The sequence below is a fragment of the Podarcis erhardii genome (genome assembly GCF_964252035.2).
Source record: "Podarcis erhardii genome assembly, chromosome: 14".
Taxonomy (NCBI): Eukaryota; Metazoa; Chordata; class Lepidosauria; order Squamata; family Lacertidae; genus Podarcis; species Podarcis erhardii.
This window is the reverse complement of record NC_138503.1, coordinates 47,899,808-48,021,703: the sequence shown is the minus strand read 5'-3', so window position 1 is coordinate 48,021,703 and position 121,896 is coordinate 47,899,808. Positions and strand designations below refer to the sequence as shown.

Below are 121,896 nucleotides of genomic sequence, written 5' to 3'. Positions count from 1 at the left end.
TGCTTCCACATGAGGCCACCAATGGCCAGCAATTTGGATGGCTTAGACAAAAGAGACTTAGACAAATTCACAGAAGATAAGGCTAGCAATGCCTACTAGGTTAGCGGTCAGCAAACCTTTTCAGCAGGGGGCTGGTCCACTGTCTCTCAGACCTTGTGGGGGGCCGTACTATATTTTGGGAGGAAAATGAACGAATTCCTATGCCCTACAAATAACCCAGAGATGCATTTTAAATAAAAGCACACATTCTACTCATGTAAAAACACACTGATTCCCAGACCGTCTGTGGGCCGGATTTAGAAGGCAATTGGGTCTGATCCGGCCCCCTAGCCTTAGTTTGCCTACCCATGTACTAGGTTCTTCCTCCACTGTCAGTCAGCATGAATACTAGTCACTGGCGTAGCGTGGGTTGTCAGCACCCGGGGCAAGGCAAGTAATTTGCGCCCCCTAACCCGTGGATTTGTGCCCCCTAACCCGTGGATTTGCGCCCCCTAATCCTAACCCCCAGATGTTGCACCCGGTGCGGCCGGGCCCCCCTGCACCCTCCACGCTATGCCACTGATACTAGTTACTGGGAATCACAAGAGGGGAGAGGTTCTGCTCTGGTAGGGTTGCCTCAAAAACATATTTTCTTTGCAATTTTGCAAAAAAGAAAAAAAGAAAAACAACTTCTCTTTCTGAATATGGCAACTGAGGTTCTGCTTGTTAGTCACTTTGAGAGCTGGATGTTGGACTGGATAGTCCACTGGACTGATCCAGCAGGCTTTATTTTTTATTTTTATCTAGGCAGCACATTCTGGTCCCTGTCTGTTTTTGACTTCTGGGGATGCCTTTTTTAATCTTGAAGTAGGGGATGAGTGGGTGCTCTAGTTTTCTTTCCACTGCATGAGTAACCAGCTGCTGGATTAGAAAAGGCATTAGGCTGGTCCAGCAGGTTCTCCTTATGTTCTTAAGTCTAAGGAGACTAAGGAACCCACACATGAGATTGCCAAACAACAGCAAGATAAGTCTAGCATGCAAAGATAAACCAGGATCAAGCATGAGTAAACAGTCGGACTCCAAAGCATGACCCAAGGGAAGCAAGTCAACAACTCAAACTAGGCAAGGAACTAGGGACATAGGTCATTCCAACAACTAGGAGGATCAACTAAGAGCCTAGATTCCCAAGCCATGACTAATCTGCTAGTGTTTCAGGGTGCCCTTGGGGCTCTCAGGCATGTACTTTGCTGTGGGCCTATGGCCTGGGCTTGGGCCTTTAGGGGATGGGACTTGACTCTGCCTCCGACTCCACCAGGGGCTCATCTTCTGACACTTGTGTTGGAACCCACACCAAGAGTCCATTGAAAAGATCCTTTGGAAGTGGTCCTGGGGTGGCACTCCCTAGAGGTTTTCAGGGTTAGCGATGGGGACCCTGCCTGCTCCCCCAAGACTTTGGTCAAGGGGAGCTTTCATTTGGTTCATCCTCCAAGGAGTCTGGGTCCGGCCTGGGCTTGACAGCAAGTTAGATTATCTTTGATGATGAAACACCAGTCTAACAAAGTGCCACTTCTAATTGCCTGCCACCTTATCCTTGACACCTGAAATATTGTTACAAAAATTGTGTGCCAGCCCCAACTCTCTGCAAGATTCCTGGGGGTTCCAGGCACTCACCCAGGATCTGCGTTCCTTTGGAGAACTGAGACACAGTGGAGACTGTCATAGCTTTAAAAAGTATGGTTTATTCACCTGTTTACACCTTCAGTCTGCATGAAGAGGGTCCAGATCTTATGGCATGGTCATTTCAAGAGGGGCTTGTCCCTCACAGCAACGCAGCCAGCCTTCAGCCAGCCTGCCCAAGATGGCTCCCAGTCTTTCTTCCCCCTTCTCCTTCCCAGAGCACCTTGCTAAAAACTATTTTCTTGTCATCTTACACCCAGTTACCCTGCCAACCTTCCAAACCCCCCAGTTTCTGTTGACACCTCAGGGCAAAGGGGAGGAGGACAGTTCTCTTGCCTTGCTAATGACCCTCAGTGGCCCTGTATTGATTGTTTCTTAATGGCCCTAGCTTGGCCAGGTCGCTTTGCACAAGTGAACTCAGGAATTCCTCTGCAGCTGGCATTTCTCCTTTCACATCCCAAATAATCAAAATCCTACCATTTATTAATTTCTAGGGTTTGGGGAGTTCTCCTCCAACCTATAACAATATGATCGTTATCAAATCGAGCAGAGATTTTCCTGGGAAGAAAACACTTAGCACAGTTCAGACGAGAATTTTAAAAGAAGAAAGAAAAGGGGGAAAAGCTTAAAGATGTGGGTTAAAATGGGGGATTAACTGGAAGAAGGATTAGTGTTGTGGTATCTGCCTCAGATGGGACCAAATGCACGGGTGAGCAAATGTTGCTAATAGTGCATAAAAGGGAAAGTGGATTCCCCCCCCCATAGGCACTAACATCTGTTGGTGTTTTTAAAAGCAAAGCTTTTCCAGAGGGGGCCAATGGATGGATCACACAGGACTGTTATAATTCTTTGGTCAATTTGTATAGGCTTTGATAGCTCGATCAAATCAATACTCGCATTCTTATGCCAAAGCTCACTGGCCAATACCTGGCACCATCAGCTTGTGGCAGAAGCCTCTGTTCTGTCATCCGTGCTTATTTGCTTTACAAAGCCTGAACTGCTTTGAAAGCCAAGATGCTTCTCCGACCGGCTGCTATGAACAGGTCCAAATAAATTTCAGCACCATGAAAAACTGGAAGCTGTGCATTACAGAACACCTTTAGAGACAATGCAAATGTATTAGAATCAAAGCATATCCAACCCACCCACAGTATGATTTGGTGGCTATACGTCTGGGACGGCTCCCCTGTACAATTGCTAAATTCGTCCACAAGCGAACCAGTCCTTGAAAACCTCCATTTAACCCGATGAAGAACTCTACGGAACTTGAAAGCTAACTGCATGGCCAGCCTTGTCAGTCTGAAAGTTAGATTTCACGAATCTTACCACCTGGAGCCTTTAGAGCACAATCCAGTTGCCGCTGACGTTGCTATTCAAATCAGAGAGAAACCGGGTTGGGCCCTCGGGAATTTATGATTATGGCTTTGTTCCTGGGATGCCATTTCAGAATTCCTGAGGATTGTAGTCATGTATGACAATCTTTGGCACAAAGTCATGCATTCCAGACAGGGCTGTTAATGGCCTTCCCCCTGCAGAATATCGATATCTCTTATTTCTCTCTTGCAGAGGGAGAGGGAGAGTTGCTTTGACCGGGTAGTTTGATGTGGGCCAACGGGGAGTGCCAAAGAGACCATTAGGCAGCTTGTAACTCTCTGTCAATATTTGACCATTGTTCTCAGAGGTTAAGGTAATATTGGTAACTGACCAAGAGTGACAGGCTGTCTTTATGTGAGGCATTGCCGAGAGCTTCATCACTTGGGTGAATTCCCACATTATATGCAGCGAAGCACGGCTATTCCTGGTTATATCCAAATGCTGGGATCTTTGCAACTTGGATGTCTGTCCATGGGCAACTGTCTCGCCATGACAGCTGCAGGATGAGGTGGGTTTGTGAAGCCAGGAGGCAATTGAGCCTGTGGGATCTGGGCCAGCCCAAGGCAATTTGCTGCCTGAAGCGAAGGGTGTGTGGCAAATGCCCTACCAGCCTCGGTCTGCCTTCCCTGAGCCCCAGGACGACTGCCTATCAGCTTCCTCCTCCTCTCAGTGTTGCCCTTGTAGAACACAGCAGGGAGGAGGATGGGGACAAAACCAGAATTAGGCCACATACACAACATCCATTTAAAGCACTTTAAAGAGCTGTGGCTCCCCCAATAATTCTAAGAGACCCCTATTCTCACCCCAGACCTACTTTTTGCAGAGTGGTTTATCAGTTTATCCCCCTTCACATGAAAAGTCATACACATTTGTGGGTGCATTTATCCTAATGCACCCATTTTTTGTATACAGTTTCGACTAATAGACACATTTCTCCCCATTATTTCCCCCCAATATAATGCATTTTTGTATATTTTGTTCATTAATATGTACATTCTTTGGTGCACTCTTCCCCTTAATATATGCTTATTTTGGTGTGGGATGTGTTTGTTCAATGTTTGCATTTTACTGTATTTTTTGTTTTCTCAGCAGCCTTGAAGCTGATGCAGGGGCCGGTATAAGTACTCAGACACAGGGCTGGCTAACCTGTGACCTGTCAGATGTTCTTAAACTACAGCTCCCATCATCCTTGGCCATGCTGGCCGGGGTTGATGGGAGCTGGAGTCCAGCAACATATGGAAAGTACCAGACCCCCCGCCCCCGCCTAATAAATAAGCAACCATTTTGCAACAGTCCCTGGGTCTGGCTGTGCCGTTTCTTGAAAGGAACAGATATATGACGCAGGAATAGATCAATAAGTTATGTCTGAGCATACAGAGGGTGTGTTTCCCTCCACACAAAACAACTGCAGCCTGTTCCCTCATATTTAAGATTCAGGGGCCTCTGTGGTCCTCTTTCTTTCTTTCTTTCTTTCTTTCTTTCTTTCTTTCTTTCTTTCTTTTAAAAAGCAGTGCCTCGGTCTCCCTTCACTACATCCTAGGAATGCAGGCCATTAAAAACCAACTGTTCAAATCAGGGACAGGAAACCAGATGCCCTCCAGATGTTGTTGCCCTCCCACCAACCACATCCAGCATGACCAATGGTCAGGGATGATGGGAGTTATAGTCTAGCAATATCAGGAAGGCCACATCTTCCTCACCCCTGGTGTAAAGCTTATAGTTGCATTTTCACGCCGCTGCTAAACCAACTATTAGCGACCACTGGAGAACATTTCCCTCCACCCTCAAGTGGTTTTCAGAAGCAAGATTTTCCCTGCCTCTCTGATTTATTCATGGGAATAAATAAGATTTTGAGGTTTTGACTTGGGGTGGGGGGGGGGGCGAGGAAGAAAAGGATTTTTGCCTGCGGAAGTGGGAGGATGCAGTTTAGTTGCACTCCTTGGGGTGGGAGAAGGAAGTGATAGCGACAAGGATGGAAGTGAGAGCTGTGCGATGGTGGTTTGGCTCTTAGTCATTCCTGAGGCTGGGATGAGGTTGAATGATCAAAATACGGGCCACTTTTTAAAACAACCCAGGAAAATCCTTCGTCACAGGAAGGAGAAACTTCCAAAAATGCCTCTAAAATAGGCCGGTTGACTCAACGCATAACGGAGTGGAAAGCTTGAGGGAACGTTAAGATCTGGATAGGGTTTCTGCTTCTGTGTGTGTGTGAGAGAGAGGAGAGACCACGGTTACATCCGCACCACATATTAAAAGCACTCTTATGTCACTTCAGTGGTCATGGCTCCCTCCCAAAGAATCCTGGGAACTGTAGCTTCTTATGGGTGCAAGGAATTGTAGCTCTGCGAAAGGTCTCCTAGCTTGGCATCCTTCACAAGCTGCAGTTCCCAGGATTCTTTGGGGGGAGCCATGATGCTTAAAGCAGTATAGGAGTGCTTTAAATGCTAAGGTGTTGTTTTGACCCACGTTGCACTTCCAGATACCGTTGGGCCACAGCTCCCAATGCCCATATTTTGTGGGGCTGCTGGGAAATGGGAACCCAGCACCACCTGGAGGAGCCCAGGCTCCTGACCCCTGTAGCTAACCACTATACCCCACTGTACTTGAGCATTGGGAGCATTTTCAGTCTTGAGCATTTTCAGTCTTGAGCATTGGGAGAAAAATCTCTTACAAATCAACCGGGTGTGTGTCTGTGCATTAGGACCTCATGTTCTCCTTGTCTTCTCCTGTGTTCCCATAATTTCCCCCTCAGCTTTCCCTCCCAGTGTTAATTTACTTTCCGTGCCCTTTTTTGTGGCCTTAGATGTGTGTTCTTGGAAGGAGGATTAGCTCGGCTCCCACAACAAGCGAGAGGGAGCCTGGTTCCCATTCTGTTCTCAAGCGGAGAGGGGTTTTGTGACTTCCAGAAACTGAGTCATCTGTTATGTTGTGCGGGGGAACAAGGAGACCTGTATTTTCCAGCTCTCCTTCCAAGAGAACAGGGAAGTCAGCCTGTGGTAGGGCAGCCAGATCAGGGCTGGATTGAGGTTTGATGAGGCCCTAAGCTACTGAAGGTAATGGGGCCCTTTCTATGTCCAGCTGTCCTTTGTCAACAACAAATGGTCGCTGCTTTTTGTGTTGAATATTTGCCCTATGGTAATTGATGGACCTAATAGGTATCTAAAGCCATTTGCACATGTTGCCATGCAACCAGTCCATGCAGAATGTAGGCTCCTTATACAGTGGTACCTCGGGTTAAGAACTTAATTTGTTCTGGAGGTCCGTTCTTAACCTGAAACTGTTCTTAACCTGAAGCACCATTTTAGCTAAAGGGGCCTCCCGCTGCTGCCATAGTATGTATGGCGTTGATGCTGCCATAGTCTTCGGACAATTCTCTCACGATAACATTAGCAGTGTGAGAAATACTGAGAAGTAGGTCCTATTGAGTTGAGTTCAGTGAACCCGACTCTTATGCTGAACAAAAAAAGATGAAAAATTATTATTTTCTTGCTTCTGCTCTCCCTAATTCCTTCAATCCTTCAATTTCTCCTCAGACAAGGACGTTAAAACGTCCCTTAGAAAATGGCGGGAAATTTGATAACTGAGGGGACAATAAGTTTTATTTATGTGTTTATGTTTACACCATATATATATATATATTTGCTTTCGTAGATTTTCACGGGTACAGGAATGCAGGTTTATATTTGGGAGAGATGTTTCACCCCCTGGGTAATATTTTCCTGATGCAATTCCACAAACAAACAAAAACAAAACCAAACCTGAGAGGGGGCAGGTCTTATATTTATTCCACCACTAAAAAAGAGATGTGTGACTGCCTCATTTTTATATACACACATCCCTTCAACATCTCCCCCAACACACAAAAAAGACCCCCCTTTCAAAAATGTGTATATACAGACAATTTTTTTTAAAAAAGAGAACGAGCCGTGTTTATATATACACATACGCCTCCATTACATTTTCCCCACCAAAAGGGGTTAGGTGGGTTTTTATCTATGCACAGACATAGACTGTCCCCACCGCAAAGAAAAGGAGTCATCTTATTTATTTGTATGTATATATACATACTTTCGCTCACCCCCCTAAGGAAGGGGAAGGTTAGTCTTTATATTTAGACTTCCCCCCCCTCAAAAAAGCCATTTTTTTCTTGTATACAAATATGTGCTTGTTCCCCCAAAGGGGGCGCGAGAGCTTTACTCCCCTAGACGCCCCCTCAACATTTCCCCCTCCAAAAAGCGGGGGTCTTTTTTTTATACCCAGACTTCCCGCCTCAAAAGAAGAAGAAGAGCAAGCCAAATAAAAGAGGGCGTGATCTTATTTATTTACACACACAGACACAAAACACTCGCCCCCACATAGATGGTTTCCTTTTCCTTTTTGAGGGCTCCCATTTCCTACGACCTCCCGCCCCCTACCCTTCCCAAAGAAAAACAGATGCGGGTGGATAAAATTCCTGAGAGGGAGGGAGGGAGGGAGAAAAAATAAATAAATCCTCACAATTATCACTGGTGAGGAAGGGAAAACAACCATGGGCGAGAACGCGCGCGCGCGCGCGCTCACACACAGACTGGAGAAGCCGCCCCCCCCCGCCCACTTGTTTCTCTCTGTGGCGGGACGGCGCGGGAGCGCGGGAGCGCGCCTTGCCCGCCTCGCTCTCCCCGTCCCTCTCCGTGCCTCCCTCCCTCCGCCATGTTGGATGGCGCGTGTGGGCGGCGGGTGTCAAACCCAGTCCGAGAGGCGGCGGCGGCGGCGGCCACGACGCTCCTCCTCCTGCTCCTGCTCCTCCTGCTGCTGCTGTTGCTGCTCCTGGCGGCGCTCCAGTCCGGAGGAGCCACTTGGGCCCTGCGAGAGAAGCAGCAGCAGCAGCAGCAGCAGCAGGTGGGGGGGGGTGGTTGTTGTTGTTTTTTTATGGAGGGGAGGTGGGCCGGACCTGGGCCTCAGGTGTCGGCGGTGGGAAGGGGCGTCCGACCCTCCCTCAGCCCCCGCCGCAGGCTGGAGGGAGGTGGGGAAAGAGCAAGCGTGGCTGCTGGGTGGGGGGCGTGCGCGTCCCCGAAGCGGGTGTATCGAGGCGGGTGGGGGGGGCGGGGGGCTGAGGAGGAGGAGGAAGAATTGGGGGGGGGTGTTGTTGTTGGGTGAGGGGGGTCGGCCAGGGCTCGGGGTCGCCTAAGGCGGGGTCTGCCAAGCGGGTATCTTGGGGGTGGGGGGCAAGCGCCTCTGAGACGGGAGAGGCATCTTTGCTCCCCACCCCCAATGGGCGCTGCTTCCTCTGCCTCTTCCCATGTGGCATTTTTAGCTGGTTTGGCAATACAGATGGATGGATGGGCTTGTTGCTGGGTTAAGTTGGGCATTGTAAATATTACCTGGGGTGTCTTCCCCCCCCCCCTTTTTAGTGTGTGTTTCGCTATGGCATTTTAAATCTTCCCAGTTTTGCTTCGTTTCTGCGTCTTTTAACCTGTTTTGCTTTGTTTCTGTGTGCTAAACTGAACTGACTAGTAAGTATTTGTTACATTTGATGTATTAACATAGGCGTCTTAAAATGTTTATGCACTGACACTTAGGTTATGGAGATATATATATATGCATTAAGTATCTGTTACATCTATGTACCACATCGTATATATTCACAATGCCTTATCAATTGCACACATGCATACCCTACTCCGTAGGGGTGAGTTCAGTAAGTGATCCATTATGAAGCTCTGCTCCCCAAAGGGTCAACATTTCATTGTGAAGATTTTGGTTTTTGTTTGTTTTTACAGTACTGCTGTTTTTAGTACTAACTTACCTGATACATAGGCTGGTTTTGTCAACATATTTCTGTTTATACTGGCTATTGTGAGACTCCTCAGATGCAGAAGAGGTGGGGCATGCGATAAGAAATTGGGGTTTCCTGAAACGGGGTGCTTCATAAGCATGGGAGGGAGAGAGCTGGATTTATGGGTGTAGAGTAGAGGGATGAGTTTGGGGATTAAAGTGACTGGATATCTGGAAGGTGGTTGTTTGGGGATAGTGAAGTGGGGTGCACGAAGGAAGGAAGGAAGATAATGGGGAGGAAGCTTATTTGTGTTGGCTTATGTTGCTGTGAGATGGGTGGGACGAGAAGAGACACTGGAAGACGTTGAGGGGTGTGGGTTCTTGGGGCTATGCTTTGGGGAGTCTCTACAGAGGAAACCAGTTTATGGGAACACATGCCTGTGTACGGGGGTGTTTTATGGGCTTGGGCAAGGTTTGGAAGGCTTTTGTTTTTCCGTGTGTTTTTGCACGAGTGTGTCAAGGTGGCGTGTAATGCTGCCTTGAAATTAACACCCTGCATTCCAAGTAGCCTTTGTTGTCTCCATTAGGCTGGCAGCAACAGTTTCTTCATATTGTGGCAGCAAAGTCTGTAGCCACTGATTTTTTCCCCCCTCTGAGCAGCAAATCTAAGCTTATCCTTGCAATACCGGAACAGCTAATGGCAGTGAAATATCTGTTTTCCATTTCTGTCTAGCCTAGATTTGATTAAAATTTCTCAGAAAGGGGGTTCATATCTATCTAACTGAATACATTTTAAATCCCCTGACACTCTCAACTTGTGGATTTGCAGCTGACTTTTTCTTCATTTTTTCTTTTTTTTATAAATCTGATTAGTTTGAGAGATGTTTGAAAGTAATGTTATTGGATCTGGAGAACATAATGTTAAAATATGCATTAAAATTGTAGTTGCATAGGGAGTTACCGCTTTGAACATGATACATAGCTTTGCTAACACAAAATGATCGTACTGCTCTACTATAACTGTACAAAAGCATCTTTACTGTTCCGATCTGAAAAAAAGTTAGTGGCCATGATGAAAATCTAATCTCTCTGCTAATACTGGTAATATGTGCTCTTGATTATATTCTGAATTATTTTGTTATTCCTAGTACAATAACCGAGAAACTTAAGTTGTGTTCTGTGTTGGTTTTTACTTAATGCCAATCAGAGAAATAAATCTTAATATGTGTGGTGAATTTTTGTCTTTTAAAAAGCCCCCCCCTCCACTTCTAAATTAGGTAAGAGTGTCTAACATGACTGCAGGTTACTCAGCACTATAGCCTATATATTTCACTAAGGTTTACTTCTGTGAAAGAATGGGCTTGTAGTTGACTGTAGTTGTAAGAATGCTTAGCTGGGAGTAAATTCCATTTAAAAATGAGATTGAATTCTGAGTAACTTATTTGTAGGACCAAACTACAGAGAAGCACATGTTCCTACAATAGCCTCACATATGTTTCCTCTTACATGCTGAATTGAACATCGTAATAATGGAAATACACCTGTGTAGCCTTAACTTACATATCCGACTGGTATTTTTTAGAGGTAATGGAAATTTCTGTTGTACTACGTTGTGTGGCATGTGAAACAGCCACTTAGGGTTTCACAGCCATTTTAGGGTAATGTTTTTGGCAGTACATGAAAACTACAGAATAATTGAAATAGTTATTTTTTTCCAATTTACCATCTCTAACAACATAATCTGACAAATGCTTGCACAGAAGTAAGACCCATTGAGTTAAACGGGGCTTACTCCCACTGTGTATGGGATTGAAGCCTAAAAGGAATTTCTAATTGGAATGGAAGTATTCTTTGGTAATGTTATTTACTGACATTCTCAGATTACCTTAATTCCTTCTGATCTTAGCAGATGTCTTGTGTGTACTTTCCATGCAGAGCATCGCTGGCTGACGTATGTCGCGGATCAAACTAAACCAGCCAAACTAGACAGATGAATTTTCAAGTACTGACTTGTAGATATGAATATTTTGGGGTGTTTGCAGCTTTTAGAAATACTGTAATATGTATTGTGCTTGGTATAAATAAACCGGATAGCTTTCTGTAGCCACTTGACAAGCTTAGCAGAGTAGAGTTGATTCCTTGGATGCCTTTGTGCCTTGAAGTTGACGGCATTTTTCCTGCATGATCTCAGGGAATCCTTAAAAATAGTTGCTCTACGCCATTGCTAAATGGCATACACCACTTGTGGGGATGAAGCCTCAAATAACTTCTGTGGTGGCCATATTCATTTATTGTTTGTTTACATGGAAAAAAAATAGACTGCTTAATGTTAGAAAATTTCTAAGCAGTGAATCTTACAGCTTTGTAAAAGATTGCCACAATTGCGAACAGTTCTGAAGTTGGAGATCAGTTCTAGTCATTATATTGGGCCAGAGAACTGGCAGCCTGTGGGCCAGATCCAGTCTATGTAATCTTTTGGACCACCTTTTCAATCCTTCCTTGGCCCCCTCACCACCTCAGCAGTGGTCCATTTTCTACAGCCACTGCTTTGGGAGACACCTAAGTTGTACCTCAGAAGTCGAACAGAATCCATTTGGGAAGTCTGTTCGACTTCCAAAATGTTTGGAAACCAAGGCGCAGCCAACGTAACCCACGTCGGACATTCAGGTTCCAAAGAAAGTTCGCAAACTGGAACACTTCTGGGTTTGCAGCGTTTGGGAGCCAAAACATTTGACTCACAAGGTGCCTGACTTCCGAGATACGACTGTGCTGCTCAAAGCTGGGGTTCCCACATAATGGTAGCATGAAATTTATTTTGCTTGGTGTATGTTGGCCTGCTTTCTGGCTGTTGTAGTGCAGCCTGGAGGTGAATCCATCCCTGTTTGCAACAGTGGATTTTAAAAATCTTGTTATGCATAAGTCATAGGATATATATACATATTTCTAACCGGTGAATTCAGAAATCAGCATGCACTAACATAGACTATTCTGTCTCTGTAGGATTTGGGTTGAGGCAATTTTGCTGCTGTAACCAAATTATCTGTTATGCTAGCCATTCCTTCTTGTGAATTGTGATGCTTTTAAACTGTCTTCGAGGGAACTTTGAAGCTCAGCAAACATTCCTGTGTATGGTCAGTAACGATAATCTTACCTAAGGCAGCTCGACTGCCACCAAGTCTTCCCTTGCAAAGTGTTGTGTTGTGTGCTGCAAGGTTCGTGAAAGGTGATGTTGAAACCCGGCAGGTCTTTTTAAGTGCTCTCAGGATATGCAACACAACTGGTTCCCTTAGCAGATCAGTCCATTCTGAAAGGTATTCCCTGAAGGGCGAAAATGTGAAAAGCTGCTCTAGCCTGCCACTTTATACATGAATTGCGGGGATTAAATGAGAATGGGGAGAGCCATGTGCACCACCTTGAGCTCTTTGGAGAAAAAAAGGTGGGATGTAAATGCAATAAAATAAATAAATAATACAAGTCAGTGTAGTGAGCAGTGGCTAGAGCATTGGGTTTGGAAAATGGGATGCAATCCGGCCTTGGACAGGTCATTTCTTAGTATAACCTTCCCAACTGTGCTGCGTATTTAGAGGAAGGGTGAGATGCAAATGTTCAATATAATAAAAAGGCAGAAATGACCAGTTCTCTTCTTCAGTTTCTACCTTTTCATCAGACCAAGATGGATTGGGTAGGGCTGTCCCATCAGTCTGGCTCCAGTAATACATTATGCCTGGATGTTCACAGGGCTTACACATGGTTAAAGCTGGAGCCAGCTAACATTCATTGGCTACAGTATAAATGCATCTCCTTATTTACTGCAAGCTATCTCTGAAGAAACTGACGAATGAAAACTAATGTTGGCTTTTAGGAAGCAAGGAAGCTATGGCATTCAGGACGAGACAGAACACAGTTTTCCTTCCTTGACTATGGTTTGTGGCAGCTGTTCCTCCTGCATGCTAATCAGTCCCTGGTTGAAAATAATGGTGGTGGGTGGAGTAGCTGTGGAAAGCAGCAGAACGGCGTGTTGTTTTTCTCTTCCAGTCCTAACTAGGCTTGTTCTTAAGTAAACCCCACTGAAATATATGGGCCATGAGAAGAATGTGTGTTTAGGATATCAGCGAGCAGCCTTCATGAGTTTCAATCCCTGATTGTCCCATAGTTTCTATAGCTTCTGTGGCTGCTCGCTGGAGTCTCCAATGATTTTTAGAGCAACCTTGGTTGGTAGTAGATCACATTTCTAATACTGGACATAACCAGGAATAATAGGCATCAACGTCTAATGTTTTTTTTGTTTTTTTTTTACCATACATGATTTAATTCCTTTAGAACAGAATTTAAAAAGCCTGGTTCTTTGAATTTCTGCTGTGTAACTCCAGCGCCCAATTATTTTAGCTGATGGAAATATTGATAGTCTGAAGTTTCTTGAAGCAATTCCTGTTTCTTTTATAGGGAAAATTATACTTACATTTTGGAATGCCTTTATTTTGCAAAGTTGTCCATGTTTATTTGGTGTGTTATTCCCTCAGCGATGTTGAAGGCTATGGTAATTTTTCTTTTTAAATTAGGTTGAAGGTTAAAAAAATTGCTTTTTGTGAATTGTCAGGATTCATGAACTGAAATGATCAGCTCTCCAAAGCCATGATTAAATAATGTTTTCATGGGTAAACAAGAAATCCTAAGGTGGTTGGCTTTTGCAACTTTTTGCTCTTTTAACTATGCCTGATGCTTCTGATGGGAGTAGGCAGGGTGTTGAAATTGAACAAGTATCCTGCTGACTTAAATACTTCAATTAACATGACTCTCTTTCAGTATGCAGCTTATTTTTAAGAGCTTTGCAGAAACTGTTTGTAAACCTGTGAAACAAAACAGGTCGTTCTTGCCGTCCTATACTTTGTTGTTGTCCCCTGCCTCTACTTATTGGGAGACTTTGAATAAACCAGCGAATCTTACACATTGCCAGTTCTTGTGACCCTTAAGAGGACTTGTTTGCAGGTATTTCAGTTTCAAAATGTTCTGTTCATAATAACAACTTGGAAGCATGAACACAACATCTGCTCTGAAATGTTTTCTGTTACAGAATGCAAACTGTGGCATTGTACGTCTGTCAGTGAACATATTGCTTGTGATTTTTGAGTGAGCTTTGAAACATCTTGATAAGAATCGGGATTTTTGTTAACGGAATAAAGTGCATCTAAGTTTGTGCCTTCTAGCTTTGGAGCACTCCTTTCCAGTAATATCAAACAAAGAGTCATTATGAGCGGGTATGTTTGGCTGGTATGTTTGCAGTTGACTAAGTGTCAAGCATACTTTCCTTGGTATTATAATTCCTCAATTCTTTAACAAAGGCATGAATTCTTCATCACCTACAGCCTGTGTACAATAGCTGTATCTGCTAACCTGCTGAATATTGGTAGCTGCAGTTTCCTGCATTGCAAGGGGTAAAAGTTAAGTGCAAATTGTAAATTTACAAGCCATTACTTCGCAACAATGAGGTAGCATTGTATTTCGAGTAGACAATGAAAGAACTTCATCTGTGTTTGGGACTCACCGTTATTTCCAGTCTTTTGCTGAGATGTAATGTTTCCTTGGAGGGACGCCGGTGGCGCTGTGGGTTAAACCTTAGAGCCTAGAGCTTGCCGATCAGAAGGTCGGCGGTTCGAATCCCCGCAATGGGGTGAGCTCCCGTTGCTCGGTCCCTGCTCCTGCCCACCTAGCAGTTCGAAAGCACGTCAAAGTGCAAGGAGATAAACAGGTAGCACTCTGGCAGGAAGGTAAACGGTGTTTCTGTGCGCTGCTCTGGTTCGCCAGAAGTGGCTTAGTCATGCTGGCCACATGACCTGGAAGCTGTACGCCAGCTCCCTCAGCCAATAAAGTGAGATGAGCGCCGCAACCCCAGAGTCGTCCGCGACTGGACCTAATGGTCAGCGTTCCCTTTACTTTTACTAATGTTTCCTTGCCTTCCTGCCGTCCATCATTTTTGCCATAAGGTCTTGATGTGCAACTGTGGCATTGTCTCTTTCTTGGAGTGTCTGGTCTTAATTGAATTAATAGTGTTAAGTCGGAAGTGTTGAAGGTGACTCTCAACACAGGCATTCTGTTTTAGGCACCTAAACAGATGGCAAAGAGCCTCTTTGTTAAGTGCAGTTGTCAGGGAGGTTAGAGCAGTTAAAAATGATGAATTGCAAAAATCTTTCCCTTTGCGAAGGCTGCTCCTTCTGAGCAAGATTTAAAGTACGTTAAAGATTTTTCATGTGCAAGAGACTTAAAAGTAGCTATTCTCAACGTGAAGCCCAAAAGCCTTGTTCATGAAAATGCCTAACCCAGCCTTCTCCAACCTGGTGCTCTCCAGATGTGTTGGACTACTGCTTCCTCCAGGCAGTATGGCTGAGGGACAGGGGTGCTGGGAGTTGTAGTCCATCAACATCTGGAGGGCACCAGATTCAGGAACAGTGGCCTAAGTCTTCCCTGTTGCAGAAAATTTATCATGACTCTATTATAAGGAGTATGATTGCTGCCTTTTGCAAATTACGGTGCTCTTAACTTAGAATGCTGTCACACTCGCTCCAGTTAGTGCAGGTAGCACTGCCTCTACCTTGCCTAACCCCAATGCTGCCTCATTCTTGTAAGATCTTAGGTTAATTTGTATCCAGAGTGAGAAGGATATTTGCAAAGCTGTTTGTGATAAAGGAGCATGTCTGAGAAAAAGGGAACGTACACTTTCTCCTGGAGCCAATTTACAGAAAGTAGCATTCGGCGAAGGAACAGACAGCAGAGGCTTTGTGGAAGCATTGTTCCCCTCCAGTATAAGAGCAAGTGAACACCCACTTGTGTGAAATGTCAGTGAACAGTAAATAGATAGAGTATAAATAGGGAGGATGTATGGGAAGATGGGATCAGAAAGCAATGACAAAGCCATTCTGGCACCAATAAAATGCTGGTATATTGTGATGAAATTTAGTGATTTTTTTGGTCATAAATGGCTAGCTTGTGGAATGGGGGGAAAACGATGGGTCCAACTCTTATGACATACTCAGGCTTGCACCTGACTGCCTTTCCAGGACTCTGCTGCTGCCTGCCCTGTAGGCCAGTAAACTAGGAAGTAAAATTTATCTGAGGCACTTGATTTTCTCTGTATCTGTGCTGTGCTATTCCTCCTCATTTGACTTTGTCTTGTTGTGGCAAAGGCAATTGCTGCTGGAAGGTGGTTGTACTAAGTGGCTTTCATCCCAAAATACAGCCTGGAAATCATGAAATCCTAATAGGCCTCCAAATGTTATATACTGCTGCTGCTGTTGAATTTCTGATTTTTCCCCCCAGTAGAGATTTGAAGAACACTGCTATGCTTTACTGGGTAGACAATAGTTTTGTACCCAATGAGTGTCCATCTAGTTTATTTTAAAAATTAATATTTTTAATCCATCTAATTCATATTTTTAAATCTTTAAAGTGGGGCTTGAAATGACTTAGAATATGTGCAGCTGAATGCTGAAGAGAGCTGCAGCCTGAACCAAGTAAGACTGGATTTATCTTAGTTGCATTCAAAAACATCTGCTGAATACATTCAGAATGTTAGCTTTTCTTCTTTCTTTTCTTTTATTTTTTTTTAAACAGCTTCTATATATTTAAGAATAGTATCTGATTTTGTAATCTGCTTCTGCAGGTTTGTTTTTTTTTAAATACCTAACAGAAATGGAACTGAGTGTAATTCAAACTAAAAGCTTTTGACAACTCTCATGAAGTACTAAAACATACAAACTTGTTTGGGTGCTGAAACTGTTAACCCTGTTAGGAAGTGTTATGCAGTGGTCTGTCCATGCTAGCACTCATTTCCATAAATAAATGTTTGTTAACTATGTGCATATTGAAATGGACCTGATATGTAGATAACTCTGGAAAGCAGGGCAAAGGTTTTGGTTTTCTTCAGATGTTGAACAATTAGGAAATAAATTGGGGGTGGGGCATGGCTTGTTTTACACTTAGTTCTGTCCCTTACCGAAGACTGCAGTTTTCATTCTTTAACGATTTGTAGAAGTTTAACACCCTTGGGACCTGCTGGGTTATCCATTTTTTGTTTAGAATGGTGAGGTGATCTTCTAGTGCTGGTAATAGAGAGTAATCACAAGTTATTGGAGTAGCTCTCCCTGGAGTTTAGACACACATGAATGCAAAAGTGCTGTAGGTTTCTGGTGACAGCAGCATAGTGTTCTAAAGGCTGGCTGGCTGTCATGTGTGAATATTGTACAACTGCAGATTATATACTCCACTTGGTTGTGACTTCTGCCAGAGAATAATGTTTATAAATACTACTTGTTCTTTGTAATTCCCACTGCTTTGAAATTTGTCAAGAGGCAACACATACATACAAAAACATCTAAACATTATTTTTTAATATCTTTGAGGTATTCTTACCCCCAGCCAAGAAAGAAAGAAGAAAAATATGTCAAGTTTTTATTTGTTAAGAACTCAAATAACTCTCTGACTGGTCAAGCTATGTCTGACTGGTCAAGTTCTGTTTTGAAATGAACACAGTGTAGTCTTTGTGAGTATCACATCCTTGGGTGATGATATGCTTTGAGTATGTTGGTTCTAGAGCTTATGTGCACTGCCAGTCTAAAACTGAACTGGTGTTCTGCTCTATTTCCTGATGCAAAGGGTACAAGTCTTTCACCATAGAGCTACTAGGATCTAGAGTGTGGCCTCTTTGCATCTGCAGAGAAACCTGGAGAATGTCAACCTTCAATTAAATGTCAGATGATCAGGGCAGGTGTGTCCCTAGTCTTCTCTCCCTCTATGCTTTCAACAGCAAGTTGATTCTATGGTGATGTAACAGAATTTCTCCACTATTTTACTAGCTCTACAGTTTCTTTCTTTCTTTGCTCAGAATGACTAATAATACGTGGTTTTCATTTGCGGTGTATTTCTTTTTTTATCCAGAAGACTTCATTGACACAGCATCTTGCTGCGTCAGGTTTCCTGTTATCCTTCCTGTCCCTGCCCTGTTAATACTTCTGACGGCTGAAAGAGGAATCTTTTGGGGGTGCTTTACTTAAATTAAGGACAAAACCCTCAAATCTTGTAATACTCATGTTCATAATCTGCAGTTCATAGGTCCCAGAGCAGGGTCCTGTGAACCTTGTTGAAGCTTGATGGATCTATATCTGTTTGGCGCCTCAATGGGGAACCACCTGGGAATTCTGTGTGCACCACATTAAATTCCATGCAAAAGTGGTGTGAGATAACATGACAAATAATATAACAACACTTCTTAAGTGTTCAGAGCATATTGTATACACTTTCTTGAGTGTTATTACCACGTAAGGTAGGCCAGTTGTATTTCCTCCTGTAGATTTCATTGTGGCAAAAGTACACTTACTTTACAAAAACAGAGATCTTTGGTATAGTTCCTCCGTCTAGTGCCCACCAGATGTCGCCAGATTAAAACCCCACCATTCCTGCCCATTGACAACGTTGGCAGTGGCCGATAGGATTTGGAATCCAACATTTGGAGGGCATCAGGTTGGGGAAGGTTGGCATAGTAGTCCATACTTCGCCCACAAACTCTTATTCAAGAGTTAAATTCCAATATTTGGGATCTTTCTTTATTTTAACCTGCTACTGGGAAATGCCTTTTAACTCCCTCTCTCCTAATACTTTAGACTATGAATACACTTTTATCTTGGAGAAACGAGCCCCTTAGACAATTAACCTTCTTTGCCTCTTGCCACCTGCCTACTTTTCTCAGTAACCAGGCCTACTGTTTGAATGGTGAAAGAGGAAATGGAAAACTTCCATAAGTTTAGTGTTTGAAGGCTGCCGTCATCCTTTCACAGACTGGGAGTTTGAAGAAGACCAGTGTGTAGACTTCAGAAGAGTAGTTCTGGTCCCTGCCCCCTTCCAGAACGAAAGCTTGCTTCCCAAACCTTAGTTTGACCTCATCTCTGAATAACTTTGTGTTTAAATAGCCTGTGTGAGAGTGAGACAGCGTGTGTGGGGCTGTTCCAGCACTCCATGCTGTTCTATTCACATGAATTGCTGCTTTTTCTCTTCTGCACAATGGTGCAGGAGACCTAATATGTGTTCTGCATGTGGGCTTTTATGCATTGTGCCCAGCTTCATAGCTTCTTTTAATACACGCTTCTCTGCAGCATCATACAGAACAGTTCTGTTTTTTCCTGTTTAGTTTTGGAAACAAGTCTTTGAAATTCTTATAAAGCATGTGTTCTTAGGCAGCGCAATTGGTACCCAAAGCAATTTGTTCATTCACTTACATACTTATCATTAAGGATCTAATTAAATGTTGCAGATGGATGTATGTAATAAAAAGAGAAACAGCCCAGTTCTTTGCTACAAGGCTTCATGAGAAAGGGGCAATTTTGAGCAGAGGCGTGGTGGGTTGAGGAAGAGCTCAGCCCTTTTTCTCCTGCTGTTTCCCTGGTAGAAATCACCCACTCCCTATGCCACCATGAGGCAAAGAAGCAGGCTTTTATTATATGCTTTGGCGTAGCAAGGTTGTAAGCCCAATTCTCACCATGTTTGTTCAGAATTAAGTGCCAAGTCCTCAGCTCCCACCCATTTCAAGAGGACTTGGAAGTAGCAAAAATCTAGGAAGTCTCTGCCTTTGGCAAGTGAACTTATTAAGCAGATCTGTTTCTCTCTCTCACCGCCCCCACCCCCTGACAGTTTGCAGGAATCACATTCTTGATGAGGCAAAAGGGGTCAACTTGATTCACAGAAGAGCTCTGGGCATCAGATCATTTGCATCACTTCATGTGATGTTAGATGCCTGTGACAGTGTTCATACGCATATTTTGTGCTGCAGGTCGCTAAATCCGGTTACAGAGTTCATAGGTTAGTAGGCTACGCACCTGACCATAATACATTCACATCACTTTCCGACAAGCACTCAGAGATGGGAAAAACACCTGCAGTCACTTGGTTAAAAGCTTGAATACTATCTTGGTGTGTGTGTGTAAGTAAAAAAGCTTCTGAGACCTTGGAAGGTCATTTCAACTCTGCATCCCCTTGTGTATACCTCTTTGTGGACCAAATTGGGCTGATTTAGTCATAAGGCAAGTGGGAGTCCCCATCCCCCCCACTTGAACTGGTATATGGGATGGTAATGAAATCCACCTTACTACCAAGGGAATCACTGTTTTTAAGATCTTTCCTGAACTGGTATTATAATCTATGAGATTTAGATTGATATAGAGACTAAGTTGTGTAGTGTAAATACATTGTAGAATGTACGATGGCTGCATATATACTCTGTGTGTAATAATATGATATGATGATATGATATGATATGATATGATATGATATGATATGATATGATGTAATATACAGTAATAATTTTCCTGAGCAGGCTCACTTCCGGAACGGGGCTTGTGGTGGTGGAGAATGACGCTGTATTGCCAATTTTAAAATGTAAACAACTTCTCCTTGGAGGTAGAGTGCCTAGTACATTTGAATAGGAAGCTGTTTGAGGCAGGAACCTTAATTAATAATTAGGAGCATATGGATTAATTGTGTTATAAAGGTCTTTTGGGGGTGCCTGAATTTTTCTAGAGCAGGAGTTGCTAACCTGTGGCTCAGCGGATGTTGATGGACTCCCATCATTTTGGCCAGTTTCATCTGACATTTTAAATTTTTTGTACCCCAGACATTTTAGGGAATGGTGGAATATCTGAAAAGCGCAGTAGTAAAGGGGTCATAGTGTAGTTCAGTGCAGTTTTGGCGGTAGGATTTGACTGCAAATTTCTCTAGCTTCCTTAGTTTTCAGCAGCCGCTCCTGCCATGCAAGTCACAACCCAGGATGTGGACGGCGGTCCAACTAAGCTGCTGTGCCACTGTTGAAGCCATGGAAAGGCAAAATTGTTGAGGCCTGTCTGACAAAACCAGTGACAACATCGCAGGCATCTGTTGAACTTAACTACGGATGGCATTCCAGTTGCACGAATAAGTCACAAGACTGAGAGAGACCGAGAGAGTGCTCTTTGACAATAAACTGACAGGCTACTGCAACTGTTCTAGCAGCTCTCTGTCTCTGAAAAGGCAGCTCGTGTGGGTGTTCCTGTTCTGGTATTTTCAACCAGCAGCTGCTGCATGAAATTTAATTTGGTTTCCTGCTGCAGTTGCAAGTTCATTTGCTGTGTGGGGGCCTCTACTTTTGCTGAGTTTGCAAGTTTGTTTAGTGACTTTGCGGTAATCTGCTAGATTAATTTATTTACTGCACAGTTATAATGAAAACATCTTACTGTGCATTGTTTTCTGACTCACTTTGTGACTCCCCTACCCTGGTCAAGTAGCATCTTGACAAAAGCGTAGTGCTCTTGACTTATAATGTCTTTGGGTGTGTGAGAGAACTGGATAATGGAAGTGAGGTGTGCATGAACTCCTGATAATGTCTGGGAGTGTTTGTAGTGTGTGTGTGTGTGTGTGTGTGTGTGTGTGTGTAGGATGGCAACAAGGCTTTGAGCCCTGAGTTGATTCCTTTCTGGTGGGTGCTGTGCCTCCAATAGGATGGACTGTCTTAAATTTGTCGTGTACTTAAAGGGAAGGAAGTAATTTCAACAGAACTTGCTTCAAACCAGAAGTTCGGTGTCACAATGTTCACCTTCATCTTCACTCCATTTCTCTCTCCTGGCACTTTATTCTGCAACTAGGGCTGTTGTGCCTGTGTCTGGATTTCATATACAGATTGCTTATGAAATTGGTTTGTGAGGGAAACCCTATCTGTGGTGTAATAATTTTGCTCTGTAGTTCTAGAACAAGAAAATGACCTTTTGGTGACAGGTCAGGGAAAATCGGAATGTTTGCTTTGGCTAGCTTTTTTAAAAGTAAGCGAACAATTAAAATGGCAACTGATAGTTTTCTGTGTTTCTTTTTTAGGTCAGAGTTTCCAGTTTCTTTTGTACCTTTCGTGAGGGGAGGAAATGACTTTACCAGAAATTGCTCCAAGTTGGTCACTCACATCGTGTCTTCATATCACAGGGACTTGAAACTTGGAGAAAACTGTGGCCGGTCTCTGAGGTCTTTTTGGGGGGAACCTGCCTTGATTTAGGAGGAGATAAAAATGACATCTTCTTCGATTAGGAGACAAATGAAAAACATTGTGAACAATTATTCAGAGGCTGAAATAAAAGTTCGGGAAGCGACTTCAAATGACCCCTGGGGCCCATCCAGCTCCTTAATGACCGAAATAGCAGATCTAACATACAATGTGGTGGCCTTTTCTGAAATCATGAGCATGATCTGGAAGCGGCTGAATGACCATGGCAAAAACTGGAGGCATGTTTATAAGGCTTTAACTCTTTTGGATTACCTGATTAAAACTGGGTCGGAAAGGGTGGCACAACAATGCAAAGAGAACATCTTTGCTATCCAGACTCTGAAGGATTTCCAGTACATTGACCGGGATGGTAAGGACCAGGGCATCAATGTGCGGGAGAAGTCCAAGCAGTTGGTGTCCCTCCTGAAAGATGACGATCGGCTCAAGACAGAGAGGGCCCAAGCCCTGAAGACCAAAGAGCGTATGGCACAGGTGGCCACTGGGGTTGGTAGTAATCAGATCACCTTTGGCAGAGGCTCCAGCCAGCCTAATCTCTCCACCAGCTACTCGGAGCAAGAATATGGCAAATCAGGAGGCTCTCCAGCCTCTTATCACGGGTGTAAGTATTTTCTTAATACATTTATTTGTCACTTGCTACCCAAATGTCTCAAAAGCAACCTACAGTTATAAAAGGATACATTAAACGATTTTTTAAAAAGTACATTATAGAAACAATAACAAGCTATATGCTTGATTGAGGGGCTTCTGTGCTTCTTCAAAGGTTGTCTCTCTTCTGATTGGTGGGTACATCAAAGGAAATGTGGATTTTCAAGCCATTTGTGTAGAACCTGTGAGGAGTGTACAGTTAGCCAGTTGAGATGGGTACGCGTGAAACGGGAGAGCCTCTTAATTTGGAGGCCCATGCTGTGCAGGTTGTAACTCGATGTGTTTTACTAGTAAAACTGCACAGTGCCCTGTATCACATGCTTTTGGGTGGAGCACTTAAAAAAAGAGCCAGAACTATACTTACCATGACAGAGCCCTCAATTATCTTGATAGGAGGAGACTGAGAATAGGTGTTGTACTAGAAAAACTATGCTACTGTATCACTTTGTGAAAATTTATCACTGTTGGAGATGGCTGTTACATAAAATTTACTAGTAACATAGTGAATGAACACAGTAGAAGTGAAAGTGGGCAACTGGAATACCGGTAAGCCAAGAACAAACCTTGGCTACAGCTTGTGGCTTGTTTCAAGAGACAAACCATGAGTCCAGGGTCAGGCATAACATCTAAGCAAATCATGACTTAGCTTAGTGTTATTGTGGCAGTAGGGGAAATGGGGACCATGTTATGGGTGAACTAGGCCATATATATTTGTACACAGGTCTTTATGCAAAACTTAGCAAATTAACAGTTCACAGTGCCACTGCTTCTTAAAATGTAATGCTAAGGGAAGTGTTCACTATTCAGTGGTAATGTTCTGAAATATTTACAAATACTGCATGGCTGTCAAGGCTAGTAGCTATTGATAGAGTGATCCTCCATGAGTTGGTCTGATGCTTTGGGGTGCAGAGGAAGCTACCTGAGTCAGTGGCCCTTATGTCATCTAATTGCATGTTAGTCCAGCCTTGTAAATAGGTCATGCAAAGCAACTAGCCTTAAAAAAAAAATACTGGTCTGCTGAGAGGGTTGTAGCTTGTGTTTCTATGCTGGCTAGGTAAGAAACACAATGAGGATGCATGCTACTGGTCTTTTAGCAGACTACTAAAAAACCGCCTGTTACTAAGCAGACTTCTGGAGGGACACAGAGCAATATGTATGTCGTCAGTCCTATAACTTCACTGATCTTGTAGTTTTTAATGTTATTAGACGTTTCTTTCCCACCATGCGTGATAATATTATAAACTTTTTTTCTGTTGAATATTCATACAACCGATTAAGTAAAAAAAAGTATTCCATAAAAATGTGTTAGTTTTAAAAGAGTGACAAGACTCTTTTTGTTCTTATTCTCAACTGTTCTGTGATTATTAACAGTGTTTTGTTTGTGGGTAGTTACGGGTGCTTGAAAAAGAGTGGTTATGTATGCTTGGAGTTTGATGCTTTTTGCCTGACGTGAATGTATCATCTAGGTTCCCCAGCTCCCTTCATTTGCTGGAAAGGTCTTGTATCGCTAATATTCATTACTCGTTACCAGGTCTCATTATTTGGCTTTAGTATCATGGTGCCTTTTTTAAAAAAAAGTGCTTTATGTTTTTCCTGTCCAGCTTCTGAAGTGTGAGCGTGTGCACACTCGTGTGTGCGAGCGCACTCCTAAATAGTGAAAACTGATAGCCTTTCTGGAACTCCCTCTTCCCCTTTGTTTGCTCTTCCCATACTGGCCTTCATTCACATGCATTCCAGTCAATTAATTTGGGATGAAAACTGATACCTGTTCTTTCCAGAAACTAATCCCCAATCAAAGAACTAAAACGAAGGATAGATATAGTGTTGCTGTTGGAATATTGCTTGTTTGGAAAGGGTAATGTATTTGGTAGTTTACCCTTATTTAATATCCTGCTGTTTAGTAGAGGGTGGGGAAAAGTTACCATGTTTCTTTACTCCTTCCCTCCACCCCCAAGGGTGGGGCTGTTGCTTTGAAAGCCCTATGATGTTTCAAGTGTGGGGGGAAAGGGCTACCTGCAGTGTGAATGCAAGAAGCCCAAGGAAGCTACAAGGAGCTTCGGGGGCAAAGGGGCCGGAGGCAAGAACTCTAAATATATGCATGATTTTTCTTCTTTGCATATCCCCCTCCTTACTTCAAACTGTATTAAAATCACAATTGAACCCCATATGGGCTCCATCCGAGCTGTCTTTTTGCTGCTTTCATTTGATTACATTCATGGATTATGTGACTGCAGAACTTGAAAGCTGTGGGGTGATCAGTCACCACTACCTGTCTTACTCAAAGTCACCTCTGCTTTAGTGTTACTCCAGGGTCAGAGTGGAGTGGAGCTGCTTCACTTGATCTCTGGGATGGAATTTGTTGCACCAGTGTCAGTGTGAACCCCCCCCCCCCAAATACACACACACACACACACATCATTATCATATATCTGATTTATTTATCACCAAATGCAGAACTTCTCTAGGCAGTTTACATACACAATAAATAGACAACTGTCAAGTTTAACTATCAGCAATACCCCAAATGCACATGCATGTCTGCATGCACACACAGAAAAAAGGAGCATGATTGTGATTATCACCCCAAATCCAGGAAGTTGAGGTATGTCTGGTGCTAAAAGGAAGTACCGGTAAATGGCTGTGTCAGGTGGGTCTTGCTGGGAGCCATTTTCTGTGGCTGCTCACAGATTGTGCAAATCCCTCCCAAGAGAGTTTAAACCAGGGGTCAGCAAACTTTTTCAGCAGAGGGCTGGTCCACTGTCCCTCAGACCTTGTGGGGGGCCAGACTATATTTTGGAAAGAAAAAAAAAAAGAACAAATTCCTATGCCCCACAAATAACCCAGGGATGCATTTTAAATAAAAGCACACATTCTACCCATGTAGAAACACCAGGCAGGCCCCACAAATAACCCAGAGATGCATTTTAAATAAAAGTACACATTCTACTCATGTAAAAAACATGCTGATTCCTGGACCATCCATGGGCCGGATTTAGAAGGCAATTGGGCTGGATTTGGCCCCCGGGCCTTAGCTTGCCTACCCATGTTTAAACTGCCTCCCTCTCTGTTTATTATCCTTTTGCTGGGTAGGCTAAGACTTTCCTGTTCAGGGAAACCTTTGGAAACTAAGGTGCAGGCAATGCTAATCACTGGGCTGCCATAAAGGCCAACAGGGTTTTTGATGCTGGTTCCAAATGTGTTCTGATATATTTGAATTATCATTTTTAACTAGTTTGTTTGTATTACTATGTATTTTATAATGTTGGGTTGTTGTTTTTTAGTGTTGTAAGCTGCTTCAAACCCCATCATAGGAAAAAGGCAAGATACAAATATATTTAATAATAATAATAATAGTTACAGATAGGTAGCCGTGTTGGTCTGCCATAGTCAAAACAAAATAAAAAAATTCCTTCCAGTAGCAAGTTAGTTCTAGGTATGAGCTTTCGTGTGCATGCACACTTCTTCAGATACACTGAAACAGAAGTCGTCAACAGGCTCATCACAGCTATCTGCCAATCACCCATCCCCACCACCCTTCTGAGTAATACCCCTCCCCACCTTCTCACTATATAGAAGGGTCTGGTGACTTCTGTTTCAGTGTATCTGAAGAAGTGTGCATGCACACGAAAGCTCATACCTAGAACTAACTTAGTTGGTCTTTAAGGTGCTACTGGAAGGAATTTTTTAATTTTGTTTTAATAATAATAATAATAATAATAATAATAATAATAATAATAATAATGACTGAAATCCAGCAAAAATATAGAAAAACATCTAGGAAAAATGTATGAAACATTATTGCTAATCTCAGGGACAGAGGAGAATTTGGTTTTTAATGACTGCCAAAATTGGGAATATTGTCCCTTTACCGTAGCCTGGGGTTTATTCCACAAGGCAACATAGGGCATTTTTATGTAAGAGGAAACATCCTTCAGTGATTCTCATGTGGTCTGAGAAGCTTTAATCTCAAAAATTCTCAAAGCAGTAACAAAGCAGGGCTTAGGATGTCAAAATTGGATCTATTCAGTGCCATCTTGCATAAACGTCTGATTTAACTATCATGTGCTGTGGAATAAGAATCTCTTTGTCTTGCTAAGGCAACACCCTTTATGCTAGACCCTTGCAAATCAAGCATTTTGCTGATAACGCACAGATCTTTTGGTAATTCTAGAAATTAAAAGACTGGATAAGTGTGTGTGTCGGGTGTGTGTGTGTGTGCGTGTGTAATGTCAGTACTGAAATCTTAATGACAACACTAGCTTCATTCATTGATTTAAATCTTGCATGAAACATGTGATGACAGGACACTTCATTGTGTAGATGGAATTTATCGCTCCCCTCATAAAATTTAATGAAAACTGATTTGGTTTAATCAGTATGTCTTAATATGAAACACAGTCAAGAATTTAAATTGGTCAGAACCATTGAGCAGAAGAAGCTTTAAAGTGGCTTAAAGAGGTAACTGAATACAGAAAGCTGTGGTGTGATGAAGCAGTATGTCTTGCAATATAATCCAGTGCATATTTGCTCAGAGGCGAGCTCAGTGGAACTTAGTCCTTGGAGGTAAGCATAGAACTGAAGCCTTTCTCCAAATTGAGAGTGTTGGTCACAGCTGGTACACCAAAATATTGAGTTTTGTTTTGTAGCTCAAGGACAAGTGCCTTGTGGAGTGAAATAGTCTGCTAGCTGTATGATAGGTGTCTGTGTCATTTGGGGTGGGGAGTTCTAGCATGGAAGATAGTGCTTTGGCATAGCTTGCATGCTGGTATATTGGAAACTGCTGTCCATCTCGAGGGATCCAAAATGGCACTGGTGCCTTCTAGGTCAACTACAACTCCCATTGTCCCAGATCATTGCCCATACTTGCTGAGGTTGATGGGAGCGGCAGGAGGAGGAAGAGGAGGCCAATCGTGGAGCTGAGCGCTGCATAGCTTCAGTGGCTGGCGACTAGGTCTCCTCCTTCTGTAAGGGAAAGACGGGAAGCAGCCCCTGGGCAGTGACAGTAGCCACTGGTTGGGTTTGGTCAGACCACACCTGGAGTACTGTGTCCACTTCTGGACATCACAATTTAAGAAGGATATTGACAAGCTGGAATGTGTGAAGAGTAGGGCAACCAAGATGATAAAGGGTCTGGAAACCAAGGCTGACGAGGGACAGTTGAGGGTATGTTTAACCTAGTAAAGAGGAGACTGAAAGGAGATATGATAGCCATCTTCAAATATCTGAAGGGCTGTCACATGGAGGATGGAGCAAGCTTGTTTTCTCCTGCTCCGGAGGATAGGATCCAAACCAGTGGATTCAAGTTTCAAGAAAGGAGATTCCTACTAAACATCAGGAAGAACTTCCCGACAGTAAGAGCTGTTCGGCAGTGGGACAAACAGGCTCCCATGAGAGGTGGTGGACTCTCCTTCCTTGGAGGTATGTTACTTGAGCTCCTTGGAGGAAAAGTGGGATATAAATGTAATAAATAACCTCTCACAATGCAATGGGTTCAGTTCACAATATACATGCAAACCCAAATTTCCAGCCAGAAGCCCCACATTTGTCCTAGATGAGAGCTCCCCACTTGCTCGGATTTCAACTCTAGCCCCAAAGGAGAAGGCATAATTCTCATAGGGACCTTCAGGCAGCCCTCCCACTTGCAATAGAGACACCCTCCTCTCAGCAGTAGCCCCATGTCCTGAGCCAAGAAAGAGCATGATCATCCTCACGGTGGCTTCTTTTCGCTGTCGCTAGGTAGCAGAGCGCCAGAAGAGGCAAGAGGGGGACAGGCCTCTGCCTTGGCTGATTTATTCTGCTCTCCTCCCTAAAAGATAATGAGCAAAGGCAACACAGCAAATTTCACATTCCAAAAGTAACTCCAGAGGCTGGTGACTCTGATCGCCAACGACTCCCCAGAAGCTTTAACTAGATGGAAAAATATCCACCTCCACACTTATGCAGTGAATTAGAGGGGCAGTAGCTCTTAAACGTGGAAGGTGCTGTCGGTTAAACCACAGAGCCTAGGACTTGCTGATCAGAAGGTTGGCAGTTCGAATCCCAGGTGAGCTCCTGTTGCTTGGTCCCTGCTCCTGCCCACCTAGCAGTTCAAAAGCACGTCAAAGTGGAAGTAGATAAATAGGTACCGCTCCGGCGGGAAGGTAAACGCCGTTTCCGTGCGCTGCTCTGGTTTGCAGAAGCGGCTTAGTCATTCTGGCCACATGACCTGGAAGCTGTACACTGGCTACCTCGGCCAATAAAGCGAGATGAGCGCTGCAGCCCCAGAGTCAGCCACGACTGGACCTAATGGTCAGGGGTCCCTTTACCTTTAGTAGCTCTTAAAAACTTAGGCTGGTGGGAACGTAGTGCCTGCAGCCACCATAGTATTATATGTTGAAATTGCTGCACTCTCTTGTAGATTCCTCCCTCATCAGCATCTCCCCAGCTGTGTACATTCAGTTATGTCAAATGGGAAACATCGGCTTGTGGAACTTGCAGTATTTTCTCTGGGCCTGTAACTTTTGAGAGCAGGCCCTCATGGTCCCTTCGAACTCTACAACAATTCTATGATTCCATGAAAAACATGTTATTAGAGGCAGATCTTGAAGGAGCTCTTTAAGGAAGAGCTTGTATGTGTGTTTCTTCATTGCTCCACCCCCCTGAGATGAGTGACAATAAGTGTTGGTGGTTTAGATGCCAGGGTTGCTTTCCCCCCAGGCAGTTCAGAGTACCTTACTGATCTTGCTAGATGTAAATGGATTCTTACACGATTTGGACTTTTACAATGATTGTGCTTAATGGGGACCTTATGGTCAAAAGGTGGGGCAAAAATATCATAAACCTGTGGCCCAGCTGTGTATAATCTGGAACAGTTGGTTCTCAGGATGACTAATAGGAATTTGCTGAAACATATTTGCTAAAATCGAGTTGGGATTGTGCCTTTTGTTTTCTCCAAATAGCTACATCACCTCGAGTGTCTTCAGAGTTGGAGCAGGCGCGGCCTCAGACAAGTGGGGAGGAAGAGCTGCAGCTGCAGCTGGCCCTGGCAATGAGCAGAGAAGTTGCAGAACAGGTTAGTTTCTCTTGTAGTTTTGTAAGTGTTAGTGTATACTTATTGGCCTACATTAAGAATTCCATACCAGGTGGTGGAGAGGAGGCAGCATGTAGGAATTGATGGTCCCTTTCCTTATCAAGCAGCTCAAAGTAATTTGAGAAATTTGCCAAGAAAAGTTGCCTCCTGGCTTCAGTGATCCATGATAACTGACAGCAGCAGTTATTCAGCATGTGTTCAGTATTATGAAGCAACAGCTGCCGCCAAATGTGCGAACTCTCCTTTCGGAAACGACAGTAGTCCATCTAGTAGAGAAGCAGAGTGTTAGAACTGCAGGACGGTGTGCTTGCTCAAGTCAGTTTTCCAGTTTGAGCACTGAAAACAGGAACTCTCTGATGGTGGCGAAGTGCGTAGCCTCAAAAGAAAGTAAATGCTTGTCAGTGGATGGTACAAATTTTGAAAGAGGAGTTGGAGCATTTTGGTATTGATGTATTGATAAAAAAAAAGCACAGCATGGCCAATTCAAAACAGAGAGCAGGGGGATAAAAATGAACAGAGCTAAACAGTATTGAAATCACGGCTTTATTTAAAAGGCTTTGGGAAATTGGAAGTTCTTTTCCTGGTGTCACAAGGAGTGGGGATTCCACAGTTGGGGGCTGTTACTAGAAGGGCGCTTTCAGGGCCCAGGTGGACATGCCCAGGTGAGGCTCCAATACGTGGCCCCCCCCATCTACCATAGAAATGAGATGCTGGGTGCATGCCTAGGCTTCATGGGCAGCTTGTCCTTCCTGAGGGAGGAAGGGCTGGAAGGCAGAGAACCTAGCCGGGTACAGAGAGCAGAATGGGCCACCCTCTACCCCACCACTCCCGAGTGGTGCAGCTGTCAGCAGCACCCACCCCATCCTCCAGAGCACAGGCTGCTCCAGCAGCGACTGCCTGTTGATGCACGGGAGCTTCTGGGCCAGTGTGGGCTGCGAGCCCCACCCAGCATTACCTCAGCTAGCAGGAGCACCGCAGCCACACTGACTATCGTGTCCTAGGCAGATGGGCGCAAATGTCGGTTGTTATGTGGGGCCTCCAGGATGAGGGGTTGGACTCAATGACCTATGGGATGCCTTCCATCTGTACAATTCTATGATTCTGTGATTCTTATAGCTCCTGCATTTACCTAACTAGATATTTGAGCTTTAGTGTGCTTAGCTTGTTGGTAGAGGCTCTGTCAGTGAATGAAGGATGGTGGTGAACCAAGCATGGGAAATGAAAGGGGGGGGGGACTTTCTTAATGGTAGCCCCTACGCTACAATGCCCTCTCTAACTAAATCTTTTTGCTCACCTCTTTTCTCTTGATTTTTTGGTCTTCATTGCCAAGGGAAGGTTTGACTGAGCTTTTGGTTTTACTGCTTGTTCTTAGATGTAGACATGACCTAAGTTCTTAGTGTCCAGTTAGTTTTGTCCTCTAGATGGACTAGGAGTCTGCTGCTTAACTTTGGCTGGCTAAGACTAAGTGACTCATACAACTATAAGAACATAAGAGCAGCCTGGCTGATGGATCAGGGCAAAGGTCTATCTAGTCCATCCTCCATCCTGTTGTCACAGTGGCTAACCAGATGCCCATGGGAAGCCTGCAAGCAACAGCACTGTTCCCCATTTGTGATTCCCCACTTGCGATTCCCAGCAAATGTTATCCAGAGGCATACTGCCTCCGACATTAGAGGTTTCTTTTTTCCTCTTGAATAGTCTGTTGTTTGTTTTTTTTATAAAAAAATCTTCTTACATTCCTATCCTGTCTTCCTTTCATCACAGAACTCATGGTGGCAGTGTCTAATGTTAATTAAATTATATTAGGCTGTCTTTTAAAAAGATTTGTGTAGCTTTGGCTTCTACCCGTAGAGGACCCGTTGTTTTTAAACCTGGCATGAATGAAGTAACAATGGATGACTGTTATATGACTCCCACTCTCATCTTCTCCCCTCGCCACCGGGACCTCTTTTTCCAGGAGGAGCGCCTTCGGCGTGGCGATGATCTGAGATTGCAGATGGCTTTGGAGGAAAGTCGCAGAGATACAGTGAAAATTCCCAAAAAGAAGGAGGTAGGCCTTGGGTCAGTGAAAATATTCCTTGCCATCACAGGGAAGGTTCGCATGCACTGGCTATGCAGTTAGGAATGGATGGGGTGCTCTCTAGTTGTGTAAGCATGTGAAAGAGTGCATGGTTGTAATTCCCCGCCCCCGGTGCTGGGATAAAAGCCCAAATAAGCAGCTAAGGGCATGTGAAAGAGCAAGATGATGCATTTTCTTTCCTTGCAATCTCTCTGTCCCTCTCTCTCTAAATGAATTATGTGTCTACTGGAGATGTTGTGCCCCTGCTAAAAATAAACCTCTTCATCTGCAGCACGGAACTCTGCTGGACCTGATGGATGCCCTGCCCTCTTCAGTGCCAGCTCCTCAGAAAGGAGAGCCGTGGGGGCCACCACCTGCAGCAAGCCAAGCTGATCCATGGGCCCCCTCTACAGTTAGCAGTTCCACCTCAGACCCCTGGCAGTCATTTGGTAAGAACATGGCAATCGATGGATGCTGCAGTGATGATCTGTTGACCCTTGTTGCGACTCTCCTGGATAAATTACTTTCCTCCAAAGCCACTTTGAGTTAAAATTTTCTCTCTAGGTTAGTGACCCCCCCATTTTCCTTTTGTATATAGCTTATTCAGTGGTAGGCTATGACAGTCCACTGTTGCCTTCCCGTCTGTTTGGTTAGTTATGAATATTGCTTGTGCAGTTGTCAGGGTAAAAAAAAGATGAATTATGTCCCAAATGCTAAAACAAAAGAAAATTGATAAAAGCAGCAAAAATGGAGAAGCCTGGCACTGAAAAGAAAAACAGAATAAGCACCAGTCAAGCCCCCCTGGAAATAGAATTCCAAAGACTGGGGTGGGAGGAGAGGGCTCAATATCCTTTTGGACTCAGATGGGTGGGGTACAAATAATAAATTATTATTATTATTATTCCTGTAGATTCTCTCAGTGCCACCTGCTTTCTGCCACTGTCATCCCTGTGCAAGCCCCTGCTATCACAGTTTTTCGGTGCTGGCTGTCATGCATGAGACAGTTTGTGGTGGCTGTTTCCTCCTTTTATGGTCTCACAGGTCTCTTGTGAGAGTATTGTGCCTTGGTTCTGCTTCGCCTCCTGATTTTGCCCTGTTGATTGCTGCAATATTAGGAGGGGGAAAATATGATCTGTGATTTCCCTAGACTGACCTGAGCATATTTTCCTGTGTCATAGAGATTGTGGTGGAGTTTTTGCTGATTTCCAAAAAGCAGTTAATATGAGAGTGGATAGGTGTAATGGAATGCTCAGTTGACTGAACAGTGTGCTGCTGGCCTGTGATTTGAAGGTCTCTCTTTGTTTTTTAAAACTTGATTCTGGTGCTTGCTGATACAGAACTGCTCTGCTTATGGCAGAGACGACTTGTCTTCCTTGGAAAGGGGGCTTGGAATCTCACTGGCAACTATGCTGTGTTACTGATGAAGCCACTATATTAAGCAGCGACAGAACTCCAAGCCAAGTTGCTATAATTAGCAGTGCTACAGCAGTGAATTAGTTTGTTTTTAATACTGTCCATCATGCGAAAGGATGTATTTATTCAGGGCAGTATTTAATCAATTAAGTTGTTTGTGTGGCTTTTTCCTTTCTTTCTCGCAACCAGTGCTTATGCAGTAAAATGTAGCTTTTAATGTGTTTCAGTTTTTAACCCTTTGGTAAAATGGTTTTAGGATTTCAATGGCCTTTTAATTTTGGGTGGGTGAGGGAGAGCACATAAAATATATGGTGCTTATTGAACTGTTGTGGAGTATCCAGAGATTGTTCCTCACGATAACTCAGCTGCTGGAGAAAGTGATATGTCCGTGCAGAAATGTCCTAATTTTTTTGTAGGGACTTGGAATCATGCCACTGGTGCCAGGTGGGCATTCATGTGAGCCTGACACTGTTAAGGAAGTGTAGAGCTTTCTAGCACCTGAAAAGGTTCACTTTTCTGTGTGTGTGTGTGTTCCTCTTTATGTGACACAGCCTTCCTAATTCGCACTGGAGGTGCAGGATAAATATATAAAATTATGTATGTAGAAGCATGGCAGATTAATGAAAAAAGGCTAATTCAGAATCCGTTTCCCAGATGTGCACTAACTTTCAACAGGCAGGAAGTTCTTTACATTGGGGAGCATTCAAATGCATTTCCTCTTCCCTGTTCCACCTTAAATGTGAAGTGATCCCATGTGTAGTTTAGGTTTTATTCCAAATTAAATGCATATCGCTCAGCTCTGAAATGATCAAACTGGAGAAATCTATTAAAGCAACATTAATGGTTGCTTTTTAAAAAACAACAACACAAGAACCCTGCTGGATCAGACGAAAGGCCCTTCTTTGGGCCAGAATGTATTACCAGGAAAATGTATTCTGTTTTGTTTTGTTTTTTAAAATATTTTTTATCAAGTTTTCAATTTTACATCTTAAAATAAACATTTTACGTACTGTTAAATATCAAATGACTTCACTCCTTCTATTTCCTTGATTCGTTTTATTAGTCTTTCATTCCTGCATATGTTGCTGTAACCATATTAGTCAGTTCTCCACTTTAACATCACTCGAACATTAATTACACTGTTGATTTTATCTTAATGCTGCCAGCGTTTTCAGCTGTGTACAGTTATTTTCCATATACTCAATAAATATTTTCCACTCTTTTTTGAATATATGTTTTTCTTGCTCTCTTACTCTATTTGTTAAAATCTGCAAGCTTGGCATATTCTAACATCTTAAGTTGCCAGTCCTCTTTACCTGGTACCTCCCTCACTTTTCATTTTTGGGCTAACAAAACTCTGGCCAACGTTGTTGCATACATAAATTTTGTTGACACTTAGGGATTTCAGTCTGGATTATTCCCAACAAAAAGGACTCTGGTCTTTTTGGAAAAGTTATTTTAAACATTTTTTGCAACTCATTAGAGATCATTGTCCAATACCGGAAAAGCTATTTTGGGCACCTTTTCCTGAAGAACAGGTGGTGTCTGTTGGCCTTTTGGGGGGAGTAGGGGCAGGGACAGTCTGGCTGGAGCAGGTCCTTATGTGATCTGGTTGCATAGGTACCCAGAAATCAGCTCAGGTTCATAGAGGACAGAATGTGAAGTGCTTTTAGGGCAAAAGAATAGGTAAGAAAGCCAGTTATCTATGAAAATGTCCTGAGGAAGGGAGGGACTTTTGCTTAGTCAATAGGAAAATCTAGTGGTTTTGTGGTTGTTCGGCGTCCTGTTTTATCTGCTGGTGTCAGCAATAGATGCGTCAATGAAAGGAACATAGGAAGTTGCTTTACACCAAGCTAGACTATGGGTCTCTCTGGTTCAGTAATGTCAGAAGTGACTGGCAGCAGCTGTCTAGGGTTTCAGTCAGGATTTCCCTCCAGTTATACCTGAAGATGCCAGGGATTGTACCCAGGATCCTTTGCATGCAACGAAGATGCTCTCTCACTGATGTACAAACCCTTCCCTAAAACAGAAGCTGGTTGGGTGCTGCTGTCATTTTAGTTCTCTGGACAGCTGCCTCAACTATGGGGAAATTCTGACAAGTCATTGTGCAAGGCAATGCTGGATTTTTTTTTTGCGAAATGGTTAACAAAACAAAAGCAACACCTCCTAAGCCTAGCAAATCCTGAACCAAGTGGACCAGTTGTTGCAAAGGCATCTGGGGGTGTGCAGAGTTCGTTTACCAAACACTTGTTATCTGAGAAGTAATACTCCCTTAGTGGCTGCTGTCAGCACCAGTTACTACGAAACAGGAATAGCAGAACAACCAGAGTTTGGTTCTCTTGTAAATCCCATGTCATTAAATACAGTAAAGGAACCCTTGGCATTGTCCCTCAGTGTTTTACCCAAGGATCTCTGCTAGCCAGACCAAAATGTGTTAGTGTGGAAAATCCCTGGCATTGTTGAGACTGAAATCTGCAATATCGGTCTTAACAGATCCCTTTGAATTAATGACAAATCATTCTCTACTGTATATCTTAATGCACAGCTTCATTTTACAAGTTGAAAACAAGAGACTTTAAATCCCTTGTCCTGAGATGCATTGTTTGCTTTCCTGATCTGCGGTTGATCATGGGACTAGACTAAAGCAATGAAAAGACAGTGCCACTCTTGCGAAGATGGCCTGCTTTTGTATATAGAGAGTTGTTCCAGCAGGCTGGACTCTTAAGGGGGAAGCCTTCAACCCTCTAGCAAAGGATAATAGAATCATGGAATTGTAGAGTTGGAAGGGACCCGAGGGTCATCTAGTCCAACCCCCTGCAATGCAGGAATATGCAGGTGGCCCATAAGAGGATTGAACCCTCGACCTTGGTATTACTAGCACCACACTCTAACCAGCTGAGCGAACAGATATAATCACCTGGCTCTGCACTAGGATAGGTTCATCAGTCCCAGTTTTTCCATGAAGCCTTTGTGTGGTCATTTCCCTGTTCCAGAATCCCAAGTTAAGGCTTTGAACTTGCCAGGATTCCATTGGCGTTTGTAGGTAGATTGCTTCAGCATAGTATGGTTTGGGGCGCAGTCCAGCGAGTCTGCCCCAGCGGAAAACACTAATTGGCTTCTTAGATACCTACTACACTCCTCTTGCACACACTGCATTTTGCGGCTGCCCTTCTGCTTGTTTGCCTTGTATTGCAGAGGTCTTTTGCAATGCTTACCTTGCTTATCTCGCTTGTAAAATAGGGCAGGAACTGGTGCTGCAAAGAGCCGTCTGGTCCAGATTATGCACCTTGTACAGGAATGGAATGCAGAATTTCCTTGGCTGCTATCACCTCTTTTACTCAGCCAAACATGCTTCTGGGCTTTCGCTGGAATATTGTATGTCTCATAACGTAACCTACACGATATGAGACGCTATTGCTCTTCATCCTGTGTTGCACCACATTTTTAATTGTCTAGTCCCTGGGTCAGATTGCCCTTTTTTGTTGCTGTTAATCAAACAGCGTATTAGGGAAGCCAAACTAAGGCCTGAGTCCTGGGGCTGTAAAGCTTCTCTTGTTAACTTCTATTCTTGACACAGGAAAACTAAATCAATTCTGTGTATTAAGGTACAAACAAAAACTTGTCGCTTCTAACTGCAGCTGTGGCGTTTCCCCCCTCTGGCTTTCAGCATTCATTAACGGCTGCGATAAGAGCCCCTTGTTGGAATTTGCCAGCTACTTTTTCCCCCCAGGAGTGGTTTTGCAGAAATTAGATTTATGTATCTGAATGCCAGCACAGAAGGGTGACTCAGAGCAGAACAGAGGTTTTTAAGTCTTGCTTACCACTGGACTGTGGCCTTTCAAGGGGGATAAGGGGCTTCTCAGAGGAGAAGCGTTTCCTCCTAGATGCCTCCCTCTTTCCCTCTTGTTTCTCTTTGCCTTCCCTGCTTTTGTTATCTGTCTCATGAAAGAGCGACTGTGCTGGAAGCCTCCATTTATGGCAGGCCCTGGCAATTAGCATTTCTTGGATGGCATCATTGATAAAAATGCAGCAGGAGGAGGACGAGGAAAGGGGAGCAGTGGGAAAAGATTAGTTGTGTTCTCTGCAAAGCACTTCAGCGGCTTCCTGGGTTTTTGTTGTTGTTGAAACAATTAAAATTGGAAGAAAAATCTGCCACCTGTTGATGAGCTTGAGCTCCTTTCAGCAGCAAGAACAGCAGCTACCTAGAATGGGGTTTACAGCTCACAAACTTTGGCCACAAAATGGAAAAAAAAGGCAAATTGGTTACTGCTTGGAGCCAGCAGGTGTGGAACAGGGGTGAGGAACTTTCGTGTCCTGGCAGACCACAGCTCCCACCATTCCTGGCCATTGGCTGTGCTGACTAGGGCTGATGGAAGTTGGTCGTCCAGCAACATCTGGAGGGCACCAGGTTGCCTGTTCCTGGATGCTCTTAGACCACGGTGCTCCAAGAGTGATCTAGGGCCAGCCATTATCTCTCTCTTATATTCCCTCCCCCATTTGTGAGGATATGGCTATGTGTCTGCCTTGAACTCCCTGGAATAAAAACATAAGAATGAAGTATAAGAAATAAGAACATTAGCAGGGGGACATCCTGTTCTTCTTATCTCACAGCACTAATTGCTCCCTTCTGCACCAAAGCTCATTGCTGCTAAACCAAACTGATTCCTGCATTGCAGGGGGAAATTCTATGATTCCATGAATCTTGTGTTGGAATTTGCATTTTAAGAACTCTTTATGTTGACACAGTGGCTGTCTTTCAGTGGAATTTATTTTAAACATAGCCATACTTGAGGGCAAAGAACATTTTGTGTTGGGGTAGGTTAGGAAGTGTTGGTCATTCTACCGGAGTTTTGTCTAAAACAGTTCTACCTTCCATGTCATTCTGCTGGCATGCATGGCATGGGGGATGCACACAGGCCTGATCCTGTGCTTGACAGATGATGCTGGGTAAGTCCAGAATGGGAAAGGATTTGGCAACTGCGAGAGAGCCACGCCGTGGTTAGTGTGTTGGCCCAGGAACAGGCAAGCCAGGTTCAAATATCTAATTTAGCTATCCGCTCATTGAGTGACTTTGGGCTAAGTTACTCTCAGCCTAGCCTATCTCACAGGTAGTGCCTGTTCTCAAGTATATATGCCCGTTAATGTATTACTTGGGATTATGTTTTCTTTGCCATCAGGTGCCAAACCAGCAGCCTCTGTCGACCCCTGGGGAGCCCCAGCAGTGCCCTCTGCTGCCCAGCCTGTTCCAAAGAATGTAGACCCTTGGGGTCCCTCTCAGCCACCCTCTGTGGCAACAAAAGCCGCTGTTGATCCCTGGGGAGCAGTGCCAGCAAACAAGCCTCTTTCTGCTTCTGGTAAGCAGCATGTTTGCGACTCACCTTTCTGTTCCTTTTGGGGAAACCTCCCTTAGTGGAGTTCACAGCAAAACACATGCCTGCCGGTGGTTCTTGCTCCTGGGGGGATGGATGGCACTGGCACAGAATCTTAACACTTTTGCGAATGCACCATTTAGAAATATTATGGTCTGTCTTGGGCAGTGGTGGGTGGTTTTGTTTTACCTTTGTTTAGGTGAATTTTCTAGGCCAGTGGTTCCCAACCTGTGGGCCACAGACCACTCCCTCTCCCTTGACTGAGTTATCCCAAGCGGTCAGCCAGAGTTTGATTTCCTTTGCATTTTGAGCTTTGCTGGTAGCACCTTGTCAGCCCTGCAGTGCTGGTCCATCTCCCCTCACCTGTTTTGGTCACTCCTGGGCCACACTTGGTCACACATGTGCCCTGTGAAGTGGATTGACTTGTTCCTGCTCGGACCAGAGAGTGGCCTGAAGGCCATAATGGCAGGTGTACTGCTGAAAATAAGCAGCCTGAGCCCTGTGAGCCACCTGGAGCTTCACAGAGGTAGGGCAGAATGGGATTGAAATCAAATAAATAAGCCCTCCAATCTCTCTTAAGCCAAAGGGAGTGGAATCACTTGCTCTGCTAATCCTAAAGTGGCCACTCGCAAACTGGTGCCCTCCAGATGTTGTTGGACAGCTTCTCCCATCATCCCTCACTATTGACTATGCTGGTGGGGGCTGCTGGGAGTTGTAGTTTAAAATGTCTGGAGGGCACGAGCATGGAAAAGGCTTGTCCTAAAGAGGTCATATTCCCAGTTCTGATAGGGACAGTTTGGCCTCTGCTGGGACAGAAGGGGAAGCAGCTTCATCTCTTGCCTTACAGATGTGTCCCTTGCTGTGGCCCAACTGAATCCCACTAACAGTAGGACCTTGTTGTTCTGCCCTGCAGGTAGTAAATCTTTTGACCTCTTCAGCAACTTGAATGGGGCAATTAAAGATGACTTTTCTGAATTTGACAACCTTCGGACATCTATAAAGCAAGGTATGTGTGAAATAAATGCCAAATGAATGTGTGATAAAGGTGCTTGAGTGTGATAGAGCTTTGGAATTTCCAGTTGCACCAGTCCTCTTTCTGCACCCCCCCCCAAGTGTGTCTAGACTTACCATAAATGGAAGATTAAAAGGCCAGTATTTTGGAGGGGAAACTGCATATTTTTTAAAGCATATTTTCTGATCTTTATTTAGAACTTCCTCCTTCGATAATTTTTAATCAAGATGTACCTTTCAGGCTGTCAGCCCAAAGCCCGGAGACATTAAAAATGTCACAGTTTCAGTAAATTCAGCCGAGGGCTAATGGAGTAGAGGATGCTGTAGAAATTTGGCTTGAGTGGAAATTCTGAGTTAAGATTTTGAGAGCACATGATCCGCTGGGAATGACTCCTCTGCGGGCACCACTGAAACAGACCAGAGTCGACCAAGACCATTGTTGTGCTAGGCCCCCCCTCTGGTTTCAGTTGTGGTTGCTCCGGAATTCCCAGTGCACTTTGTTCCAAAGTGTTTGGAAAGCTGCTTGGCTCTCCTGTTGCACTGTATGTTTTGCAGCTATTGAGAGACAGCAACTCAGTTGGGATTTGATTTTCTTGTGTGCGGTGGGTTCCGTTGCCCCCACAGAGCCAAAATACAGCTTGTTCATGGTGTGGCGGAATGGAGGATGCTGCCTTATGCTAGGTCAGGCGCATTTATCCATTTGGCCCAGTAGGCCTGGGCGATGTATCAATACATTGTCCAGGACTGGTTTGAAGGCCAGAGGGCAATGGCGCCTTTATCTGGCGGTATATTGTGGGAGGGGCTCGTCTGCCACCCTGCGCTTTACCTTCCTTCTCCGACTGCCAGGTGCTGGTGGCGGCAGGAGCTGAGGCACTTTCACCCCGGCGCCTCGTGGGACCATGGCCGAATGATGCGCCTTCCTTTTCAACAGTGCGATGTATCAGCTTATTACGATGTTTAGCTGGTGATACATCATGATGTTGAAAAGATGATGTCACCCAGCCCTATAGCCTAGTATTGCCTATTCTGAAAAGCAGCAGCACTTTGGGCAAAGAGAGAGAGCCCTTTCCGATCTCCTGCCTGAAGAGGAATTGAACAGAGCACCTGCTCTCTTGTTGAACCACGTGACACCTGCCTAGTCCATCACCTTTGGGTTCTCTGTGTTGTGGAAATCTGTGTAGAAGGAAAAGACGTACATCTGACCTCATCCTGCATATTTTATCGCTATGTATTTAGATTTAAGCGGTTTGTGTGATCTGGCTAAAGGCAGGTCAAGCTGTCTGTCTGTCTGTCTCTCTCTCTTTTAAATAGTCAAGCCCTTTGATCATGGGGCATGGCTGAATGCACAGTTTTGTAATGGCAATAGAATAGAGGGGGAGTCAAAAAATCTCATGCTTCTGAATGTCTTCTCCATAGAGACAATTAATCCGTGTCTGTATCCAACAGCACTCTAAAGAAGGATACCAAGGTCAGTTTGTAGAAACTTTCTATTATTTTACCCTGTAATTGCGATTCTAGAGTCCTTATTCTCCAGAATGGGAAGGACTCATGCCTGACCTGCTTTAGATGCAACACCTTTTAATGGTCCCAGTAAATGAAGTGATTTTGGGGGAAGTAAAAGCAAGCACACACGCACACCAAGATTTGAGGCTCTCTAGTGGTAGAAAGCTATAATGTCCCCATTCCCCATGTTAGGTGTATGTCTCAGCCTTAAATGCATTTACTTGGAAGCAACCCCAGAGTTCTAAGCACATTGGCTTAGGACTGCAGTCCTTTAGCATGGCAGTAAAAACAGGGACAAACGAAATACATTACAAATACAGAAGCATGTATTCTGACATGAAGGAAACATCTCCCCCCCCCTCCCTTTTTCCAAAATTCATATTTTCTTTTCTGGCGATTCAGGTTCCACTTTGTCAGCCCAGAACAGTGGCACGACCAGCCCTGACCTCTTTGACTCTCAGCCTGCCAACTCAGCCTCGAGTAAACAAAGCACAGCTCGGAAAACTCCCGAGTCTTTCTTGGGCCCCAACGCTGCTCTGGTGAACCTGGATTCCTTGGTATCGAAGCCTCCCAAGCCAGCCCCTTCACTGAACCCGTTCTTGGCTCCAGGTACATCTTGGTCTTGAGAGCAAATTTGCTGTTCAAATGGAGCGGGGAGGTGGTGGTGGTGGGGCAACAGTTGTTAAAAATAGAAGTTGGCATGCTTGGCCAGACTCAAGGGTTCACCCAGCTCAACACCCCACCTACTAAAGGCAGTTCAGAAGCAGGGAGGTGTCCATCCCTTGTGAATAATCCCAAGCCTTGATAGTTGACACATGCTGCTCTCCCCCGACCCCGCAGTGCTGCTCCTGTGTGTCTTCACAGTGGCCCTGCAAGGCAGGCTGCTAATGATGTTGCCATTTTACGCATGGCAAACAGAAGTTAAGGCCAGTTTTCTCCTGCCCACCTAGAAATATATCCTCTCTGAAACGGAAGTTGTACCTTAGCTTAAATTGCCACTGGTAGAGTTAATCCTGTATGTAACAATTTAATCACCGAGTGCATATATGTATGTATTATGCTGTATCTCACCATTCTTCTAAGGAGCTCAAGGTAGCATACATGGTAATTTCACCCACTAAGCTGTTTCCCTTCCCATTCTCAGTAGCAGGACAGTTCTGTAGGTTGGAGCAGCCTGTATTTTTCTCCCACCTTTAAAGCGGCTGCTTATCAAGTTCGATGGGTGGCTTTGCCTTCATGCATTTTGAGAGCAAGTTCATGATTTGGGTCCAAGGTGGGTCAAATCTGTTGCATCTGTGCCCTGGGGATGGAAGGGTTTTGTAAGGTGCTGTAACCCCTAAGCCCAAGGGGAGCATGTGGCGATACAGTTGGAACAGTCAAGCAACCTTTTTTTGAGCTTCAGTGACTTGTTCTGGCTATTTTAGTTCTCAGTAGTTTGAGAACACCCTCAGAGGAAGACAGCCAAATTTTAGTAGCTAATGCCCTGCCCCTCTTGTTATCGGCGCTCATGAAGAAGCTATTACCAGGGTCACGAAGGTCCGTCAAAAAACCCCAAACTGTGTATAAGGAATTTGTAGCTTGGCAGTCGGCCCAAATGTCTTATCCTGGGAAAGTTCTTCTTTGCCATTTTCCAGCTTCTCCCTCCCTCCCTGGATACGACTTGCTTAAGTTACACATTCATGACATATGTTAAATATAGGCCTGGTCCAAAGAATCCATGCAGCAGGTTCTGTGCATCCACGATCGCTCCAGGCTTCTGTTTTCATGCTTCATGCTGAGCTGCTTTTGGATCTTAGGGGGAGTTTCCAAGGCTGTCTCTTGTTGAAAACAAAATGCTAATATATCTGACAAGGCACGCACAAGCTCTGAGGCACGCCCTGAAAGTAACCCTCTGCATTCTGTCTATGGAGTGCCTGTGCTGTTTTTGGATGTTGACTCTGCTTGTCAAGGCTGTCCATCTACAAAAGCGGAGAGGAGAAATCAGTATACAGCAGTCTTCACCAGTGGGACCGATGGCAGCTGTACTCCAAAACATCTGGAGGGCACCAGGTTGGCAAAGGCTGGCACAGAATTTCCTTTGAAGAGCAGCACTGGCAGCAGTTTGTTACTGGGCCGAGTATAAGGCTGTGTTGTGTTGACTTATAAAGCCCTGAACAACCTGGGGACCTGGATGCCTTTGCCCATATAAACCACACCAGCTCCTGATACCTTGGGAGGAAGCCCTCTTGGTTGTGCCACAGCCTTCAGAAATGCATCTGGTGGCAACTGGGGCGGGGGGACAACCTTCTCTGTCATGCTCAGTTTGCGGAGCCATCTCCCCCCAAAATAAGGCAGGTGCCAATCTTGCTTACCTTTTGGTGCCTCATGAAAGCATGGTTATTCACCCAGGCCTTGCAGGGGGCAGGGAGTTAATGATACCTGGTTTACAGAACTAATGGAGTTTATGATTGTATTCTAAATTGCATGCATCTAAATGTGCTTTTATTGGTTTCAAATTTTGCTTATTGATAGCCTTCTATATAAGGTTTTAAACTGCACTGGGATTGGAATGGAAGGGTGGCAAGCAATAAATAGATAGATAGATAGGAAATGAAAGGGGTGTTATAGGAATGTGTTGCATTTGTTAACTTAGACAAAAGTTTAGGATAACTCTCAGGTTCTCAAACCTTACCAAGGAGGGTGAGTGCATTTGGAAAACGAGATGTTGCAACGCCTTGGTAAACTCTGCAGAATCGTGTCTTGGTTGTGCTAGGAAGCTATTGGCAGTGGGGCAATAGCATTTTCTTTCCAAAAAGTTTTTCTGGCAACGTTCATTGCTAAGATGTGTAACCCTGTTGCCCTCTAAAGAGATGTCACCCTAGAGCAGAGGGCATCACACTCTTCTGCCTCGGGTTTTGGGGGAGCCTGGGCAATGTATCATCTTTTGGGAGAAGCTTGGACCGGTGTGAAATCTTGTCTTGTATTTGCGCAGACGACTCCCTTTCAAATCAGATATACTTAACAGGCTCACGTGCCTCTCTTGCCCCCCCCCCTTGTCTTTCCCCTAGGAACGGCCGCCGCCGCCGCCGCCCCTGCTGCCGCCGCTGCAGCTTCATCGCTAATCAACCCCTTCCAAGTGAATCAGCCTCAGCCCCTCACTCTCAATCAGCTGCGGTCGAGCCCCATCATGGGAAGCAGCCCGTCCTTTAGCAGTGTGCCAGCGCCGGGCATGGAGCCTGTACCTCTGCCTTCCGTGGCACCGGTGGCGATGGCACCCATGCCAGTCATGGGCACCGTGGCATCTCTTACTCGAATGGGCCATGGGATGAACGTGGGGCTTGTGGGCGCAGTGGCTCAGCCTCTTCACAGTACCGGGCTTCCACCCTCGGCCTCCCAGCCTGCTAACGCTACCAATCCTTTCCTCCTATAAAGGCCAAGGTGGTGGAACCTAACTTGGCAAGAGGTTTTGCAGAACTGAGTGGAATTTCCTGAGGCCGGTTCGGGCTGAACTGTGTGTGTACAAGAGACTTTGGGGGTTGCAGGGGGAACTAGGCTTGTGGTTTACAGTTGCATTCGTTGCAGATTTCTCTCCCTACTCACTGTTTAATCTCAACCTAGCCTTCTCCCGCAGATGGTACTTCTTACTTTCAGCTTGCGGGAGCATCGCATAAAAGGTCCACACTTGCACCATGAAAATTAGATTTTCTTCTCCCGCTCCCCCCCCTTTTTTGTTAATCACTTCAATGTTATAAGAAGTACCTGCCATTTTTAATAGTCCTCTTTGTAGACCATGTGCCGGACTGTGAAGCAGCTGCAACCTGCGTCTGCTAGAGCCCCATCCTCGTAAAGAATAGGGGAGACTCAAAGGCGCTAGTGGACATATTTGCACAGAACTATATACTGTTCTAGACTGTTGGTTCACCCATAGTCCTTATACATCTTAGGAGAAGAGAGAGGAATGTGGGGCGTCCAGGGATTATATTTCTCTCCCCTGCTTGTACACTAAAACATGGTAGCGCAAACTGTACCCGTGGACTGGGGTCGGGTGGGGTCGGGTTGGAACTGGTGGAAAAGGCAAGCTTGTCGAAAGCGGGACAGAAGCAAGCTCTCATTGGGTTGTGACATCCTACAGGTGTGCTGTTTTTTTTAATGCAGTGTTGAGTTTGTACCCTTTCAAGGACTCGTCAAGGACTTCTGTCTGAGTGGCTGGCATGCTGCGCTTGTGTTCAGGAGTGTTTCGCTCTGTGCTTGTCTGATAGTGAGTTCATTTGGACATTAATGTGCGTAGTTATCCTTTCTTTTAAAAATTGACTTGCAATGCAGGTTAAAAATGAAGAGAGGGGGTGAGGGAGGAGGCAACATTGAATTCAACTTCATTGGGGCAAGTCTGGGAACTAATTTGGGATGAACTCTGCTAATACGTAGTTATCCTTATATACTTTTTTGCACTTTTTTTTTTTAAAAAAGAAAGACTAGTACCATTTTGGATTTGAGTTGGCAAGATTGGCGCCCTGTTTCTGTCTTGCTAATTTTTATAATGTGGTTCTTATTTAACAGTCTGTAGCTTCGGTAGACTTTATCAGGTCTAGCTAAAAAATTAAGTTACAGTAACTTTATGATTTAATGCCCTCTTATTTATATATTTTATACATACATATATATATATTAGCTCTTGGTTTCCATAAAGAGAATTTAAAAGGGAATACTGATAAACCTTTTGCTTTTGGACGAAGAGTTTGAAATGGAAGCTGAAGCGCTCCTGTGGCATAAACTTTGAGTGGCATATGAACGTAAGATGTCATTTACAAGGAAAACACTACAGTTGCCTTTTCCCCTCCCTGTTTTACGATTATGTCTCCCTCATGATGAATGGTAAGACTCCGAAGCCTTTTATAGACAGAAGATCATGAAAGACCACTTCTCTCTTGTAATAACTTTGGGAAACTTTTAAAGGAAAACGCTGTATGATTGTTAATTTTAATCAACTAAATTCTTCTAACTAAAGATGCACTCTGTGCTAATAACCTGCTCTGTTTACAGTCTTCTTTGCAAAGTGAATTTTTGATTACTCACTAAGCCATACTCAGGTTGAAGTCGTCATTACCAGCTCTCTTTAAAAATGGCAACTCGCTTGGCTAAGTAGGCTGCCCTTTGTTTTCCTAACCCTTCTTCTTTGCAGTGCTAACTAAGTGGCCAGCAGAAGGTTCTTGGTTGAGTCCCAGGCAACTCCAGGTACTTAAACCCTGCAGACCCACTGCCAGTCAGCGCCCCCACAGCACTGAGACAGGTGGGCAGAGGCTGGGTGACATCTCCAGCATCAGACCAGAGTGTTGAGGTACCCAGTTCACAAGCTTTTGCTCGAAGATCATGACAACAGTAGCATTAAGGGGCCTGCAATCATACTGAGAAATGCTAGTGGAAGTCTTGAGGCTAATGCAGATAAAGCAGCTACTTGGCAGGATGCCCCGTGACTTTTCATTTTCTTAGTTCGGAGATTCTGGATCTCTCCCTTGTGTCCAACAGGCCTCAACAAAAGTTAGCTCTTTGAGCAACATTGGAGATGCTATGAAGAACCCAGGTGGTTTGGAGTTCTAGAACTTAGGAACTTAGCCTCCAGAACATGTTACAGCAAATGGGAGCGGAACCAAGTATGTTTCAGCCCAATGTTGGTGTATTTCCTGCTTGTCGGCTATGCTTTCTTCGGTTGGGGTAGGGGAGGGGGTGGGGCTCATCCTGACAGGCAAAGGGAAGGGGTGGAGTAAATTGGTCCAGTTTACAGCTCGTCACATTTCCAGAACCAACTTGCGAACTGAAACACAGCCATCCTTCAAGATTTGCGCTCACTGAGTTTTCTGATGCAGTTCTCGACAACCGAAAAATGTTCTGAAATGCATTTATGGGGGAAAGCGGACACTGTGATGTCTATATTTGAAAAAAAATGACACACACAAAAATGCGTTGCGATAGGGGGAATTATTTGCAAATTGGGGAAAAAATGATTACTTGGAGGGAGGCATGCACAAAGATGCAATCACATTTTTGTGCAGGACTTATAAAAATTGCACCCTGGTGAGAAAATGGGGCAGACCAAAGTTAGTATCAGAAAAACGAGAGAAATTGAAATTGACACATTTGGTCATGCTTACATCAGGAACCGCTCTCGATCCACATTCAAGGGGTTTTCCTAAAAAATTAAAAATAAATCAATAAAACATCTTAGCATCCATATTCCAAATGTTTCCTGCTGAAGGTAATGCTTTTCTTAAATAAACATGAAGTGTAGAATAAAAAACCCACATCTGTTTCCTGACACTTCTTGTCTCTCTTTCTCTCCTGACTACACCCACCCACACCCCTGGCAATCTTCTTCAAATAAAGCAATTTAATGCTTTTGAAAGAAAGGGTATCGAAAAACAGCCTTACTGGTCAAGTTGACCAAAGATTTTGTGAAACCACTGTGTCATTTTAAGCCCTCGAAAACGGCGATGTGGTTGTTAACATTCTGCTGCTTGAAGCTGAAGTGTGGTGTGTGACCAACGCAAAGATGTTTTGCATTGTGCCCTAGCAGAATCACAGCCCTCCAGAATGCCGCTGGAAGGGAGCAGGAGTCGCTCTGCAGCACCGGTGCAGATTTGCCTCTTCGCTGCAGCAACGCCTTGTGGGAAGCCACTGCGTAAAGTCAAATAGCATGGAGGCAAAGGGGCATGCGGCCGATTCCTCATGCACAAGGGGACTCTGGGCTCCCTGCTACTCCTTGCTGTATTGTTTTTAACACTTGATTGGAAGCTGCCCAGAGTGGCTGGGGAAACTCAGCCAGATGGGTGGGGTATAAATAAATAAATAAATTTTAAATAATCAAATAAATAAATTGACGGTTTTCGTCAACCCTCCCCCCCAAAAGCTCAACAACTCTGGGCATTTCCCCCCATTTTCTTAATTTGGAGTCCCTCAAAATACATGGGGATGTGTTATACACGGAAAAATACGGTATCCTAGTTCAAAGAGACACCTTAGCATGGCAAAAACACTCCAGGAGAAGGTATCCGGTTTAGCAGCTGTGAATTTGTCTAAATCCTCTTTTAAAGCCATCCAAAATTTCAGACCTTCCAAGGGTACCTATTTTCCAGGAACAGTCCCGTATTTACAGAAGCCTTCCTGGTTTCTGATTTGATCCCTGAATGTCCTGCTTTTCCTTATGAGGTCCCTATTTTCATTAGAGAAATGTTGGAGAGGGTATGGTAAGATGTCCCTATTTTCATCGGAGGGTATGGAGTTATGCGACCCCTGAGCCAAGGAAAAAACAATACAACCTTTAGAAGGCATCTGAAAGCAGCCCTGTATAGGGAAGGTTTTTTTTTTTTAAAAAAAATAAAGTTTTATTATGCTTTTATATATGTCGGAAGATGCCTATAGTGGCTGGGGCAACCCAGTCAGATGGATGGGGTATAAATAATAAAATATATAATTATCATGGAATAGGACGTCCCTTTTTTTACTGGCAGAAAGTGAGGAGGAATTAAAGAACCTTTTAATGAGGGTGAAAGAGGAGAGTGCAAAATAATGGTCTGAAGCTCAACATCAAAAAACTAAGATCATGGCCACTGGGCCCATCACCACCTGGCAAATAGAAGGGGAAGAAATGGAGGCAGTGAGAGATTTTACTTTCTTGGGCTCCATGATCACTGCAGATGGTGACAGCAGTCACCAAATTAAATGACGCCTGCTTCCTGGGAGAAAAGCAGTGACAAACCTAGACAGCATCTTAAAAAGCAGAGACACCACCTTGCCAACAAAGGTCCGTATAGTTAAAGCTATGGTTTTCCCAGTAGTGATGTATGGAAGTGAGAGCTGGACCATCAAGAAGGCTGATCGCCGAAGAATTGATGCTTTTGAATTATGGTGCTGGAGGAGACGCTTGAGAGTCTCATGGACTGCAAGAAGATGAAACGTATCCATTCTGAAGGAAATCAGCCCTGAGTGCTCACTGGAAGGACAGATCCTGAAGCTGAGGCTCCAATACTTTGGCCACCTCCTGAGAAGAGAAGACTCCCTGGAAAAGACCCTGATGCTGGGAAAGATGGAGGGCACAAGGAGAAGGGGACGACAGAGGACGAGATGGTTGGACAGTGTTCTCGAAGCTACCAGCATGAGTTTGACCAAACTGCGGGAGGCAGTGGAAGACAGGAGTGCCTGGCATGCTCTGGTCCATGGGGTCACGAAGAGTCGGACACGACTAAACAACAAAAATTTTATTGGAGAAATGTTGGAGGGTATGAAGGCTGAGAGCAAATTCTACAGTTTAACTCTGCTGCGTGATGAAGCACTTAAATTGGTCTGTCTTGAATCTCCCAACATCTGCCTGGATGCCCCTGAGTTCTAGTAATGAAAAGGAGAAAAACTCCATCCACTTTCTCTCCGCTGTGCATTATTTTAGACATACCTACATTACGCCTCCTTTTACCTATATCTCCAAATCACTCCCCTTTCCTGGACTGGATGTGCCTTTGGCTCTGAGCCACCATGCCTGCTCTTTCATTCTGCGAAGAAATTCCTGCTGTTTTTGAGAGCGCTGACACGGTCATGCCCTGCTCAGTGTGGGAGGTAGCAGTGTCTGGAAGAGATGCAATCCGGAGTCTGGGCGACAGAAACTCAGGAAACACTTGAAATTACATTTCGTGTTTGTCTTGGGAGTCTTCCAAGGAGCACACAGTGACCTGGGTCGGTGTTCCCTTAACCCCCCTTTCATTCTCAAGGCAGCCCTGGTAGGATAGCATAGCCTGAGATGAAAGTGCCTTGACCGAGGCCACCCACTGAGCGTCATGGCCAAGCGGGGATTTGAACCCAACCTTGAGTGCCCTGTCCCCACTTCAGTGCACTGGAGGGATGGGAAATGAACCGGATGGATATTACTTGCAATCTCTAGTCCCCAGGAGAATGTGGCTGCGCTCAGTCCCCCGCTTAATGATTAATTTTGCACCAGGTTCTTTTTTTTTGTTCCTGCAATGAATCGATGATCAAAGCCATCTGTTTCCAAGCCTGACATAGCAGCAAATCTGCCTGTCACCCTCCGCCCCCTAAAAAACCCCAGGTTCTGACTCTTCCTGTTCTTAAAGCGGAACATTTTGTTGCCTGTTCTCAACATAACTTGTTTGGAAAGTTTTCTCTCTCTCTCCCCCCCCCCTTGTTCTCCTGTTGCAATTCCTTTTTAATTTCTTCCTCTCCTTTGTGACAATTCCCTCTGCCTGTCCCGTTTCCTGCCCTCTCTTTATTGCAACAGCATGCCTATGCAGCTGAAGCCTCTCTTTCGCTCTTTGCAGCTACAGGTACCAGATCGAAGCCTGGCAGGCAGAATATCCCAGTTACTGTAACAGGAATTTTGCTGGGGGTGGGCAGGCAGGCAGGCGAATTACTTTTTTGTTGGCTTCACTGCAAGTATAGTGAGCGATTAGAGGCAGATTCCAATTCTATTCACCAAAAGAGCTGTTTAATTGCACCGAAAGGGATTAATAGGCTGGTTCATATGTCCAGGAGCCAGCATATCCATGCTACCTGGTCAAGTCCAGAATTTCGGTACTAACCTATAAGGTCCTACAAAGTGCAGGACTAAGTTACCATACTTTGAGACTGCCTTATCTCCTATGCTGGAATGTGGGTGGTGCTGTGGTCTAAACCACTGAGCCTCTTGGGCTTGCCAATCAGAAGGTTGGCAGTTCTAATCCCTGCGATGGGGTGAGCTCCCGTTGCTCTGTCCCAGTTCCTGCCAGCCTAGCAGTTCGAAAGCATGCCAGTTCAAGTAGATAAATAGGTACTGTTGTGGTGAGAAGGTAAACGGCGTTTCCATGCGCTCTGGTTTCCGTCACGGTGTTCTGTTGCACCAGAAACGGTTTAGACATCCTGACCCGGAAAGCTGTCTGTGGACAAACACCAGCTCCCTCGGCCTGAAAGCGAGATGAGCACAGCAACCCCATAGTCGCCTTTGAATGGACTTAACCATCCAGGGGTCTTTTACCTTTACCTTTTACCTTATCTCCTATGCACCTTATGCACTGTGGTCTGCATGTATTGTAGATGATAAAAATTAATATTATTTTTTTTCTTACCTGCACTGATGTGTCATTGTTTGCATGAGGGGCTTTTATCCATTTCTGCAGTCACGCAATCAATAAGTCAGCTGTTGAACTGGGTTTCACACCGTCACAAAAACAAATTAACCGAAACAAAAACACAAAACAAATAGCAAAAAGAAAAGTGCCAAACTTAATCCGTTCTGGAAGTCTGTTTGACTTCCGAAATGTTCGAAAACAAAGGCGCAGCTTCTGATTGGTGCAGGCGCCCCAGAAACAATAGCCGACAGCCGTATCAGACGTTCGGCTTTCGAAAAACGTTCGAAAACCGGAACACTTCTGGTTTTTCAGCGTTTGAGAACCAAGGTGTTTGAGAACCAAGGCACCACTGTATAAGGTATTTTTGTGTGTGTTCCCATTCCATAAGCCTGGTCCAGACATCAATTTGCCACACACCGGATTAGGGAGAAAGACCTTGGGTGGTGACTTTCTGGTTCTTTTCCTCCTCTGCTTTTGGGCTGGCTCACCCAGGTACATAACTCACCTGCCCACTCAAGCCTTGATGTCTCACAGCTGAACATGCCCACAATGTTTTGTGGGAGAGGAGTTCTCTTTTAGCCTTTCCCACACCTGATGTCCTCCAGATCCTTTGGATTACAATTCTCACCTGACAGAAGTTGTCATGCCAGAATGGTATCATCGGCACAGACAAGCTGTCCGTCAGAAGCAGCAGTTGTCAAGCAATGTACCAGCCCTAAGGTAGTTGTTTAGCAAACCCTTTGAGGATTCTACTCTTAGCTGCCTTTTCATTTTGTGGACGTGGTTCTGTTTTTTTAAAAAATATTATTATTTATAAAATTTGCATACCACCCTATACTCGCAAGTCTCACTCAGAGCAGTTGCAACATAAAATCACAAAATACAGAAAACAAAAAAAAAAAGCCAAGCAATCCCCCCTCCCCAGGACATTTTAACAGGGCATTGGACATCAGCCAAAGACCTGGTAAAAGAGGAATGTTTTTACCTGGTGTCTAAAGGTGTATAATGAAGGCGCCAGGCGAACATCCCTGGCGAAAGCATTCCACAAACTTATCAAAACTGAAACTATCAAAGTTGCTTTGATTTCCTGAAAAGGGGTTGTATACACTTCTGGGCTTTATAGTCAAACAAAAATATGATGTATTGCTCGGTGCCTTTGCCCTAATCTGATTCTCCCCCTTTCATTTGCTACTCCCAGACTGTATGCATGCTTTTAAAAATTGGGTGTGTATTTCATCCCCTTGCTGCTGAATCTAGGTTTTTGTTAGGAGCCAGGACAGACCTCGTAACACTTCATCTGGACAGAGAATGTAATTGCTTGGGGCTTTTGCAGTTTCAGGGAATGTAAAATAACCTTAATATTATTCACTTTGGTGTGTTAAAATCTGCGGTGATTCTCCTTTCCATCACTAACTTGGCAAGCAGCCCAGAACAGCCAGCTGGAGTTTCCTGAAAAGGTCAACATGATAAGCTGCCACCAGATACGAGAACAGGAAGTTATGTGCATGCAAGGACAATCGGTGTCTGGTTAATGTGGATAAAAATCTGGGCAAAATTCCCAGATCTCCCTTCACAGAAGACCCTCTGCGCTCGGGCTTAAGAGATTTCTGCTTTTGGCTTTGACTTGAAAATAAAATGTATAAGAAGTTTCTCTGTTGAAAGTCTTTTCGCTCGTATCCTTTTCAAGCCTGTACAAATGTTTTGCAGAATATTTTTTAAAAATCTCTATTTGGTATAGTAATGTTCTCCTTGTGTGGGACAGCCTGATTTCTGCTCTGTTATACCCACAGGGAAGGGAAACTCAGCTGGTTCTGATTTTTGGCCCCAGCCTGTGAAAGCGCCCAGCTTAGAGCTGGCCAGTCTCTGATATGCTTTCCTTTCCATCCTGCTTTTCTCTGCCTACAATTTTCTGATATGCTTTCCTTTCCATCCTGCTTTTCTCTGCCTGACAGCTGTCTACAATTCTACATTTGTTCCAAAGAAGACACAGTGCTACCTGGACCTCTTTTGAGTGCCCTGCTTAATTCTGCTGTTCATAAAGCAGTCATGGTGGGTGGTACAAACTCCCTGCCTTTTCCATCGCACGTCCTTGTGATTTTAGGGTACGCTGGGAGCCTCTGTGCAAGTACTCAAAGAACTGGGAAACGGGGAGTCGCTCAAGAGCTTCTATTCCTGCTCCCCAACCCAACCCTCACCCCGTCAACAGCCACTATTGCAAAGAGCAGCAGCAATCTCCAGAATGACTGAAATGACTTGGGGGAAGCAGGCAGTGGCCTAAGACCTTGCCTGGATCAATTCCTTGCAGTACGGCCTCACTACGTCAGCTTTCGAAAGGACCTCCGCCCTCAGCGTATAGGCGCCAAAGCTGCTGTGGCTGCAGGAGGTTGCACCATGAAACAGTGCTAATGTGCTGCCATCTTTTGCATGCATCCAATATGATTCCATGAGCGCAGAGCCAATTTGGTGGCGGTGGGAACAATATCTGCTCCAGCTCTTTGATGCTCCATTATAAGTGAATGCCTGTCCTCGCCTCTTTGATATTATGTGCCAATTCTCTTTGGAGCGAGGGAATTTGTACAGTGGTACCTCGGGTTACATACGCTTCAGGTTACATACGCTTCAGGTTACAGACTCCACTAACCCAGAAATAGTGCTTCAGGTTAAGAACTTTGCATCAGGATAAGAACAGAAATCGTGCTCCGACGGCACGGCAGCAGCAGGAGGCCCCATTAGCTAAAGTGGTGCTTCAGGTTAAGAACTGTTTCAGGTTAAGTACGGACTTCTGGAACAAATTAAGTACTTCACCTGAGGTACCACTGTACATAGCAAATGCCACACGGACTTGCGATTTTGTTGCGCTACACTTGCAACCTCAAATTGGCGAACGACTACAAATGTTGCATAGTTTTATCTGTCTACCGTTTCGTTTTTCCACAGAACTCTGGCTCCCCCTACTGGAAAACCTTAACAAGGTCAAAATTATTTAATTTTTGCAAGGGCATGGAGAGCCACCAATTTAACTTCTCTTTTCTGCTCCACTTGCAACTGCGCTCGCTGAATTTTGCCACCATTTGAAATCTGTGCAAAACTTTGCCAGGTGTTATCTCATTTTTTCCTTTGACGAGGGTTTTCTGGGTGTATTTATTTGCATGCCATGGTAAGCTGTGGTTAACTGTTTACTATGGAAGTGCAGGGGACGCGGGTGGCGCTGTGGGTTAAACCACAGAGCCTAGGACTTGCCGATCAGAAGGTTGGCGATTCGAATTCCCACGACGGGGTGAGCTCCTGTTGCTCGGTCCCTGCTCCTGCCAACCTAGCAGTTCGAAAGCACGTCAAAGTGCAAGTAGATAAATAGGTACTGCTCCGGCAGGAAGGTAAACGGTGTTTCTGTGCGCTGCTCTGGTTCGCCAGAAGCGGCTTAGTCCTGCTGGCCACATGACCCGGAAGCTGTACACTGGCTCCCTCGGCCAATAAAGCGAGATGAGCACCACAACCCCAGAGTCAGCCATGACTGGACCTAATGGTCAGCAGTCCCTTTACCTTTACCTATGGAAGTGCAGAGCACCCCAGTTTTGCTCCTCTCCCCTAGGGAGCGGAAGCAAGCGCCATGTTCCTTGGCTTTGTGTTATCGCCAAACAGGGGATAGTGGTTTCTTTTGCTCTAAACCAGGGTTTCCCAAACTTGGTCTCCAGTTGTTTTTGGACTACAATTCCCATAATCCCTGACCAGTGGCAGTGCTAGCTAGGAATGATGGGAATTGTAGTCCAAAAACAGCTGGAGACCAAAGTCTGGGAAACCCTGCTCTAAACAAACCATGACTGGTAAGCTGAGAACAAAGCCTTCAGACTGTTGTTTGTTTCACCCTAACCAAACCACCATCTCTTCTTTTGGACATCATTAAGTCCCAAGGATCATTGTTTTGTGCTCTTGATACATAGGAATAAAGGCAAATGCTCTGTGCATTCATGTATTTACATACCCAGAGTGATGTGATCAGAAGACTCTCTTTCCCCCCACCACATTCTTTAAAAAACCTTGCAGACAATATTACTACAAAGAAGACTGCTGCCCCCACAAATGTGGAAATCCTTTATTTAAAAAGAAACTGTACAAAATGGTGTAAGTACAAGGGTACTCTCTAGATCCTTCCAAAGTACACTGGGCAAGTTGGTGGGAATTTACAAAGCACCAATTTGGGTGTAGGAAATTCTAAATAAGCTCATCTGTTTAATAGCAAATGCTATTGCTTTCGTAAATAAGTGTTGGCGTTATTTTTAAAATATCACTTTCCATACTGCAAGAAACCAGTTTCAAGTAATATTCAAACTATCCCTTATACTTGATTTCCCTCCTCTTTCCTGCAGGTCTCATTCATGCTGGTCATTAAACCCACTTGTTTGCTGCACAACAGCAGGACTAATTTAAAACAGTTCTGCAATACTGATGAAATGGGATAAATCAGGTGCCAGAAGGGGCGGTCAGAGAGCGAGAAAAGCAGATTCTCTCTTACCTCCAACTTTGCAACAGTTACAAAATCGTCCTAAACAAGTGAATGCTCAAGGATGAGTAACGTGTGTGCAAAAAGCAAGGGATTAACTTGGGGAGGTTGGAGCATTAGGGCATTAGGACTGCTTCTGCCACAACATGCTTTGGGATATACAGGAATGTTCCCCTAAAGAAAACAGTTGCCCCTTGCAACTGCTAGCAAGCTGGGCAGAGGAACACTTGCAAATGGCTTAAGTGTAGTTGGCACAGAGCAGGCAAGTTTGTAAGCCCTTCCTGCATGCTATGCTTTCTGTCTTGGCCATAATGGGATAACCGACCCCTCAAAGCAGAGGCGAGAAACTGAGTGGCACGACAGTGAAGCCAACCCTCCTACTGTGTAGGCTTGTGAGGTGCAAAATAGACCCATGGTTTTAAGCTGCAGGTAATCCTTTCAAGTGTTGCACTGCTAAAAAAACCCCAAAAAATCTGCAAGCTTGCTCCCTGCTGCACTACATTTCTACATATATGGAACCCTTCCTTACATGACCAGGCATATATGAGCCATCTGCCATTGCCTGGTGCCCTCCAGAATCCTGCCGCATTCCTTTCGGTAGAATGGCCCTTTGTCAGTGCTCTACGGATGTTGGAACTCCAACTCCCATCAGGTTTGGCCAGAAGGCCAGGGATGATGGGAGATGCAGTCAGCTGGAGACAACCATGCTCACTATCCCCGCTGTGCTGGGTAGAGGGAAGGAAAACTCAGCCTGCTCTGCAGTTCATATAAAGAGGGTGGACTTGGCACAATGCTGGCCTGGGTTTAAACCTCTCTGCCCTGTCTAGGGATGCCACGTTACTTGCTGCTGATTTCGTCACTGCAGGTAAAGCTGGTATTTGGGGTGTACCCAAAATTGCTTTGGTGGGGCAGAGGGCAGGGTTCAGACACAGGCTATAGGGTGGTAAGCTCAGCACCCCTGCCCTAGCACCTTGGTAACAGAACATTTGAAACGGTCCTCAGGACACACTTGTTAGTCCCGTGACAACTACAACAGGCCTGAGCTGGCATCTGGAGTGATCCTAGTTCAAATACCTTTGCCAGGGGGGCAGATGACCCTACGGGCTTTCAAAGCAGGCCAGCAACCACCTGGTGTTCAGTAGTTTTGAATGCCGCCTGCCACTGACGGGAGCGAGGGGTTGGACGCGCTGGCAGGGCTCACGTCGTAGCCCAGCTTCTTCATGTCCTTGGTCACCACGTTGAAGGAGAGGGTGACGAAGCCTTGCGAGCGCACCCGGGTCACTGGAAGAAGACCAAGTGGAATGAAATGAAAACCAGCAGGAGTTTATTTCACTCTTAAAATAAAATAAAAATAATTTATTACTTGTAGCCTGCCCATCTGGCCGGGCCTCCCCAGCCAATCTGGGTAGCTCCCAACAGAATATTAAAAACACGATAAAATATTTAAAACTTCACTAAACAGGGCTGCCTTCAGATGTTTTCTAAAAGTCAGATAGTTGTTTATTTCCTTGACATCTGATGGGAGGGCGTTCCACAGGGCGGGTGCCACCACCGAGAAGGCCCTCTGCCTGGTTCCCTGTAACCTCACTTCTCACAATGAGGAAACCGCCAGAAGGCCCTTGGAGCTGGACCTCAAATGTCTGGGCTGAATGATGGGGGTGGAGACGCTCCTTCAGGTCTACGTGGCCGAGGCCATAAAAAGGTCATTAAGATCAAAGGGTGGTGGTTCGATGTCTGATTTTCTGAATGCAACTGCACTTGAAAATTCAATGGGGGGAGAGTAAGCACTGTAGGAATGAAAACTGAACTTCCCTTTAAAGCACTGCACATTCATCGCCCCCCTACTAACACTGGACATCTTCCCTTGGCAATGCATATTTATTTGCAGATATAACACAGCCTGCTTTGGAATCACAGAATGCTAGAGTTGGAAGGGATCTCAAGGTTCATCTTGCCCCCGCCCCCCGCATATTTCTCCCTTAGTTGCAGTTCCCCTCCCAATCCCCTCCCTCCCTAATGCCCTCCAAGCTTCAGGGTATATTTATAAACCAAACCAGATGCTGTCTTCTGTACCTCCACCACGGAACACCTCCCACTTGGGACTCTTCTCCCCCAATGCCACAAGAATTATCCGGTGCCAACATCTTCTGCAGGAGGAGGAGCAGCCCTGAACATGAGCGCATTCTGAATTGGGTCAACATTTCAAGCTCAGTCTTTGCCCTTGCTCTTTAGGGGCCAGGCTCTGCCTGTGATTCCACCTCCGCAGGGCCTGGCCTGCTGATAACGTTCATCCCATCCAAGGGGGGTTCCCTCCCCAAGCACTTGCCTTCTCGGCCTTCTCCCTGCGCTACGACCTTGGGGTCCGTGAACTCTGGGCGTCTTCCCATAAGCCAGCTGGGAGAAAGAGAAAGTTCCCGGGTCATTGAGGCAGCCTCACAATTCCACTCGATCCGAATCCCCCCGTAACCCAAACCTGTAAAATGTTACTGCAGCCCTAAATCTCACAATCCCATAATCTCTCTTACAAGTTCAGCCAGCCACAAACTCTCCCAGACTTTGTTGGAAACCACACAGCAAGGCGCTTTAAAGAAGGGGTGGAGAAACTGACTCTCTGGAAGTGGTTAGAGCACAGCTCTTCTCATCGCTGACCACTAGCCTTGCAGGCCAGGGCTGATGGGAGCTGTAGTCTAACATTGCCTAGAGGGTTACATGTTCTCCATCCCTAGTCTACAGTGAGTGGCAGGGTGGATAAAAACCAATAATCTTTTTTTAAAAAAATCAAATAAAAAAAATCAGTTTTTAAAATTTAAATCGGATTTCAAAAATAAAATGCTTTTGGGGAAAAATATCTTTCTAAAGATAGTTTTCTATATAAGTTACATTATAGTCCAAAGGCTATTTATCAGGAAATAAGGATTTGTTTTAAGTTTTTCATGTGTGCTAAAACTCACTTAAATTGTTTAACCACATCAGTTAACAAACATGGATACATATGCTATAATGTTATTGTTTTAGTTAAATAAACTGTTTAAATTGTTATTAAGGAAATGATTATTTTCCTCCTTCCAATAAAGTGCAGCAGAAAAGTTGTCCAAATATAAACAGTTAGCTTATTAAACCTCACAATAATTTCATAATTATCTGCCTATGTATTTCTAATAGTATAACCAAATCAGTAATTTTTTAATATAACTGTAAAAACTGCTCTGAAAATTTATTATTCCCAAAATCAAACCTTCCTCCAGCAAGAATGACTCTTTCCGTAAAAAAATAATGATTTAAATCATATCTTACTGATTTAAATTGATTTGATTTAAATCAAATGTACCCTGATGAGTGGCAGCAGCTCTCCACTGTTTCAGATGGGGAAATTTCCCCACTGTTACCTGGTGATGCCAAGGATTGAGTTTGCAAAGCCAGAGCCCTGCCGTTAAACAATGACCCTTTGCTTCCTTATTCTTACTAGGCCCCTGGCGAGTTTTCCTTTGCCACAGCTGGCCAACAGTTTGAACTCCCCCCTGTGCCTCGTCCGCAGCCCAGGCCAACAGTGTGTTGTTTACAGTGTATGGGGATCGAGCCCCTCCCACCCAACACGCAGTGAGGAAAGTGTTAGCAGTTGTGTGCATGCAAGTGTGGTTAGGGAGAAGCTTCAAGCTGCTGGTAGGCTGTGCCAGGGGCCAGTTTGTATAACTGTTTGGTTCAAATATCAAATTGCATAGGGCCCTCGTTTGCGTGGCTTGCTCCCTAAATATTAAATAGATGATTTGCACAAAAAGGGCACCTATGTGCAATCAAGCTGTTACATTTGCAAGCCGTCTAATTGGTGGCAGGGAGGTCATATTGGTACCCCAGCAGTCAAAGGGACCGCAGTGTGGACAAGTGAACCAAGTAAATTGAGATGATGTCCACTGGAGCCAAGTGCTTCTAAGACATGTATATAAAAAAGCACTTCCTAGTAAATATTCACCCACATCGTACGCATTCTTCAGTACCTTGTAAACTTCTGCAGCTTGGATGTCGATTCAGGAACAAACATTGGGATGGTCCTCCTGTGCCTGAAACAGAATTTAGGATATCCAAATCTGGGAGCTCAACCAATTAGAAAAGATCCAGAAAAGGAAAGATTAAGAAAGTCAATGTTTTCAGTGCCCCATCAAAGCCAAAAAATCTCACATACCCCTTGGCAGAAAGAAAGAGGATTTGATGTTTTGTGGAGTCAATAATGAACAAGGATAAAATAACGTTGCAGTGACCCACTGAGTGGTGTGGGGTGGGGGATTGGGACCTATTCTTTAAGGAAATAATTGTTATGTCATCTCAGTGACCCACCCACAATGGCTCTGCTGAGAGATCAGCTCCTCTTTGGCCGACTTCCCATAATCCAGCGGTAGCGTCCGTCTCATGCTCTGGACGCCAGTTTTCAAGACTGCAAGAATATATTTGCATCTTTTCCTCTCTCTTTTGTAATTGTTATAGATTGGAAACCAATAAAACTGTATTTTTTAAAAGAAGAAGAGTGCAACAGCTTAAGGCAACTATGTTCAAACTGAGTCAAGGAGTGCGATTATGAACTCACCTCCCCGGGGTGAAAGGAATATGAACAGCTCCATAGCCTCGGACCACGTCATTCCCAAAAAGATCAGGGCCATACACGCTTATGACTATCTGAGGCCCTTGAGAGAAAAGAAAAGGTTCATCAACCTAAGGGTGCTGGGATGGATTTGGTCCTCTTCCCATCTTGCTGGCTATTACCAGCATCCCACCATGTTTTCTGCACCAGCTGCAGGTGTGTGGATGAAGTTTGGTGGGAGAGCAGCTCTGAAGTTGTATCACTTGGCTTCAGCGACTAATAATTCCCACTGGGTAAACAGGTGGCCAGGTGTCTCCCCACCCTCCTCCTGCCCCCAGGGCAAAGTAGCTCAGTGACATAAAGTGACAGGCTGGCCCGTTTTGTTTTGTATTATTTCTGGAGTTGTGACAGGTGTAAGGCCCCAGATTCATCAGCTATTCCTTTGAGGCTTGGGTTGTAAGGGGAAGAAGACCACTTTGCCAAGCGTGTTTGGTCTCAGGCCTTCTTAACAGCCAGGGCTGAAAAGAAGCATAGCTGGTGGAATCACAGAATCGTGGAGTTGGAAGGGGATCCCCAAAGGTCGTCTAGTCCAACCCCCAGCATTGCTGGAAGGTTCCTCCCTCAGTGGATTCAGTTCTTGCCAGTCTTAATGGAGAATAAAGGACGCCCAAAATGTACGTACAGTGGTGCCTTGCAAGACGAAAAGAATCCGTTCCACGAGTCTCTTCGTCTAGCGGTTTTTTCGTCTTGTGAAGCATCCCTATTAGCGGCTTAGTGGATTAGCGCTATTAGCGGCTATGAAAAAGGGGGGGAGCGAAAAAAATCGCAAGACTCGCAAGACATTTTCGTCTTGCGAAGCAAGCCCATAGGGAAATTCATCTTGCGAAGCGCCTCGAAAAACGGAAAACCCTTTTGTCTAGCGGGTTTTTCGTCTTGCGAGGCATTTGTCTTGCGGGGCACCACTGTATAAGCAGGACTCTCCTCTGCAGTCTTTCTTTGCCCTTCTCTGTAACTAGTAAAAGCAGAATAAGTAATCCAGCTACAGTGGTATCTCTGGATGCAAATGGGATCTGTTCCGGAGCCCTGTTTGCATCCTGAAGCGAACACAACCCGCGTCTGCGCATGCCACAGATTGCCGCTTCTGCATGTGCACGTGACGTCATTTGAGCATCTGCGCATGCGCAGGTGGCGAAACCCAGAAGTAACGTGTTCCGTTACTTCTGGGTCGCCGCGGAGCGCAACCCAAAAACGCTCAACCTGAAGCGTATTCAACCCGAGGTATGACTGTATTTGTTAAGTGTTAAAAGGCACTAAGTTTGCAGCATTTGCAGCAAGCACCAAATTCAGCTTTGCTTGGTGCAGAATTTCGGTTGCCTCACTGCAGAATTTTGAGATCTTTTTCAGGACAGAAAACGCCCCCCCCCCATTCCCTTCCCATTTTATTAAGCAGAAGGGATTGAAAGGCCTGATCCATCGATTCTGTCTTTCCTATCAGAAACCCGAAGCCTCGCTAAGGGCTACTAGAACCTTCCATACCTGTTGCATTCTAAATCTCTCTTTTAACATGCATGCACCAAACTTGGGAGACGGGCCAGAGCACCTCAAACCACCCTTTTCCTGTTGGTGGTTTTTGAGCTCCAAGACCCTCTTGCTTCACTTTACTTACAGCCAAAGGGATTTGTGCTCTTGAAGGTGATGTCAATGGGGAAATTCCACACCAGGTCTTGCGGGGCGACTCTGTTTTTAGAAGTGATCTGCGAGATTCCTTCTTCCAAACCCTGTAAGGAAAAGGGAGGGTGGAGTGAGACCTTTTCTTTTCACATAATATTTCCATTCTGATTTTGGAAGGAGATTCCAAAGATCAGAGGAACACAACCACAGGTCTTCCTGAAAAACGGAATAGGTTCACAAAAACAGCATGCGATTGATAGAAAACAGAAATGTACACAACACCATCCAGGTGAAGAAGGGACATTATCAGAGTTCAGAAACCAGAGGTACTACCCAATCCCTGAGCTAGGGAAATGAGGTGCTTGGGGGGTGGGGCAGGGGAGATTCTGGTATTCAACAGGTGTAGCAAGGGACATGTTTTGGATTACAGTGGTACCTCGTTTTGAGTTCACCTCATTGAGCGTCCATTTCACTGAACGTCTGCGGCAAACCCGGAAGTACTGGAACGGGTTACTTCCGGGTTTGCCGCTTGCGCATGTGCAGAAGCGCAAACTGCTCTCTGTGTGTGCGTGCGCAGAACGGCTCTTTGTCGTGCGTCCTTTTCGTCTAGCATCCGGGGCTCCGGAACGGATCCCGGTCGCAAAACAAGTTACGACTGTATATCTATTTGGTCTAGCATCCTTCTTCCCAAGTCGAGCAGCCGGAGGCCTCTGGGAAAATCACAAGGACCTGAACCTGTCTGCTGCCTCTTGAATTTGGCAATCAAAGATAGACCCTGATAACGGATATTCTGTTTCACTGTTGCGGATGCTGATTCCTTTTCTGTGGCTCACAGCAAAGCGAAATGGATGGATTCGATGCAAGCGGTCCAGAAAAACCACTGGGCTTGTGGTTAAGGAAGGAGCAAGATGACTGGAGAAAGACTTACCGAAGTAGGGGCCCAGTCGTAACCGTACACGAAGCAGTACTTGCAGTAGAGGTCGTCAAACTCCGGGAACTGAAAATAATAAAAAAAAGTTCTTTGCATCTTTCCATCTTTCCATACAGCTCCCTAAACACATCCTGATGTGCGGGGGTTTGCCGAATGCGGTGCTTGGGCCAGGGCTCTCATGCATTGAAGAGCTGCAGCAGCAGCAGCTTTCGCCACAAAGTGCAATGATTGGGAAGCTTGTCTCACTTTGCCTCAGGCCAGGCAATGCAACACAACACAGCAGCTTATCTTCATTTCTTACTCTGCTACCAGCACTCTTTAAATGGAAAACCAGCTCCAGCTTAAGGATGCCGGGGGAAACCTACAGACATACCTGCTGACACCTCAAAATCCCATGAAAGGTTCTTCACCCTTTCACATCTGCACTCTAAGGCACAAATCCAACCGGTCAAGCTTCCCTTGCTGTTCACCGCTCTGATATTTTGTCATGAGAGGGTTTCATGCAAGTGCCATTTATACCTATAGGCTATATGCAAGGATGACAACGACCGCCAATTGCTGCACCTGTGGGATTTGTGCCTGCCCCGCAGCTAACTGATGCACAGAAGCAAGAGAAGCAGGCATTTCTAATTACAGGCATAGGTGGTGAAAACCCAATGCAATACCCCACCCCAACCCGATTTCTATGAGCAGCTGCACCTGTTGGGTTTCTGCCTGTTGCGCTGCTTGCAATAGGGAGATGGAAGCCCGGGGAGAAAACACAGCCAGGCTCTCTCTTTCAGTGAAAGGCACAACAGCAGGGTGAGTGGAAAACGGGGCGCGGGAGTAAAGAAAGGTCGCACCCCCCTCTTTCCGGTTTGGTTCCGCCCATGGCCTGGGGGTACCGAACAGGCGGGAGATACCACGGCGAGGGCCTGGAGGGGTGATGCAGACCAAGAGCGCGTTTTCCCTCTCTAGCCCGGCCCCCCGTTTCTCCCGCGGGACAAAAGCAGCCCCTGCACGCCCCCGGCTCACCTGCGCGCTCTCGATCTGCCCATTAACCATGAGAAGGAAGACGGTGGGGCTAGCGGCGGCCGCCATCGGGGCCTCGCAGGCGCCGGGAGAGGGCCCGTTGCTAAAGGCCGCGTCTCTGGCCCTCCTTAGCAACGGCGGACGGCGCGGCGCGTGGGCCAATCTTCGTTCCGCGCCTCCTTTTCGGAACGCGAAGGGGCGGGGCCGAGGCTGCCCTAGAACGTTGGGAGGGAGGACTCCGCTCTCGGTCACAAGGCGATGCTGATGCGCTATGAATGAAATAGCGCTGTTAGTTTAGCGTGGAGCAGGCATAGGCAAACTCCGGCCCTCCAGATGTTTAGGACTACAATTCCCATCATCCCTGACCATGGGTCCTGTTAGCTAGGAATGATGGGAATTGTAGTCGGAAACATCTGGAGGGCCGGAGTTTGCCCACGCCTGGCGCAGTGTTATTCATTGAGACAGTTGCAAAGCAGCAACAAAAACAGCAATAAGAAGAAGAAGAAGAAGAAGAAGAAGAAGAAGAAGAAGAAGAAGTAGTTATATAATAATAAACATAGTAAATTAGAACGAGAATGTGCTTTTATTGTGATAGCAACTGTAAAAATGTGATCCTGGCTTTGGTGTGGAATTGGTTTGTTTTATATTGTGATTTTTAAAAATATTGGATCAGATTGTTACTATTAATATTTGATGTTTTATTATGTTTTTATATGCATTGGAAGCCGCCCAGAGCGGCTGGGGCAACCGAGCCAGATGGGCGGGGTATATATAATAAAATATTATTATTATTGTTATCTTACTGCCATAGGCATGCTGAAGTCGTTTGAGGGATATAAATAATTATAACAAATCGTTATGGAGAACGGTGGGTTTTCATATGATCAAATTTATTTGTGTGTGTGTGTGTGTGTGTGTGTGTGTATATATATATATATATATATATATATGCAGGTTTTGGTGTCCTCGGGTGTCTTCCCGTGTAAAAGTTGGGGTGTCTAGGCGACGTTTCGACGAGGTCTCACTCGTCATCTTCAGGCTGGTGCTTTCGGCTTCTTGTTACTGGAACAGAGCAGGATCTCAGTGTTTGAGTTCCTATAAATACTGTAGAGGGGGTGTGGTGTATAGCCTCCAATGTTCTGGGCAGAGAGGAAGTTCCCAGGCTAGTGTGCCTTTTCTTCTTTTGTTCCTTAATTACTTGAGAGATATCTTGAGTGATTTCTTGAGTGATATCCTGAGTACCACTTAGGTGGGTCATTAGGTGTGGATTAGTTGTTAAAGTCTTTGTGTCTTGACCTCTTGAACTTTGTGAAGAGTTTTCCTGAGAAGATGGCTGTACTGTACTTAGTTGTGCTCTGGCTTGGCTTCGTGTATAGGGGCGAGCTGTGGTTTTGTGGCTTGTGTCAGCCAGATCTGTGTAGGGATTGCAGGGGGGTGCAGCATCTGGAGGTGCCACCATGGATTGGCTACTGGATGGTGTCTGTAATTCATCTGTGGAGAGGGTCTGGGTTTGGGTCTGGTGTGGTTGATTGGTGTTGGCGTTCTGTGTGCCTCTGGATCTGGTGTCAGTTTTTGTGGGGAGGGCTAATTTCCAGATGTCTGGCAAGCGGGATGTGTCGTCACGCTTGTTCATGTTGTGAGGGTGTTTCTCTATCTCGATGGCTTCCATGATTATTCTCTTGTGGTGATGTTCCGTGTTAAAGAGCAATTTGGAATCTGCAAAATTAATTTCGTGTCCTGTTTCTTTCATGTGTTGGAAAAGAGAGGAAGTTTTTTCTTCTTTTTTGACGGCATTCTTGTGTTCTGCGATACGTGCATTTATTCGTCTGTTTGTTTGTCCAATGTACGTGGCTGGGCAGACTTTGCAGGGTATTTCATAGATCCCTTGGTTTTCCAACTGGATTTTATCCTTGGGGTTTCTGAGGATATTGGCTATTTTTTGGTTGGTGCAAAAGGCTGTTTTGATATTGTGTTTATGGAGGATTTTGCTAATTTTATCTGTAGTGCCCTTGATATAAGGAAGGAGGGCCATGCCATTGTTTTCTTCTGTGTCTTGGTTTTTGGGGGGTGTTTCCTTTTGGATTAGCTTCGTAATCCTGTTTTGCTGGTATCCATTGGCAATTAACACGTTTGAGAGATTCTGTAACTCAGTTGTCAAGTGGTCTTTGTCAGCCAGGCGTTTGGTTCTGGAGATGAGAGTCTTGGCTACGGAGTTTATTTGTGCAGGGTGGTGGTGTGATTGTGCATGTAAGTAGCGGTTGGTGTGTGTTTTTTTCCGGTAGATAGTGTGTCCTAGGGAGCCATCAGGTTTTTTGTAGATTAGGACGTCAAGGAAGGGAAGTTGGTTGTTGGCTTCTATTTCCATAGTGAATTGTATTTTGGGGTGTAAGTTGTTGAGATGTGTGAGGAAGCTATCCAGTTTTTCCTTCCCGTGTGGCCAAATTACAAAGGTGTCGTCAACATATCTGAGCCAAAGTTTGGGTTTGTGTTCTGACTTGTCTAAAGCATTGGTTTCAAAGTGTTCCATGTACAGGTTTGCGATGACCGGTGAGAGGGGTGATCCCATAGGTGCTCCTTCTATCTGTTTGTATCTTTGTCCATTGTGGATGAAGTACGTGTTGGTTAGGCAGTGGTTGGTCAGGTCCAAGATGTATTCGGGGGGATTGTATTTGTTTTGAATTTTGTTTTGAATTTTGTATTTGTTTTGAATTTGTTTTACACGGGAAGACACCCGAGGACACCAAAACCTGCATTCCTGTACCCGTGAAAATCTACGAAAGCATATATATATATATATATATATATATATCAATCACACACCACCTTTCCTCCTGGTGTTACTGGAAAAATGCGAGGGCTCCCTTGGACAAAACAAAGACACCAACCAGGATAACTTGGAGCAAAACAGCAGCCTGTAGGCTTGGCCTTTATTGAACTGTTGCAGCAGGGTGTTCCCCTCACTTGCAGGAGAGAGGAAAGACACAGAAAAATGGTGTGCAAGACCTTATAAAAACTTTTGAAATTCCCCTCCTCTAGGTCAAGCCCACCCCCAGAAACATCATGCATACATTACAGAAAGGAGGGGTTGAGGGAGGAGTTGTGGTGGTAACCTGAGTGTCCTGTCACCTGGCTGGTTCCCTTCTCCTCCTACCCATGAGTCATTTTCTGAAGACAAAAGGTAGTCGCAGTTTCCTGCCCCCTGAGGGAAGATCTGATCATTGTCCTTTGTTCCAGTCCATGCTGAATCCACTCCCATATGCAAGTTCTTTGTGATCTTGATGGTCTTCTGTCTAGGACCATCAGGCAAAACAAAAAAAATTCCTTCCAGTAGCACCTTAAAGACCAACTAAGTCAGTTCTTGGTATGAGCTTTCGTGTGCATGCACACTTCTTCAGATACACTGAAACAGAAGTTTCCAGACCCTTCTATATAGTGAGAAGGTGGGGAGGGGTATTACTCAGAAGGGTGGTAGGAATGGGTGATTGGCAGATAGCTGTGATGAGCCTGTTGACGACTCTTAACGACTGCAATAGGTCTTACAGGAGGAAGCAAGGGGTGAAAAGGTGAAAAATGGCTTTGTCATGTATAATGAGATAAGAATCCAAGGTCTTTGTTCAGGCCAGTTTTCTGACTGGAAAGAGAAGCTGCTGAATTACAACTTATCACCAAACTTAAAACCATGGAGAAACCTGGCCTGAACAAAGACCTTGGATTCTTATCTCATTATACATGACAAAGCCATTTTTCACCTTTTCACCCCTTGCTTCCTCCTGTAAGACCTATTGCAGTCGTTAAGAGTCGTCAACAGGCTCATCACAGCTATCTGCCAATCACCCATTCCTACCACCCTTCTGAGTAATACCCCTCCCCACCTTCTCACTATATAGAAGGGTCTGGAAACTTCTGTTTCAGTGTATCTGAAGAAGTGTGCATGCACACGAAAGCTCATACCAAGAACTGACTTAGTTGGTCTTTAAGGTGCTACTGGAAGGAATTTTTTTTGTTTTGACTATGGCAGACCAACACGGCTACCTATCTGTAACTAGGACCATCAGGGTTGGCATAGCAACTGGGCAGGGCTCCTGTGGATGTGCTGGGCTGGCCTGTATCAAAGCTTCCCCATCTTGTAGTCCTTCCTTCATGGAGTAAAATAAAAGTGGAACAGTGCAAATCCGATGTATGGTTGATTTTCTATGAATTTATAACAGAAGCGTAGCATATGTAGTGTGTGAGTGTGAGTGTGTGTGAAGTTTGTACAAACTGAATGATGGGGGGGGGGGGTCCTGCTACACCGGAGACAGACAGTCGACTCCACAGCAGTGACCAGAGGAAGAATGACCGCTGGGAGGAGCACAGGGAGAAGAAATGGCCTGGTGCATCTGAAGCAGCAAAACCGGACACCTTCATCTTCCCCAGCTGCAACAAAACATGTCTCCCCTGAGGAGTGCATGCTGCTCCCTGCTTCTCTCCCGATTTTATCCTCACAACAACCTGGTGAGGTAGGAGGTTAGGCTGAGAGATGGTGATTGGATAAAGGCTACATGGTGACCTTCATGGCTGTGTGGGAATTTGAACCCTGATCTTCCAGGTCCTAAACTTGGCCCACTTAACAATTCTATCACACTAATGATACTGGGTTGTAGGTTTTTTTAAAAAAAGTAATAATAATACGTTATGATAATAATGATAAATAACTGAAATACAGTGGTACCTCAGGTTAAATATTTAATTTGTTCCGGAGGTCCGTTTCTTAACCTGAAACTGTTCTTAACCTGAAGCACCACTTTAGCTAATGGGGCCTCCCGCTGCTGCTGTGCCGCCGCTGCACAATTTCTGTTCTTATCCTGAAGCAAAGTTCTTAACCCGAGGTACTATTTCTGGGTTAGCAGAGTCTGTAACCTGAAGCGTATGTAACCTGAAGCGTATGTAACCCGAGGTACCACTGTAACAGGATGATGATTTAAATACTGTGGTGTTTTTGCAACAATCTGCTGCTGCCATCGTGCTTTTTTCTTCTAGCATCCCAAGCACTTAATAAATAGTCTTTTTCTTTATAGAGAACACTTTTTTAGTGGTTTGTCACAATATGCGCCAACCTGGCACCCTCCTAATGCGTTGCTGGAAGATTGAGGACAGATAAAGGGAAGGAGCTTTTCACACAGCGCATGGTTGAACTGTGGAACTCACTCCTGCAGGAAGCCACAAATTTGGATGGCTTTAAAAAAGGATTGGACTAATTCCTGCAAGAGAAGGCTGCCAGTGTCTACTACAGGCTTCCTCAAACTCGGCCCTCCAGATGTTTTTGGCCTACAACTCCCATGATCCCTAGCTAGCAGGACCAGTGGTCAGGGAGGATGGGAATTGTAGTCTCAAAACATCTGGAGGGCCGAGGTTGTGGAAGCCTGGTCTACTAGCTCTGCTGTGCTCTGCCTGCCGAGTTGGAGGCAGCAGTGCTTCTGAATCCCAGTTTCTAGAAACCGCAGGATGGGAGAGTTGCTCTTGTCCTCAGATTCTGCTTGCACATTTCCCAGCGGTGAGAACAGGATACAGTGGTACCTCGGGTTACAGACGCTTCAGGTTACAGGCTCCGCTAACCCAGAAATAGTACCTCGGGTTAAGAACTTTGCTTCAGGATGAGAACAGAAATGGCGGTGCGGCGGCAGCAGGAGGCCCCATTAGCTAAAGTGGTGCTTCAGGTTAAGAACGGACCTCCAGAGCGAATAAAGTTCTTAACCCGAGGTACCACTGTATTGGACTAAATAATGCTGGCAAGCTGCTGATGGGTGTCGTAGTCTAGAACAGCTGAAGGGTGTGGGTTGTCACCGGCTGCTTTATGAATTAACTTCCCTTGCCACTAGATGTCCCCATTTAATTATCGCTAGCTGCTGGAAGGACAGATCGTGAAGCTGAGGCTCCAATACTTTGGCCACCTCGTGAGAAGAGAAGACTCCCTGGAAAAGACCCTGATGTTGGGAAAGATGGAGGGCACAAGGTGAAGGGGACGACAGAGGACGAGATGGTTGGACAGTGTTCTCGAAGCTACCGACATGAGTGCCTGGCATTCTCTGGTCATAGCTGTCAACTTTTCCCTTTTCTTGCGAGGAATCCTATTCGGAATAAGGGAATTTCCCTTTAAAAAAGGGAAACGTTAACAGCTATGGCTCTGGTCCATGGAGTCATGAAGAGTTGGACACGACTAAATGACTGAACAACAACAAGCTGCAGATCGGGAAGCGGTGGAGAGTTATTGAGATACAACTGATCTGTTTTCATCAGAAAACCAGCCCGGCCCCTTGCAACTTGGGACGGGGCCTCCTCTGCAGTGGTGTCCCAACAACACCATCCTGAGATACCACTAGTAGCAACTTAACTCTGGTCTTCAGGCTCCGCCATGGCTCTGGCAGACATATAAGAGCACAAGAAGGTGCCTGCTTGGATCAAGCCAAAGGATCCTTGGAAATGTAGTTTGTTAAGGCTGCTGAGAGTTGCTAGGAGACCCCTCATGGAGCTACAGTTTCCAGCACCCTTAACACACTGCAGTTCCCAGGATTCTTTGGCGCAGCAGTCCTCAAACTTTTCCCTCTGGGCCACACTTTCAGAATAATCCTTTCCTTGTGCCACACCACTGTTTTTTTTAATCGATCAGCAATACATTGGAAAACAAACGAGTCTTCTCTTTGTTTCAATGGCGCTTCTGGATCACGACCAAGATTGTCCTCAGTACCGCTCTCATTTTTAAAAGTCATCTATCTATACTCTGCAAATAAAATACTACACTGAAATATCTAAATGTTCCTTCGATTGTCGTTGAATCTTCACACTTGCCATTTTCTCCTGCCACACCAGTGCAGTTTGCCACACCCTTTGAAAACCACTGCTTTGGGGGAAGCCATGACTGTTGTTAAAATGGTATAATAATGCTTTAAAGCACAGCGTGGATGTGACATAGAAATAATTTCAGATCAATTAGCGGACAGCGATTTTAAACAAACAACCAGCTCTTCTGCTTGCCACCACCATTTTTTGGGGGGGTGGGGGTGGGGATGCATGTCTCTCCTTCGCCCAGAAAATGAAAGCACCCCTTTCCCCACTTCTACACTAGAATTGAGGACCCTTCATCCCTCCCAGTGGGCTGTAGTGGTTAAGAGCTGTGGACTGGTAATCTGGTGAACTGGGTTCGCTTCCCCGCTCCTCCACATGCAGCTGCTGGGTGACCTTGGGCCAGTCACACTTCTCTGAAGTCTCTCAGCCCCACTCACCTCACAGAGTGTTTGTTGTGGGGGAGGAAGGGAAAGGAGAATGTTAGCCGCTTTGAGACTCCTTCGAGTAGTGATAAAGCGGGATATCCCTGTGGGACTTGACATCTTTGGCCTTTGGTTTGGACTCGGTCTGACCCTTATGTTTCCCTCCCCTTATGTTCTTGATTTATCGGTTACTTTAAAATGAAGCTGCATTTTAGATTGCATTTTAACCTGTATTTTAAATTTGGTTCCCCCCCTTCTCTTCCCCCCTATTATGTTTTTACTGTGATTTTATTGGTGTTAGCTGCCCTGAGCCCAGCTCTGGCCAGGGAGGGTGGAGTAAAAATAAATAAATTATTATTATTATTATATCAAATCCAAACTCCTCCTCCTCCTTCTCCTCCTCCTCCTCCTCCTCCTTCTTCCCATCAGCCTTGACCATTGTGCATGCTGGCAGTGGCTGATTGGAGACCAGCCAGATTTGGACGCCATCAAGACAAGGATCGAAGGCAGGCAAGTCTGTCAAAACTTCCCTCTCTTCCCTCTCACAATGCTCAAGCGGGTTTTTGCTTTGGTCCCCCGTGAGCAACATCTAATTAGCTTCATTTCATACCATTATGCTTGTAATGAAAACCTGGAGTGGGACCAGGTTTTTTGTTTTAAATCTTAAAACGGGAAAAGCTCAAAAGAAAGAATCCACAGGGAGCTGGTTCAATCGTGCCCCAGTTCCCGCTCCACGTCTGTGACCTAAAAATGGTGCAATTCCTTTTGGCCAATGCTGAAAACTTTCTTCTGTCTCTTTACACTGACCGTAGGTGAACGGCAGAGCATCTGTTCTGGATGCAGAAGATTCCAGGTTCACTCTCATGTAGCATCAGGTAACTTAGCTGCTGGACAGCCCAGAGAGCTGCTGCCAGCCAGTGTAGACAGCACTGTGCTCAATAGACCTGTGGCCTGCTTGAATGTATAAGGCAGCTTCCCATGTTCCTAAACTCTGCCCCTAGTCAGCAGCATGGATAGCTCTGTTGAATGGTCACTGTAAAATGTGAAGGTTCATTATTGTTTCACAAGTTGTGTATGTCTTTAAGGGCAAATAACGAGACCCAGTCTTACAGCTGTGAAACATAGCAGGTGTTGCTAGGTTGTGTTAATTAAGCTGTGTCAGCATTTGGGCATAGTATATAAGGAGCAGCACCTAGCTCTCTCATTACCCTGGGGGATGAGTTGGTGGTTGGGTCATATTTGTTGTTGTTATTTTTAGTGTAAAAGGAGTTTTTGTTTTGTTATTAAAACCTTGTTAAAGTTATTTTTGAGTTCCTTATTATGCATGGTCTCCCCAGCAAGCTCTCTGCAGCGCTACTAAACTGCAAAAAGCCAACAAGCTCACTCAGAGCATGGTGCTGATAATGCCAAGGTTCGATCCCCGTATTTTTATTTTATATATTTTATTTTATTTATTATTTCTACCCCGCCCATCTGGCCAGGCCTCCCCAGCCAATCTGGGTAACTCCCAACAGAATATCAAAAACACGATAAAACATTAAAAACTTCCCTAAACAGAGCTGCCTTCAGATGTTTTCTAAGAGTCTGTTTGTTGTTTTTCTCTTTAACATCTGGTGGGAGGGAGTTCCACAGGCCGGGCACCACTACCAAGAAGGCCCTCTGCCTGGTTCCCTGTAACTTGGCTTCTCGCAGCGAGGGAACCACCAGAAGGCCCTTGGTGCTGGACCTCAGTGTCCGGGTAGAACGATGGGGGTGGGACTAAATGTTCGTCCGGGTCCCTTCTAACTCTACAATTCTAGTTGTGGAGGTATAGTTCAGGTTTCTGGTTATTTGTACCCTTAAGTATCTGTATTTGGTGCAGCAAAGTTTTTTTAATCTGTGTGATGTTGCTGAATTCTTTTTGGACTTGATGGGTATATGTGATGAAACACATACCCTCGGATTTTGTAAAAATCACCTGTAGGCCCGACCCCATTGTGAATGTGTTGAGTTCTTTGGTTAGGGTGATCTCTGTGCTTCTGGGGTCTGGCGTCACGACCATCATCTGTGAAGAGCCCTAGTTTATAAGCTTTGCCACTCCTTTGATGTTGGGGGCCCAATTCTACGAGTCTAAGGTGTTGTTAAGGGACATGGGTGGCGCTGTGGGTTAAACCACAGAACCTAGGACTTGCCGGCAGTTTGAATCCCCGCGATGGGGTGAGCTCCCGTTGCTCGGTTCCTGCTCCTGCCAACCTAGCGGTTCAAAAGCACACCACTGCAAGTAGATAAATAGGTACTGCTCTGGCGGGAGGGTAAATGGCATTTCCGTGTGCTGCTCTGGTTCGCCAGAAGCAGCTTAGTCATGCTGGCCACATGACCCAGAAGCTGTACGCCGGCTCCCTCGGCCAATAAAGCGAGATGAGCACCGCAACCCCAGAGTCGGTCATGACTGGACCTAATGTTCAGGGGTCCCTTTCCCTTTAAGGTGTTGTTGGACTACAACTCCCATCATCCCTCATGATTGGTTACACTGGCTGGGACTGATGGGAGCTGGAGTCTGAAACATCTGGAAGAGGTCCTTAGGTCCTTTGCTCTATCCTTAGTTTATGTGCTATGCTGCCTTGCATACAGGAATAAATCAAAGCCTTCTCTGGGGAGGAAGTGAGCACGATTCATCCTAATTCTTTCTGTTAAATAAAGAGAGAGAGAGGTATTTGTCTGAACTCTGGCCTCTCTTTGGAACAGTAGGATCTGAAGATCGGACGAGCTGTCTGTCCTCGCTGTTAATTAATGACTCATCCTGACTTCAAAAGCAAGGAGCTTTTGACAGGTGGATGGTGCTGTTTCAGGGACATCCAATTCATCTTTTAGGAGGAGGGCGCAGGTGGACAGAAAAACAACAGTTCTGGAACTTGATAAAAGAATAGTCCTTGTAAGAACATGAGAAGAACCCTGGATTAGGCCCATGATCCATCTAGTCCAGCATGCTGTTCTCACAGTGGCCAAAGAGAAGGCAGGTAAGCCTACAAGCAGGACCACAGCAGTTTGGAGTCACTTTGCACAGGCTAAATTTCTGATTGTGTTGACTAAAAATCCCCCCCCCCATTTCTTTTGGTTAAGTGGAAAACACAAGCCTCCCACACAAACATGGGCAAAACCGTAATTCAATTAAAAGCAGCCTTTAATCTCGAAACGTGCCTAATATTTGCACAAAGGTTTTAGGATGAATAATTAAATAAAGCTTCATCCATTAAACCTGTCCCGGCAAAGCTTTTAAGGCAGGGATGTGTCTTAATGACTCAGAGATGTCTGCTTTTTCTCTCTCTCTCAGAGGCCTTCATCAGGGCTCTTTAAAAAAGAGGAGGGGGAGAATATCCTTCGGAGCATTTCGTGAAAACGTCGTTCTTCTAAAACGGTTTTGCAGCAGGTTAAAGAGACAAGCTGAAGCTCACTCATGTGACTTCGAGCCCATCAATCTTCTTTAGCCTAACCTACCTGTCAGGGATGTTGTGAGGGTTAAAATGGGGGGGGGGGACAATTTGTGCTGCTTTGAGCTCCTTGGTGGAAAGGTGGGATAAAAAGGTAAAGGTAAAGGGACCCCTGACAGTTAAGCCCAGACTCTAGGGTTGCGGTGCTCATCTTGCTTTATTGGCCGAGGGAGCCGGCGTTTGTCCGCAGACAGTTTTCTGGGTCATGTGGCCAGCATGAATAAGCTGTTTCTGGTGAAACCAGAGCAGTGCACGGAAATGCCGTTTACCTTCCCACCGGAGCGGTACCTATTTATCTACTTGTACATTGACGTGCTATCGAACTGCTATGTTGGTAGGAGCAGGGACCGAGCAACGGGAGCTCACCCCGTGGAGGGGATTCAAACCGCCGACCTTCCGATCATCAAGCTCTAGGCTCAGTGGTTTAGACCACAGCGCCACCCGCGTCTCTTCAGAAAGGTGGGATATGTTATAATAGATATTATTGGGCTAGATGATCCTCAGGGTCCCTTCTATGGTTCTATGATAAATAAATATCAGGAATAGGTTCATAATGGTGTTAGCCCCCTGCTCTTCCAGCCTCTAACACACAGGCACATTTGAACAGAAGAAGATTTCTGCTGGAGCAGGCCCCAAACTCATTTTGCTCCAGCATCATCTTCCCACAGTGTCCAACCAGATGCCTATGTAAATCCCACAATCCTATAGTGGTACCTCGGGTTACAGACGCTTCAGGTTACAGACGCTTCAGATTACAGACTCCGCTAACCCAGAAATATTACCTCAGGTTAAGAACTTTGCTTCAGGAAGAGAACAGAAATTGCACGCCGGCGGCGCAGCGGCAGCAGTAGGCCCCATTAGCTAAAGTGGTGCTTCAGGTTAAGAACAGTTTCAGGTTAGGAACAGACCTCCAGAATGAATTAAGTTCTTAACCCGAGGTACCACTGCAATCATAGAGTTAGAAGGGTCATCTAATCCAACCCGTCTGTAATGCAGAAATATTTTGCCCTGTGTGGGGCTTGAACCTACAACCCTGAAATTAGGAGTCTCACACACTTCCAACATATAACTAAGCCATGCAGTTCTCCCCTGGGGATTGATGGATAAACCACTCTTGGAACCATTAGCTCTGTGAAGGGAACAGGGGTCTCCAAACTCCTCTCGCCGCCCTTAATAAACTGCAGTTCCCATGGGGGAAGCCATGGCTGTTTACGGTGATGTAGTAGGGCTTTAAGGTGTGGATATGGCCTGTTTGGGGTGGTGGTGCTTATGTGGCCCCCAGAGGGTTGTCCAAAGGCAAGTGTGGCCCTCAGGCCTCTCCTTTACAGTTCATTCCATGCAGCAAAACTTTTGATCTCTCTGTCCTTCTTGGTTTTAGCTCCTGGAAGGTGCCATAGTCACCTGGTCAAATGAGACAAGGATTAGCTTCTTAACCCCCACCCAACGCACATGTCTGAAACCTTCAACATTGCCTCAGTGCCTTTCAGGAAACAGATGTAGACAAGGAATGGAACTATGGGCCTATCATTGATTTTAAGATAAGTGAAAACCCGCTCTTTAAAGCTCCATTGGCACAAACGTCAACCCGTAGAAAACCAGAACTGCTGTTTGCTCCAATTCAGATTTAAAGAGTGGGTTTTCATGGGGAAAGTTCAGGGCAAACAAACAAGCGCAAATGCTCAGACATGGAGTGTCCAAGTGCCGACCTCAGCCAGCAAAAGGTAAGTGAAGATAGGCCCTACGAAGGTCGTTCCCCACATTTATTTCAAAGAGATAGCTCAATCCACCGACGATTGGAATGGTCATATTGCAAGGACGCAGCGTCCGTCTTCTGGGACGATGTACTTATGACACTTGAGACGGTACCACCTGAGGTGGCAGCAAAATGTCCCAGTAAATATTCCCTCAGAAATCTGTAGAATGGAAGATACTGTTTGGTCTTCCAAGTTCCTGTTGGCACTGATTTGAATGCTTCTACATTCAGGCCATTATAACATGCCCCCAAAGAAGCTATTTTGTGATACGCCATTCCCCCCACCCTTCCCATGGCAGACGTTTTTTGACGGTTGTCCATGACACCCTATCAAAATTGCAGGTGTTAGAATTGGCTGAAAAGCATTGCTGACAGCAGCTGCGTTGACTTGATGTAGGAGACAAGAAGGTGAGAACTGTCTTTACTGGATCAAGCCAAAATCCACGAGGTCCCTCTTTCATTTGCAACAGTGGCCAGCCAGGGCCTCTGAAGAGCTTCCAGCTTGTGCCCTGTCTCTTGCTTCACCTCGGCATGATCTGGTACTCAGGTAGACTGCATCTGTACACAGAGGCTCTGTACATTCAGGGTTGCATTGCTGGATATAGTCGTAGATTGGTTGGCCAAGACTCTGGGTTTAATCCACTATCTGTTCACTACAGTGGTACCTCAGGTTAAGTACTTAATTCGTTCTGGAGGTCTGTTCTTAACCTGAAACTCTTCTTAACCTGAAGCACCACTTTAGCTAATGGGGCCTCCTGCTGCTGCCGCGCCACCAGAGCACAATTTCTGTTCTCATCCTGAAGCAAAGTTCTTAACCTGGAGCACTATTTCTGGCTTAGCAGAGTCTGTAACCTGAAGCATAGTAACCTGAAGCGTATGTAACCCGAAGTACCACTGTACTGCTGTTAGAAATGTTGCGGGGGGTGGGATGGGATTTGTGGCACTCTAAATGTTGCTGGACTACAGTTCCCATTGTCTTTGACCACTGGCCATGCTGGCTGGGACTGATGGGATTTGGAATCCAACAGCGTCTGGAGGGGCCTCTCAGACGAACCAAGCATCCCTGAAATGTCCCCTTGCAAGCGTCCTTATTGCCCTTTTCCGCTGCATAATCCAGCAGATTCAAAATGTCAGCACGTTCTTGGGCAGACGTTCTTGCAACCCCTGAATATATTACTGATAACCATCTTGCTTCTCAAAACCATTTTGAGCTACAGAGGATGCAAAGTGTTTGCTTACAACACAATCATAAGGAATGTCATCTGAGGACCAAACTAGACGTGGCATGATTGATTTGTGAGTAGAATCTCCTGTTGTTGTTTTTTTAAAAATATTATTTAATGTGTCAGCTACCAGGGACGCAGGTGGTGCTGTGGTCTAAACCACTGAGCCTCTTGGGCTTGCTAATCAGAAGGTCGGCGGTTCGAATCCCTGCAACAGGGTGAGCTCCCGTTTCTCTGTCCCAGTTCCTGTCAACCTAGCAGTTCGAAAGCACGCCAAAAAAGTGCAAGTAGATAAATAGGTACTGCTCTGGCGGGAAGGTAAACGGCGTTTCCGTGCGCTGCTCTGGTTTCAGTGTTCCGTTGCTCCAGAAGCAGCTTAGTCCTACTGGCCACATGACCTGGAAAAACTGTCTGCGGACAAAATGCTGGCTCCCTCGGCCTGAAAGCTAGATGAGTGCCGCAATCCCAGAGTCATCTGTGACTGGACTTAACTGGACCTTTCTAACGTGTCAACTGGAGACCATTTTCCTTATTAATCATACACACCCCTCCAAATTGCTAGTACCCCACACATCAACATGTATCCTATAGGTTTTTGGAAGCTTGGGAAGGGCAAATTTTAAACCATTGTCACACCAGAGAACTGTGCTTCTGCCCGTTCACACTGGCTTGGCTTCGCGTTACATACGATCTGGGCCCATATCGGCCCTTTCTTTAACCCTTCACAAATATCACCGGAAAGCTGAATCAGTGCCACTAACAGAGACCTGGATGAATCATGTCTGGGAGGGGGCCCTCTTGGATTATCGTACACAGAGATAGAGGGCTGTCAGTGGCATGTCAGAAAAGGGATAGGTTTGGGGAGATTTTGGTTTTCCTTCTTTTCTTTCATAAACAAGGGACGGCATTTTTTATATGCTCCAGTCTCTCAAGCTCCTATGTGGAGGGGCTACATGGGTGCTCATTGAAAGTGGGGTGAGAAACGAGGCGTAGGGTCCTTGAGTCTCCAAATGCACAACAGCAGAGCGCCCACCGTGTTACTGGCATCACATTATGTCTGTACAGTGCTTTGCTTCACGCTAGCTTGTAACCAAAACAATTTTGTGTGGTCATATCTGCGGTTTGTTATGTTCCACAAAAACGATCACAATTACTTTAGAAACAACAAATATTTTAAAACCACAGATTGAGAAGGAGGGGAACCGCTGCTGATGGCACAGGTGCTGGCCAGTTCGTACTGCTTACATTGGGCTCCTTCCCATTCATAGGAAAATGGGTGTTGCCAACATGGTGCCCACCAGTGCCTCCTATGCATAGCTGTCAATGTTTTCCTTTTTTTAAGGGAAATTCCCTTATTCCGAATAAGATTCCTCACAAGAAAATGGAAAAGTTGACAGCTATGCTCGTATGGTGCCCATAAAAGAGGTACCCCTGCTCAGTTCCTGTTTGTGCTGGCTCAGCCTCTCCTACATTGAGCAAGTTTTATGGGATGTCTGGATTTCTCTCCTCTCTTCTGAAAATAGAAGCACAAAGAGCATGGCGGCGGCGGATGTAGGTGTCCCCCCCCATTCCCCCATTGATGAAGGCTTATGCCTGGACAGTTGTGAGGTCCTGCCTCTTTTTCTTCTCCTTTAAATGTGTCAACCATTTTTGTGGAATGCCACACTGCACGGCAGCCATTTTGTGTCACCTTGCACCTCCACACCCGCCATTTTGTGACTGGCAACCGTGGCACTTTTTCAGAACTCCAGATGTGCCCCCAAAAGGTTGGCGACCCGTAGAAAATATTCCCCAGAAATTTGCATAACATTTTTCTTGTCAGAGTTCACAACAGAAAGGGAAAAAAAAGCCCTTGGTGAGGGTTCCATGAAACTGCCCCCATGTTTTTCCTTTCTTCACCTGAGATTGATTCTGGATGTTATTCATTTACTCCTGAGTCCAGTGAAGGAAAAAAAAAAAGCCCCAATCCTTAAATAATTTACTATTTATTTGTTTTTTGTTTTTTCCCGTCAACTTCGGAAATCACTTTCATTACGTTCAGCCCTCGTTGTGCACTTTTAAAGTTCAGATTATTGCAACATTTAACCTGAATTCCATAAGAAAACAGACGGGGGGGGGGGAGGGGAGGAGAAAGAAAATTAAAAAACAAAAACAAAAAACCAAGAAAACTCATCACTTGAAATAGATGTAAAATAATAAAAAAAGGACAGATTCTGTACCCACAAGAAGAATGAATAACTTATTGTTATTGCACTGGCTACAATTCAGTAGTTATTTTGGTTTTCATCATTTCCTGTAGCAAGGACACCAAATTTTAAAAAAATAATAATGAAAAAGCAAAAAGTGGAACTGTTAGAGACATACCAAAATGTTAGCTAGTAGCTCAAGCCCAAAAAATGGCTGGTTAGGGAAAGTGGAGAAGAGAAAAAGGGAGAGGTATATTTGGGGCAAAAATGAGAGAACCCTAAGCACTGTAATGAAGCTTCCACTGAGAATCAAACAATACACCACCCAGTTGAGAATCTTATGTTAATGCAAAAGAAAAGAAAAGATTATCTGCTATAGGGTGAGAGGATAAACAGGTTCCCAATCCAGCTAAAGTTTATGGCAACAGAAGCAGCAGTTCTCAACGCACTTTACTAGGAAATAACTCCAATCAAACCTCACAAAGGCTGCGGATTCTATACACACTTACCTGGGAGTAAGTCCCACTGAACTCGGTGGGGCTTACTTATGAGTAGGCATGCATAGGATTGCACTGCAAGTGGTTCTAATGCAGACAGTCACGCTTAAAACGATGGGGAGCAAGTTAGCCGGTTTCAGCGGGAGTTAACTGGGGCTGACTTTAGTCGGATCAGGGCCACGGTGTCTAACTTTGGAGTAAACATTCATAGGGTTGGATCTGCGAGTTCCACTGGAAGCCACAAGAGGCTTCAATGGGACTTAAATGCGACTAACTGTAGCTGGATCAGGTCCAGTGTTCGCTATAAAAATATGTGCATTAGGAAGAGAAGAGTTTTCACGTGAATGTTTACGTTGTGTTGTGTTTCGTGTGTGTATGTGTGTTTTTCTTTTTTATTTCTCAAATACATTATTTTCTATTTATAATAACTGCTGATATACAGACAATATACAACTTGCATCTCCTGGGCACTTTCACTTCCCGTGACAACTTCCCGTGCAATAATAAAAGGTGCCGTTTCGAAAAAAGTCAAAAAAGGTTTGTTTCTTTAAATCCTATTTTTTTCCCTTTAAAAAAGATAAAACAAAGGCTCGAAACCCAAATCAATGTGATCGAGGCCACGCAGGGAGGTGGGGGTGGTTGGGGAGGGGGAGGGGGAGGGGGGAGGAAAAGAAAAATTGGAAAAGCCACTCCGTGTGCCGCTAGGAAAGGAAAAAGAAAGAAATCTCCTTTCCTTACCCTGAACCTTGTTGCTGCTTCTCTTTGATTTTTTTTTTAAAACAACTACAACAAAAACCTTCACAGCGCTTAAAGAGAAATGACAAGTGTTTTGGGATAAGCGTCGGCCACGGACTCGCGGCTTTTCAATCTTTTTTTCCACTTCGAAGCCACTTGGGTGGCAAAGCCCTTTTAAGTTCACTCTCGACCTCCCCCCTCGGAAGCTATACTGGTTCGTCCACCTCTTCCTCTGTTGCTGTGATCGCAGGGACCAGTCCGTGCTTCCGGAGGAGGGGGCTCCTAGTCCCACCAAGAACCTCTTGGCTTTGCTCGGGGTTGCTGAGCTGCGCTTGCGAGTGGCCCATCTTTTGCAGTTCCAGAGCTGCGCTGTCGTCGCCGGGCCGGGAGTCCACAGAGGCAGGCGTGGCTTGGCTGCAATCCAAGAGGCAGTCTGGGAGGGCCCCTGCGGTGGAGCCAGCCTCGGTCTGCTCGAAGGAGAAGTTTGGGATGGTTAAATGTTCTCCGCGGCAGGCGGGTGGGCCCCGGCGCTCTGCCTTGGAACCCGGATCTCCGGGCTGGTTGTCCGCAAGGTCTAAGGAGTCCCTGTAGGCGGTGGATTCGCACGACGGGGTCCTCCTCCTCAGCAGGCTGTTCTCGGATGCTTTGGTACGTGTGGACGTGTTGCCTTCTTCCTCCACGGGAGGATCTATAGAAATGCAAGGCGGGCTCATCTTCTTTTTCCGCCGGACGCCGTGGATGTACTCGGACTCTGGCTGGATGTGGAGAGGGAGCTTCCTCTTCTCCTCCGACGACTCCGCGAAGCTGCGGTCCCCGTCGTCGACAAACGGGCAGATCTCGATGGAGTGCCGTCTTTGGTCATCCGCCCAAGTTGGCTTGGCCAAGAACCCTCGCGTGTCAACGCTGTAAAACTTCTTCAAGTCTTTCTCTTTGCCGTTGCCGCCTAAACTGGTTGTGCTGCAGTTCTTGAGGGGGACGGGGGACGGGGCGGGAGAGGCAAAAGGGGAGTCAGCGGGGTCGCTGCCGTCCGGCTGCCCCCGCCAGTCCCTCGCGGAACTGTTGATGTGGCTGACCTCTTCATCGGCCAGGTCTGAAGATTCAAAGAGCGAGCTGTCTGGGTTGCTGTTGCAGCTGGACGGCCTGCGTGGGATAGTGTGCTGGCTGAAAGTGTGTTTGCGGGTGCAGACACTCGAGGGCCTGTGGGGTGACGCATGGGGAAGGGGAGGTGTCCCAGGTAGAGATGTGGGGGCAGGGTGAAGCAGAGGCGGGCCCAGGATGCTCTGGGACAGCATCTTTGGTGGGAGGTTCTCGCAGGGTTCAGCTTTAGAATCTGCATTTGGACCTTCTAATGAGTCCCTCTGAATGGCCTCCTGCAATACACAAAGAGAAGGCGAACAGAGAGGAAACTGGCATTTCAGTATAAAGAATGCAATCAGATATATACACGGCAGTTCTCCCCTTCTCTCATAATACTAGAACTTAGCGGGGACGTCCGATGGAGCTGAATGTTGGAAGATTCAGGATGGATGAAATAAAGTACAACTACAGAATTTGGTCCCACAAGATGGAATGATGGCCACCATCTTGGGCACCTGTGAAATAAGCTTAGACACATTCATTGGAGATTGGGCTATTAGTTAGCTTATTAGCCATGATGGCTAAGCTTTCCCTCTACTATTCCTAGAAATCACAACTGGGAATTTGCTGTCACACCCAGGTCCTGTTTCCCATAGGGACCTGGTTAGTTGTAGTAAGATCAGAATACTTGACCAGATAGGTCACTGACCTGACCCAGCAGTGCTTATTTTTAGTTATTATGTCAGGGCTACGGCTGGGTGAGATCTGGTTTTCAACATTGTGATATACCACCAGCTAAACATCATGATATACCGATATATCGCAATGTCTGAAATTAGGATGGAGCTATGTAGAGGCATCGGATGGCTTCACAGTTTTCCCTGCATCGTGATTTTTACATAGCACATACACACACCATGATTCACAATATATCGCCACGTCAAAATTTATGAAACCGATATCACAGCATGGGTTTCAAACTGGTTTGTGGCGACATATTGATATATCGCTCTGCCCTAGTCAGGACCAATTTCAGGTGTGGGGAAGCCTTCAGCAACATAGTCTTGATGGGCCTTTGGAGAGAGTAGGCCTCATTTGCCTTCCAAGGGTCTAAGGGGATTGGTGTGGTGTTGGCAAGGTCTACGGGCAGTTTGTGGGGTGGGGGAGTTGGTGAGTGGAGTGAATGCAGACAGATATTTTGGTAGTAGTGATGGTTTCTGGGGAGAAAGCAAAGATGTGAAGCTTGTTTTTTGAGGAGATGTCCAGTCCTTCTCCAAGCCAGTTGTGCTTGCCTTACTTGGGTCACCTCCTATAGGTGATGAGAAAAGTAGATATAATACAGAATGGAGAATGAGAGATGACTCGAGAAGCCTGGAGAATGGGAAAATGCAGGTGTAGGGAACTTTGGGTGCTTCTAGATGTTTATGGATCGAGATATGGATCAAGATATGGATATGCTCGTACCCCTTCCAATCTGCGCCTCATCCCGAGGGACGAGGGTAGGGTGAGCAAGGATTACTCACCTCCGTCACTGGTGCTGTGCAATGCCAGGTCTATAGGCAACAAAACCGCCACCCTGCGAGATTTCTTTACCTCACAGGGGGTCGACCTGGCTTGTGTGACGGAGACCTGGGTGCGCGAAGGGGAAACAGTTACCTTACGAGAGATGGCGCCCCCGGGTTTCTCCGTCCTCCACCAGTTGCGGACTGTGGGCCGGGGGGGAGGGGTGGCATTATTAATCCAGGAAGATTGTCCTTTCAGGGCTCTACCATTGCCATCGATCCCCGGCATTGAATGTGTTGGCCTAGTGTCGGGCTCCGGGAGAGCTTGGCTGTCTGGCTGGTGTACCGGCCACCTAGGACACCAGCAGCCACCCTGTCAGGCCTGCTGGAGGCGGTGGCCGGCTGTGCCTTGGAGTTCCCTAACCTATTGGTATTGGGGGACTTCAACATCCATGCTGATGCCACTCCCTCCTCACAGGCTCTGGACCTGGTGTCTTCCATGGCGACACTAGGGCTCTCCCAGTTTGTTTCGGGCCCCACACATCAAGCAGGCCACACGCTGGATTTGATCTTTGGCGTAGCTATAGATGTGATCATGTCTCCTTCGATGAAGGTGCCATGGTCTGATACTACGCTCTGAAAGCCAGGATTGACTTTCCACCCCCACCCTGCTTAGGTGGCGAGCCGATTTGGGCTCACCCGCAGAGGCTGATGGACCCTGATAGATTCTGCCAAGCCTTGCGGGACCTTGCTCCCCCTGGCGACTCATTGATTGAGCTTGTTGAGGGCTGGAATATCCAGCTCCTGGCAGCCATCGGTGAGATCGCACCGAAGCGCCCCCTGCGACCCCGCAGAAACCGGGCTCCCTGGTTTACCGAGGAGCTTTGGAAAATGAAGCGGGACCTCAGACGGCTAGAGCGAGTATGGCAGGGTGCCCGTGACAGAGCCTCAATAACATCTTATAGGGCTTTTATGAAAACCTACGAGATGGCGGTGAAGGCTGCTAAGAAGTCTTACTTCTCTGCCTCCATTGCATCCGCTAGCTCTCGCCCGGCGCAATTATTTAGTATAATTTGGTCTTTAACGTCCTTTGACAGACAGCCAAATTTAAATAACAATTTGACACACAGCTGTGAGGCATTTGCGAGCTTTTTTGTGGAGGTCTTGTTGCTCCGCCATGACCTCCCTGCCAATTTGGATACAATAAAGGAACTGGAGGCCCCTCGACTGTTCTCAGGTCCAATATTGGACCACTTTGACTGGATATCCCCAGCCGATGTGGACAGACTCCTCCGAGCTGGAAAGAGGGTGGCGCTTGGGGGGGAATTGTCATCGCGCCACTCCTTGGTGTGTGGAGTACCTCAGGGTGCGATACTCTCCCCGATGCTTTTCAACATCTTTATGCGCCCCCTCGCCCAGCTTGTCCAGAGTTTTGGGCTGGGTTGCCATCAGTATGCTGATGACATCCAACTCTATCTGTTGATGGATGGCCATCCTGACTCAGCCCCAGACACACTGACCAGATGTTTGGAAGCTGTGGCTGGATGGTTACGTGGGAGCCGGTTGAAGCTAAATCCTTCGAAGACAGAGGTCCTGTGGCTGGGACGGGACGATATGGGATTGGGGGGGCAACTCCCATCTCTTGCGGGGGCGCAATTAGTGCCAGCACTGTCCGTTAAGAGTTTGGGTGTAATCTTTGACACCTCCCTTTCCATGGAGGCGCAGATTGCAGCTATAACAAAGGTGGCATTTTTCCATCTCTGCCAAGCTAAGCAGTTGGCTCCTTACCTCTCTCGCCCTGACCTAGCTACTGTGATCCACGCGACGGTAACCTCCAGACTGGATTATTGTAACTCGCTCTACGTGGGGCTGCCCTTGAGACTGACCCAGAAACTCCAGCGGGTGCAGAATGCTGCAGCGAGACTCCTCACGGGGTCTTCGCTGCAAGATCACATTCACCCAGTGCTATACCAGCTGCACTGGCTCCCAGTGGAGTACAGGATCAGGTTAAAGGTACTGGTTTTAACCTTTAAAGCCCTATACGGCCTAGGACCCTTGTACCTACGGGACCGCCTCTCCTGGCATGTCCCACAGAGAAACTTACGGTCTTCAAATAAAAACATCTTGAAGGTCCCAAGCCACAGAGAGGTTAGGCTGGCCTCAACTAGAGCCAGGGCTTTTTCGGCTGTGGCTCCGATCTGGTGGAACACTCTGTCACAAGAGACTAGGGCCCTGCGGGACTTGACATCTTTCAGCAGGGCCTGCAAGACAGAGCTGTTCCATCAGGCCTTTGGTCTGGGCACAGCCTGACTACCTCCCTTGGCAATCTTCGCGGAGCTCTGGCCCAATGGTTGCCAGTGGCTTGATTTGAATTAATTTTATAATGAAATGATTTTAGAGTGTTGTGTTGTGTTGTATTTTTGTACTGTTTTATTGTTGTTAGCCGCCCTGAGCCCGGCTTCAGCTGGGGAGGGCGGGATATAAATAAAATTTATTATTATTATTATTATTATTATTATTATTATTATTATGAACTACAGCTCCCACCAGCCCCTGCAAGAATGGCCAATAGTTCAGGAACATCTGGAGGCTCAAAAGCTCTGAACACCTGGGATAACGGAACACACGAGACAGCCCCTTTTGCCCCTTTCCCTTTCCTGAGGTACTGTTAGCCAAGTTATAGGGGAACCGTTAAATGCTGAGGTTTCCAACCTGTCTACAGAGCAGCCTGTTGAGACTGGGAGATCGTGGAGCAGCTTGTGGTGGTAGAAGCTTCCATGGACCTCCCCCTTCCTGGCGAGGGGGCGGGGTGGTTGGACGAAAGGCATCCCGTGGGATCCTCAGCGAAGAACAAGTCCCCACAGGCTGGGAATGAACAGAGGTGATGGACCCTAGAAGATAAAGAAAAGGCGTCGTTTCAGTCAAGAGGCTTTGAGTGATGGAACTATTTGCAAAAACTCAAAGCCAGTCAGCTGGGGAACCCACAAGAAGAGATGTTTCCAACAGCTATCACAACAAGCATTGCTTACCGTTTGTTCTAGCACCTGGAAGTGAGGGGAGGTTTGTGACATGTTAAATGAGTGCATTGGTGGCTCCGCTAACCTCCAGATGTTGATGGACCCCCAACTCGCACCAGCCTCACCCAGCCAGTGGCCAGGGATGATGGGAGTTTGAGTTCAGCAACATCTGGAAGACCACAGGTTACTCACCTCTGTCTTATTGCCTTATGGCAGGCATGGCCAAACTTGGCCCTCCAGCTGTTTTGGGACTACAACTCCCATCACCCCTAGCTAACAGGAGCAGTGGTCAGGGATGATGGGAACTGTAGTCCCAAAACAGCTGGAGGGCCAAGTTTGGCCATACCTGCCTTATGGATTCAAAGTGATGGCTTGCACCCTAGGAGACCACCTCTGTTCCACCTAAGCATTGAAAGTCTATTTATACCACCTGTGTATCTGATCTCTTGCTTCTTGAATAAAGGACAGGATAGAAATGTAGGCCCAAACATCTGAAAACTGAGAAAGTAGGCGACCCCTTCCTTTCACTTTTTAATCCTTTATGTTTGCCCGGTGCCCACTGTGGTAGGTGGTCTGGTTAAATCTCCAGAGAAGACAAAAGTATAGAATCATAGAAATGTAGTCCAATCCCCTTCAATGGAGGAATAGAACAGTCCCCCCGCAATCCACTCTGGTGGTTTTGTAAGCGTGTTGTGTTTTATGAACATGACATGGGTCTTTTCCGAAAAGCCCAAGGGCCCCCACAGATGCCATACCTCTTGGTGACTTGTAGGAATAGGCCTCTAACTCCACCTCATGGAGCGGGAAAGGGCTTTTGGCTGGCACCACAGGGCGGAACATGTAGCTGTCGTTGGGTAAGGAGTGCATCCTGGCCACCGAGATCTTGCGGACGGTCAGGAGGTTCTGGGGTTCACCAATACCAGCAGCCGCTTCCTGGAGATCACCAAGAGAGGAAAGCACTGAGATGTAGGGGAAAGACTGAGAAAGCCTAGATCTCAAACCTGGACACTGATGAAACTCTCTTCCTCTGACTATGAGTGAATTTGCACGACGAGCTGGGCTGAGTTTGATACTCTACATAGGTAGCATCCTACACGACCCAAAGGTGCCAGTTCTGGGTGGGAGTTTCACACTGGGTGTGTGGTGGCACAATCACACTGCTTGCAGTGTGATTTTTCCAGCACACACCCAGCATGAGACCCACCCAGAACTGCTACAACTGGGACCTACATAGGTATGTGCCTAGGACCCATGTACCTATGGGACTGCCTCTCCTGCTATGCCCCACGGAGGACCTTAAGGTCCACAAATGACAACATTTTGGAGGTCCCAGGTCGCAAGGTTGTTAGATTGGTCGCAACTAGGGCCAGGGCCTTTACAGTACTGGCCCCGACTTGGTGGAATGCTCTGTCACAAGAGACATGGGCCCTGCGGGACTTGACATCTTTCCGCAGGGCCTGCAAGACACAGCTGTTCCACCTGGCCTTTGGTTTGGACTCAGTCTGACCCTTATGTTTTCCCTCCCCTTATGGTTTTGATCTATGGGCTACTTTTAAAATGAAGCTGCATTTTAAAGTGCATTTTAACCTGTATTTTAAATTGGTTTTCCCCCCTATTATGATTTTACTGTAATTTTACTGGTGCTAGCTGCCCTGAGCCCGGCTCTGGCCGGGGAAGGTGGGGTATAAATAAAATTCTTATTCTTATTTCCCCACTCTGACTTCTCGTATACCAAATTATTTGCCTCCTGACCCATCCTCTCTTTCATTGCCACCTGATTTCAGACTCTTCTTCTTCCAGATGTTTTTGAACTACAAGTGCCATCACCCCTGACACATTGGCCATGCTTGCTGGGACTTATGAGCATGGACGCCCAGAAACATCTGGAGGGGCAAAGCTTCTCCACACCTGGTGCAAAGCTTCCTATGGCCTTGCTCTCACCCCATTGCCATTCCCCATTGCCATTCCCCATTTATGCAAGCTTCTCTCCTCCAACTTTACCACCACCAACCCACCCGAGAGTCTCTTGTTCTCTTAAATCAGTGGTTCTCCAGGGTTGTAGCATGCCACAATGGTGTGGCAGGAGAGGATGGCAAATGTGATAGGAAGATTCAAGGACAAAGAAGTATTTAAATAGTTCACCGTAGTGTAGTGTAGTATCAAGAGCAGAAAACAGAAAGACTTCTTTGTGTTGATGAGAGTTAGTTTGTCTCAAATAAGACCTAATATAATTGAGATTATCTTTCAAAAGAAAGCTCACACCTCTCGTTGAGTCTGTATAAATATGTAATGTACATATGCAAGAGGCTGGTTCATATTTTGGGTATGATTCATGTTCTTATGTGGCAGCATTGTTTTATGTTTCCTGGGTGTCCTACAATCGTACTGTATTATAAAGTAGTTGTGGTCTATGTTGTAAGTCTAACACTACTAGCAGTTCCAGTTACAGATGGGTAGCCGTGTTGGTCTGCCATAGTCAAAACAAAATAAAAAAATTTCTTCCAGTAGCACCTTAAAGACCAACTAAGTTAGTTCTAGGTATGAGCTTTCGTGTGCATGCACACTTCTTCAGATACACTGAAACAGAAGTCACCAGACCCTTCTATATAGTGAGAAGGTGGGGAGGGGACATAAATCTGACATCAGGAATCACAAGACAGAGAAACCAGTAGGAGAACACTTCAATCTCCCAGGACATTCTATACAAGATCTCAAAGTAGCTGTTCTATTACAAAGGAATTTCAGAAATAGACTGGAAAGAGAAGCTGTTGAATTGCAACTTATTACCAAACTTAAAACCATGGAGAGACCTGGTCTGAACAAAGACATTGGATTCTTATCTCATTATACATGACAAAGCCATTTTTCACCTTCTCACACCTTGCTTTTTCCTGTTAGACCTATTGCAGTCGTTAAGAGTCGTCAACAGGCTTATCACAGCTATCTGCCAATCACCCAATCCCACCACCCTTCTGAGTAATACCCCTCCCCACCTTCTCACTATATAGAAGGGTCTGGTGACTTCTGTTTCAGTGTATCTGAAGAAGTATGCATGCACACGAAAGCTCATACCTAGAACTAACTTAGTTGGTCTTTAAGGTGCTACTAGAAGGATTTTTTTTATTTTGTTTTGACTACTAGCAGTTGTTTCTTTTTGTTTTCCAATGTATTCCTTATCAATAAAAAATTTTAGTGTGGCAGGAGCGGATTTTCATACGGAAAGTGTGGCCCAGGGAAAAAATTCGAGAACCATGGTCTCAAATGCTCTGCTCATCTTCCCTTGTTGACCCTTAGGCCTGGAACTCCCTTCAGGATCCTCTGCCAGATCTTCAAAACGACCCCAGCATTTATTCCTTGCTGCCCCTCACCCTGAAATACTCTCCCAGATCCTCAGTTCCCTCCCAGGTCTCTGAAATGAGGCCACACATTTAACCCCAAGCCCCACAGAGCCTCCTGATCCCTCAAATGACTTTGCTCTTTGCTTCCCCCCCCTTCCCATGACCTCCCCAAATCACTGCAAGGAGTGACTTATCCTTGCTTTCTTCTAAATCCTTCCTCTAAGTCCACTTTCCCTGTCAACTTTTTGCTTAACCCCTCATCGTTCCGCCTCATCTGCAACAGTTCCTTCCTCTGAGGAATTCTAAAGCCAGAAAGCAATTTCAATAGGTTCCACATATCCCTAAATCGATATTTCCTCCCACCCTGGAGTGTTCAAAATGCTGAATGCACATTATGTGAGAAAATACCGTTCTCATTCGCTTCACAAATCTCCGAGGAGAGACCCTGCCATATGGCGTCTCCCTCCATAAGCTGAATTGTCTGCCATGCTTTTCCCACAGAGCAAATTTACCCCGTGAAGAAGAAAACCCGACACCTTTGCCCCCACACCCAGAAATCCCGACAGAACAGATTTCCCCACAGTGCCAGAGGACGCCACAAAACAGAGCGTTTCCACAGAACAGACATCCACAGCAGCACCATGTGTTTGGTTTTAGATGGTTGCGCTTCTTTACAAGAATCATGCCTCTGACGTAGCCACAGCGGAATAAATAAGGCGGGAGCTAGATGCGGCGATGCAAGATGGCACACTTGTAGAGAGAATGGACAGTTGTGACTGTGGGGGTGGGAAACAGGAGGAGAGACTTGCTGGCGGCCATTTTGAGAGGCCTATCGCTCTTTTCTGCCCATAGAGAAAAATGGTAATTGTGGCAGCAGGCATGGGAAACAGGAGGAGAGACTTGCTGGCGGCCATTTTGAGAGGCCTACTATCGCTCTTTTCTGCCCATAGAGAAAAATGGTAATTGTGGCAGTAGGCATGGGAAACAGGAGGAGAGACTTGCTGGCAGCCATTTTGAAAGGCCTACTATTGCTCTTTTCTGCCCATAGAGAAAAATGGTACTTGTGGCAGCAGTCATGGGAAACAGGAGGAGAGACTTGCTGGCAGCCATTTTGAGAGGCCTACTATCGCTCTTTTCTGCCCATAGAGAAAAATGGTAATTGTGGCAGCAGGCATGGGAAACAGGAGGAGAGACTTGCTGGCAGCCATTTTGAAAGGCCTACTATCGCTCTTTTCTGCCCATAGAGAAAAATGGTAATTGTGGCAGCAGGCATGGGAAACAGGAGGAGAGACTTGCTGGCGGCCATTTTGAGAGGCCTACTATCGCTCTTTTCTGCCCATAGAGAAAAATGGTAATTGTGGCAGCAGGCATGGGAAACAGGAGGAGAGACTTGCTGGCGGCCATTTTAAAAGGTCTACTAGCACTCCTTTCTGCCTCTTCAAAAGGGCTCCCCAAACATTTCAAGCGGTTGATGGAGGCCCATCCCATCCTCAGTTTTCATTGCATTCCTCTCAGGAATGCAATAGAAGCCGTGGAATTCAATTCCACATGAGACTGGGCAGGCCCATCCGTCGCTATTTTTAAACAGACCTTGAATCCCCCCTTCTTCTCTTATGTCCTGCAGACACTAATGCAAAATGATGTTGCGGATTGACTTTGTACGTTTTTGAATGTTTTTGCATTGGTTCTTGGTAGCTGCGGATTGTTGTGAGGCAAATATTTTAATGGCTCTATGTCACATTGGGGGAATTGCGTTTTAAATATGCTTGTAAGCCGCTGTGTGAAGGCGGTTCTCGAAAAACAAGATTATGAATTTATGAAATGAGAATTAAAAAAGCACATTTATCATCTTCAGTTCTTTCTCTGCAAATTTGTTCTGTCTCTCAAATTCACAGCTGGTGTGACTAGTTCCCTCCTAACAATTCCATGGTCACATCCAAACCATACATGCAAAGCCCTTGGGAACTGCAGTTTACCCCTCACTGAGCTATAATTCCCAGCACCCTCAACAAGCATGTGATTTAAATGTATTTTGGGGATGTGATCCATGTGACAAATGCCTGAAAAGAGAAGGGAGAGGGAGAGGGAGAGGGAGAGGGAGAAGTCTGGCTCTGCCTTTAGGCAAGGTGAGGTATTAATGGAGTCCCATTTGAGGGCAGCAAATACTCAAATTATGTAGTTTATTTTGCTACCACAGAGGAAACTATTCGCAGCTTCCCTTTGGGCAGCAAGAGGCCACCATCCAATGAAACAGATAGGCAATAGGTTCAGGGTAGAGAAAAGGTTAAAGATATCCATACAGTTCATAATTTAGTGACAAACATAGGAAAATATATTATACTAAGTCAGATCATGTATCCAGCTACCCCAATAATGTCTATTTCAGGGACAGTCAAACTGGTGCCATCTATATATTAACAACAACCCCCATCAGCTCTAGCCAGGCTGGCCAATGGTCAGGAATTATGGGAGTTGTAGTCCAAAACATCTGAAAGACACTGTATTGGCTATCCCTGGTGTCCCTCCCCCTTGACTGATAGCTCCCTAGGGTCTGAGGCAGAGAAGGGTTTTCCCCACTACAAGCAACTTTTTAAAAAAGGAGATGTCGAGAACATGCAAAACATGTGACCTGCTGCTGAGCTGCGGAACTCATTGCCACAAGATTAATGAAGACCATTTTTTAAAGATTAAATATAGTATTGCAGTGCTAAAATCACACCCCAGCTATACGTTTAAAGCATATGGTTACCCTCCAATTATCTTGGGAACTGTAATTCATTAAGGATCCTGGGAACTGTAGCTCTGTGAGGGACAAGCTAGAGTTCCCAGGATCCTTTGGGGGCAGCCACGTGCTTTAAATGTAAGGTGTGCTTCTGACCTGCTTTATCTTTTCTTAGATTCACTTTGATTATTACCCTGACACAGGGTAATTTTTTTAAAAAAATTATAATTTATTTTTTTAATTAAAAGAAGCTTTAAAATAAACTCTCCCCTCTTTCTGCACGCTAAAAGCAGGTTCTTATTTCCGATTTTCAAATCTCTCTTGGCTTAACAGGATAATTCCATCCCTGCTTCCTCTTCAAAGTTAATAAGCTGTTTGCCCAGGGATTCAGCCTGGTTGCCTGTCCATAGCATTCTGGTGGTCTCAGGACACAGATGACAATTTTTGCTTGTCACTCAGCCAATATCCTGTCCATTCTCTCTCTCTCTCTCTCTCTCTCTCTCTCTCTCTCTCTCTCTCTCTCTCAGCTAATCAAGACTTGCATTCCAGATGGTCAAGGCTCAAGGAGACCAGACAGAGGCTTGCCTTAAAGCAAACGTTCTTTGCTCTTCCTCAAAAAACTGTGTATGTGTGTCTGTTATAGTCTGGCATTAAAAGGAGAGAAATAGAAGGTTTTCTTTTGGTCCTGCCAACTGCATGTCTTGATGAGAGAAAGTCGCAAGAGCAGACAGCTCAAGAGAGATGAATGGATCTGTCAGTTCCATTTTCTCATTTTTCCAATCTTGAATTTTGCCTACCTAACTGCTGCACACATTTGCAATGCTTTTTTTTTAACTGCATGAAAATGCGTAGGCACCACAGAAATTTCTCCTAATATACACATTTCTGTATGTAGCTGTGCCTAATAAATCATTTTTTCCCCAAGCAATGTTCCTCTGTAAAATGCATTTGTGTAAGATATTTCCACTAATATAGGCTATTTTATTTTGGTACATGTTCTTCGGTTGGAGAAGTGCACTGCAAATTTCAGAGAAGTGAGAATTTCAAAGTGGAGTTGTGGGTCCGGTCATGCATTGCTTTGGGAAGGGCGAATTTGGTAGGTTCATGCCCTACCCAATGGCCAGTGCCAGTGGTGGCAAGATTGGTTATTTGCTATTCATGGGTGATGGAGGGGCTGCCTGGTGCCAGATCTAGTTCAATCCAACACTCAACTTCTTGGCTGCTCTCCAGGTTCTTAGGAGATCGCTTGAGAGGGTGGATTGACAGCTGAAGAAGTAAGCTGGTAGCAAGCTCTTATAGAAGCCTGGGCAATGGCAACCAACATTTCCAAGAGGTTGAAGAACCTTGGACCAGATGCCAGGTTCTCTCTGGAGAACAGACAAGCCCTCTGCTTGGCATTGAGGACCCCTACTTAGGTGTCTTGCCTGAGGGTTTGCAAAAACCTTGAGTCGCTCCTGTGTGTGTGTGCGTGTGTGAGAGAGAGAAAGAGAGAGAAATAGAGAGATGGAATTTTGTACATAAGAGGTTCCACACTTTCTGCTGCTGCGTGACTACCTATGACAAGGAATTGGGGTTCTAGATCAGGGGTCAGCAAACTTTTTCAGCAGGGGGCCGGTCCACTGTCCCTCAGACCTTGTGGGGGGCCGGACTATATTTTGAAAAAAAAAATTGAACAAATTCCTATGCCTCACAAATAACCCAGAGATGCATTTTAAATAAAAGCACACATTCTACTCATGTAAAAACACCAGGCAGGCCCCACAAATAACCCAGAGATGCATTTTAAAGAAAAGGACACTTTCTACTCATGTAAAAACACTCTGATTCCCGGACGGCCCGTGGGCCAGATTTAGAAGGAAATTGGGCTGGATCCGGCCCCCGGGACTTAGTTTGCCTACCCATGTTCTAGATCATATAGAAGAGGTGACGAACCTTTTAAATGATACTTAGAGCAAGCAGCAAACCTACATAAAGGGAATGGCTGAAATATTTAGGCTGTACGGGTGGTTCATAAAATTGCAATATGTTCTTTGTCCTACTAGAACCACTAACGGGAGCCCAATAGCATTGATGGGCAACAGGTACAGGGCAGACAAAATGAAGTACCTCTTCGGACAGTGCATAATTAAATTATGGAAGTCATTACTGCAAAATTAGTAATGGCTATTGGCTTGGATGGCTTTTTTTTTGGGGGGGGGGGAAGTCACAGGGGAGAGATCTGTCACAGGCAGATTAGCCATGGTTGCCAAATGTTTTGGAGCTTGTCTCCTTTGGATTGTTAGATCCTTGGGGTGACCATCGCCTGTGTGCCCTGCTTGCAAAGCAGGGATCTGGAGGGCGGCGAGTTGGGGCAAGTGACTAGCTTGCTATCCTGCCCCTCCCTTACTGAATCACTGTGAATTCTTTTTTTTTTTTTAATCAAATCACATACTAGAAATTAAAATCGGGCTGCAGTTCAAAACATGCTTGGTGAAAACATTTAACTCCCATAAAAAACCCAGTAAGACTGACTTCATAGAAAATATGATTACTATGGGAAGCTTTAATGCAAAATATGCCGTTGTTTCTCTTTCACTGGTCTTGAAAGACCTACACTGGCACCCAGTACGTTTCCTAGCACAATTCAAAGTGTTGGTGCTGACCTTGAAAGCCCTAAACGGCCTTAGTCCGGTATACCTGAAGAAGCGTCTCCACCCCCATCGTTCTGCCCGGACACGGAGGTCCAGCTCTGAGGACCTTCTGGCAGTTCCCTCACTGCGAGAAGTGAAGTTACAGGGAACCAGGCAGAGGGCCTTCTCGGGGGCCTTCCATCATATGCCAAGGAAATTAACAACTATCTGACATTTAGAAGACATCTGAAGGCAGCCCTGTTTAGAGAAGTTTTTAATGACTGATGTTTTATCGTGTTTTTAATCTTTTGTTGGAAGCCTCCCAGAGTGGTTGGGGAAAACCCAGCCAGATGAGCGGGGTACAAATAATAAATTATTATTATTATTATTGGCTCAGGGGTTGCACAACTCCATACCCTCCATTATTTCTCTGCTGAAAATAGGGACCTCCTAAGGAAAAGGGAGGGGTCGTGGGTGGCGCTGTGGGTTAAACCACACAGCCTAGGACTTGCTGATCAGAAGGTCGGCGGTTCGAATCCCTGCGACAGGGTGAGCTCCCATTGCTCGGTCCCTGCTCCTACCAACCTAGCAGTTCGAAAGCACATCAAAGTGCAAGAAGGTAAATAAGTACCGCTCCGGCGGGAAGGTAAACAGCATTTCCGTGTATTGCTCTGGTTCGCCAGAAGCTGCTTAGTCATGCTGGCCACATGACCCGCAAGTTGCACACCGGCTCCCTTGGCCAATAAAGCAAGATGAGCGCCGCAACCCCAGAGTCGGCCACGACTGGACCTAACAGTCAGGGGTCCCTTTACCTTTACCTTCAAGGTAAAGTGGGTTATCTCTTTACCTTTACCTTCAACGTAAAGTGGGTTTATCAGAAACCTAGAAAATAGGGACACTTGGAGGGTCTGCCATGGCACGCCCTAAAAAACACAAATATGCCCAGAGGTCTAAAAAGGTTGGTGACCCCTGATGTAAGATAATTCTAATGCTTTCCATAGATATTGTTTTGCCGGTGCTTAACACACAGAGATAAAGTGACTTGCCCTTCCCATACATGCTCCCTTAACAGGAGCCAATTCCGTTTCCCATCTAAGTTGCATGCAAAACTGTCATGGATGGAAGGAAGTTGGGTGGAACGATCAAGGAAAGACACGAGGCCAGCAGCGCAAACTGTTTCTAGCTGCGAAGCCACAGAGAGAGGACAATGGCGCCATCACACCACCGCTGAGCTGCACAGCACTGAAGCACGACGGGAATAAAGGAATGCAGAAGCCACAGCGAGTTCCATACAATAGTCACCTTCGCCTCTCCGCCTGGGGCATTGTGGGAGGGTGTCAGGAGATGGCGGTGAGGAGAAGTGTGGAAGGACGCGGGCTCCATCAAGAGATCCTCCCCTCCCTCCAGCAGGTCTAAGTCTGGGATGGCTAGAGAGACACTCTCACAGCTCAGAGCCTCCTTCGGGGACAAAATTAAGGAGACAAAAAGGCATCAGCGGGTGGGGAAAAGGCAGTTCCAAGCATCTGCCCCCAGAAGTTGGGGGTGGACACTTCAATACTCTTGGGGTGGGAGGGCAACACGACTTAGTCCTCCAGGCAGTGGCCCAGAGAGTGGAAGCCAATTTTGTGGGACAGACTCCCTTCACCGTTGGTCAGGCTTCGGGGGCCAGTGGTGCCTAGTGGACAGAGCACTGGACTAAGACTGGGGAGCCCTGGGTTCAAATCCTTACTCACTGGGGTATGCCGAGCCGGTCAATCTCTCTCAGCCTAACCTACCTCACAGGGTTGTTGTGAGGACAACAGGCGAGGGGAATTGCATGCCCCTGAACTTCTGAAATCTAAAAGGGCTATCGAAAGAGCCATTAAGAGCAGCAGAGATGGGGCAGACAGATCATGTCTGCAATATGGGGCATGGTACAACGCTCTCCCACATATGAGAGTTTGTGTAATGTAGTGGTTAGGACCAGGGAGAGTTGGGCGCAAATCCCCAGAGGGTAACCTTGGACCGGTCACTGTCTAGCAACCTAGACTACCTCACAGGGCAGTTGGGAGACTAGACTTGATGGACAGAGGGAGCAAGGTACACAACTTCTTGGGGAGGAATGGAACTGAAAAATGGTAATGAATAAAGAAAATGAATTTCAGTGGTGCTTGCCCAAGAAAGCTTCCCAGTTGATGGGTTATGAATGGCATCAACCTTCGCATTTCCCATATCTTGGGTTGGTTCTGCTGGGACTCCTCAAACAAAACCCTAAAAAATTATGCAGCAGTAAAAAGCTGTGATTCCTGGGGGAGAGGCGTCACACTGAAGTGTGACAAACGCTTTTCACTTATAGCTTCTGAAAACAGCAGCCGAATAATTGGGCATGTCACTGATGTTGTATGGCAGGACAGAACTGCTTGCCTCACCTCCATTCATCCATTGGAGGTGGTGGAATGTCTTAAAGTCACTAACTTCATTTCGCTGGAGCTACTCAAGTGAAGATTAGTTGAATACAACACAGTGTTCTTACAAACGACACTGCGGGCAAGTGTTATTGATATAAATCTGGCATGACAACCAGGAATGGTGGTCAGGGTCGCAGGTGGAAATGATCCAGTTGATTTGTGCTCCAAACTCACCCCAAGCCCAGCCCCCAACTCCCCACACCCTCTAGAGCAGTGTTTCCCAACCTTGTGCCTCCAGCTGTTTTTGAACTACAACTCCCATCATCCCTGACTAGCAAGACCAGTGGCAAGGGATGATGGGAATTGTAGTCCAAAAACAGCTGGAGGCACAAGGTTGGGAAACACTGCTCTAGAACAGCGGTTCTCAACCTGTGGTTCCCCAGATGTTTGGATTTGGATTTGATATCCCGCTTTATCACTACCCGAAGGAGTCTCAAAGTGGCTAACATTCTCCTTTCCCTTCCTCCCCCACAACAAACACTCTGTGAGGTGAGTGGGGCTGAGAGACTTCAGAGAAGTGTGACTAGCCCAAGGTCACCCAGCAGCTGCATGTGGAGGAGCGGGGAAGCGAACCCGGTTCACCAGATTACGAGTCCACCGCTCTTAACCACTACACCACACTGGCTCTCATGTTGTTGGACTACAACTCCCATCACCCCTAGTTAGCAAGGCCAGAGCTCAGGGATGATGGGAGTTGTAGTCCAACAACATCTGGGGACCCACAGGTTGAGAAAGGCTGCTCTAGAAGGAGCTTTTAGAAATCTTGCCCACTGTTCTATTTTTCGCTTTACCAGTGCAGGATGCTTCAGCAGGAGGGGTGACCCTGGCTTAGAAGTGCCCTGGCCACCATCGGGGACTCTGACTGGAGTGTTGACCCCCCTGGACATCTCCAGCTCGATCTCGGCATCCATCTCGGCGTCCTCCTTGGCCTCCTTGTTGCTTTCCTCCAAGTGCTTCATCAGGACAGCCACCACCACGTTGACCAGGACGAACTGGGCGATGAGGACGAAGGTGACGAAGTAAACCGGGGAGATGATGGGCAGGTAGCTGAGGCAGTGCTTGTCGTCCCTGTGGCATTCCCGGAGCGTGTCCTGGGGAAAGGCAGAGACATAAGGAAATCCTGTAAGGGCAGTTTTGCTGCATCAAACCAAGGCGGGTCCCTCATATGGAAGTGAGAGCTGGACCATAAAGAAGGCTGATCGCCGAAGAATTGATGCTTTTGAATTCTGGTGCTGGAGGAGACTCTTGAGAGTCCCATGGACTGCAAGAAGACCAAACCTGTCCATTCTGAAGGAAATCAGCCCTGAGTGCTCACTGGAAGGACAGATCCTGAAGCTGAGGCTCCAGTACTTTGGCCACCTCATGAGAAGAGAAGACTCCCTGGAAAAGACCCTGATGTTGGGAAAGATGGAGGGCACTAGGAAAAGGGGACGACAGAGGACAAGATGGTTGGACAGTGTTCTTGAAGCTACGAGCATGAGTCTGACCAAACTGCGGGAGGCAGTGGAAGACAGGAGTGCCTGGCCTGCTCTGGTCCATGGGGTCACGAAGAGTCGGACACGACTAAACCACTAAACAACAACAACAACAAGTGCTGGCTGGGGGTGATAGAAGTTGTAGTTCAGAACATCTGGAAGACACCTGGTTGGTGAAGGCTGATAATGCCAATGTACTGGAAGAAGCAAAGATCACCAGTATCGAAGCAATGATTCTTCAACATCAACTTCATTGGACTGGCCTTGTTGTGCAATGCCTGATTATCGTCTTCCAAAGCAACTACTCTATTCCCCACTTAAAAATGGAAAGTGTAATGCCGGTAGTCAACAAAAGAGGTTTAAAGACTCTCTCAAGGCAAATCTAAAAAAAAAGTAGTACCTCAGGTTACATACGCTTCAGGTTACAGACTACGCTAACCCAGAAATAGTGCTTCAGGTTAAGAACTTTGCTTCAGGATGAGAACAGAAATCGTGCTCCGGCGGCGCGGCAACAGCAGGAGGCCCCATTAGCTAAAGTGGTGCTTCAGGTTAAGAACAGCTTCAGGTTAAGAATGGACCTCCAGAACGAATTAAGTACTTAACCCGAGGTACCACTGTAAACACCAACAACTGGGAAACACTGGACTGCAGGTGCTCCAATTGGAGAACAGCCTTTACCAAAGGTGTCATGGGCTTTGAAGACGCTTGAACTCAGGATGAAAGGGAGAAATGTGCTAAGAAAAAGGCATGCTTGGCAAACCCTCACCATGATCAACTCCTGCCCGGAAACCTATGTCCCCACTGTGGAAGGACATATGGATCCAGAATCGGCCTCCACGGTCACTTACAGACCCACTTTTAAAACTGTGTTTATGGAAGACAATCTTACTCAGCTATGAGTGATCGCCAAAGAAGAAGATCAATGCAACCAGCACTCTGAACCAGGACTGAAAACTACCTGGGAGCCAATGAAACTAAATCAGGAACAATACATTCACTTCTTTCTCACCTTGGACAGAATGCCCTTCCTGTTGAAATATGAGCCATCCCATCAGTATTGGCATACCACCGGCTCTTGAAGAGACTCCGGTTTCTGCAAGCATGGCTTCCTGATCTAATTATATTAATTTCTTTTTTAGCTTCTTTAATTGCTATGCTTTTTGACCGGCTTGCTTTAACAGGCTACTAGCCATGACTGCTATGTTCTGCCTCCACAGCTGAAGGAAGTTATGCTTCTGAATGCCAGTTGATGGAAACTGCAGAAGGGGGAAACTGTGGTCAGATCCTGCTTGGCCACATTGAGAATAGTTTACTACACTAGATGGGCCTGATCCAGTAGGCTCTCCTTATGTTCTCGCAATTATTGTAAATTTTAATTATGGATGTGTTTAATGTTTCGGTGGAATTGTTATATTGGGCACAGATTCTAAAACTGGTTTTGTACTTGTAAGTTGCTCAGAAGCCATTTTGGCACATAAGCAGTACAGTCGTACCTTGGTTTTCGAACAGCTTAGTTCTCGAATGTTTTGGCTCCCGAATGCTGCAAATCTGGAAGTGACCGGTACGGTTTGTGAACTATTTTTGGAAGCCGAATGTCCGACGGGCCTTCCGCGGCTTCCAATTGGCTGCAGGAGTTTCCTGCAGCCAATCAGAAGCTGCGCTTTGGTTTCAAACATTTTGGAAGTCAAACTGAATTCTGGAACCGATTTCATCCAACTTTCGAGGTATATAAATTGAGAAAAAGTGACAATGATAACTCTGATGGCTGAATCCTGTGGTGACCCTGAACCGATTCTCACCGTGATGTCAAACTGTGGTGCCCAGAAATGATCCAGCTGGGGGAAAACAACATGGAGGGCTTTTCCTTACCTTCATGATCCCATTCCAGTTGTCCCCCGTTGACACCCTGAAGAGGGTGAGGAAGGCCATGCCAAAGTTGTTGAAGGTCGCATGCCGGCTCAAGCCCTCACAAGGGTTGTCCTCGCTGCAGTCTGTGAGGGAAAGGAAGTGAAGCCAAAACTGAGCCAGAGTGTGAGTGTTGGAACAAGCTGACCATTGCTCCACCCAGCTAAGCTAACTCTGTGTGGCGTTTTAAAGACAAAGGATGTGCTGGCAAGAGCTCTCTCCTCATTGTAAGCCTGGCTGACTGAACTTGGCATTTAGGGCACCCTCTAGACTGCAGGGGGACGCGGGTGGCGCTGTGGGTTAGCCACAGAGCCTAGGGTTTGCCAATCAGAAGGTCGCGGTTCGAATCCCCGCGACGGGGTGAGCTCCCGTTGTTCGGTCCCTGCTCCTGCCCGCCTAGTAGTTCGAAAGCACGTCAAAGTGCAAGTAGATAAATAGGTACCACTCCGGCGGGAAGGTAAACGGTGTTTCCGTGCGCTGCTCTGGTTCGCCAGAAGCGGCTTAGTCATGCTGGCCACATGACCCGGAAGCTGTACGCTGGCTTCCTCGGCAAATAGAGCGAGATGAGCGCCACAACCCCAGAATCGGCCACGACTGGACCTAATGGTCAGGGGTCCCTTTACCTTTTACTAGACTGCAGGACCGGCTTGCCTGAGCACTCCATCCCCTGTAACCCCAAAGGCCGATCCTGACTCACTAGCTCTATAAAGTCCCAGCCACAGAGTTTGCTTCTCAGTCTAAGCAACTTGTCTCTGCTATGGGGACAAGGGAGCATAGGAAGCTGTCCTATACTGAACCAGACCCATTGCTCCATCTAGCTCAACATTGTCTACACTGATTGGCAGGGGCTCTCCAGGGTTTCAGGCAGGGGGCAATCTCCAGCCTTACCTGGAGATGCCAGGGAGTGAACTGGGGACCTTCTGCATGCAAAGCAGATGTACTACCACTGAGCCACGACCACATTAATAATAATAATAATAATAATAATTTATTATTTATACCCTGCCCATCTGGCTGGGTTTCCCCAGCCACTCTGGGTGGCTTCCAATAGAATATTAAAATACAATAGTCTAGTAAACGTTAAAAGCTTCCCTAAACAGGGCTGTCTTCAGGTGTTTTCTGAAAGTCTGGTATTTGTTTTTCTCTTTGACATCTGGTGGGAGGGCATTCCACAGGGCGGGTGCCACTACCGAAAAGGCCCTCTGCCTGGTTCCCTGTAACTTGGCTTCCTGCAGTGAGGGAACCGCCAGAAGGCCCTCAGAGCTGGACCTCAGTGAATGATGGGAGTGGAGACGCTCCTTCAGGTATACTGGACCAAGGCTGTTTAGGGCTTTCAAGGTCAGCACCAATACTTTGAATTGTGCTTGGAAACATACTGGGAGACAGTATAGGTCTTTCAAGACCGGTGTTATGTGGTCTTGGTGGCCGCTCCCTGTCACCAGTCTAGCTTCTGCATTCTGGATTAGTTGTAGTTTCTGGGTCACCTTCAAAGGTAGCCCCACATAGAGCGCATTGCAGTAGTGCAAGCGAGAGATAACTAGAGCATGCACCACTCTGGCAAGACAGTTCGCGGGCAGGTAGGGTCTCAGCCTGCGTACCAGATGGAGCTGATAAACAGCTGCCCTGGACACAGAATTGACCTGCGCCTCCATGGACAGCTGTGAGTCCAGAATGACTCCTAGGCTGTGCACCTGGTCCTTCAGGGATACAGTTACCCCATTCCCTTAGGTTCCTGCTCTCTTGTTGCCGAACCTCCTGCTATCTTCCCCCGCTTCCTGCCTTGGAGCCTGAGACCCCTATCTTTTTTAAAAAAAACATTTTATTTATTCTAATGACAACAGGGACTTCAACAACACACAAGAAAACAAAAACAAAAAAGCCCAACCAAACTAAATGAATCTAAGCACAGTGTACTTTCATTCACATTCCTTGAAAAAAAGGGTATTTGTCAGACTCCAGTTCCCATCAGCCCCAAGTAGGACAGCCAATGGCCAGGGATGATGGGAGTTGTGGTCCGGCAAATATCTAGAGAGCCACAGGTTCCCCATCCTTGCTGTAGATCAGCTAATCTCAGCCTTGGGTCCCCAGATGTTGTTGGACTACAACTCCCATTATCCTTGACCACTGGTCCTGCTAGCTAGGGATGATGGGTGTTGTAGTCCAACAAAATCAGGGGACCCAAGGTTGAGCAAAACTACTCTAGACATTCAGATTGCCACATCTACATAGTCAGCAAGAGCAAAATAGGGAAAATGGGAGAGAGAGAGAGAGAGAGAGATAGGGAAGGAAGGGGAAATAACTCACCTAACTTTCCAAACAACTCTACTCCCAGGGCAGCATAGATGAAAAAGAGGAGCATAAAGAGCAGACCGAGATTCCCTACCTGGAAGAGAAGACAGTTAAAGAAGGATCAGGCAAGTGGGGTGTGTGTGTGTGTGAAAGTAGAGAGGAACCATTGCATATCAAAGGCCAGTCTTTCTGGTGTTTCTGTCTCTTGGTCACACTGAACTTTCTGCTCCCGCACACAGTAGTTATGAGGAAAGGAAACCCTCTTTCCAAACCAGACTGCGTCTGCATGCAGTCAACCTGTTAGGTTGTGGGTGAACATATCAGACGACACAGCGATTCTTCAAACAGCTCTTGTTTATTCACAGGCCACAACTGAACTGAACTGAAGGGTTCAGCCAGCCTGCTTATATAGAGCTCCACTAGAATGCAACAGTAACCATTTTCTGTAACTATCCAATCACTGAACGTCACTTTCAATCCCTTATTTGCATATGTGGACCTGAGTGAAAACTATCTACGGTATCCCCCTGCTGGCCCAGGGTGAGAACTTCAGTAAATAACACAACCTCTCCTCCGCCCTTTTCATGCCCTTTCTGGTTCTGGGAGAGAAGCGGGGAGGGGAACTTGTCGCAGCAGGAGGGGGAGACACTTGTGACTCTTCACCAGCCTGACTCATCTCTGTCTCTTGGCCTCCTACCCTCCTGCTTCAGCTTCCGCCTCTGATTCTGGACTGTTCTCTGTCACAGACTCTCCCATCACACTAAGCCCTGTTACCTCTCCAGCTTCTGACACTTCCTCCTTTCAGTCTGCCCCCTCTTCTCCCTCTGACCACTCATTGTTGCCCCTCCACCACTCCCCAGGCTCTGAGCCTTCTTCCCTTGGTGTTTCCCCAGCTGGTTCTTCCCACCACTCCTCTACGTCCAACCAGTCCATGACATCCTGGCACTTTTTACGCCCTCCTTGCAAAGGATGCCAGCTGCATGGGATCAACTGCTCTCATGTGGGTCCCTACTGCAGATGTGAGACCGTAACAGGTCAAAGCGGCTCCCAGGTTGCTGGACGCATGTGCAAAAGGGGCCCCTTGCTGCCTGGATCAGGCCTACAGTGGGGAAAATAATCCCTAAGTCTGCTCCTATTCTGCTCGCCATCTGACGCGGCTCTGGAAAATTATGCAAGTGGGTATTATCCTATCACAAATAATCCTCTGCCTTCTGGTTCACTGCAGAAAGCTGCAAATGGCTGGCTTCCCACTGGGAACCATCAGCTGAAGAGATGGGCAGAGAGCTGGCTTGAAAATATGACTCTTTAGCAGCGGCACATGGCACATAAGGGGTGTGTGTGTGATTTTTTTTCCTGACTCTGAGCATGCAAAGTCAGGTGAAATCTGCCCTGGGCACAACTATGTGCATTCTGAGCTTGAGGGAATAAAAAAAATAAGAATCAAAATTCAATCCTGAGAAAATCTGCACCCAGTTTAAATGATGCAAAGTACACATACCATCTGATTTACATATATTAAGCTGCAGTGGTGGTCAGGGCAGGCGGGATAATGTATGCTCCACCCTCATTTCCAAACTAGGGATGGGTGAACTCCACACCAGGGGAGGCTTGATGTTCATATAAAGGACTTGGGACCGCTGGGAAAATTGGATTTCCTAGGGTCCCTGGAAACAGATGCAGCTTAGCAACATTCCAGCAGCTAGCCAGGAAGAGAGGTGTCCAGTGAGACCTTCACACGAAGCTGTTCCTAAAAGCACAGCTCTTATAATAGCCTGACTCCTCATTGGTTTAAATGTCTCTCGCTGAGTACTTGCAAGAATTCGAGGACACATTTCAGTCAGTTTTTTGGGGGCAGGGGAAAGACATTTAGAGAGATTTTTTTTTTTTTAAAGAAATTGGGTCCTCCCTTAAAGAGGGCATGTATTGTGGTGAGACCTGGAAACACCCTATGTTGTGGGTGGGTACGATTGGTCAGCCACAACACCCAATTGGTAGGTCCCTCGAAGCTGGGTGCAATCTGGCCAATGGGACGCAGTCCAAATGGTTCGAGGGACCTATTTATGCCCATGTACGTGACCCAGAGCTTCCTCTTTTGGCGTGTGCATTTGGAAAACCCGCCCAACTCTCCCTATTTTTAGGGCTTCGCGCTTGACCTTGCTATGCCGTCGTGTGTCGTCTGTCGTTGGGACAGGGGCATGGCAGGAATTTCCCCCACTTGGCTGATTGGCTGTTGCCATTTGGGTTTTGCCTGCCGCGTGGCAAATTATCACAACTTGTAAGGTTGCAGATAGGCTCTGGTTCAGGTGATAGGGATGGGAGAATGCTCTCGCCATCCCTATGTGAAGGGTATTCCGTTAAAGGAATCCAGGGACTCAATGGTTTGGTCAACCCCTGAGAGGGGGTTGTGCCTGTGCCTGAGTCCAAGGGGGCATTTGGGTGGCGGAGTTATCCTGTTCCCAGCTGTCTGCTTATCCAGGTGTTCACCCTTGGCTGACCTATGCTGGAACCCTGGGTCAGCGCTACCTGCACGGCAGGGAGCTAGTCAAACCATAGCCTATGCAACCAGTCACTTTCTGTAATCAATAAAGCTGTGGCCTAAATTCTGCCAAAAACCAAAACCAAAATTTGAGTCAAATGTGAATTTATTTAGGGGGGAGGTTTCTGGGTCTGAACATGCAAAAAACCTGAGAGTAATACAGTCTCTTTTTATCACTGCATTATTCATATTCTAAATCTAAACCCCACCACTTATCTGCATCTAGGCAGTCTATGACAATGGTATATCCCAAAGGGTTCTGAGTCAGCATTTTTACACAATAGTGGCATTTAAACCCATTGTTACGGAACTGCTGCAGAACTCTCCAGTTCTGTGCTCATGGAAGTTCCTGGTCTACATTTTAGAAAATGCTGTTCAGGTGGTCCCCCCTTTTTTTGGGGGGGGGAAGATCCCACAAACCCACATTCCCAGAGAAAAAAACAAACCAAAGCCGGTTCATTCTGGTGCTGGCAGGCTTACCTGCGGGAGGGCTTGGACCACCGTGTCCAGCAGTGCCCGCATCCCTGTGGCCATTTTGAGCAGCTTCAGTACTAGAAGGGAAAACAAAGGGGTCAACAAACAATGGAGCCTCCATTGTTCTTCAAGTGTACCTTAAAGAACAAGATGTCCTAGACAAACCATGGTGCAGGCCTGCTGCCTTCTTGCTCTGGGGATATCTAGAATCACAGAATCATAGAATCATAGAATCATAGAGTTGGAAAAGACCACAAGGGCCATCGAGTCCAACCCCCTGCCAAGCAGGAAACGCCATCAGAGCACTCCTGACATATGGTTGTCAAGTCTCTGCTTAAAGACCTCCAAAGAAGGAGACTCCACCGCACTCCTTGGCAGCAAATTCCACTGTCGAACAGCTCTTACTGTCAGGAAGTTCTTCCTAATGTTTAGGTGGAATCTTCTTTCTTGTAATTTGGATCCATTGCTCTGTGTCCGCTTCTCTGGAGCAGCAGAAAACGACCTTTCTCCCTCCTCTATGTGACATCCTTTTATATATTTGAACATGGCTATCATATCACCCCTTAACCTCCTCTTCTCCAGGCTAAACATGCTGGTTATTGTTGGGGATGGGATGCTGGACCAGATACCCTGCCTTTGGCCCTGCCCAGCAGGGCTCACTTTAAGTTCCCTAACAATTCCACTAAAAGTGAAGAAGGTTAATTCTGTCCGAGGAAATAACAGATGGGAGAGAACCACCTTGGACGCCAGGGCTGATAGTCAGTCCTCTGCTATTTCAAAGTGTTGGTGTTGACCTTTAAAGCCCTAAATGGCCTCGGTCCTGTATAGCTGAAGGAGCGTCTCCACCCCCATCGTTCAGCCTGGACACTAAGGTCCAGCGCCGAGGGCCTTCTGGCGGTTCCCTCATTGCGAGAAGTGAGGTTACAGGGAGCCAGACAGAGGGCCTTCTCGGTAGTGGCGCCCACCCTGTGGAACACCCTCCCTTTAGATGTCAAGGAAATAAGCAGCTATCCTATCTTTAAAAGACATCTGAAGGCAGTCCTGTTCAGGTAAGTTTTTAATATTTAATGCTGTACTGTTTTTGACATTTGATTGGGAGCCGCCCAGAGTGGCTGGGGTATAAATAATAAATTATTATTATTATTATTATTATTATTATTATTATTATTATTAGTCAGGCAAAGTAGTCTGCCTCCAGGGTATACCCTCTGACTGAGGACATGTCTATAGCTCCCATCAGCCCCAGACAGAATATGGCAAGTGAACTGTGATCTGCCATCCCTGTTTTAGGGAGCTCAGTGGTAGAGCACATTCTTTCCGTGAAGAAAGGGTTCTCTTCTGACAAGCAGCCCTGGTAGTCCTCCAGTAGCAGTTAGACATCCCAGACCACTCGCCATATTCTGTCTGGGGCTGATGTTAATTCGGAGTGCAGCAACAGCTGGAGGGCCACAGCTGCCCTAACCCTGGAGTAGACAGTACGGGCCGAAGGCTCCAATCCTATACACGTGTACCTGGGAGTAAGTCCCATTAAACTCTGCAGGGCTTACACTGTAAACAGACCCCGGCTGGCTTCCTATACTCACAGGGGCACGTCACCGGACCCCAGATTTACCTCTAGCAATTCTGAGCACCCTCATGATGCGGATGATGGTGGGGTTGATGGGCAGCGCGGCGTTCATCTCAATCTCCTCCAGTGTGATGCCCATGATTGACAGCAGGACAATGGCAAGGTCCAGTTGGTTCCATCTAAGAGGGTAGACATGGGAAGGCAGAATAACAGGTGGTAATAAGAGTTGAGATTTGCAGAACTGCAAGGTAGATTTCTAGTCTTAAACCAAACACCTTGATGTATGCCAATATAACATGGATGGAAACAAATATATACCTCCTGCCTCTTTCTATTACCACTTTCTATCTGTTTTTTTCCTGGCATCTCTCTGCCTTCCTCTCTGTCACTCTTGCTAAGGGTCCAAACTGATTGCCCATGGGTAGCTTTCAAAATTACCCCAAGGGCCACACAAAAATAGACAAGCAGCCCACTCCTGGTGTAAAACAAGCATACCCATTTTTCACTTTAGATGGATTTTAAATGACTCTTGAGGTGCCTTTCCACCCGACAATTCTATGGTTCTATGACTTCATCAGCAACAATGTCAGCCCGGACACTGAGGTCCAGCTCTGAGGGCCTTCTGCTGGTTCCTTCACTGCGAGAAGTGAGGTTACAGGGAACCAGGCAGAGGGCCTTCTTGGTGGTGGCACCTGCCCTCCGGAACACCCTTCCATCAGATGTCAAGGAGATAAATAACTATACAACTTTTAGGAGACATCTGAAACAAGCCCTGTTGTATAGGGAAGTTTTTAATGTTTGATGTTTTAATCTGTTTTATATTTTGCTGGAAGCCACCCAGAGTGGCTGGGGCAATCCAGCTGGATGTGTGGGATATAAATAATAATTTAATAATATTGTCAACCAAACTGAGTCCAAGACTGTGGGTTGGCTGTTTGCTCAAGCACTCATGCTGCTCATCCAACAAACAAAACTGCCCTATTTGTTCCCACCTGTACCCAATTTGGGCCACAGACAATGCTCTGGGGCTTCCCCCTTCCCCTCCTCCAGTCTAGAATGGAATAAAGCTTCTAACCTGTCTTTGAAGAATCTCCGAAACCCAAATGCTACCAGTTTCATCACAGCTTCAAACACAAAGACAATGGTGAAGACGTAGTTGCAGTATTTCAGTGCTTCATCCAGTGACTGCAAGGAATCAAAAGCAGGTGTTACGGAGGTGTTCCCTGCAATATTTAACTTCCCACACACAGAATGCACATGGGCAACAAGTCCAGCTCTTTCCCCCTGATCCTGCACAGGCCAAACTAGATGTTAGGGTCAATCAGGGGTGGGGAAGCTTTCTCATTCTCTTCTGGGCAGCCTTCCAGGGAGTCACATGCCAGTACCTGCAGCACAAAGGTAAAATTCATCCACTTTTGCTTCTGGCTCTGTGCGCCCCTGGCATGTGGTCCCTGGAAGGTTGCTCAGGCTGAAAAGGTCTCCACAACTTCCTGTATTCTGACTGGCAGTAAGCACCCACTAAAAGAGCCTTGCTATCTGAAATACTTGCTGAACGAGAGAGCCTGGGAATTGGGATCTTCTGCATGCAAAGGAAGTGCTCTAGCACTCAAGAAAGGCATGTTGTCCTTGAAGAATTATTGTAAACAGGTCAAAACGTTAGCAGGATTACAGTAAATCCAGCAGTATAAAAGAAGTAGAGATAAAATGAGAAAGAGGGAAAAAAATACATGGAGTAATTAGAAGATAACCAAAAGGAACCATGGAACGGCAGGGCAGTCAATGATCAATGTATTGTTGTATTGGTTAATGTATAAATGTGGGAAATTTGAAACAGAAGAGGTATAAAATTAAAAAGAAAGAAAGAAAGAAAGAAAGAAAGGTGTGTTGTCCATACCTTGGGTTGGTTGAAATGCTCCATTGACATGGTGATGACATTGACTCCGATGATGAAGGTGATGAAAAGGTCTAGGTAGTGACTGGTGCAGAGCATGTGAATGTATTTCCGGGCAGGCGAGTAATCAGCATAGTATGGCCGCCGCTGGGCTTCTGCAGAAAGAGGCAATGGAATACACAGCCATTAGCGCTGTCCTCTGTATTTTGGGGTGCAAGGCATGCTGGCAAGGACAGCCACATGATTTCCCTGCAGGTGGGTGTATTCAATGACTCAAATGCCTTTTTTTTTTTTTTTTTTGGGAGGGGGATACAGCTGAGAGTTTCAGGGAGAAGTGGCATGTCTCAAGCCCACCACATAAGGGACGCAAGGAACAGCAAAGTATTTTGGAGAAATACGCCACCCACAAAGAAATTAAGCACGTCTCTGTCATACTCCAGAATTATTGCATAGGGGGAGAAGGTCTCAGGTTTGCCCTGATCAAAAATCACAGGTTGGTCGAGGCTGGTGCTAATCTTCTGAGATCTTTCTTCTGTGTTATTATTTTAAAAATAAAAACACAGACACAGACACAGATCTTCTTGTGAAGTTTGCTTCTTGTGTTGGTTTTAAGAAGAGACACTCAGCCATCCCCAGACCCATCTGTTTTTTTGTTTTTGTTTTAAAAAACATAGCAATTGCCTTGCTGGATTCATGAAGGATAAGACTATCAAGAGCTAATAGTCACGATGGCTGTATGCTACCTCCAGGATCAGAAAGCAAAATTCCTCTGAATCTCAGCTGTGGGAGATTGTGAGCAGAAGAGTACTATTGTACTCATGTTCTGATTGTGGGCTTCCCATCGGCATCTTGCCCTGTACTGCACTTTGAAGTCCCAAATCAGGATTATTATTTTTACTGTATTTACTCGTATCAAATGCTCACTTTTTTTTGGCCAAATTACGTCGCGAAAATTAAGGTGTGCATTAGATTCGATGGCACATTTCCATTCACCAGCAAATACCTTTTTGGGTTTCAAGGTTCTGAAAATTAAGGTGCACATTAGATTCGATAGCGCATTTGACTTGAGTAAATACGACACTTAAAACACCTGCTGAAATTTAAAAAAAGTATTCATCAAGTGCAAGAACAAAAACAGTGAAGGGGGCCTGTTTGATCTCAGCCAGGAGGGAGTTGCACAGAGCTGGGACTTCAATACTGAATTCATGTCTCCTGGCGAATACGAGACGTGCATCTGAGTGCAGGGGTGCAGCATAATTTTATGTGGATGTATGTTCTGATGCAGAATCTTTTTTTATATGTAATGATTTTTTTATGTTCCACTTTGTATGCTTAAAAAATATTTTATGATCAATACTGGGTTTTTCTTGGTGGTTTTTATTAAGAACTCAAGAAGAGCCTATATCAGGCTAGTGGCCAACTAGATGCCATGCCAAAAGCAGGGCCTCAGTGCAAGAGCAACTTTCCCCTTCTGTGGTTTCCAGAAGCATTGCTGACTATGGAGGCAGAGAATAGCCTCCATAGCCTTCTCTTGATTTTCTACAATCCTTTTTAATAGCCACCCATGTCCATTATGGCCTGAAAGATGCCCAGAGAACATTGCCATTGGGTGGCATCTAAATGCTGTTGATAATAAAGAAATACTATGGATCTTGAGAGCTGGAAGATGCAGAGGCAGCCAAACATATAAAGAAAAACAATGAGGCATAAGACTCAAATTTGGCCACTGTAAGAACTGGGGCCCGAGTTTATTGTTTTCCTCTTCCCTCTTCATTGCTTTTTCCTTTTGTATCTTTTTTTCCCAGGAGGAAGGCACTGTCATCTTTTATTTTTTTAAAAAATGACCTGCAAACCATTTCTGGGAACAATTTCAGCTAAAGAGCAAAAGTAAAGATTCTTTCAAGAAACAAGCAAACTCCTTGAGCTGCCCTTGCGGCTGTGGTCCCCGGTCCTTGCCCTTTCGAGTGCTTTCCAGCTGACGTTAATGCTGCAGATTGTTTTGCTGATGCAAAAGACAACCGGATCAGAATGTACCAGCTTAAATAATCAGATCAAAAGGAAACCAGATTGGCTGGTGACCCTTCAGCTATTAATCTCCCCCAGTCCTCTCTTGATGTCTAAAAAGGACGTTTCAAATGTCTTTTGACCAGGGTCACCCATGTTTCTTCCAGCCAAGCAATCTGAAAGCAAAGTAGAAAGCAATTGTTTTTTTTTCTTTTTCTGGCTGGGTGGATTCTAGCTCTCAACGTTATTTGCAAGAGTCTCATAAATCTGCTCAAAGCAGACAGGCGGACTGTGTGCTGCTAGCATGGCTAATCCTACTGGCCTCCGTGTCAAAAGCAAGGCTTTGGATGTTTATGTAAAAACAGGAGTGCAGTTGTCCATGGGGGAGGACCACATGGCTGAAATAGCTTTTCTTGTGCATCATGCAAAGACCAAAACAAAGACAGGTGACAACGACTGAACTCTATTAATGCACCAGTTTCCAAAAGCCCGATAAAGGAAGAATCATCACTGTGAGTACTGCCCAAATACGGACAATCTTGAAGCCGAGTCCTGTGAGCTCTATACCTGAATTATAGTGATGGCTCTCAAACTTTCTCATTTTGGAGACCCTTTTGCTGAACTTCTGTCAATGGAATCCTGGGTATGGCAAAGATTCTGGGTAGTTCTAAAACGGGGGTGGGGAAACGCAGGCTCAGGGGCCAAAAGGAGCTCTCGAAGCCATCGCTCAGAAAATGATGGGCTGGCCACCTCTGTTGAACCAGCGGTACTGGAGGAGGAGGTGTTGGAAACCAACCCAGCCCCGCAAACCATGACTAGGCTTGAGCTAGACAAATGAGGGGGATTTGAATTGAGATTCCTAGAGTCTGCACTCTTGGAGCCTACATCTCCAGCCCCCACATCCCTAGGAACTGTCATCCTTCACGAATCTGGAAAAAATTACCTGAAAGGAGAAGGAGAAGGTGCAAGAATCCAAGCCAGAAGCTTTCCTCCTTTAATGGAGTCTGTTCCTCAAGGAAGGTGTGGAGCATGGGAAGGGTGATCTGACTTTGGAGGAATAAAAGGTTTCAATCCAGTCCTAGGTTTCACTGGAGCACAATGCTTATATGGAGCTCTCCATGGTGCTGAAACCACTGGGCTGCTTTGTACCCTGTAGGCTTCTTACCAAGGTAGCATGTCCTGCTACAATCTTGCTTCTGGCCATCATCTGCCGCCTTGGATATTGACCCTTGCTTGTTTGGCACAATGTACTTGCTTCTGGCCCAGCTAGTTCGACAGCCCAGTTGCAAACCCTGACCAGTGGAGCCTGGTCCTTGCAGAGACCTGACACCAGGCCTGTCAGAGTCCTTACCGTTGTCCTTTATGAACTGAGACGGGTCCCTAAAACACATTCTAAGGCTGCATCCCACAAGTGAAATGCTGGTTGTGGTGGTCAGGCTAGTTGCCCAGCATGATTTGCCACACAGAGGCACTCCTGATGCGTTCCTGATAAGGTATCCTAGTTACTGGCTCAGAAGAGCAGTGGGTGGGGAACCTGTGTCCGTCCAGAAATTGCTGGACTCCATCTCCCATCATTCTCACCCAACAGTCCTGGGAGATAGGAGTTGCAGTCTTGGAGGGCCACAGGTTCCCCCCTCTTGCTGGAGACTTATGAAGCAAAGTCACCATTGATATGGCACAGTGTGCAGGTATGGTGCAGTAATTCAACAAGGGGGTTAGGAAGCTCAGGTTGACATCTCAGGTGGGTTTGAGAAGACAGAGTGAAAGGAAGCGCTTGGAATATCTTCAGTGCACGGGTGGAAGAAAGGAGGAGTCCTTTCAACTTGGAGACACGTACATAGTAGCACCCTGACAACAGTGGAAGTGACATGCAACAAGGTGCTCATGCTCTGTCCAACAACGCATGCAACGTCCCTTAGAAGAGATGCCAATTCATGCACGGTGCAAAGGTGAGGACGCACAGGGGTGTGCCACAGCGGCGGCAGCAGCGGCTGGGGAATGGTGGGCTTGACTTCATTCTTTGTTATTGTGATGCAGGACCAAGGCATAGCCCCACAGAAGCCAAAGCACACACTGCTGCACGAACATATGTGAGGCAAGTCTGGACTATGTATGTTTCCTTGATATGCTCCTACTTCCCTTGGGGCCATAAAGCTCCAGGACAGGTCTCACCAACAGCTCAATGTGTGAGATTCTACACACAGCAGAGGCCCAGGAGTGTTTGGGGGGGGAGAAGAAGTCCTCTAGGACAGTGATGGCCAAACTTGGTCCTCCAGCTGTTTTGGGACTACAACTCCCATCATCCCTAGCTCACAGGACCAGTGGTCAGGGATGATGGGAATTGTAGTCCCAAAAAACAGTTGGAGGGCCAAGTTTGGCCATCACTGCTCTAGGAAAAGGAAACTCTGGGGCATTCATTTCATAACTTAAAATAAACCGAATCACCGTCAAGAGACCATCCCATGCCTTACCAGCGAGAGATTTAATCTGGGCACACAGATAAATTCCCCACCTCCCTGCTTAATACATAAGAGACTGAGAACGTTCTCTCTGTGTGTGGTTAATTTCTAGATTTCTTCAGGGGACGCATTCATTCCAATAGTCCCTCGGAAGCTCCTCCTGAAGGTTTGAATTGGTTTGTTGCGTACTCTGTGTCGGGGGCGGGACGGGGAGGGATAACACTTGCCAGTCTGGCATGCCAAGGACAACAGTGGGTTGGAACAACATAACGGGCCTCTCAACTCCAAATGCCTACCTTTGACGTAGCTAGCTAGACAAAGGTGGGGTTAACTGGTTTGGGGGATGGTGACAGACAGATGGCGGGTCAAGGTGAGCAAGTTGGGAAATTTGCTAGCTATGTAGTGTTCTGCGGATTTTGAACTGCACTCCTTCCCTCTGTCCATGGCTTCTCAATCGTCATGACGCTCCTCTGCCCTTGAGACCTGTTCTGAAAAACTTCTGAGAAGGAAGTGGCCATGTGGGCGAGCCTTCTTCCCACTTTGACTGGTGTTGTCGATTCAAGCCATAGCATCTTTCCCCGTCCAGTGAAAAGCGCCAAGTGACAACATGACTAGGCCAAGCCCAGCTCAGTTCTGCTGCAACTCACAGATATGACCACTGGCCACAGACACACACTCACAGATCCACCACAAGCCACAGAGAAGGAGTTGCGCGTCCGATCTTTCTGAGTCTGCCATCTTTTTTTTGCTAAGAAGTCACCTACAGAAAACCAAAGCAAGAGCACCCAAACCCTTCAGGATAGAAATAATGGGAGGAATCGCCTCCACCATTATTTCAGTTCTTTGTTACGGTGGGAGGGGGAGAATATGTTTAGATCAGGGGTGGGACCAAACACTACATATCCTTACCTGGCTCGTGGGACTCGCCTCAGGTAATACACCTCACCACCCCATCTACACCATGCCCTCCTTGAATCTTATGCTCAAGGGGAATGCTTCTTGCTTGCTTAAGAGGGGGATAAAAGTGTGTGCAGGAACCTCTGAGTGGCTAGAATGTGACCTGCGATGCTAAGGTAAGTGTTGTGTCCATTGCCGCACTAGCCTGCGACCCCCAGAATGTTGCCTACAACTACCGTATTGCCCCGAATATAAGCCACACCTTTATTTTCCAAATTCCGACTGTGAAAAGTCAAAGTGAGACTTATATTCACAACCAGCTTCCTGGCACTACCGCCCTGAATGAGGGATGGGAGGGGGGCGGCCGGCACCAGCTTCAGGAGGTAGTGCCGGGAGGCGGGCACACAGTGCACTCAAAACTGAGCACCAGCTGCCCCCTGTTCAGGGTGGTAGAGCTGGGAGGTGGGTGCACAGCACGCTCAGAACCAAGCGCCGGCACCGGCTGCCCCCTCCCTCGCCCAGGGCGGTAGTGCTAGGAGGTGGGCTGCACCCACAAATAAGCCTTCAAATTTAAAGATGCGGCTTATTTGCGGGTGCGTCTTATATTCGGGTCAATACGGTAAATGTGGCCCTCAGCTGAAAAATGCCAGTTGTGTGGTCTCTGCTGAGGATCTTCCCCCGGTTCCTACTGCTAGGCAGACTATTTCAACAAGAGAAGCCAGGGATTCATAAGAGGCTGTGACGTGTAACACACCAGGATGTTGCTTTGAGAAACATCCTGAGAAAACAGGCTGTTGTGACCTGCGAGATGAGCCCCCTGCTGCAGAGATCTTTGTGGAATTCCTTCCAGGCAATCATTCTTATTTAAATGTTGCTGCTGTGCTTTAAACTTACATCACACTGCCTTGTTTATACTGCTCCTTCTGTTCTCATTGCCTTGGCTCTTTCAACATTGCCCTGCCTTGATTTTTTTTTTTTTATGGAGTCGTTTCAATCATGCTATTAATCTGCTGGTGCTCTTAACTTTTTCCATTATGTGCCAATAAGCCATTTAAGTGACTTTGGTTGCAGTTGTGGGTCCATGGAGCTAATCGCAGGCTCTGCTTCTATACCCCAGTGGATTAGGTAAAGGGTAAAGGGACCCCTGACCATTAGGTCCAGTCGTGGCCGACTCTGGGGTTGTGGCGCTCATCTCGCTTTATTGGCTGAGGGAGCCTACGTACAGCTTCTGGGTCATGTGGCCAGCATGACTAAGCCACTTCTGGAGAACCAGAGCAGTGCACGGAAACACTGTTTACCTTCCCGCCAGAGTGGTACCTATTTATCTACTTGCACTTTGATGTGCTTTTGAACTGCTAGGTTGGCAGGAGCAGGGACTGAGGAACGGGAGCTCACCCCATTGCGGGGATTCGAACCGCTGACCTTCTGATCGGCAAGTCCTAGGCTCTGTGGTTTAACCCACAGTGCCACCCGCATCCCTTGCCCCCAGTGGATTACAAAGATGCAAATTCTAACCCAGATTAACGGTGATGTTTCCTGACCCCAGTGTAAACAAGGAGTTCACCCCAGAATTCCCCAAACGAATCACCTTGAGCTTGCTCTGATCACAGCTCTTTACGACCACATGGCAGCTAAATAATATTTAGGGCAGGCATGTGGTTATGTAGGGCAGAAAGAAAAAACACAAGGAAGAAACCAAAAGCAGGTGTTCCTGCCTTTACTGCCCCCCAGGGATGGACCATATTGAGCTTCAAGTATCTTGGGCACTTAAGAAACTGGAATGGAGGGAGCAGGTGGAATTGTGTGAGACATTTCCAAAATTGAGGCAGGCAGGAAAGATGCCTGAGGAAGATTCGTGTCCTCAGGCCACCTACAGAAATCGTTGCAGGGAGCTCAGCGACGGAGAACAGAACCGGAATGGAAAAGTAAACCTTTTCTCTGCACTTTCGGGAGGGCAGATCTGAGAGCATCCCACACTTTGTGGCGCTCTTGCCCTTTCTGAACTCATCTCGCAGCTGCCTCCAGGCGCCCGTCTCCTGGGAGCGGAGGCAGAGCCGATTCTCATGGATTTACAAAGGAAATGTTTATGAAGCACTTAATATCGACTTTGCTGCTATTGGGGGGGAGAAAGCCTGGGAGAGTGCGATGGAGAGAAGCATGTGAACTAGCCCACCCTCCCTCTCTCAGAAAAAAATATGTTGAGCTCCCTCAGATCAGCAGCCGAAGTGGCGGTAAAAGCATCAAGTGCTGGTCTGCGCTAAACATTTACTGTACATTGGTTTTATATTTTCATAGATCTCAGCATTCATTCCAGCAGTGGTTGGAGGGTCAGTGTAGATGGTGGTGTTTATGTTTGCTTGGCTGGAAAATTGCAAAATTCAGCGAAGGGGAAGTCTAGGTGTTCAACACAACCCTACCTGTGGCACCCTCCTGTATCAACCTGCCTTTGACTCAATTTGCTATTAAAACAGAGAGAGAGAGAGAGAGAGAGAGAGAGAGGAGAAGGAGGGGGAAGAGGATTGTGGGAATATCTTTTGGCTTCCCCACCTACTCTGCCCAGAAGGCTGCCAGTCCAATCTAGAATCCCACCCACCCACCGGTGGGATAGCTGAATGTGCATCTCTTCTAAAGGGATTCCACCTTTGGGCTCTTCCTCCTCGACCCCCAAGCTGGGAGTCTTCCCCACTTTCCCGACCCCCCACGCTCTGCCATTCCCACCCCCCACCCCATGCAGCGTCTGTGTAGCATGCGGAGACCATGCACCGAGACCCTCCAAAATAAGGAAGGAAGAAAAGAAAGTCAGCTAGTGGATCTGTTTTCCTTATTTAAAAACGTACCATAGGAAATCCCATTGATGGGCCTTAAATAACATTGGTGATGCTTTAAGTCCCAGGGTTAGGGGCAGCAGGACACTGTTGGGAATCAGAAACGAGGCAAGAGAGAGAGAGAGAGATGTGTGGCTGGGGGACCCACTGGAGATTTGGGTGGGTGTGTCCAATGTACAGGTGAAACTTGAAAAATTAGAATATCGTGGAAAAGTTCCTTTCTTTCACTAATTCAACTTCAAAGGTGAAACTAATATATGAGATTGACTCATGACATGCAAAGCGAGATATGTCAAGCCTTGCTTTGTTCTACAGGTGAAACTTGAAAAATTAGAATATTGTGGAAAAGTTCCTTGATTTCCAGAATTCAACTTAAAAAGTGAAATTAATATATGAGATCGACTCATGACATGCAAAGCGAGATATATCAAGCCTTGATTTGTGATCATTGCGATGATCATGGCATGCAGCTGATGAAAACCCCAAATTAACAATCTCAGAAAATGAGAATATTCAAGGAAATCAGCCAAACAAGGATTGCAAATTGAGCAAGATTGGACCTCTGAGAAGTAGAAGCATATCTCACTTTGCATGTCATGAGTCGATCTCATATATTAGTTTCACCTTTTAAGTTGAATTCCTGAAACAAAGGAACTTTTCCACGATATTCTAAATTTTCGAGTTTCACCTGTAGCATCCTTAACCGTGCCTGAAGGAACCTGCCAGTAACTTAACCCATAGTTGAGGTTCCTGTACTCAGAATTCATATATAGCAAGGCAACTTGGACCTCCTCTATGGATTTTGTTTATCAAAGATCCTCTTATCCCTGATCATTTAGCTCAGTATTGACTAGCAGCGGCTCCCCAAGGTCTCAGCTAGGAGTCTTTCCCAGCCCAGTTTCTGAGGATTGAAATTGGGACCCTCTGTAGGCAAGGCACGTGCTTCACACTGAACTATGTCCTTTCCCTTAACAATAAAGTAAGATTCTAGACCTCATCATTCTGAATGAAGGGGTAGTTCATAGGTAGCCTGCTATACACTATTGGTTCATCTAGGTCAGTGAGGTCTACACCAGCTCCCCACAACCTGTTGGCCACCCGGGCACTGCCGGACTACAATTCCCATCATCCTCGACCATTGGCCACGCAAGCTGGTGCTGGTGGGAGTTGTAGTCCCCATTGCAGTCCTGGATATTTGGGTAAACTGTGCCAAGTGTGCAATAGGAGCCAATGGAAGGGGAACAGGGGAAAGGCCAACTCTGACTCTTAAAGCATCTCCAAAAAATGGAATGGGAAGGGAAAAAGAGAGAGAGATCGTGTCTTCTTCCGTCCCGTTGTCAAACCAAAGCAAACCAAAAAAGGAATCCGGGGGCAAAAGATATCTTGCTTTGGAAGCAGGCAAGGCTCAGAAAGATTGTGATTTGTACCGCTGTCTACCGACCAGACATGTATATCGCCTTACTCCTGCGCTTTTTCTCCAGCCTCCGGAGCCTCTTCTCCTCGCGCCGCCGGGCCTCTTCCGCTTCCTGGTGCTGCCGGCACTTGTGGAAGTTCTCCACCACCACCCCGACGAACATGTTGAGCACGAAGAAGCTGACGATGAGGAGGAAGGAGATGAAGTAGAGGAGCATCCAAGGGTTGTGGTTCTGGCTGGGCTGGCGGCGGAGGTGGGAAGGAAGCAGGGAGACAGAGAGAGACAGAGCAATGTGGGATGAGCATGAGAAGTTTCAATGGAGCCCACCATCAGGTAGTGTTTCTTCAATTGGCACTGGACTACAGTGCCCACCATCCCTGACCATTGGTCCTGTTGGCCAGGGATGATGGGAGTTATAGTCCACCAATAGCTGGAGACTCAAGTTTGAGAAGCACTGGCATAAGGCCACACCACACATTTATTACCAATTGATTCTTTTTATTGAGTTTCAATTTTTAAAAACAAATTAACAACAGATTAATTCGAATTTAAAACAAATTTACAAGTTGACTTCCCACCCCCCTTTCAATAGGTTTCTTTTCTTTCCCACCTTGACTGCTCCTTTCCCGTAATTTCTTTTCCACTACTTAAAATAATTTAACATTTTGTTGTTCATTTCCCACCCTTTCTCAGTTTCCATGGGCTGTGCATGTTTCAATTCCTGCTTAGACTTTTGTTGAGCTAAAACATTTCCCCAGTTATTCAAGTAGAGTTACTCTTCCTTTATCTATCCACATCGTAATGTTAAATCACATTTCTTCCAATGCATCTTATTCATCTTGCCTTTATGATTTCACAGTGCTCTAATAAGCAATGGCAAATGTAACCTCTTCTTTTACCCTAGCATTCTATTCAGGCTCCATTCTATTCAAAGAGAGGAGCTACCCAGCTTTGAGATAGTAACTAGGCAATCAGAAGGGAGGGAGCAGCTGGGTGATACATCAACTGAGTGTGTGTGTGTGTGTGTGTGTATCATGCTTGCAACATGATACTGTAATAAAAAGACTATAAATCTACTGAATGCTTGTTAATTCTTATTGGGGAGCTACCAGAAGGGAACTCCCGTACTTGAGAGGACCTGAGTGGTCTTTCTCTCCACCTGAGTCCCAGCCTCTTGCTTTTATAGGATTTGATTGGGGCATCCAGGACCGCTTGACAAGGAAAGGGCAGGTTTAAAGCGCTCTTGAATACTGCATACGCCGCTAGGATTTTAATAGCAAAAAAATGAAAAAGTGACTTAATCCCCACAAAAATCGGCTGGCAAGCGAAGATGATAGAATACCCAGAACTTGCGAAAATGGCTGGGAGAATAAGAGGAAACTCAAACCAGACTGGACAATATTCCAAGAGCATCTCAAAAAGTACTGTGATAATGCAAATCTCCTGAAAGATTTAGACTGAACCTTGAATAACAAGGAAACTATAAAAGCAAAAATTTCTCTTGTAACGGAAAAAATAAGAAAGTGCGTACAGAATAATAAGGTGTAAAAAGTACAATGAGGTGAATCAGAAGCCAAAGTATGTGTAATGTTAGATGTTATGTGGTGAGTTAGTGTCTATGGTTTGTTTATGGTGTTTTCTGTTTTGTTTATGTTTTGTAATAAAGAACTTTTTTTAACAACAACAACAAACTGCATATGGCAAGCATGAAAGGATGGATATGCAAAGACCTTTAAATCTTTTCCCCAATAACAGTGTTACGATCTTTAGCTTCTACCTGCTGGTCGATGCCAACTGCGTCCAGTCCGTCATACATGATGTTCACCCAGCCGTCTTTGGAGGAGAGGACGAACAAGGACATGAGGGCCTGTGGAAGAAAGGGAGACAAACCCTCTGTTTATGAAACCAGTTCTCCTTTGGCTCCTCGCCTTTCAGCAATTGCTCAGGCATGCCATAGAAAGCTACCTAAGAGTCAAAACAGCTGGTAATAATAACAACTGTAGAAGTAATAAGGACACCATCCACAGAATGGAGACGCAGCTTGGAAATCAACATAAAGGCTGTGTTCATGGTCACCCATTTCTTCATTATTTAACAGATATTTCAGAGAAACTAGCAAGAAAATACCTCGGTCCTGCAATCACGTTTCACACTATTACATACAAAACTCTCTCTCTCTTTTGGCATAATTTATTAAGAAATGGTGCTGTGGGTTAAACCACAGAACCTAGGACTTGCTGATCAGAAGGTCGGTGGTTCGAATCCCCGTGGCAGGGTGAGCTCCCATTGCTCAGTCCCTGCTCCTGCCAACCTAGCAGTTCAAAAGCACGTCCAAGTGCAAGTAGATAAATAGGTACCGCTCTGGCGGGAAGGTAAACGGAGTTTCCGTGCATTGCTCTGGTTTGCCAGAAGCGGCTTAGTCATGCTGGCCACATGCTGGCTGTACGCTGGCTCTCTCGGCCAATAAAGCGAGATGAGCACCGCAACCCCAGAGTCGGTCACGACTGGACCTAATGGTCAGGGGTCCCTTTAACTTTTTATTAAGAAATTATTTGTAACTGTCTTGCGTTTTGATCTCTATGAAGTGGAAGATTGCTATTTTTTAAAAAATGAACACGAGCATTGAATTAATTGTATTGAAATATGTTTTGGAATAATTCATTG

General features: G+C 45.9%; 3 protein-coding genes and 1 long non-coding RNA gene across 11 annotated transcripts in view; 2 read left to right on the top strand and 2 right to left on the bottom strand.

Moving 5' to 3' along the window:
- Positions 1-7,714: 7,714 nt before the first annotated feature.
- EPN2 (epsin 2) lies at positions 7,715-45,921 on the top strand. Of its 4 annotated transcripts, none has more exons than XM_081839766.1 (9): positions 7,715-7,908; positions 21,667-22,445; positions 29,431-29,543; positions 31,519-31,611; positions 31,913-32,069; positions 38,211-38,387; positions 39,316-39,408; positions 41,319-41,525; positions 43,964-45,921. In XM_081839766.1, exons 2-9 carry the CDS (start codon positions 21,851-21,853, stop codon positions 44,323-44,325), a joined length of 1,797 nt encoding a protein of 598 aa, XP_081695892.1. In that variant the 5' UTR covers positions 7,715-7,908; positions 21,667-21,850; the 3' UTR covers positions 44,326-45,921. The 4 variants fall into 4 exon arrangements, with proteins under 4 accessions (XP_081695892.1, XP_081695894.1, XP_081695895.1 ...); XM_081839768.1 differs by having other exon boundaries at positions 7,715-7,921; positions 21,674-22,445; XM_081839769.1 differs by having other exon boundaries at positions 7,715-7,924; positions 21,674-22,445.
- Positions 45,922-55,061: 9,140 nt separating this feature from the next.
- B9D1 (B9 domain containing 1) lies at positions 55,062-63,843 on the bottom strand. 3 transcript variants are annotated; one of them, XR_014151069.1, is made up of 8 exons: positions 63,683-63,843; positions 62,666-62,734; positions 61,733-61,844; positions 60,073-60,169; positions 59,489-59,551; positions 57,823-57,890; positions 55,188-56,777; positions 55,062-55,156 (listed from the first exon to the last, which is right to left on the bottom strand). XR_014151069.1 is itself a non-coding variant. In XM_081840110.1 (7 exons), exons 1-7 carry the CDS (start codon positions 63,746-63,748, stop codon positions 56,632-56,634), a joined length of 621 nt encoding a protein of 206 aa, XP_081696236.1. In that variant the 5' UTR covers positions 63,749-63,843; the 3' UTR covers positions 55,062-56,631. The 3 variants fall into 3 exon arrangements, 2 of the variants coding, with proteins under 2 accessions (XP_081696236.1, XP_081696237.1); XM_081840110.1 differs by having other exon boundaries at positions 55,062-56,777; XM_081840111.1 differs by lacking the exon at positions 57,823-57,890 and having other exon boundaries at positions 55,062-56,777.
- A 7,890-nt stretch (positions 63,844-71,733) lies between these two features.
- Positions 71,734-75,824, top strand: LOC309329422. Its single transcript, XR_014151152.1, has 3 exons — positions 71,734-71,798; positions 73,774-73,919; positions 75,769-75,824. It is a non-coding gene; the product is annotated as an uncharacterized lncRNA (long non-coding RNA).
- Positions 75,825-79,331: 3,507 nt separating this feature from the next.
- Positions 79,332-121,896, bottom strand: part of CACNA1H (calcium voltage-gated channel subunit alpha1 H) — a 375,780-nt gene continuing 333,215 nt past the window's right edge. Inside the window, exons 24-36 of one of the 3 annotated variants that reach the window (XM_081839451.1) lie at positions 121,010-121,099; positions 119,260-119,473; positions 109,637-109,788; positions 108,818-108,927; positions 107,788-107,921; positions 106,182-106,252; positions 103,181-103,259; positions 100,841-100,962; positions 98,288-98,587; positions 96,352-96,507; positions 87,136-87,313; positions 86,076-86,254; positions 79,332-82,154 (exon numbers count right to left, since the gene is read on the bottom strand). In XM_081839451.1, the coding sequence (XP_081695577.1) occupies positions 80,991-82,154; positions 86,076-86,254; positions 87,136-87,313; positions 96,352-96,507; positions 98,288-98,587; positions 100,841-100,962; positions 103,181-103,259; positions 106,182-106,252; positions 107,788-107,921; positions 108,818-108,927; positions 109,637-109,788; positions 119,260-119,473; positions 121,010-121,099 (2,949 nt within the window). In that variant the 3' untranslated portion in view covers positions 79,332-80,990. The remainder of the gene's footprint in view (positions 82,155-86,075; positions 86,255-87,135; positions 87,314-96,351; positions 96,508-98,287; positions 98,588-100,840; positions 100,963-103,180; positions 103,260-106,181; positions 106,253-107,787; positions 107,922-108,817; positions 108,928-109,636; positions 109,789-119,259; positions 119,474-121,009; positions 121,100-121,896) is intronic. The other 2 variants (XM_081839452.1, XM_081839453.1) reach the window with 2 other exon arrangements.

What these genes read in the sequence shown, in the direction of transcription:
- EPN2 (XM_081839766.1), top strand. Translation starts at nt 21,851, where the DNA reads ATGACATCTTCTTCGATTAGGAGACAAATGAAAAACATTGTGAACAAT. An exon ending in GCAGAGAAGTTGCAGAACAG is followed by an intron (nt 29,544 to 31,518) that starts GTTAGTTTCTCT and finishes CTCTTTTTCCAG; the next exon opens with GAGGAGCGCCTTCGGCGTGG. An exon ending in TCGGACATCTATAAAGCAAG is followed by an intron (nt 39,409 to 41,318) that starts GTATGTGTGAAA and finishes CTGGCGATTCAG; the next exon opens with GTTCCACTTTGTCAGCCCAG.
- B9D1 (XM_081840110.1), bottom strand. Translation starts at nt 63,748, where the DNA reads ATGGCGGCCGCCGCTAGCCCCACCGTCTTCCTTCTCATGGTTAATGGG. An exon ending in GAGCACAAATCCCTTTGGCT is followed by an intron (nt 60,170 to 61,732) that starts GTAAGTAAAGTG and finishes TTTTCTCTCAAG; the next exon opens with GGCCTCAGATAGTCATAAGC. An exon ending in ATTCCTTTCACCCCGGGGAG is followed by an intron (nt 59,552 to 60,072) that starts GTGAGTTCATAA and finishes ATTCTGTTTCAG; the next exon opens with GCACAGGAGGACCATCCCAA.